The sequence below is a fragment of the Alosa sapidissima genome, chromosome 21, assembly GCF_018492685.1.
Source record: "Alosa sapidissima isolate fAloSap1 chromosome 21, fAloSap1.pri, whole genome shotgun sequence".
In the NCBI taxonomy this organism is placed as follows: domain Eukaryota; kingdom Metazoa; phylum Chordata; class Actinopteri; order Clupeiformes; family Clupeidae; genus Alosa; species Alosa sapidissima.
Window position 1 is genome coordinate 14,412,339 of NC_055977.1, and position 144,179 is coordinate 14,556,517.

Genomic DNA, 144,179 nt, shown 5'->3' on the forward strand with positions numbered 1-144,179 from the left:
AGTCTGCAAATGTGGTATTAATGAAAAAGCTCATGAGCCCGGAGCAGTGTAAATATAGAGGCGAAGTGACTAGAATGTGTGAACACAAATGCTGTGACCTAATAGCATGGGCTGATGCGCATGTATTCATCACCTCCCGCAGGGCGGCTTCTTGGAAACGCTCAGGACATCAGAAGACTCTGAGGAACATTGTTTGCAGATAGGCCCCCTCTTCAACTCTTCCAGGTCCTTATAGTTTTAATTATTTGGTTAACTAAAAGTAAAGTTTACTTTACTTTCTAGTAAAGTAAGGCTAAGACACAACAAAAGCGAGTCACTTGATTCCCATAATGTAACATATGCACATGGACATGTTTTCAGAGTATTTTTGGATGAAAGCAACTGCTTAAAGAATCTAGTCAAAAAAGAATATAGTCAAAAAAATATAATAGCATGTTGGCCTGTGTATCATCAGTGGCAACACTGTCCACATTCATCAAGGGAACCACCAAACTATCCATTTCCATTAACTAATGCAAATGCAAACTATGCATTTGCATTACCATAGCCTCACCAGCAGACAGACAGTTTCTATCATAGGGCCTTGGAGATTGCACCAAAGACCCTGCACATACACACAAAACTCATGCACATTTGCACAAAATAATAATAATAATAATAAGTTCTATTTGTTGCCATCTATAATGTTATATTATGCCCGTTTATTAGGATGATTTTTTTATCATGATGTTTTATGAGGTTTTATTTATGCAATTTTTATTTAAGTGCAAGGTGCAGTCAGGGATTTCGCTTTTGACACTTTTGTTTGTGGTTTTGTTTATGTTTTAAATTTATTAGCAGACGCTTTTGTGCAAAAAACATACATTATATTTTAACCAAGGACCAAACTAAACACGCCAGAGAGGTAGCTAGCTCACGTCTACCTTCAGTATTCCCAGAGAAATTCCACGTAGGGTTTAGTTTTTGTTTGGGGGACAGGCTGCTCCCTCTGTTTGTTTCCAGAGCCTGGGCTGTATACAGAGACTGTTTTTTTTACAGTATACTCACAGAATGGGCAGCTAGCGGGTGTGAGAAGCGATTGAAATTGCTCTAATACTTGTGTATAATGATAACATTATACACAAGTGTTCTTGTTTGAATAGTTCAGTCACTCATTCCATCACTTAACCTGCCTTTCCTACTCATCCTTAAGGGTGCTATCCTACACCACTTACTCATGCAAGAGCTAAACAAAACAATGCACATTTGTGCTGTTTTGTCATGTTGAATATTCAATGTTACTCTTGACGATGCCTGAAGGGGGATTTGTCCTTATCAACCATGGAAGGAAGGATCTGACATCAAAGGCAGGCTGTGAGTGTGCATTGACTCTCAAGATGAATAGTGAATGGATATGGGGGAATCACATTAGCTTCCAAGGCAGGAAATGTGTATACCTCCAATTCAACTCTCCTGTCCGAGCCATATCTGCCAGCACCTTGCCTTCAAGAGTATCCATCAACCCTGGGCGTACATCTACATCTCAACCATTGTCTATTTAAAATTCAGCTTTCATTGCATTGCATCTACCTAAGATGCAGCAACATGTAACTACTCCTGCTGACAAACTGAACAATACAACCTAGCATTGTAATGTATGAGTTCCATACTCATGGAGGGGTGACATTTCTAAATCCTCCATGCATTGTCACTACATTTAAGCAGGAAGGATTTATCATAAAACAGACAGATCAAACCATGGTCATAACATCAAGCTTCCACCAAGCCGAGCATAGGCACCTGAATTTACATTCAGGTCTCACGTCACTCCCCAGTCGCACCCCGGAATCATTCATTTCAAGTCATCATTTCCACCTGCACACACGCACAAGACAATATAATCTGTTCTCTGGGTCCTTCTGTCACACGGCCATAATTCACAGTCAGCCACTGTCCTTAGTCAATCTCCCATGTGGAGAGAGGGTCTCAATGTGATCTGATAAGGGATAGGTTCTCCTCGGCCAGACTGAAGGAACCCGGTGGAAATGACAATGAATATAAAGAGGATTAGAATAACTGTAATTAGGGCTCGGAAAGAGGAGATGAATCACACTCTCACTTTTCTCTTGCCCTAGACTTAATGAAGGCAAGTATACCATGACTACGCATGTTTGGAAAGGCCAGGAGTAAGATAAATTAAAAGGTTTAGGGGATTTGCTGTGTTTGGAAAATCAATGCTTGAATCAAGATGCTACATGTAGAGATTTCCAATATTTTTGGTCAGCTCAAATCCAAGTAACTTGGCAGGTATATCGATGCAACTGTAAAACGTTACAAGAAATATTTTTGAAAAAGAGGACGTCGGTGTCCAGTATCTGAAACATTTGCATTAAAAAAAATCCTTCAACCCCTTTGCATTTCAGCTCACTATAGAGAGGGCAGCCTCTTGCACAGAAGTAGTTTGACTTTCTGAGTGTTTTTCTCCTGCAATAACTGCAGCATACACTATGCAAAGACACTTCCCCAAGTCCTGCAGCACTACAAGCCAACAACAAAGAGCCTACAAAAACACAGAACCTACAAAAACAGTGTATTAGCACTGTCAGGTGGCATCTTCACTTTCCACCATAAATTGAGGCTTGCTGATGAACTTGAAGCCTTTGCAGCCACTCCCCCAAACAGCTGAACATTAGAATCGGTCTAGAGATTAGTCTTGTTGTTCTCAGGTCTAATAGAGCACGACAGGAAACAACATATCTTTTCGAGGGGGGGCGAGTGGGATGCCGTGGGGTGGGGGGTTACAGGGAAAGAAATAGGAGAAAAAATACACATCAAATAGACCTGGCTCTCCTCCAGGAAAAGTACTTAGCGTAGAAATAAATAATTTGCCTAGGCGGTCCTCAGAGGTTTGTGAAACATGAAAGGAGATTTGTCCTGTCAAGGAGAAAATACATTTGAATGCCCATTTTCATTTGCCAAGACAGAGTGGTGATGTTTGTCTTGAATGACAATTTCTTAACAGAGAAATCTTTAAATCTCGGATGGTTATAGTTATTGCATGCTTGTTTATTTGAAATGGCTTTAATGGTATGTTAACTAAATCAAATCATATACAAATACCACAAATAATGAAATAACTGATGACAAAACAATGATTATTCTGTGATTGGGTAATACAAATTCTGACACAGACAGCATGTTCTTAAATGTGTTGGTCTTTTGAAATAAATATCCATGTCAAATACATATACACTGTCAAGAAGAGAGACCAGACAACATCATGCAGGCATACCTTTTTTATCCAGTAGATGGCACTGTTGTCTCTCAGTCTGGAAGCAGCATGGCATAGCCTGATTATTAACATCATCAGTTCACTCATAAACCAGACCTTTCTGACACTTGTCACTGGCTTCATGTTTAATTCCAAGTGGCGTATCTAAATGAGCGATGCACAGTGTCATGGGATCCACAGTGTATCAATCAATTTCTGAAAATAAACACCACTGAGAGTGATGTTAGAGGTCATGTTCATTTGTCATTTGATCATTCCCGCAAATTAGTTACAGCAGCGACATAGGACTTGCATGGAATTTATCATTGCATTTGTTAGCATCACATCAAAGCAGCAAGACTTTTTTTGTGTGTGTGTTTTCCAAAAGGGGAACTGCTTTTTACTGTTCTCCTTATTTTTCATGTACATGACCAGAATTTCTTTTTTTTTAAAAAGAGAGACAGAGAGAGAGAGAGAGAGAGAGAGAGAGAGAAGAATGAGAGGCTTGCTGATTTCCTGGTGCAAGAAATCCAATTAAGAGTTCAACTTGTTAAATTACATTTTTTAATTAGACGCACTATCACAGGTGGTAGCGCCAAGATGAACGTAAAAAAAAAATGAAAGGCTTTTGCTCTGTCACCCTTTTTTCCTGGGAAGCCAAACTCTGTTTCTATATATCTAATCAGATGCCTTTGCAGCTGCACATCCAACACATTCTAATTTGAAACAACTGAACTGGCTTAAGTCGTTCCGAATTACCTGTGATGCAAAGCACTGTGCTGAGAGCTGTGTGTGTGTGTCCAAAGACTTTCTGAATGTGAATGAATTTCTACGCTCGTGGAGACTCGGAAAAGCACCTCATTAGGCTTTTTAGATGTCTCTGTTGCCCTCATGCTTGTAGTCTGTCGCTTCTGTTTTCTTCCCCAGCAGCAGACATAACTCAGGGGAAATCCACTGGCAGCGTTGGAAAAAAAAAGAGAAGAAAGAGAGCCAGAACTAAAGGGATACCGACACACACTGATGATGCTCATCTTGAAATGATACGTGCCTGGACTCCCTAATGACACGAGACGTGATTGGCCGAGCCTACGCTCCCTCAAGGCCTCCTCGAAAAGGTATTCGCTCTGTTCGGGACACTGTGAACTGTTTGTCAAAGCCCAGCCCATTGTAAGGTCGACAGAGGCAGAGAGAGTGGACTGAAGCTGAGGTGGCACGCGCACAGCCCGAGGGGGAATCACCATGAAATTAGTTAGTTATAAAAAATACACTGTCAGGCATCACTGCTCTTCATGAATGTTCATGGTTGACACAGGAATGATTACAGCCTTTCAGACAGGCCTACTAAAGGCCTCATTTTATGTCGTGTGAAGTTATCATAATTGGTCCCTCTGATTGCCATTGCTATCATCATCACCATCATTATGATAATCATCGGCAGCAGAAGCAGAAGCATTATCATCATCACTCTCTGTTTCATGCAGAACATCACTTTCATCAATGTTGATCCAGGGCAATCTTTTCTGCCTCCTCCTGGTCATGGGAATGGTCTTCAGTTCTGAATCCAGGGCTCTATGCTATGTAGCAACTGGGTAGCCTCTCTTGAATTTACCTTGAGGCCTCCAATCGAGGACTTGGCGTAACATTGAGACAATCGGGTGAACCCTGTTGGATGTGATTAAGGGACAGTCCTCATGTAAGATTCCACACAGTTGACTGTGAATCCACAGAAGAAGTGTGACAGATGAGCACCACTGATTGTTTAAAAGAGGTCACAATGAACATTCATTGTGCCATGGCATCTACCCGTTGAGACCCCAGTGAAATTAATAGATGAGGAGGAAAAATACCTAGTCCAGCATGATATTATCATTCATGTTGCATAATACGGCACGCCACTAAAACTAAAACAGCAGCTAACTAATTAGCTTAGTGCATCAATTGATCTTCTCTTAATTAAAAGACATCCCCACTTATAAATTACTTGCCTGATGGCACTTTTGTCTGGTGATGAAGACATATGTCAGCGTCCATCTTTGCCTTAGCTTCTCAAACAGGACATAAAAGACGATGTCTGATGATCCAAGAGGATAATAACTGAAGGCAGTAATTCTGCACTGCAAAATGTAACAAGCTCGAGGAGGCATTAGAAGAATAAAAGTGGCGTCATGCAGGCTTAAATGGTCCGAAATTACTCTTCTGAGCTTAGCGATTCACAGCAGGAGATCACTTCCTTCTTGCATCTTATCGTTTTTTCTCCCACCATTATAGCCATTGCTCTCCAATTTCGTACAGCTTTCATCTTCTCTTCCATTGCATTTCATTTCTTTTGTTACTGGCAAGTTATGCCTTTCTCTTAGAAAGCCATCAAAATGACCACCGAGAGATTAGAGCTGGTCATACAAGCCCAATAGTTTGTGCTTCCCTTTTTGAAACATAGATCCTGATGATCGATCTATCCCAGGTGGCCAGTGTCATCTAAGTCTGAAATCTAAAACAGAAATTAAAGGTAATCTAAAAAAGCAATTAAAAATGTCTAGATCTTTTGACGACATATTGATCTGTTTTACATTGTGCTACTGTCATATTTTTGCCGGGCTCAAACAAACAACAAAATTGATATCAAAGCCAATCAAGGATACAACCATTGCAAATGATAACAAAGCCCAAACATGTCAGCAAATCTGCATAGCTAAAAAAAGAGATGAGCAGAATAAAGATAAAGGGGAGGGGGAGAGCCGATGATTTTAAGCTTCATTACAAAAATAGTCTCCTCTCCTATAGACCCTTTCATCAATAAAAACAAAAACAATGCTTGAACGTTCTATTTGGGCCCCAATCTACTTCCTCTGCATTAAGATAACATATGGAATGTTAAAAAGGAAGTCTTGTGGGGCCAACTATGATGCTGATAATGGAACTCTCTTGAAAGGGTCCATTCTACAGACAAATAACAACATACAACATGCATACATACATACATACATAACAACAGGCTATGCACTGTAAAGGGTAAAAAAGCAGTGTCAAGTAGAGGACAGTCTTGACACTGCCTTTACATCTTTGTTGAAAAGATGTAAAAGCTGGCTAGTCCTGCCTCTCCATTACTCCTGCTTTTCAAACTCTCCAACATAGGGGTGTAACTGAACACAAAAACCACGGTTCGGTCTGTACCCTGGCTTTGAAGTCATGGTTAAGTTCATTTTCGGTACAGTAAACCTGTATGTACAGCTAACCTAAAATTCACTAACAATATTGCTGATGGGTAACGCGGAAATAGTATTTTGAAAAGGATTCAAATGTTTTTTGACGTTAATTGACTAAATTGACATATAGTCCTCCACTTGATTTGTCTGTGTTGGAACTCAAAATTAAAACAATCTCCACACGCACAAAAGCCTACTGTTAATTATTTTTTATGACTCATTTGATACATTCGATACACATCTATATTGAACCTAACGTCCTGTACCTAAACGGTTCGGTACGAATATGTGTACCAACCCCTACTCCAACAGGAGATACAATATAACGAGATATGCTAATATGGCCTAGATTCCAGTTTTATAAAGACAATTAGTATGCACTAATATGCATGTGTTAACAGCCTTTCCAGTAAATGCCATGCAGTGGCGTATTGAAGACCAGTGCACAGGGAGGGACAGAGAGAGACAGAGAGAGACAGAGAGAAAGGAGATAGAGAGCCAAGGAGAGAAACAGGGAGAAAGAGAGAACACAAGAGGCTTAAAAAGCAACAATCAATTGATTACAATTCTCAGTTGCTTTCATCTGTCCCACATGTCTGTTCACCATTTAACAATGTGCAAAATCAACAGTCTGAAGCCGAGCTACATGTACTGTAGAGCCAACAGTTTAAAGCCTTATCCACACAAACAGGATTGAGTGCTAATGAAATTGTGTTAGTAAGGGAGATGATGTTAAACTCTAGTGATTAGATTTGATGTGTCTGGCATCATACACAGTACATCAAGGAGATGATCTGTGATCAAGGCCTCATCAGGGGCATCATCAAAATCCAGTATGTATTCATGGATAGCCAGGAAGACCATTCCCCAACATGTTGTGTAGCTGGATTTTAAATGTGATGTTAAAGGCCACGGTATTGCAAATATCTTGCAAAACAACTTTCCTTGGCAGGTAGTTCCAACCACTCTTTGAGCTGATCTCAGCATTTAGAATGCTTTCCCCCACTCAGCAACCTTTAATGACAAAATACAAGATGAGGCAGAGGTGATTTGAGAAAAAACTATTTCATTTTTTAGCAGACTTTCACTTTAAAGATAAATGAATAAGGGCTGGGATTTAATTATCGTAATCTCCTTGGAATAAATTATTCCACACAGATAGTTTTGAAGTTGTCAACAGAGTGCTCAAATGAAGAAAACAAGGTACTTCAAATGAAGAACTAATTAGTCCAACCTAATCAGTGTTATCACCTGTTTAAATGGGCCAAAAGAAAAATAATCATAATTATGTGGCTTTTCCGTTTCTAATGGTTTTGTGGATATGCAGTCTTCCATTTATATCTTTTGTCCATATAAAATGCATTCATGATTGTTCAGGCTTGTGTGTAGAAAATAGTTATATATATAAAATGCTGGGTCATGGACCCATCTGTGGAACCTTACAAAATGATAGGCTACTCAAGAAATATCGAATTGCTTAATATATGGCAAAACATGCTTTAATAATTTATTATGGAAAAAACCCCCAGAGAAGAACATGCCAGAACCTTCTCTTCTCACAAAGAACACTCTGACCGAAAAAAAGCCACTTTCCAACATATTGGTAGGATTAGTCACCTAAATGGAGAAGGCTGTCACCAAGAAGTGAAATTAGCAAGTGAAATTCAATGAAGCATTAAGCCATTGAAATTGACATAAATTAAATTGCTTCATGTTTTACCTGCTTTCACCACAAGACAATGGGCATATGTTGTTTCTGTAAAGATAGTGCCCAGTTTCTGGACAAAATATCATCGGCAGTATCAATTATGGAAAGAGTTCAGCATTCTTTTTCTGAGTAATGCTGACAATATTCACAATCTGAAAAGGGATGGTTGAAGGATCCTTCATTAAACAAAACTACAGGACATGGTTTAAACCTGCTGGTTTATCTCAATGTTCAAAACTCAACTGTAACGTTTAACATTGTTATCAATGGACATTAGAGCTGTCAGTTCTTCCATACAAGCAAAGGTAAAGAAAGATTCACTCAACTAGTCCTCAGTCAATTTACCTCATGTGTGTCTCCAAACGACCAGTAGGTGTTGCTCATGAGTATAGGAGTAAAATGGTGATACAAACCTCTGCCTTTGTCCCCATCTTTAAGAAATTAAATCTGTCCTGTTCCTAATAGTGCCTGACCCCACAAGTGCAATGAAAGGCCCAGTTGAGACACAAACCTGTCACCTCGACGAAAGGAGATACCCAATGCGAGCGCTTGGTTGTCTACTGATAGTTGGGAGCTTTTGGAATTCCACAAATGGCTATGAATTTCAAAGTAGCTCAAGGTTGGAAGGCTGTTTTAAGTGTGGTTCAAAGCCGTGCCAAGAAGTGGGTGTCTTGTTCTCATGGAGGAAAAGGAAGAGTACCTTATCTTCCAAGGGCTGTTTCGTTTTTCATCTCCTTGCTTGTTTCTCAGTCAATCACGAGAGCTTAGTGCATTCTCCAGAGAAATTAATAAAGTGAGCAGTGACTGTTTAATGGCCTTACACCAGGAGTTTTTCCCAAGAGAGATCAGGCAAATGCTGACCTCATGGCATAAAATGTCTCCAGTTTGAAAAAAAAAAATGCTTAGCACCTGAGAGAAACATGCGCAACTTAAGCATCAATCTCCTCTGGTCACTTATCTAGGCTTACTAGGGTTTTCTCTGTCTCATGTGTCAATAGCTGCTCTGTCATTTACTTGAAATGGACAGTATGGTTGCTATTAGGTGAGGTGAGACAAAAGGTCAAATTTTGATATTGTAGAAATGTTGATGTTTGAGCCGGTTTGAAGGAGAACATGTTATTGTTTATCCCTATAGCGAATACTGCAATTTTGATTCACTTCCTCCTACAAGCTGATTTAATAATAATCTCAAGCATAATTTGGCCCTCGCCAAATTGGGCTATCAATGTCCAGGCCACAGTGAATAAAGTGAATAAGAGCCGACAGCAGTTGGCAGTGTTTCGTAGAGCCTAATAGTCTTTGCTACAAAACACAGCGTGGGTGTTGCACTCTCCCAAAGGGGTCACAACAAGCCGCTTTGAATGCATGTGGGTGGTTGTATTCCTTTATGCTGTATACAGCCCTGGTCTGCATGCCAAAGTTCACTCTTGTTTTGATGAGAAACAGATGACATTGCTGTGAGCTTTTGTTACCATCCATGGTGTTGTGTTCCAAAAAACATCAAGACCGTCTAAACCACAAAGACAGTTTAATTGATCATGCATGTCTGAGTCACGCGTCTAGCCTCCACTAGTGCTAATCAGTTGTGTGGCTGCAACAACGTCCTCCTCGTTATAAAACTATATGCCGAGGTGAGTCCAGGGTGTGTGCCTGCTGTCTCCCCCTCACAAAACGTTGCCTCCCATCATCATTCATTGGTTTTCGTCTCACTCACACAGGCCTATCTGCACACCCAACCGAGGTATACTATCTGTTTTTTCAGTAGAGTTTTACCAAAATATTTGTTTCTTTTAAATGGTGTAAATCCAATAAACTTTGCATTTTTTGGCAAGAGCAACAAATAGTGTCGTGTCTGCGCAACAACAGATATTAAAAGGTCTTAGGGACTGCCATACACCACAGTAAACATATGGAGGAATGTCTGTTTTTTGACTCCAACCTCTGTGATGACATGAGTGTTTAAAAATATGCCAGTGGATTCATACAAATTTTATTGGCCAGCTCAGGCCTTTATTGTTTGGACACAATATATGAGCCTTTTTCAGTACAATTCAGGCTGCAATTCAGACTTAAACTTAAAACTGCCCAAACCAGACAACTATCCCGATATAAATTTTAAAAGCAACTTGGAATTAAACCATAAACTTTTGAAAGAAACATATAAATAGTGTGTGCTTCTTTTGTGACTTTGGTGTTCCTTTGTGGTACTGTTATATAGGGTTGCAAAGGGGCGGAACATTTCCGGTAAATTTCCGGAAACTTTCCATGGGAAGTTAAGCTGGGGAATTTTGGAAATATTCCAAATTGGAAACTTTCATGGAATTAAAGGAAATTATGGGAATTAATGGGAATTTTACGGGAATTAACTGGGAATTTTTGGTAATTCCTACTGTTTCATATACAGACATTAACATTTTGTTTCGTAATAAGCAATATGATTTCTTTGTTCGTATTTTCGCTTAGCTTATACAAAGCTAGCTACCATGCTAGCGGGAATCCCATTCTCTGCCTATGGTTTACTAGCGTGCTAAGATAGCAACACTGAAACCACTAAACTGCCCAAGAGACACCATGCCACTCAACAAAATCCAATTGGTTGGATTGACTGACTATCATTTTGTTCAGTTAGAATCCCAGAAAATGGTAAAACAAATAAAAATATAATGACATTTTTACCACCCCAACCAAACCTTAAAGATTATGTAAGTTATATATAAGTTGTCAAGCTTAATCAGACAGATTAATTATCCCATTACAGCTTATGCAAAATGATGTACAACCATTTGAATGGGAACAAAAGTGACGACAAGCCCATAACTGGGCAACTCTGTTTGCAAACTTCCCCCAGTTTCACACCACCATTTCGCACCATAGGTTTCCTTTATGTAGCCTATGCTGATTGCTGTGTGCATGGGATTGACGTATGTGCAGGGTAGAAATTTGACTGAAATTGCATTAAATCATGTTGTTTTGACTAATATTATTCTCAAGATGGGGTTTTGTCCACTACATTTAAGTTCCCTGTTATAGACTAACTTGCCATATTAAAAATTCCCCGTTTATTCCCAATAATTCCCGTTTATTTCCGTTCATTTCCGTATATTCCCATGGAAAGTTTCCAACTTTGAAAATTCCCGGAATTTTGCAACCCTACTGTTATATACATGTATGTGCTTTATGTAACTGACAAAAGGGCACGCCAAAACTACAGCCATCCCTTATCACTAGACATATTTTTTCTCTAACCACAAAACAATAACACTTTCATCAGGGGAGATTATAAATGATGATCCTTTCTAAATGCACACTGTTTTTAGTTACAGTTCCAAGTCATGCACACTCAGAAGTCTGAGTCTGACAATTATTGAGTCTATAGCTACATTCACAGTAAACACATTTTTGAATTCTTTGGATATTTATGATCTGAGAGATGCACATTCCCCATTGTCAGACCAGAAAGGCCACAAAGCATGTAAAGCACGAGTAGAAATGTAATCTTAGAGAATATCTGCCAATGTGTTTTTTTCATATAAAGCCACTTATCTGAAATTAATTACTGACTGAAATACCGGACATAGAAATGGTATTGCAATTACTCAAATAGCCAATCTGTGAAGGCGCGACTTAATGTCATGCAAGTTAATGGAAACCTTCATATAGGACAAAAGTATAGGCTAAGCACTGTCTATAGAATGAAGACAGCAGTGAGCATTTGCATAATAATTAAAATTTCTGGAGGAGTTGTTGAGGATTAAGTCGAGCCGTGCGTTCTGTAGGTCTACTTTCATCGAATATCCGCACTGCTGTGAACGTGGTACTGCAGTTTGGAAATGTCAGTGTTTACTGTCTTGAACCCAGCAGAGAAAATGCCCTGATGTCCGTTTGTGCTTTATTGCTTCATATATCATTTAGACCTTTTAATCCATATATATGAGCAGAGTCTAACACTTGATTCACAAGGCAAATCAAGACATAAATCCTGGGTATTTAAAGGAGGAAATTAAAGGTTCCAACCATCTGAGCCTCCCACTCGTGAAGGAGCGTTCTTGTTAACACAATGTACAAGAAAATACTATTGTTAGAGTATCACACTATTTTTAACCATTTTTCACAAGTGCATGACCGTGTCCGGGTTGACATTTACATCTAAAATATCACCATGTCAATTTGATATTCTTATCAAACTTTTGTTATTTTCAGAATTAAATATATTTTCCTGATGGCATAAGACATATTTATTCAGAATAAAATTATGTTTTTTGGTGAATATTGTATGATTTTTTTTGCGTCCCTTTCGTTTGTCTCACTCCGTCACATTAACTTGTTTCGTCTGTAAATAGCATACTGTTACTTGAAATGAAATCACAAAGACAATTTTTTGATAATGTCTGCCTGTAGAGCACCCAATAAACTAAGCAGAAAAATCTGACATTCTTTTACATTGTTTATTTGTTGTTTCTTTGGTGAGGGGGTCCGTGAAGCTTAATTACACCCTGTCACACAAATTAGACAGGAATAACTTTTTTATAACAGTTTTGACAATATCATTGCTAAGCAAATTACATATCTTATTGAAAGCATGTAGGGCCTATTCTTGGGCCAATAACTTGACCACGTGGATAACTAGACATTGTAGGCCTATTTATTATATTTTAACCCATTATATTTCAATGTGGAAAAAAATGTATACTGAGGTGTGCACATTGTTATTTTTTTGGAAGGAGATCATGTCTTTAATGCTGTGGATGGAAAAAAGTTTACTTTTTATGAAATTTTGTTTTCAAATGTTAGGCACCTGTTTCATAGAATGGCCCAGGCCTGTAAAGAGAATCTAGACTGTAAACATAAGTCAGCATAAACCTTTTAAACAATGAATTTCTGTGGTTAACGTTATGGTATCTATCATCTTAAAAATGTACAAATATTTCTAAGGCAGCTGTACTGCCCCACACCATGTGTTCTGTGTGTAAATCATCACCCATAATAAATTCACTTACCCAGTTACCATTGCGACACAGGAAAACACATTTTCCTTATGGGCTTCCGTATGGTGTCGTGGCGTAGTCTAAAGAGCAACATTGAAAAGGTGAGACAGGCTACTGAAGTAGGCTACATAGTGGTGGATCAATCATCAGGAACATTTTAGATAAACGCATTACCTCAAATTGAAATTGTCTTCAAGGAATAACGATGAGGCGCGCAGGTTTGGGTAAGAAGGGTTTGCTTTCATTTCATCACATAAGAGCATAACAAACTCAGCTATGATAGCTAGCTAGGTAGCAGGCTGGATTGGTGGCCCGGCATCATTTGCTCAAGTTAGGCCTAAGATTTTACTCAAGAACATATTGTAAGTGTTAGTGGACTGTGTTTACTTGTATTCGTGGCTGCAAAAATATTCTATATGACTAACTGTTACATTTAATAGCCTAGCCCTGACGAACTGTGTTTCGTTAACGTTAGCTAACGTAAGTCGATGTATGATGGCAGCTAACTGTAACAGCATAGATGGAACATAATTCTAAACTAGCGATGCAAACAATCTGCTAAATTTCACCATGACGTTTTAAATACACGACAAGTAGGTCTACAACTGGCATCTAGCCTGAAGCAGTGAGTATAGTGACATGACTGTTGCCCCTTTGTCAGTATTGACAACCTAGTGTGTAAAATGGCCCAGGTGATTGTCGTAAAGATGGTAATCCTCTAACGTTACAACGAGTCATTTAATTTCGACCTCAACATGTCTCTTCCTAATTGTTAAAAGGTGAAGGAGGTCCTCAAGGCAGCTATGTCGCCAGTGGATACAGTGTGCATGAGGAAGAGAATGAACATTTACAAGAAGGTCTGAGGGCAAAAGTCAGTGCTTTAAAGCATGTAAGTTCCCACAGCACAACATGGGTCTGGGACCCTTACACTGATAATTTAATCAAATTACTGTTCGACAAAATACTCTGTGAGTGGCTTATTCCTATTTCCCTCTCCTTTCTTTTTAGTTGTCTATTGACATTGGGGCAGAAGTAAAGCATCACAACCAGATGTTGCAAGATATGGTACGTTTCCTCACCACAGCCAGAGAATTAGAATACACATTAAAATGACTAATATTAATGCTTAAACACCTACGTTTTCCATTTTTAGGGATTCAACTACATCTATTCCGCTAGTCCCTTCCACTAGGTTTATAATTACACCATAACCCAATGGTTTAATGTTGATTCAGCCTCTGCATTGATCTTCTCCCCAGGACTCTGATTTTGACTCAACAGGAGGTTTACTAGGAGCCACAATGGGCAGACTGAAGCAGTTGTCCAGAGGAAGCCAGACCAAAGTCTTTTGCTACATGTTGCTCTTTGCCCTTTTTGTCTTTACCATTTTGTACTGGGTCATTAGATTAAGGTGATGAACAGAGACCTGACGTCTCTTCTCTCTGCGGTCATGCTCTCCCTGCGTGCCATGTTGCTCTGGTTCAGGTAAAAAAAAACAATGGGACTGATGGTGACGACAACAAATTGCCATAAGCGTATTTTTATCACAATGAAACATATATGTGAAACTGTGCAATATAGCCTAAGGAAGTGTCTTAACCCTACCAATATGAATAGGTGTACCGTAATAATACCGCCCTGTCTAGTTTTCCACACTGTAGGATTACGTGTCTGGAATGGAGTTGTATTGAAGGTTGAGCTACATATATTCAGTTTGGGATAAGGACTGGTTCATGATTGCCGTTGAACTTCAAAAGGTGGTCAGGTTTTTTTTTTTATTATTATTATTTTATTTTTTTTGAGCAGAGTCTGACACTTTTATGTTAATAGGAAAACATCTTTTTTAAATTGATGTATAATTTAGAAGAAACAAATAAGAATAATTTAGAAGAAACAAAAGATTGTGAGGTGACTTCAGATACTTATGGCAAGTTGTTACTACTTTCATCTTTAAAATCAGTCTGTAGCCTGTCCACAAAAATGTAAGGGCTAATGTATGGAAAACAGAACTGTGTAGTGCAACTACACCCCCACCCCCCAAACAAAAAAGGATCAGCAGCAAAGTCTATAAATTAGATGACAGGAAAATGCAATACTGTTTTGATAGTGTGCAAAGGGACATTCCACTCTGTACAGTCACATACATTTATCTGGATCTCCAGGACACTCCTAATTTTTCGGTTTGGATTCAAATACCTTTCAATTTGATCTAGGTTCATTATAAGCTGCTTAATACCACAGGGCTTCACACAGCTGAAGGGCCTACATTTGGATACTTTTTTCCTGCAGCAACTCTTTTGCTCAAAAGCATCTGAACTGCAAAACCAATTCTGAGTTGTAAACAGTGCATGTAATCCATCAAATTTCTCTGTAAATGTCAAGTTGTAAATAAGAGGGAAAATGAGTTCATTAAACATTTTATGTGTAAGAAGTTTCATGTTTTTAATTATTTTACCTCTGTTATAAACACAATGATTCCAGAAGTACAATGTGTAAGAGCTGTACAATATTCACACTATATATCTACAAAGAAAAGGATTAACAAAAATCATTCTAATTATATACAAATAAAACATTAAGGCACTGAATTAACCATTCTTACTGAGACATTGCCATCTTATTCTTATCAAATATTGTGACAGAAGAGCACTTGTGTCATTTCATAATGAAAAAGCTGGGATTATTGTGATGTCACTGCCTGGGCAAGGTGTCCATGTACTTGCATATGATGGCCAGCATGACTTCATCTGCTCCACCTCCAATAGATAATAATCTGGAGTCCCTGGTTTATGAGAAAATATTTGTTGAGATGTTTTTTTATGATTTCACAGTGATGAATGTTACATCAAACACTACAAACTCAACCTAAACTGCAGTTAAATATACATTGAATGTAAAACTATAAAGGATATCTAATATCTGCTATTCAGAAGAAATCGGTCATGCTCATTCAAACTGCCTAGCAATGTCACACATAATTTTTCTTTCAAAATAAGTGACAAACATGACTTCTGACTACGGTCACAAATATGTGATGAGTTCCGCACTATGATGGGACAATTACCCTTTGCGTAGAACTCTAGAAGGAGCCAGGAAAAGTCACTCTTCAATAGGTTACTTGGAAAGGTCTATGTTGTAACACACCCACCACTATGACATAAATAAGTGCTCTTCATCCTGTTATTGAAATCCACGACAGGCACCAATACTGCTCTGTGTGCTTTGGTGTTTGAGAAGAAAATGTGCCAGACTTAATTTTATAAAAGTCTACTGTTATGTTTGTATTACTACTACTCTGGGAGAAAGCAAACTTCAGTGAGAAAAATGTCATAATGAAGTGAGCAATAATTCCATAATCACACGCTTACTCAATCGACCACATCACTTGGTGTGAGTACTGATCAGTGACGATTGCAGACGTGTGTGTGTGTGAGTGTAAGAGAGAGAGAGAGAGAAAGACTGACATGCAAATATCTGTGCTGGCAGGGTACCAGCTGACTGGAGCATGCCAGAACTGGCTCACCTGTAGAACCTACTGACAAGCACGTCGCTGGTGAAGCCCATCCCTCCCCAGTACTGCAGGCAGCTGTCCCCCACTTCCCGAGCCAGTCGGCCTACCTTCAGCTTGGCCATGGAGGCCAGCTTGGTCACGTCTTGGCCCTTGATGTACATAGCTGTCCCCAGGAAGAAGAGGAGAATCAGTCACACTTGTTGTTAACTTTGCAAAAAGACCTTTTAGACTCTTTCGACTCTTCTGTCCCAACGTCATATGTCTATCCCTACATCTTAATCCCAAACAACTTCCCTCTAAACATAGGCTATGTTCCAAATGCCTGATCACGCAAGACTTAAGCCGCCCCCTTCAGTCACATCCGCCCGAATAATTATGGAAATTCCCATGGAAATGGAAATCTAATCATAGGCGATGTTTATTAAACATGGGCAATAGTGACCAATTTAAAAGGTAAACAGTTTCAAACACAGCACAAATGCCTTATCTGGCTACATGAAAGTGTGAAAGTGGAACAAAATATTAGTGTAAAAGTGGAAAAAAGGAGTTACCCCTTGAGTCAGATCCGGGCAGAAAATGATGGTCAATTCCTTATCTTATGTTTAATTTTTGCACTAAGTTTCATGAAATTTGAGTCAATCATTTTGGTGTAATGTTACTCATAGGACACAAAAGTTGATCACACCACTCCTGAAGTCATATAACAGATGTGTAATTGCTCAACTTCTTTGTTCAATTGTTCATTTGTATTTGTTTAGTCAGGTGAACCTGGGGATACAGTGATCCAGTTATCTGTGGATCTCACAGCATGATTCCACTTGTTTAGAAGACTGACGTGCTAATTTAGAGGGTGATGCTAGTGGAAACAGTCCAACTATGAGTTAAACCCAGGTAGAGTGCCTGGGGGTCAGTGTGGTACCAGAGGGTGAGTGGTAATGGACAAGCGCGAGAACAGTGTCTCGCTCCAGGTGGCATTAGAGCTGGAGTTGTAAATAGTATAAATATTGTAAATATTGTAGTGCAAATATTGTACATACTTAACTGTATATAGTTTGTTGCTTTTTTACATATATGCATGTTGTGTTCTGTGTTTTTGGTCTTACAAGTGCTCTTTAATCTGATGCATTCTCTAAGCCCACTGCTCTTTAATCTGATGTATTCTCTTACTGCCCTGTAACTGACCCTGGGCAGATGTGTCTGGCCCTTGAGTCGTGGATCTGCTCGAATTCTAGGGAGTTTTTCCTCGCCCCTGTTACTCATGGGCTCTCTCTGAATATTGCTCATGAGACATGTGTAATGTTTTGCCGCTCTATAAGTGAAAATAAATTGTATGCTGCAATTATGTGCTTTTCACATTTTAATTGCTTACAATATATATTCAGTTCTCTTTAACACGGGACATATGAATGTCCTATGCTGTAATGCAGTGTCATACCCCCCTTCCATAGCCTGGCGGGCCATCCTATATCATTGAAATGTATAGTCTGGCATCGAACCATTCACCTCGCTTAATCCAAGGGGTGGGCAGAGAATTGTCTTTCAAACTGCCTAGGCATGCAATAGGCCAGCGCTACGACCATATCCGTATCCGGTCGGCAAAACGGCAAATACATCCTTCTTCGAAAGGAATGACTTAAGTGCATTGTGTTGGTCAACTTTCAAAGAAAAGCACAAGTCCAACTTCTCCAAAGTTGACGCCAACGCCGATTCAAACAACCGTTCTTCGTTCGCCATAGCCACCTTCCTTGTTGTTCACCGTCGCAGGACTGTCGTTATCCTGTTAAGCCCGCCTTAAGACTCTCTAACAAAATAGAGCGCTGTGATTGAATAACATCCACGGTGTTAGCCAATAGAAATCCCTATGGTTTGATACTAGACGTACAGGCTGAGCAAATTAATTTGCCGCCGCTAGGGTGCGTCTAGATTTCTAGGCTACCCATTCCATGTACTTTGAACCAGAGTTGTGTTGCGCACCCATATTTCACAAGTGTTCTTAAATGTGCCACCTTTCTATGTTCCCTTCTTTGCAGTGACTTGATACACTTTGTATTTATAATACAAGTGGTCACTACCACACTTACAATGACTTGAGGAGTTTCCGTTGATTTATTCAAGAGTAGGCTATTAGTTATCAGAGAAAGAACATGGAAGTACCAAATGACTTGCTGGTAAGGCTAAGCTACATCTAAGCTAAATCCTAAAATAATCCTTACCACGTATTGATCAACAAACCTATCCATTAACAACGTAATCTACCAACATTCAACAATGTAAATATACATTATACAGTGTAAAATGTGTGTTTAAATCGTATCCAAAAGTGGTGTACAGATCACTGTTACGGGACAAATTTGGCGAAATCAGAGAAAATCAGAGACTCATGTTAATAAATAACCCATAGGATTGGTCACTATGTTCGGAGATAACCCAATCAGGGCTTATTTTGTAGACAAGACCCTCCTCTTTTAAATGAGGTATTACAGGAAGTCTATTGGACATCTTATCGCTAAATCATCCGACCATAAGTGCAATACCGCGCCAAACCAGAGGCGGCAGAATGTACAGAACATTGTGGCGACTTTGTTGGAATAACAATACTTTGTTTGAACCATGATAGTTTCCAAACTTCAGTAGCTTGAATTAACATGGTTAATGACGTATAGGACACCTGCAAATAACAGACTTATGATGGACTATCTCAGTTTTATCCGTGAATCATCTCCGCTTTTTTTTTTATTTATTCCTAGGTCATTAGGTTAATTAATTTGTTCACATAGGCTGACTTTGTAAATTGATAACTGCTTTGAATTAACTTTTATACATGTATCATTTAAATGTGCAGGTGAAACCAGTTGTGTACTCTACTGTTATTTAGCCTTGATTCACATGACAGTCACCTACCCGAGAGGTTTAAATCCTTCTACTATGCTTCAACCACAGGGCGAAAGCTGTAGTTACTGTATGTTACAAACTACATAACTTTACGACAGTGATTACGAACGTTTGCTGGAACTATAGTTTTGGGGAAACACTTTGTGTCGCTTAATGATGCATCGGACTACTGTATGTAAGTTGCACCACCATAGTTCAAACTGATATTTTGGGAATGCTTGCACAGTTCCAACCATGCAAGCTGCTACATACACTACCGGTCAAAAGTTTGGGGTCACTTAGAAATTTCCATTCCACTCCATTATAGACAGAATCCCAGCTGAGATCAGTTGCATTGTTTTTTTAATCAGGGCAGCAGCTTACATTATGTGCTTACATAATTGCAAAAGGGTTCTCCAATGTTTTCTCAGTTAGCCTTTTAAAATTATATCAGATTAGGGAACAGAATGTGCCTTTGGAACATTGGATGAACCGTTGCTGATAATAGGCAATGTAAATATTGCAATAAAGATCAGCCATTTCTTTCTACTACAGTAGAGAACCCTTGTGCACTTATGTAAGCACTCAACTGATCTGTCACTCAGTCGGTAGCTAGTCTACTGGCACCAGACATAAAAACATCTGGGGTCAATCATGAGGTAATCTGATCTAAATGCGGATTGGGATCAATTATTCAGTCAATGACGTGGTACCAGATACGATCAAATCAATCTCCTAATCCACACTCAGCTAGGATAAGTTAAGATAGCCTCGACTGTGCGCCTTACAGACCCACCTGTGGCGCGGTACAGCAGGGAGCGCAGCAGCTCCACCTCCGTCTCCAGCTCAGCCAGCCGGAAGTGCACAGCCTGGTGGTAGAGCACGGGCTGGTTGAAGATCTTCCTCTGCCGTGTGTACTTGATAGTCTCCTGCAGTACCTTCTCCATCATGGACATGACTGTTAGCAACGACACAGTTAGCATTTATTTATTAATTCACTAAATGTGGGGGGGGGGGGGGGGGGGATAACAACATTTACTTAGGCATTTGGTGTCACTCAGTAATCGCTCTAATGCCAAGACTGATTCTGATTACTAAGAGGGCAGATATGAACACACACAATACAGGGAAGTAATCACATGCATGTCTCACTACTTCCACATCTCCAAAATACATGTCCTTGGCATTATTAGTTCTAAGCTACCACTTGCACTCTAGGGGTGTTAGCCAGAGAACAAAGTGACCGAGTATTGTTTTTTTTAATTCACAATTGGGCAGGCAGGAGTCACAGGGTGGGTGGGTAAAAATGTGAGCGATATGGCAGTCCTGTGTCCTGTGCTTGTTCGCAACCTTCGCCCGTCCCCATACATCTATCAGTGGGAGCTGAGAAAGAATGGATGACTCAGGTTTCCAGGGAGAGGTTAATTTCAGCTGACCGCAGGGGGGGGGGGGGGGAGGAAATGACCAGTCTACCCTGCTAAAAGGAAAAGGGACTTTCTAGCGTCTTGTGTTTGGCTCAATTTCAAGAATCCAAACAGGGTTCCTCCATTCACATGGACAGACAGATTTAAGGCATGAATGCGTTACAACTACTTTTACACAATAATACCATCTTGCCACTGACTAATGGGCCCTTCAGAAAGCCATACGTTATGGGGTTCTACTCACACTAACGGGAAAAGCCTCCTTTCTACTCTCCACCTCCCACAACCCTCCTGCTGCTCCTGATGTTGTGAAATACGCTGGAGCAAGAAAGGCCTGCCTCCAAGGTACAGCCAACGTGCACGGTGGGGGCAGTCTGAGGTGAAGGGTCATACACTTACCACTGGCCACTGCCCACAGTCTCTCTTCCTGGAACTGCAGCATCTGGTAGGTGAAGCCCATCCCCTCCTGGCCAATGAGGTTCTTGCATGGCACTCGCACGTCATCGAAGAACACCTCTGCCGTGTCCGAGGACCACATCCCAATCTTACCAATCTTACGCGCAATATGGACCCCTTTGACACAAGCAAATGAATACAATATATGAGTATGTCCCCTGTCTGGGCTACTCCCAGTGAGACAGACAGATAGGGAAAATACTGTACATCAAGATGGAATTTAACATGATTTCTGTAGTCCAACATTTTTTCTCAACATGGACTGAACCCAAGTTTTATATACATTTTCCAGACACATGGACCATGGTATACTATACTGTAGGTCATAAAGGAAATTGATGATTGATGATCTATCAACATGGACTGAATCTAACTTCTGTATCTTTTCTTTCCTTGTACTGACTCTTAATTCTGGTATGTTGTTGTTGTCACCTGGTGAGTTCATTGGCAGACAGATGAGGGACTTGTTTTTGTGCGGGGGACCATCGCTGGTGTTGGCTAGCAGGCACATCCAGTCAGCCTGAGTGCCGTTAGTTGTCCACATCTTGCCCCCGTTAATGACAAACTCGTCCCCCTTCCGCACCGCTTTTGTCTTAATGCCTAGTGGAGAGAGGGGGGAAAAGTAAAGATAGAGGGGAAAAAAATTGTTTCTCCTTGTCACGCTGTTTCCGCAATATCTGCGTATGACTTTGCCACGTGGCTTCAATCATGTATTCCAACCTGAACAATGAAAGAAAGACAGTCATTGAGACATGGCTAAGCCAGTCATCCTCTCATCCTACAGCACAACCACCCCCCCCCCTCCTCATTCTTTCCTCATCAGACTACTGTCATGCACATGCATGCTGCAGGACAGTTATCCAATGGGAAATAAGTTCCATGAAATCAGCAATTAAGAGATGAAAAGCACACCATTCCTACATAAGGACGCCCCGTTGGCTCTCAAGGACTCAAGTGATCTTTTGCGGTCCTCTTCCAGAAAACAAAATAATGATTGTACACTTACTTTAAAAAAAAAAAAAAAGAAGCCTTGCACCAAACCGTGTATTTGAGCCCTTTTATCTCACAATCTACTTGCTTGCTTTGCACTGGCTTTGAAGCCTGCAACGCACTATGTTTTCTGATTCCCAGCTAAGGGGATGTTGCAGTGATAGAGCCCTAGGGGGGGAAGTGGCGAAAGCAAGCAGAAAAACACTTCCCTTTGATGATGACTTGTCATTAGCAGGGAACTTACTTGCGACATCGGAACCAGCCCCAACCTCGCTCACCCCCAGGCATGCCACTTTGTCCCCCATTATGGAGGGCAGCAGGAACTCTCTCCTCAGCTCTGCAGAGCCGAACCTGGAGGGCCCAGGACGAGAAGAGGGAAAGAGGAGAACAAAGAGGATGAGGGGCTGCACTACCACTTGCTCTCACAGAACAGCATTGCAAAACATAATTATACATGCACAGCACACTGTGGGACATCATTGTGGCTTTAATGAGAAGTTGAACACCCAAGTCTGCGCATAGCTGTCGGTCACATAAGTATGTATTAGCGATGCCTTGGGCGGAACCAAAGTGGTCCAGATGAAAACACATTTTTAGTTAGATTTGCAATTATGTATCAGCTTTTGTTCAGTAAATGTCTTTTCAAAGTTCTGCTTCAGCATTTTTATTAAACATTATATAAGCTGCTTTCAGACATGTCCTCAGCATTATATGCGGATCTTTGTCAAACGGAGGTCTGACCCTTCGGCTGATTCAGATATGATGCTAACGTGCGAAAATTATGCAGTCATTTGTGTGAACAACACCGACCAACACATGAACAGAATCTTAGCATGGTTGAACGTGGTTGTCTGGATACACAGTTGCACTACACACTACATTATATGCTTTTGTGTGTAGACCTTACCTGGCCAGCGCAGGTGTGGCCATATCGCTCTGAACTCCGATGGCCATGGGGATCCCGCCACAGTTGATGTTGCCCAGTTCCTCTGAAACAGCCACACTGTAGCTGAAGTCCAGTCCCAGGCCTCCATACTCTGGCATTGACACAAAACACCAACATTTATTTTCTCACATTGCTTCCTTATAACTCTTTCCAATATCTTCTCTCTTGGTATTCCTCAGAAAATAATACTCAGCCAGGAATAGATTTTAAAGGATCTATGATTACGTATTGTGTATAGCAAAAGATACACAAGCATGTTTTCATGTGCAGTGGGATAATTAATACTATTACTATGTATTAATAACATTCGTCCTTTCGTGTTGTTATGTCAACACTGGTCCAATAGCTTCATTTTAAAAGCAGTCTATTGGGATTGCATGACTACATGATGAGTAAGCTCTCTGCTCTGCCATGACCTTCAATTTCACCTTGATGATTTACATGAGACATCTGAAGTCGGCCAAGCTAAACCAGACATGCTTCAAGGGAAAACCCAACCACTGAACAGACAAAGACTCTACAAAGCCATTATAACAATGAAGAGTTTGCAGGTGCTTGAGGTCGGACGGATCATCTGAGAAACACTTTTCACATGCAGGGGAGATGTTGCTCTTCAAAGTAGTAGTAGAAGTAATGCACTGAAAATCTCCCATGCAGCAGTAATGTTAAACCCATTGCCTTAGCACGCCGATAGATGTCAGGGGCACAAGGCTTACAAAAGATCACTCCGGCACAAAAGTTTTTAAAACTTTGCATTTATATCCGCTTGGTAGATTTTCACAGAACATTAAAACTGTACGTGTCTTGACTTAGACAGCAATTACTTTGAAGAGACCTCACCACTACGGGTTTTTCAGGCCATTTATCTAGATATGTGTGATGACAGCACATGAAATAACATTACTGTAGCCTTCAGCTATTCCAAGACCTTATCTGCTGAAAACCTGATCAACACTTTGCCCAACATTCCATGAACGTGACTCCTTGCATTTGTACTTTTTAAAACGAATGTATGAAACGGCCCAAGCTTAAAGCAACACCGTGCAATTATCTGCCACTTTTTGAGATATGTTTTTATGCGTAATAACAACTATTTCTTATCATCTTCGAAATAATTTTGATGTACCGATATATGGTCGTGATGTGTGAAGGACACACACTACCTATTGCTTCCGCTGGCTGTCCACTCTATGCACAATGCAGTTTTGTTTAGGTAAAAACACCCCACTAAAATCTAAAAAAGCATTACCAGCATGACATTGCCAATAATTTTGCCAAACAAGATAGCATAACATAGTTCCACGTTAGAAAGATTATATCATATTATTATATTAGATGACCAGCTTGTGAAATTCAATGTTAGTGTATCTGACTGAAGTCATTTGTTAACTGTTCTTCAAAACCTGGGCGGACAGGAAACTGAGGATGTCATACATCTGACTGAGTATGTGAGTCAAGTAAATATTTGAGCAGGCCTTGGTTTAAAAAAACGTCCAATTATGCGGATCTGAGGTCCGACACCCTGACATCCTGGTGCAGCCGACTTGGAAAAACAAATCCTGAAGGAATTGAGTCGTTGTTTCATCTACAGGGGTGGTTCGATGTCGCAGTTGGCTGCGGTCACGATGAAAAGAGCACTGAGCAACAGGGGGAGGAAACATCACAAGGAGGACAAAGACAGCTGTTTCAACTTAAGAGCCGACATCCACTCAAAAGAAAAGAGGCCACCACAGGGCCACCAGGGCCAGTGACCATTTCATTAGAGTGAAAACAAGAATCACAGCTGTGCCCGACACTTGGACAGATACACCAATGACTTCACTTGTGTGTTTATATGTGGTTGTGACTCCGAGGTAGCAAATATTAATTTTATGACATGTGGAGAATCCATTTAATCGACATGCTGGTTTATTAAGACAGCATGGGTGAGGCACATGAGATTGTGTTGTTAACCACACACAACACCACATAAGAACAATTTTACCATATTTACAATGCGAGTCGAGCCTGATTGTATGACTAACATTCATATGTTGGGCGAGGACCATATGCCTCATATGACCAGAATGCATTTCCTTAGTTACATAACAAAAATAATTGTCATAGTGATATTTTTCAAGGCCAGGCTATGGTGGGAAGAATAGTTATTGGCGGGATTAATCACCTATTCTTGGCCTGTGAAGACATAAAATGTCTGAGCTCTTGAGTCATTAATTAAGTACTTATCAGAAGATGAGAAGTACAGAATGAACTTTGAATTCATCATGTCATCCACTGCTGCCTGATTTCACATTTCATGAGGCAAGTGGAAAAATTGGGATTTGGGAAAATACTTTCACTGCCAGCTCTTCACAACGCAGAGGAGTTACTGTGAAAACTCCCTGTTGATTGAATAATGAGAACATGGGAGGAGAGGTCACTGGTGTTACGTCCGAGCTCGGTGTTGGGAGGCTGGACTATGCTTCCGCTTTTAGCAAGTACAGAGTACTGAGCGCCAAACTTTGGCTGTTTTAGTGCATTTTGTCTCTTTTGTGTGTTCTTGTGCATGTATTTTTACGTTTGTGTGACTGTTCATATCACAGTGCAAATCTTTGCTGAACACTAAACGGCAGACATTTGTGTCTGTGTGTGTGTGTATGTGGTACATATTATGCATTTGTACTACAATATTGATTATCTAATCAGTGTTGACCATGAGTAAGCCAAATAAATGCTGTGCCAGAAGTTTGTAAGGTGTCATTTCCTCCAGTCTCCTTCAATCCTTGTACGGGATGCAGGTCTTTCATTCCCTGACTTATTTGAAAATTAAAGTAATTCCGTATATCCCAGCATTATTACTCAGAGAGAAAGACCTCGTGTTACTGGCACATCTTCAGTCTTGCTGGAAGCCCTTTGTCTCATGTTGCATTGACTGAAAACATCCTCTGTCACATTTGCTACCTGGAACAATATAGTCTTCCTGGGATAAGGCACTTCCAGGCACTGTCTTGAATTTCCCCTTGGGGATCAATAAAGTATCTATCTATCTATCTATCTATCAATCAAAGTATTACAATAATACAATGACGTACTACTTACTATGATCATAGAAGACCACCTGTCAGTTTTTCACTATGAGGAAATAAACCTGCATTAACATTTATTGGTGAGTGACCATCTCCAATGAAAAATGACGTGGGAGTTTTTGATAACTGTAACTGTCGGCAGAGGTAGGAGTTATGAGCAGGGAAAATAGATCTGCTGTCACTGCTCAAGTTGAATGCTCACAGCAGCCTAATATCAATATGATATTTCTCAGATATGTTGTGGCTCCTTTTAGCCTGACGAGCCAGACCCACATCAAGATGTAGGGTCTGGGGACTCACCATTCGCAGGTGGGATAATCGGTTGTCTTTCCCTCTGCACACAATAGGATAGCGCTATAACTCATGAGTCCCATGCGTTTTCCCACCAGCGGAGCTAGTTGGCTGGTTCAAACTTTTGCCAACTTAAAAAAAGCTTAACTTGTGTCACGCTGTTCGGCAACAGCAACATCCATCTTTGTTTTTAAGTAGCAGGGAATTCACGTAGAACCGCTGCGACTCTATACACAATGTTATTGGCCTTATCAAAGTTTAATTTTTCCATCTCGCAAGCCAACGGAAAGTTGCTAGACTACCATGGCAGCAAATTACATTTGCTGCTGCTAGGGTGCGTCTATCTAGGCTAGGCTCCTTTAGCAGGCACCATCTTTTATTGAGGTTATCCAATATCCCAGTCTGGTAATCTTGTACCGGGAACAGCCCTCGCTGCCCTGTAATCCAGATGAGCTAATGCAAAACTCTTCAGATGTCAGCACTTTCTAATTCCTTCTCTCCCTCTCCCCCCCTCTCCCTCTCTCTCCTTTATGAAGCCGTTTCCCCCCTATGGGGCCAGCTGATCAGTCACCACACAGCTCTCAAGTGTGAATGCATTTATCTCTTCTTCTGCCATGAGAGGGAGGCTAGAAATGGCTGCAATCAATGAATTAAGGGCTGCAATTAATGTTTTTTGTCATAGTTGATTAATCAGTCAATTATTTTCTCAAATAACCGATTAGTTGTTTGATTGATAAAATGCTAGGAAATGGTGAAAAAATACTAATAAGTGTTTCGCAAAGCAAATGCCCTCAAATGCCTTGTTTTGTCCACATGCCAAAATTATCTGCTCTATATTGTCATAGAACAGAAAGTAAAGTTGAAAATATTCAAACTGAAAAAGCTGATTAATAGATTACCAATGTACCATTGTTCCACAGACTCTAACGGTTCACCCCAAATGCAATAGCTCTTGCTGATTGCTGACATTTAAAAAAAAAAAAAAAAAAAACGTAATGATGTCTGCTAGTGCCACAAAAGGAAATCTGAGGGACATTCTTTTCACATTCTCCTTTTACCTTCATGACTAGTTTTCCCAGAGGATGATGTCAATTCTTGACAAAATACAATAGTATTGCCTTGTACATGATAAATTATATGTACCAGTTATTATGCTATTATCATTTTAAACCTTTTTAGGAGTCCTGGCGCCTATGTGCTCACAGACACAATAGATTTCCGCTTCTTGCTCTTGAGATAATTGTCTATCCTTTATTCATTTATCTACATGGCTATTCATTTGGCACACCTCTTTAAAGCAACCTGTACAGTATTCATATTTGCTGAGGTGCTTTAACTTTCACAAAGGCTAAGAATGTGAAAACTTGCTGTGTAACAATGATGAGTAGATTCAGGAAGTTCAGAAAGTTTCAAAAGAACATAAAGTTGGTCAACCTACCAACGGGCTTGTTGACTCCTAAAAACCCAGCATTTCCAAGGATCTTGAAAATCTTGTGAGCAGGAAACAATCCCTCTTCCTCCCACTTGTCCACATAGGGGTTGATCTCCTGGTCCACAATCTACAAAACACAGGCCACTCAGATACAACAACAAAAGAGTAGGTCGGTTTGTGTATGCATGTTAGACTTTCATACTGCAGGGTCCACATTGTGTTAAAGGAGGCATTCATAGCTTGTTGTGTAGACAGATTTTTTTTTAACTTATGCATAATAAATTCATCCAATTGCATAATTTGATTTACTTTCCTACCCTACACGAGGTATAGGGGATGAAATGAATTCTTGATGTGTTTTCCACCGTCTGATTTGCCAGTCAGGGATTTTACACGATTTGAAGCCCATACAAATTTTTGTCATATTCAGCAATCATCTCCTCACAACCGCTAGCTGCCCAACCCGTGATCACACTGTGAAAAACCCTGGTCTCTGTAGGCAGTCCAGGCTCCGAAAACTGGAAACAAACAACGTGGGGGCATTTATCTGGGAATACTGAAAGTATGGGTGAGCTACCTCGCTGGTACGTTTCGTTTGGTCCTTGGTTATATAGTACGTTTTTTTTTTTTTTGGTAAGAAAAGCATCTGCTAATTAATGTAAACATCCCTGACTGCACCTTAAGCAGTGATTTGCGATCAGTTTCAACATGATTGAATATCAGAAGTATCTTGACTTTATCAGATTCACTTCACACAGAAGAGCAATCATTTTGAGGCAATTTCAGCAGTGGTGACATACGATTCCCATGCCTATTGTCAGAGGTTGACATACTGCGACAATTACGCCACTTACAATTTGACATAAACAATAACTCTTGTTTCTATGTAAGACAGACACAGCAGACTAGGCTAATTGCCCAGAGATTTGATAGTTTTCAGTAAGTGCCAAAGCCTATGCTTGCGCAATTCTTTGGAATCCTCTCCGCAGTCATCTTGTCACCATACCTTTTTTCTCCAGAGTGCCTAAATCATGGCAGTGTCACAGAATACAATGGTTTTAATTGTATTTCACGACGACACAGATTTCTGAGGTCAAGCCTGAAATTTGGAAAATAACCTAGCTGTATGTGGGCAATTCCAAGCAAAACTGTCACATCCATAAGTTTAGCAACTAAATACCATGGAATTGTGTTGGCATTATGGATGTGACAGTTTTTTTTTTTTTTTAAAAGTATATATTTTTTGGGCTTTATGCCTTTATTGATAGGACAGTGGAGAGTGACAGGAAGCGAATGGGAGAGAGAGCAGGGGTGGGATCCGGAAAGGACCACGGGGCGGGAATCGAACCCGGGTCGCCGGCATACGGTGCAGGTGCCCCAGCCAGTTGTGCCACAGCTGGGGCCTGGATGTGACAGTTTTGTGCAGAATTGCCCACATACATTTCCCTTAAGCAAAAGAAGGAGGAACAAAACATCAAATATACAAAAATAGTGAATCAAGAGGGGGTTAATGACACAAAGTCACAACAAAACATAACTTTGGAGCCCTTCAGCAAAACAGATGTCCTTGGAAGAATTATTTTTACTTTCATATTTTCCATTCACTTTGGAAAGCTAATGAAGAGGCCCCCAGTCTACTTTCAGTTGCTTTGAGTGTCAACAAGTCCTTAAAAACAAACCAGAGAATAATCTGGCTCTTTCCTGTGGAAGAACATTGTGGGACTCGAAAATAGAGAATGAGTGTTCTGCAAAGTATTATTAAATTAGGAAAATATCTAATGCAGAAATATTCCAAATTTATTCAATTTATCAAGCATTATGAGAATCAAGGTTTTTTCTTTTGCTTGCTAATTGTTTTAACAAGCATTATTCAATTAGTCTGAATTAGAACATGTTTTACTTTTGTAACAAACTGAAAATTACTTCTCCGTCATGACCTCATAGTGCATAGCCTAATGTCCTTGCAGACCAAGAGCACTTTACAGCATGTGCTTTAAACTTCTCAACTCAAGTTACATTTTGAAAGTCTGAGACAGATAGGCCTAGAGAAACAGGAACTCAACTCCCTCTTCCAAACTAAACAAACAAGGCTTCACCGACAAGCCAACAGAAACATACTGTCTGAATACAGTGGCAAAATAGGAGCAAGTAACCCATTCTGGGGAAATTACTGAAGTTACACGAGACCCAACTACAAGACTCAAAACACACCAGCTTAGTCAACACAACAGCCAGAGGTATCAATATGGAGCAAAATATAATCTAACGATCCTCATGGAAAGTGCAGAAAAGGAAGGAAGGTTTCCTCCGAGCCTTGGAAAAGGGAAACACTTCTCCCTGGGGGCCTTAAATCAGTTATCTCTTTTTTTTCCCAGAGACTGTTGTGATGTTTTGGTCCTTGCAGAAGAATTTCCTATCACTGGGCCTAAGATTTGTGGTCAACAGTAATGACCAACACCACAGAGCACCACTCAACAAAGCTTGCAACGAAGCATATCCCGCCTAGAAAATGAATGTGCAATGTCAATGATCATTTGAACACATTCTCACACCCAAAGGGGATGATGTTTCACAGGAAAATACGTAATTGAAGTTGTTGATTGACCACGAAATTCCTTTTAAAACAATACATGAGAGAGTTATGGTGTATGGCTCAACACTGATGTACTGTACAGTGGAGGAGGCAAGCTAAAATATCTGTTATTGACAAATGTTATCTAGAAATGCTGACAAACAACACTAACATGCCTCAGCAAGCATTATGGAGCACTGAACATCTACATTCAAAACGAATAATAAGATCATGCGCTACACTGGACGCTCCTAACCACTTGTGGCGATTTGGGGTGGGGCTGAGCAGAAGGGCAGGAACCTCAACAGCATCCTCTTCCTCCCGACACCTGCCAGTCTTGGAGCACATCCCTCTAGGCCTTACTGTAGGTGATAACTGCAGTGATTCACACTCACCAGTCTACAATGTTCACCTCCATTCTCAACTGCATTGTCTCCCAGCATCCCATTTCCTCTCCTGTATTGGGAGTGTTCCCCGCAACTGCCTATTTTCATCTCCCGGCATCCTCTGAGGGTGGCAGCGGAATAATAACAACTTCCCTCCACTTCATATTTCCGACTGTTGTATGGTGAACTATTTTTAGATGCTCAAATGTTTAGCCTAGATCCTTAGTAACCACAGTAACCAACCGAGTCTAGACAGGGTTAATGTGGCAGAGGAGAGGGTGTGAAGGTTAAGAAGAAGGACATCTATTCTTATTTTACGGCAATGTAGTTGTCACTGGGGGAAAGTGCTAAATGGTTGTCTAAATATAACATAATATAACTTAAGTATAGCTCCAAGATTATTCATTTTGATTTTGAACTTTTTACCCATAATGGCTTACTAATGCATGAATTAATTTCATAATCAAATATTCAATTTGATTCAGATGTTGAAATATGGGCCTAAATACAGCATTTCATTCTTTTTTTTCTTGTCTTACTGTCGAGTAAATTCATGTTGTCCTCATCCACACATATTGTTATCACTTCTACACTACCTCACATACATGATTAGGGCCTACGTAGGCTTCAGAAATGTGCTTCTGTCCCCTATGATTTTTTTGCAATGCGGCTTTTGGGTGAATGAATGAGCACAAACTCTGCAGTGACTTGGCAAATAGAATAACCATAACACCGTATTCTTTCAGCATAGGCCTTCACCTCCTCTATCCACCGTCATATGCATGCCTGTAACATTACACGAACACGATTTCTAAGAAGGAACTGATTGACATGTTACAAAGTAAACTGTCAGGAATCTAATAAAAAAAAAAGACAAATATCCAGATATTGGTTATCTTACTCGCTAATTGTATTTAACATTAGATAAAATTGCTGACATTGACTGTGAATCCTGTGACCTATTTTCTCTCCTCATCAAATCTCAGAGTAGCAGTGACCAATGACACAATTGCTTACTGTACAGGCTTAACATTTACAGACTTAACATCGTGCAGTGTATATTTACTTACTAGCAATACCCCTTCATAGACATTGGACCACCTAAACGTAACGTTGTCTGATTTGCCAGGGTTTTTGATAGGAGCTTGTGTACTGACAGAACACATATGACCTCTCACCTACTATAGCCCGGTGTCTAAATTAACTACATTACACCCTTTCTACAAATTTGCATGAGCTATGTTTGCAATGATGGCTACTAAGATTAGAGTACATCTTAATAAACGTAAATGTAACTTACTGAAATTAATTTAGACAGTTTAAAACGTCAACAACAATAAGTTAGCCCTCTAGGCTAGCTTGCTAAAGCTACCTTCTTTAGGGATTCCTTCAGTGCAAAATGCTCCGGCGTATAAAGAATATGATCAGATGTTTCGGGACTGCTGGTGGCCTTGGCTTTGGAGGACGCTTTCTCTGATAACTGTCTTTTGATGCAAACCGCCGTTGCTTTATAGAGACCACGGTTAGCAGTCAGGTAAAAACGGAGAGATCTTTCCAAAAGAGCCATGTCTGGTCTACTACCGCGTCTGACTTGCGCATGCGCAATGGCTACACAGTTATGTGACATTTAGGTCGAAAGTTGATAGGCCTACATTTATTCACGCATACACGCTGTGTTAGTAAGTCTCCATTTATTATAGACATACCATTAAATAAAATGTTTATTGTGAACAGCTATCACTAACTTATCAATAGGCTATCCATGCACACAGATATTTTAAACAAGCATGAGAGAAATAGACTCAGATAGGCCTGACACAAAGTGAGGCACTGAACCCATTAAACAAAACAAGAGCAATCATTGCACAAACGACTTGTGATTTATTGTCACTTTCAAGGGGAAACACACTGTACAATCAGAAAGGGCCTTGATTAGGAGAAGTCTTTGTTTTTTTACAAAGGTGTGATAAAAACTTTCAAATCTGTTTGCATATCAATCCATGTTCTAATGGATCCTGCTCATCCGGCTATGATTTATTTGGTGGCAGCAGGTCTCCAAAGGGCACTAGAAGTAGGGCTACAAAGGAAGGCGATTCCTCAGTCCACTCTAGCAAATGACACATCCACCTTTGATCTCCTTGAAAGGGTTCTTGTCCTCTGGAATGCCTTTCACAAGGGGATCCTCATCAGCTCCAGCCTGGACAAGCTCCATAAATTCAGTACAGCATTTTGACGTCTGCAAATTATACATCAACAGCACAACATTTAGGGAAAACCTGAAAAATACCTGATGCAAAAATGGAGGTCATTTGTAGCCTAATGTTAATTGATTTGTTTCTTTATCTGATTATCTCTCTGTGGACAGTTTTACTGAGTTGGCAAACCTTAGCCTATAATCTAGTCATGGCAAGATTCAGATTATTGTTCTAAATCCTCCTATGACACTAACAGCAACAAGGAGGTCTGAGTAAACAACCATTTGAAGTAGTTTGAATAGATTGATAAATAGGGACCAAGGTTATAATTTTAGTTGTTTTTTTACTCTCAACCACACTCTCTGCATATCAAGTATGAACTTGTTTGAGGAACTTACCATTGCTCGCTCGAGCAGTATTTCCTTCTTTTTTTGATCTACCTCCATTTTAGCTTTCTCCAAGTCTGTTAAGTTTTCAACGTCTATGATCGGCATTGTCTGCAGCAAAAGAAAAGAGACATTTCTGGATAAGAGCAAAATCTCCAACTGTGTTGTATTCTGAAAACTGTACAATTTGATGTTCTAAATTAAATCCTTCAGTCAACTAAGAAAATGGTTTTGCTATAGCCTTTTGAAATGTACTAGGCAATACAAAATATTACAATATCCACATCAGAGGCATGTAAAAAAAGTCAAGATATTTTTTTCTGTAATACACACAAACATTTATAAAAACATGCAACCAAATTTAAGATATTTCTTGTTACACTTACTGCCGTTTATGGTGAGTTGTCTTCACCTCTGAAAACTTTTTGAGAATCCTACTCCTCTCTCTCTCAATCCGGGTTATAAAGTAATCTGTATTATCATTCTAATCTCTTAATCTGATTAAAACACTATCCTTTTTGAAATCATTAAACATTAAATTAGTTAGCACTGAAAAATAAAAGTGAATCAATGTAAGCATCTTATTGTTGAACATATGTGTGCAAGTGAGAGAGAAATTTTTATTTATGTTTCAGGAAAAAAAAAACATTCAATAGACTGACACACCCAACAGTGATGCAGCAAAGCTAATATAGGTCAAGGGGACAAGCAAAGCATTACAGGTAACTACGATAAGAATGATAATCTGTGTTTACCCTCAACCTGTCATAGGTATATTCTCTGGCACTCACTCCAACAGTGCCTATGAATTTGTTTTAGCTGTTCATGCAAACAAACTTTGTATCATATTTGATAATAATTCAGAGGCCCAGGACCATGAGGAGAAATTAGCATGTTGCATTAGCATATGTTTTGCAGAAACATATAACTTCTTTACACTTTAAACAACAACAATAATGACTTGTTTGTGGCAATTGCACTTAACACAACATTTCTGGTACTTAACCCTCTGCTTAGGAAAGGTGGGGGTAGAGGTTTGTTTTCTCTGAAATGTTCACACAAGTGTACATGGAGTTCTCATAAATAAAACCTTATCCTTATCATGTGGAATGCTGTCTACTCTTGCCAAATGATGCTGTAACCAGAATTCCAATTGACAAGCAGAGTGACAGGAGTGCCAGCCACCTATTAAGAAACATGCAATATTGTGAAACTCTCTTGATATAGCCTATTAGGCGTGTCATTAGCATGCCTGTTTTTTCATCTTTAAACATGAATCGATGGATCTCATGGAACTCATTCAGCCCTTCGTCCTGGATGTCTTGACACAATCCTGTCTCACAGGTCTATGGACAATTCTCTCAACGTCGTGGCTTGGTTTTCACTTTGACATACACCATCAACTGTGAGACCTTAAATAGACCAATGTGTGCCTCTCCTAATAATGTCCAATGAATTTATTTAGACTCAGGTGGACTCCAATCAAGTTGTAGAAGCATCTCAAGGACCACTGATAAGTGCACCAGAGTTCAATTGCAAGCGTCATCCGAGTCATCAAGGGTCCAAATTATGTATATTTCAGACTTTTATTTTTTATAAATGTACAAAACACTCCAAACAGTGTTATTTGAGTATTGTGTGTAGATTATCAAAAATATTTGAATCCATTTTAAGATGAGTCTGAAACATGAGGAAAATTGGTTGTCAGTGGAACTCGATTTTAACTTGAATGCTGAATTATTCCATTGGGACAGGGACAGAAAAAATAGTGCAGATGGTGCTGCGCCTATCACTGAGAACGAAACTGTTGCCTGCGTCATTGCATGGATGAGTTAGCTATGACGCAATATTTTTATTAGTCTTGATGATGACATTTGTGAACTAAATATCTGATAGCCTGGTCCTATCTTAATTTCATTTTCAAAAGTAATAATTGTTCATGTAAAAAGCAGCAACTTTATCAATATCAAACAGATAATCTTACAAAGGCATAAAGTATAGCGTAAGCGTATGGTTCGTTAACAAACACCGCCTTTAGTGTCTGACATGGAATAATAGAATAATGACATGGAAATGAGTCAACGTGCCCGCCCATTCCAACTTCTGGGGGAAACTTCACACAATATAAAAGACCACGTTTCATATGATCACAACTCAGAGTAGCCTAAGGTTGACGGTCTCAACTACTGTGATACAACAATTCTATAATATGGAATATCTTTGCGCGTTAAGTTTTCTTCTCATGGCTTTGTTTGAAAACGTTTCAACTTTGAAGTCTAAAGGTAACGGGATTTATTCTTCTGATGACCATGTAGATTATTTTTGATTAGCCTGCATTTAGCATATAAGTAGCCTCATAAATAACTGCATCAGTCAGCCAAGATTCCCTCTTTGATTTTGCATTAATTGTGGAATTTGTTTTTCTTGCATACAACGCCCTAGGCCTAGGGTATTGCCTCTTTGTTTTATTGAAGGAAAATCCAACGCTAATCTTTGTCCTTTGCAGATGTGTGCTTGCTCGAAATGGATGAGGGGCCATGTAGGGCGGACATTCAGCGTTACTTTTACAACAGAAGCAGTCAGCGCTGCGAAGAATTCAGCTACGGCGGCTGCCAGGGAAACGGGAACAACTTTAATAGTTATGCTGAATGTCAGAAAGCATGCTGGAAGATACCAAGTACGAGGCTACACTAACCCTTATTAGGCTACGTTGTAAGGCACCTATTTGTCACTGGCGTAATTCTAATAGCCTATTCCCCTCTCTCCCTTACAGAAATCCCTCAGATCTGCAGGTTTCCCATGAATGTGGGACCGTGTCGCGCTCTTCACAAGAAATATTTCTTCAACATGACCTCTATGCAGTGCGAAATATTCTTTTACGGTGGCTGTGATGGCAACGAAAACCGTTTCGACAGTATGGATTCCTGCTTAGAATACTGCAAACCTCGAAAAAGTAGGCCTATGTCTTTGACATCCTTTCTATTTCTACACATAGCCAACTGAAGCGTCCATGTCACAAGGATTAGTTTTATCAGTAAATGCCAGACTAAATGATAGCCTATCTATCTACCTGTCCAGATAGAGCATGACAATTTAACAATTAATAGACTGTCCATATATAAATAATCTGTCCAGATAGAGCATGACAATTTAACTCTTTTCCCTGTTACAGCTTTCCCTTTGGTGTGTCTTGATCCCCTGGACAAAGGCCGGTGCTCTGCCTCCATACCTCGCTACTACTTTAACTCCGTCACCAAGATGTGTAAGGAGTTTGAGTATTCTGGTTGTGGAGGAAGCAATAACAACTTTATTTCAAGACAAAGTTGCATTGATGTCTGTGGTAAAGGTAGGAATGAATGTTTCACATAGCCTAACCAAGACATTTCCAAGGAGAACATATAATAAATCAGCTTAAAGTTTTTGTAACACAGAATGGTCTACTCATGTATGCACTGTCTGTTGTCACTTGCAGGTGGGAAGCCGCCTAGGAAACCTAGGAGGAGGTCTGGGTCAAGAATTCTTAGACGTCAATCATAAAGGAAAACAAATACAACACTATATCTGCATCCCCTTAAGCTCTGGTTTTATGAAGGAGCAGTCTTGCTTGCAGAAGATGTTTTGGGAAGTTGTCACTATAACTTAGAGCACTTACAAGACCAGAAGAGAACTATCTGCACTGAGGGCCTGGCTCTGGTGAAAGAGGCCGATTCGTCTCCAGTATTGGTTGCCAGCCCATCCAGATAAAATGTGCCAATAACAATCCAGCTATGGTTTTCTGCTGAGCACCAACAGAAGTTTTACTGTTTAAAATGTGAATGTACATATCCTTGTTTGTACTGCTTATTGTATGATACTGTTTTTAAATCACACACAACAGGATAAAAGGCTTCTAATATTTGGTATTTTATTGTGATATTTTATTATACATTTTGTTGCACTTATATTTTCAAAGTTATGTATTTTTTTACTTTGTGTTTGTGTATGTGTGATATATTGACAATGACCATAGTGGTTTGCTTTTTTAAAAAATATTTTGCCAAATCACACTGCTGTTTGACACTCAGAGCTTCTGTCATCACTGAATTTAACCTGTCAATTTATGTGCAAAAATATGACCAAATGTAACCAGGAATCACATTTGCAATAAACAAAAACTCTGAAGAAACTTTCTTGAAAGGAATCGTTGCAGTTTTGTTTTCCCCTTGGCATGTCTGGTAAATACTGGTGAGTGCTGGTAGGGCCCTCAACGGCCTGTTATGTGTTTGTGTGCCCTTGAAAACAGTAGGACACCCCGCCATCTCACTGTTTCACCCTGACAAATGATGAAAGAGTGAAGCACACACCATCTTTTTTCACAGCCACAAACACAATCATCGCCTAGCAGATGAAAAGAAAAAGACAGAGTCACAAAGTTGCCATTTGCTCTTTGAAGGAGAAAAGTTATGCTGTTTTTATATGACAATAGTTTATTGAGGACATGAAAAGTGACCGGCAACCTATTTCCCCAAGTTGTAAACAGTGTCAGAGAAGTGCTCAGCTGGTGTACAGTGAGATTGCACTGATAAATCATTTGATAGAAGATTGTAAAAACATGGCATAATCAACATGCAGAATATAACAGAAATTACATTACTTTGTCTCTGTGATTCAAACTTCACACAATAAAATACAGAGGTAGACAGCAGTAATGCAGAGCCCGAAATGTGAACACTCTGCTCTCTTTAAACCACCAGTTTTTGCTGTGTCACTTCAGAATAGATATCAAAGTCTCAGGCAGCCTCTGGTGATTGTAAACATCAGCTGGAACCAGCTTAATTACCATGTCTTTGAAACAAGCTCATAACATTACATCATCTTAGTGGCAAAAAATATTCTCCTCAGAGAGATGTCCGTTTTAAACAAATTCAAGACCATTTGTACAAAGTCAGTGGACCACTTTTATTTAACTTAGCCTATATTCCATCATGTTTTCTGAATTCTCATGGAAGATATCAGTATTTATCACCAAAATAGAATTAAGGGTAGGCTATGTTTGTTTTTCTTATTTTCACATTATGGTCACAAAAAAGAGATTACATTTAAAGTTAGAATTGAGGGAAGAACTTTGCCTGCACAATGTAGCAGAGAGGAAGTGCAGATGGAAGATGTAGCGCAATCGTGAATAGGGTATTCGTTTGCGCCCCCTACCGGGAAGATCTTTGTTTGGTTTAGGATTTTTCGACACTATTTTCTAATTAAAATGACGCTGTGCTGGTGAACGGTCGTGTCTGAACGGCTTTATAGGCCACTTGTGTCGCATCATTGACTCGTGCAGTTATTAGGCTATAGACTAGTCTAATGACAGGAGGCCCCTTAGGCTAACTCATCCACCTGCTGGTAGGTCGGAGAAGACTGTAGTTTTCCCTTTCACATGTGCATTTGCCAATAGCATAGCCTACAGCCTTTCCGTCACATCTGTAACCTATGGTGTTGCAACGACATCTGTCTCGCTGTCACTTGGAGCAAAAATCTGTAGGCCTATGTATTCATACATTGCCCATTGCAGTGTCCTCACAAAACAATGCCATAAAGAACTAGTTACAGTGTATCAAAAGATGGAATGGGTTTCCACACTTTGCATACAAATGGCTGTCTGCATCAGTTTTATTCCCATCAACCAGCAGCAGTGTGCGCAAGCAGTATTTTGCAAAGGTTAATGGTTTTATATTAAGAAGAAATGAGGTGGCACATTTGTCAGGCAAACATGGTGGCACAATCAAATCTGTGTGATGAAATTGTACATGGTGAGGTGAGATCCCTTGAAACTTTCAGTACTCTCAAAAGGAGAACCCAGCGTTCACCAAATACGTGAAGTGTGTTGTCAGTGAATTTATCCTCTTTTTTGCAATTACCCTTGTAAATTGAAGGTGACAGGTACCCACAAGGGTACCCAATTCCACCATCATTGCATATATGCTTCTACGCTGTATCAGCATGTTGCAAACTCACACACCGCATCGGAATGCACAATGTACAACAGTCCCTATGCACAGGCATTAGGGGTAACTTAATTCTAAAGTCATGGCTGGAACAGAAATTTGTACAGAAACTCAAACCTTAAAAGGTTGTAAACCCTGGAAGGTTTTTATCTATAACCCCCAGGGATTCTTTGAGTCATCTGTACGGCTCAGGAGAGGGCAGCACCTTTTCACCTCAAGGGTCTTTTCAACTCCAGAAAATTCAAGCACACTTCAGCTTGCCCTTCAGGCAATTTCAGTCCAGACTTAGGAGGACACTCAGGAGGACATTCTGATGGGTAGACCCAAGAAGGGTCTTTGAAACTTGCAGATCAGCATCATTTTCCAAATGTGCACCGAAATGTGTCCAATAGGCTATCCATGCCTTCCGACATTCACCCTTCCGATGATGGAGCGCAAAAGTTTAACTTGGCCCACAGCTGCAGAACCCGCGTAAAAATAGAAAATTACATTAGGGATTCTCAAAGAATTCTATGGCCCACTCAATCTGTGACAAGGTAGGCTAGTTTAAGAAAGCATCATTCAAAGCAGTCAATAGGCCTACAATGATGTCCAGTGAATTATTTAATTGTGCTTTTGACATTAAATAGGCTATCTTAAACATACGCATTTACACGGTCAGTTAGGCTATTCTCTGCCAAGCAAGGTCTCGGACGCAGGCGCTTAAGTATTACTCTTTTTTTGTTATTACAGTTCTCTCCTCCTCGTAAGCCTCGACTACTCAGCCTCTGAAAAATACGGTGCTCTTCCTTTCGCCGGTTTCAGGAGAGGAAGGAATGACATAATTAAGATCTTGGAGTGCATGGACTACTGCCTGTTGGTGAATACTCATGTAATGCTCATAGGCTGTATGACTGTCTTACCTACCTGGGAACAAAAGTGGAGGGGATTTGAAGGTGAAAATAAAGGTGAAATGCAAATGAATGGAAATGTTGTTTTGCCCACTTGTGCAGTTTTACAAGTCCACTTAAGCTTTGTCCACTAAATCTGATCTAAGACTGACACCTCATGGAAAATAAGCCGTTTGTATTATTACCTCTGTTTTGATATTGACGACTGTTTATTTTTCAAACTGACATTTACCTTGAACCCTTTTCTATGCCAACATGTCTGACTCTGCTCTTACCTCACATGGCAGCTGGTCATATTGCTATACTATTTCCCTCCCCACACACTTAACGCTCAGTTGAAAATAATTACCTTAATCCATAATCACCAGCCATGAAACAGATTCAGAATAAATTAAAAAATGCTGCAGGTTTTCTCTGAACCCTGAAATTGCAAAGTGGGCACAGTGCATGCGACCCGCCGTCTGCCTTTGTGCCTTTCTAATTGTGCCCTTGTGCCAAGCAGAGACCCTGTTGTGCCAAATTAGAAGGCTTGTCTCGGAGTTCCTATAGAGTCAAGGGACTGAGGAAGTGGGAGCAGGCTGAGGTATCTCACTGTCACAAATGGCTAGAGACAAGGAAGGCACATCGCACACACACACACACGCACGCACGCACGCACGCACGCACGCACGCACACACACACACACACACACACACACACACACACACACACACACACACAGAGGGTATCGATGGTGGAAGTGGAAGGAAATTGGAAGGAGAGAAAATGAGCCTGAATTGTGCGCTTTGGATTTAGGGGCTGCTATTTGTTCATATGATTCTCATTTGATAAAGGGCTCCCCGACTTTAGTTCTAAAAACATGCCTGGGCGTGTGGTGGACCCTAAGACCTCACCAAGCTTGGATCCAGCAGAGAGAGAGGAGAGATAAAAGGATCATAGGATGTAATAATTGTTTTTCTCTAGGAAGAACCAGGCATAACACTATATTAGAGAGTACAACCATGACCACCAGGGATTTATAGATGTACGGATGTCTTCCCTATGAGGAGGCAATTCAAATCGAAGCTGTTTGAGGTAAATAAGGATGTGCATTACCTTCAGTGCACTGCAGCAACTCTCAATACCCTGGGTATATGTAATCTCCCAACAAGATGTATGCGGAGGTATTAGATGCACAGTAGGTGATGGCAGGTTTATTTATCTCTTTACAGTCCTGTGGAAGAGTTAGGGGACAGGGGGTGGGGATAAGGGATGGGGACATACAACTACAAATGGAAACGTCTCAGATATGATATTGTTGCCGACATCATAAAAATACACTTATACACACACACACACACACACACACACAAGCACACTGAATGGGGTATGCTTATGAAACACATTCAAGACATAATACCCACCTCTTCTGAAAAAGAGGTTGACATGACGAGCTCATCTCTGAGCAGATGACCTTAGAGGAACCCTTTTGTGGCCTTTTTTCTGTCCTCAGGAGGCTCCGAGCAGGTGTCTGTGGGGTGGGCTGAGGACAGCTCGCCCATTGTGTTGCGTGCCGCACATAACCTTTAACTAAGGTGTTGTTGCCCTTTGGAAAGCCTCCTCTCCAGTTCACCACATGATATCTCACAGTGGAAGAGGAAGTGAGTATCAGAGCTGTGTCTTGCAGGCTTTTTAAAAATCAAGAACTTACAGTACACACCATGACTGATAGCAAGAGAGAGTTTGATTTTAAATGCTGACTCAAAGGGTATGCATGATTTCTGGACTGAAAATGGAAATCTTAGAATGATTTTGAGCAATGTCTTGGCTTTTATAAATATGCAGTAGCAATTAGAAGTTTAGGCAAGTTGAAGATATCCAAAAGGCATGCAATGCTTTTCAACATTCTGATGAAGTTAAGGGTAGTATTGTTTTATTTTGTGCAATTTTAGAGTGAAAAAAGGAAAGAAGTACCAGCACTATCACCAAGTTTGGGCCCCAAAAGAGATCTGAGCTCTCAGATAGCTTTTATCAAGGTCTCAGACCTTAATAACCTTGTTAGGATTATGCTTGTGCATAAGTCATCGTAAAGAAAGATCAGGTGAGGCAAATTTCAAAGCTTTAAAAAATACCCGAGCTCCTGACATCTTGTCCCAATATTCAGAAGCCATGGGCTCCTCTATCACTCCAAAATTGAAAATAATTGATGCCCGCAAAGCAGGAGCTGGGATAGCAAAGTATTTCCAAGAAGCTTTCTCTTCAGTTCGTAATGCAATTATGAAATGACAGTTATCAGGAATGGTGGAGGTCTGGAAGACCAAGAAAAAATTCTGAGAGCAAAGCATGACTGCAAGAAAACTTCAAAAAGATTAAGAAGAAGTATGACGGCTGTGTGACACAAATATAACATAAAATATGTTACATACATAATAACATACAACATAAAATTCATGTGTCTGAAGTTTGCAAAGGATTGTTTAAACAAATCTGATGCAAATCATTGACTGATGAAGCTAAAATAGGCATGTTCACCACAAACAGCAAATGTTTGGAGAAAAAAAAGGGGGGCTGAATTTCATGAACATAAAACCTTTCCAACTGTCAAACACTGGGGTGGATCAATTTGTGTTGCATCCAGTGAAGGAACTGTTTACCGGTAGGATGAATGGATTCAATTAAATACCAGCAGATTAAGGAAGAAAACATCACACCATTTGTTAAAAAAAAGCTAAAGATGAAAAGAATATGACTTCTAGAACAGGATGTTGATCCTAAACATCCATAACGGATTACCACAAGAGGTGCAAGCTGAAGGTTCTACTGTGGCCCTATACATCCATCATTGAAATTCTGTGGATAGACCTCAAAAGAGCATGCAAGGTTGTCTAAGAATGTCAAAGTGCCTTTTGCATATAAAAATGGAAAAAATCCCCCCATATAAAAACATTTACTATGATAACATTTCAACAAATGGGGTGCTATATGAGGTCCTGACCATACTGGGGCCCCAAACCCATGCTTCAGGTCCTTTTTCTTTGTGGTATTTTGAAAGGGAAAAAGATGAAAAAGGAATCTTGCTTTAAGATGTAAAGAAGTGTCAATTTTGGAAAGCATGTAATCTTTTTTTGCTAAACAAGAAATGTGGGCATCAACACTTTGGCATGCCACTGCATCAACACTTTGGCATGCCACTGCTGTAACATTAAAAGTTCCTCTATGCTGCCTTGTCTCCTTCCAAGTTTCAAAATACCAGTTAATTTTGCATAGTTCTAGATAACAGAGAATCAAACAAATGGCATTGGAAACATTATTTACTTGGCAGAAATAAATGAATCATACATCTTTATACCAACACCCCAAAACTTGTGGCTCACTAAATATAAGTAAAGCATTCTTGCTGAAGTCATCCCTCTGCACATTAAATTAAATCTAAAGGAACTTTTCAGGACATTCTCTACTTTGTTGGAGGGCTCTGAATAAAGGATGAACAAAACTGATATTTTCTCATTATTCTAATCATCAGTATTCAGAATCAGCATAGTCAGTGTTAGAGTTGTGTGTATTATCTGAGATCTTTTATGTTTGCTGAACGTATGCACAATGGAGTTTATAACACACTAATTCTATATCTGGTTGGCGTCTTCGCGCTATAAAAGCCTAGGCCACTTTGATCTCTCCTCAAATGCGAAAGCGAGCATCAACGGTAACCAATCTAAAGGCTGCGCATTCAGCATGCACCAAGAAGAACCACTGTGTGGTGCTCTCAACTCACTTGAATTGACTCTGGACCTAGTTGGTAGGATTAGTTGAAAGAGTTGATGCAAATAATGGACAACAAGATGGATAAAGATAATACATTTGCATAACGCAAGGCATATTTACATCTATGTGTGCCCACGTGCACCACGTATAGGACTTTTCACTACGCAGTTTGGGGTCTATAATTACGCAGTGAAGCCTTTAAGGAACTTCCCATTTGCATCTGTTCTATTGATACATATTTAAGGTATGGATGAAGGAACGGTAAGTTATGGCTACTTAATCAAATGTTCCCTCACGAGAAAGTCAGATGTCCACTTAGGAGAATGATGGAGGTGATGACGACTGCAGCGACGCACTTCAGATCGGTATGGATGTAAATTTCTATTGGGTTGCACATATATTACCACACCCCACGGGTGTGCACTGTCAGTCAGCCGACAGTCGGGTCGTCTCTCACCTCAGAGTCATGGAACAGACTCTCAGAAGAGCGCACATTGCGATCAAGTAGTGTACACATTGTAGCCTATGTCTTTAAGAATCATTATGCCCTGTATTAGACCTAGGAGGAGTCCGCTGGCTCACTGTACGAAATGAGGGGTTGTTAGATGCACTTGGATTACCGGTTGGTGAAGTGAAACAACGTTAACAACCGCTGACTAAGGTCGATAGAGCGCTTGTTTTAAAAGTAGTCGGTTGCTGTCCTCAATTAAGCAGAGAACACTGCTTTTGTCATTAGTTAACGACCTAATTGCTTGATTGAACCAAGGGGATATTATGACTTAGAGAAATATTTTGAATCTGGCTGTCATTCTGTGGCATTCAATGGAGACGCAGACGATGGAATTCAGACGTGAAATTTTCAGCTCACTCCGTGGTGCTGTCCCTGATCCAACTCTTTAAATACGGGTTTGGAGATTGTTCTGACACCGTCGTTTTAACCTCAGGTAAGCTCAGTTTTACATTTGATTATATCATATTTGAGCTGTTTCCAAAATGGCTCTGCTGGGCAGAAAAGGTTGTGTTGATTGTCTTGACATAATCTTGATCTTGTGTATATTTACATGTGCAGAACTTGATTTATTGATTCACTCTTGGTTATCACTATTAGCCATGACCTTTCGACCAGTTGACATGAGCGCTCTGAGTAGTCTGTGCAATGCACAACACGAATTCATGAAGTGTTACATTAGGACAGAATGGTCAACTATGTACATGGCATTGCACTAAGACACAAGTGATCCTGTAGTCCACCAGTTAGTGTTTGAGGAAGGTGCACCCAAATATTTTATGTTTTCCCTTATAAAACTAGGTTAACAGTGTTACAGTCATAAGCTCTTTGATACCCTACATTTTTTAACATTTTTAGAGGAACTAAGAGCAAAAATATACATTTAAATTGCAAGGCAGGCCACTTTGTCATGGAAGACAAGGTAAAAAAGACCAAGAAAGACAAGAATCTCCTTGTTGCCCAAGTTGAGTATAGAATAAATTAAAACAAGCAAGCATCATCAGCCCATGCTTCTCATATCTTATTTTCCTGAAATGTATTGTATCTTTCCCTGTCAATAATCAGGGATTACCTTCACACTTATGTGAGATCAATATCCATGCTCCAGCTGTTAAGGCCATTTTTTGTTCTTTTGCATCATATTCCAGGAGCAGGTCTTTATAAGGATGTATGGATTGAAGTATGAATATCTGAAGTTGCTTGCCTGCTGCAAACACAGCTACCCATATTGCATGTGAGAGCATTGCTTTGCTTAAGTCAAGACGCCTACGACATTTTTGGATGTTAGGGGTTGAACTGTCACCTCACGGCATGTGTCTTGGTTTAGAGTGCATGAGTGGCATTCCTATTTGACACAACATCAAAGATGATAGTTACTGTGTCCCAAGTCTGTGTTCAGTCCTATGAGCCAGAAGTCAGTCATCTTTATTTTGCCCAGATAATGAGAGGATTCTTCAGAGGAATCCCTCTGTGGCAGGATCATCGTCACACAAATGCTGGCCTCCTGCTGAGTTGCCCGGGCCAGTACCCGTTTCTTTTCTCCCCCTGCAATTTTAACAGTTCATAAGGTTGATGAGGGTGCCGAGTTCAAATCCAAGGATGGAGAGAGACAGACAGTCTACTCTGGGCTGTACATTTAGTCTTGTTAAATCTGTTTGGTTGCATTTGTCTGTCTGTGTGGGTGTGGGTGTGTGCATTGTGTGTGTGTGTGTGTGTGTGTGCATGTGTGTGTGTGTGTGTCTATTTGTGTGTAGTGTGTGTGGGTGTGTGCATGTGTGCATCTGTGTGTGTGTGTGTGTGTCCACGAGTGCAGCTGAGACGCATTTGTCATCCTTGCTGTCCTTTAAGCAACAGCCATGATGCAAATATGTCAGACTGATGAGAATGGAAAAGTGCTTCGCTTTGCTGAGAGAAAGAGAGAGAGAGAGAGAGAGAGAAAGAGAAAGAGAAAGAGAGAGATAGAGAGGAAAATAGAGAGAGGAAAATGGAGAGAAAAGAAAGCAAGACAATAAGAGAAAAAATGGAGCAGATGTTGAACTATGAGCATCCATCTTCTCGGGGGAGGAGTGGCGTGCACATCACGTATGAGAGGAGAATGGAAGCATATTGTCGAGTGTGTTCTCGCCTGGTCTGGGTCACGGAGATAGACTCTTCCCTGTGCCTCAGTCTTAATTCAGCTAATGGCTCATGTATTATTCATTAGTTTACATGTGCCTATTGCTCCCCAGTTGCACACCCTGTTTACATGTCCACTGAGCTTAATGCACTTGGTAAAGGTAATTTAGCAAGGCAGCGATACTTGCCGCGGACACTAATGGCCTCAAATGAGCAAACAGTCTACTCCGACTGTAGTGCAACATTTTCCTTTTAAGACTGGACTGAAATTACTGCCTCTACAGCCTGCGTTAAGAATAACGATTCATATTGATGTATGCAGTTGATGTATGCAGTAGTTGCCTATTTTCTTCTCTCAATTATGGCAAAAGAGATTAGGACGTCAATATTATGTGTTTTCCTTTCATAGAAAGAACACAGGTCCCATGTGCACGGTCTTAATATCTCACAGATGTTGTCACATAACTTTTCTATTACATATATTGTTTCCCCCCTGTAATTGTTAAATAGTTTGTGACGTCAACAGATTGAAATGAATAGCAAGCTCCTGTATAACTCAAACACTGGATAGTAAATGAGCATTTCAGCGTGTTTGGCTTCAACTTAAATGCTTTTCTAGATATCATCAATTTGAGAAGGAAGCAGTACATTTAATCCTCTATATTGAAACACATCCAATGAAACACTTCGCCATATAACTATCATCAGTTATTCCCACTATCTGATTGGAAACCAATGTTATGTGCGTTAGCAAAATTATTTTTCAGTCTCTTTTGTAAGATCTGTTTAATTACAGATATCCAGTGGGAAGCAGAGCAGCCAGTCACAGAGTTTGCTGCTCATCCACCCCTCAATTGAACACCCAGTATCAGTAGGTGGAGCTACAGCATAATACTGAAAGGTTGAGAACACAGCGTATTGATGCATATCAGATTTTAGATTATACCACTGATGTGGCAAAACTCAGTGGTATACATTCCTAAAAAAAACATAATACTGTTTCACATTTGCTTTTGTGTTCGCATTGTCAATTAGTCTTTTATTTCATGCATGGTGAACTATGTTGCTACGTTGAAGTGTGTAATGGATTTGTTCATGTCCCCAACCGCTCCTTAGATGTTTTATATATTTCGTGTGAAACAACAAGGTGATTTTCTTGTAACTAGTCATCTTAGTCATCTCATTTGAGATGAAAAGCAACGCTCTAATTCTCTAATTTTCTGGATTGATATCATGTGCCCTATTTAACACACTTACAGGTATATGGCCCTGCATGTTCTGCTGGCTATCTCTTTGCACTATCCTTACAAATTGACTTTTATTTTCAAATGTGGAAATTTCCCTGTTCTCATCAAAGTAATGATTCTTCATTAGTTTTTCCGATTTATAATTTTACAGAGAGATGATTGCATCTCATGTACATAAATATTGTATTTAAAGCTATTTTAAAGTTATATTTTTGTTTGCTTTTCACTAAATCACACAAACCAATGAACCTCCTTGAACCTATGAATAAAATGTTTTTGTTTTGTTCCGTCTGTGTGGGGGGGTGGGGTGTTTGCATGTAAAAAAAGAACCTCTATCATGAGCAGGATATTGCATAATGTCTTTGCCATCTTTAGCTCTTGACTGAATGTGACAGATTTGACTCGCATGTTGTATGGGGACCATATTTCCCATAATGGCAAATGTTGTACTGCTCACTATCATTGTCTTTTTATGTGTGTGTGTGTGTGTGTGTGTCTGTTTATATGTGTCAAGGCTTTTTTTTCGGTGGCCGCCCCCTCGATGTAAGTGGTCTGCCAGGCTCAGTCCTCATTGCAGTCTGTTCTCTCTCTCTCTCTCTCTCCCTCCCTACATTACTGCCTGTTTCGCTCGCCTGTCTCCCGCGCTGCTGATTTCACATTCCTTTAACGCAGTCACTTTCTTTCTCGCCAGGTTGAGCTCCGATGCCTCGTTTTATTGCGGCCTATTTGATTCAGTCTATTTCTTCACTTGGCCCCAGACGTGGGCATTGTGTGACGGGAGGATGCTTCATTGGTTTGCCATTGAGCTCCAACCTCTTTCTGTCTCTTTCCTCCTCACTTTCTCTTTATTCCTCCTTCCATCCATCCATCCCTCCATCCATCCCTCTCCCTGCCTCTCTCCTCTCATCCACTCCATTCTCTCTCTCTCTCTCTCTCTCTCTCTCTCTCTCTCTCTGTCTATCTGTCTCTCTCTGTTTGGGCTGTTTGAGAGCACATCCTCTGTGTTCTATCTTTAGGACGATGCTACTATCTGTGTAGTGTCTCTTGATTGCTTTTCCCCTCACTGTGGCTGGCCCCAGCCATTCTTAATTACTTCCAGGTCCAGTGCTAAGGTGAAAGCTCCCGTCGACAGTTTATCTGAACAGAGGGATTACGAAGCCATGTTTTTCTACGCCTGTGCCTTCCCCGAGTTGCGCCTGGACTCTGTCTGCCTGTCTGTCTGTCAGCTAAAGACATCTGTCTTAATTGGTTGTGCATATGTGACTTGTGGAGTTAGTCCAACCTGGAGACATTAATCATTAGAACCTGAGGTAGAATGCCAGGTCTACACACGATTAGTATGGATTTTTCATTAAGAAGGGGGATAAATGTTGCCGCTCCAATGAACATAACACCTGATAGCCATCTCAGTTCCCACGTATCAGGTCCCTTTCGGACTCATAAATGTCACGCTAAATGTCTGATGTTTTGTCTCGGAAAAAGGCTACTGCCTCTAATCTATTCACATCAGGCAAGTATTTATCCATTGATGTGTGAAAATGATATCAGCTGACTTTCAAAGTGGCAGGGAGGGTGCCTGTGTTGATTGATAGACAAACACAATGTGCTTTGTTTTATGACTCATTGCAAGATCATATCGTATCCCCTCAGAGCTGAAATGACTTTCATTTCAGACCTTTGTATGACAGCGAGATTTTTTGATAAAGCCTTTTGAATGATGGGAATTTGCTGATTGCATTCAGCATCACCCTGGGGCTGCCACACTGGACTAGATGCGGTGGGTAAAATGAGCCTTGTTTCGAATGCAAACTCTAGTGCAGCAGTAACATAGCCTGTGCTAAGCTTTGACAATGTCCGAGTGTTTGAACGTATTATTGTTTTGACCTGTGTTTTCCCCCTGATGTCTCTTTGCCCTTGGCTGAGTGACTGTTTCTTTTAGTCATAAAGTCCTCTATTAAGTCCAATCGCTTGTGATTAGTGTTGGCCAATTGAATGTAGACCCAGGGGGTCTGTTCCTCTGACAGGCTTGAAAGGGGATGCCTGATGGGGGGGAATCAATATGGTGTCCTCTCCGACCTTTTATCCTTGTAACTGCTCTCCTTTAGCTTTTGATGTCTACATCAAACATGCCTTAAGATATAACTGTTTAAAAAGTATAGCTGCATCTGAACCGCTGAAAGATATGGTTGAACTGAGAGGAGAAGAATGGATACTAACTGTAACCTCCGACAAGGAATTTGTCTCTGGCCATAGGTGTTTCTCTAGCAGTACTGAAAAACATAAAGGATTTTAGCCCTGGATGGAGTAACATTTTGTAGTTCCTATAACTTTTTTGTTGTTCCTGTAACCTTTTGTGTGTTCACACTGCATGCACTTTACTACTTAGGTGTAACTGGAATAGAAAGCATCATAACCGACTGTGATAGAAAATGCATTAGGAGCTGTTGGCGCCAAAATGGCCATTTCTGCATTGGGGTGAAAACACCTGTGAAAGCCTGTGAGTGCACTGTACTGCAGTTAGAGTCTCTGTGAGGGTGTCAGTTACCCAAAGCCAGTCATTTCTCACACACAATGCAGCAGAAAATAAAGATTCAGAGAGACTGAGATCAATGAATCAAAGAGACAGATGAGGACAGTCGACATGTTGTAGTGTTGAATCCTTGTTGTCTTTGGAGCACTCCCCCCTTTGGCCTATAAATGCCTGTGTGAATATGGTGTCTGGTTGTCCCACTCCTGGTTGGCTGCAGCCACAGCTTTCGTTGCAGTGGCCAAAACGAGAACCCAGAGACTTGTCATGGGATAGCGCTGACCTGAGCTGCTCCTCCATAAACCTCAAAATGGCTCCCATGGTGTCACTAGGACTTGCCGCTGGGCACTGGGCAGTATTTGTTTGGCATTTGTCATGAGACAGGGCCATTGGTTGTTGTGGGTCTTGCTGGAGCTCTTGGATTGCACCTCCCACACCACCCCTCTCCTCTTAGCATTTGCCTTCCAAGCTGGAGCTAGGCAGAAGGGGATAAGGGGAGAGGAGGCAGTCCCAATCAGAGAGATTTGAGCCTTCAGCATGTCTCTCAGCTGGAGGATACACGCATTGCTCCCACTGTGCAGAGGGAAAAGTTGGGGGGGGGGGGGGGGGAGACCCTCTCGTCGCAGAGGGAGGTGGTGTGTAAGTGTGTGTGTGTGTGCGTGCGCGCACATACAGGCCAGGAACACAGCAAGTTGTGGGGAGAGTTTCATTGGGGAGAGACATTGTTCAAAAATATGTCAGCCGTCAGAACATCCCAGTTGCTGAAATATCTGTCATGACAGTCAGTACTGAAATAGTAGAATTTTGACTGACACTGTGGAGATGCTATTGGTCACATAATCCTTTAAATTCCCAATTAGTTTGGTCGATGGCTCAGTCATCTATGCCCATTTAGACAACCAAATTATTTAATTGTTTATATATTTGTATAGACCCTTTCAACAATAAAAACAAAAACAATGCTTGAACGTTCTATTTGGTTCCCAATCTACTTCCTCTGCATTAACCCTTAAAGGAGTACCGTCACACCGGTGTGACGGGAATGTTGGGAAATGAACATTCTAAAGAATATCTGGGTTCATTGAATTCAACATAGAATTTTAGAACCTTCAATTGTTGCGGAACTTAGAATGTTCAAAAACCTACACCTTTAAGGGTTAAGATAACATATGGAATGTTAAAACGGAAGCCTTGTGGGGCCAACTATGATGCTGATAATGGAACTCTCTTGAAAGGGTCTATATTTAATTGTTAATTATTTAATTTATTTACTTCCGTTGGTTTCAGTTAAAGATGACCACTCCACTGACACCCCTATATCAGTGGTGCATAACTGCTAGTAATTATGTTCAGGCTCAGCATGTTGAACTACCCCTTTCATTAAAATGTATTAGCCCCCAACTCCGCATTAATGGAGTGGGTAAGCCACTTTCATCAACGCTCGCCACTCAAGAATCCTCTCATTAGTTCATTAGTTCATTTTCAACAGTGTGCATGAAATACTGATGTTACACAATGGCACAGACAACCTCGGAGTTCACTCTTTGTTCAAGTGCTGTAGCACTGTTGATGCCATGCTGTTGGATTAACAATGAGACATACTGTATCAGTACAATATAATACTGAAACAGTCCATTGGTGTTTACTGTGTTCTCAGAAGGACCCAAATTAAGGCATAGGTTTGGATAGATAAGAGAGTTGGAATAGAGGAGTGGGAGAAAGAAAGAGAGAGGGAAAGAATGAAAATCTGAGAGGGAGGAGAGAGAGAAAGATCCTTTTTGACAGATTTGTCCTCTCGGCAGTAATTGGAAGCATGCTTGAAAAGAATGCAAAAAGTCTACCACTTGACAGGGAGGCAAACTTTGAGTTGTACAGCTGCTCAGAGATACCTTTGTAAGGCTGTGCATAGTACCTGTCACAGTGCGAAAAAGGCCTCACTTTCTTAATGTTGCATTGCCAAAACCAAATGTATGATTAAAAAATGTCAAATGTTAGTTAAGAGGATATTCAGTGGCACTGAATCTTTTTATATAAGATATAAAGATGAATGAAAAAATATAAATGTATATTAAATAAAATAATATGTGAATTTAGACAATTTATTCTTCAGTCAGTTTATCTAACTTAATATGATTATTTCACTATGAGTTCTATGCAGAGGTGAATCTTTTTTTCTGCGAAGAATATTTCCTTTGAGGCATGTTTCTTATCAAACTGTTCTCATAACTTTCTGTTAAAAATATTATTTGAAGTATTTACTGCTTCTGAGCCCCTGCAAAAGCACTAAATTATGCTGAGGAACGACTTCGAAGCACTTTGCTTCTAAATTTACATGTGTAGCCAGAGATATATAACCATGGAAGCTTCAGCGCATCAAAACCTTCTGCTTCGCCAGCTTCTGTTTTTATGCTCTGCCTGTTTTATAAGCACAGAAAATAGACTTTTTATATAATTTGAAGGAAAATAATGAAATATAAGTCATTGGACGCACAGTGTTTTCCTACAGTAACAAAACTGTGTTTGACAAGTGATACAATTATTTTATCCATCGTGCTTCTGTGGTAATTCTCTCGTCTCTCATGTCTTCTCTATTACCTACTTGAATGAAAGCTTCTTAATAATCACATCAAGCTTAGTTAGCTTAATTAAGAACTTGTCATTCAACAGGTTTGTTAAATCCCTCCATTTTATGATCTGTTCACTCCTGTTCAGCCCATGTGAAATGATGAGAGTTTCTGGATGCATTGTGTAGATGTTGCTGTGAGATGGAAGCACACGGTCCATGTAGCGTCGTCCTCCCTGTGGCCCAGATTGTGGGGACTAGGACACATTAGCCGGAGAGAGTCCGTGTGGATGGCTCTGCAGCCCATAAAAAGCATTAGCGTGCGCTCTTTTGCTGATTAGTTAATAGTGGGGTGATTTCAACTGCTCTTACCAGCCCAGCCAGTTCCTGTGTCCTAAGTGGTTGCTATGAGGCCAGTTTCCGCTAATGCTATGGTGTGTGTATGTGTGTGCATTTTTGTGTAAAAATGTACGTGTGTGAGTAAGAGAGAGAGAGAGAGAGAGAGTGTGTGTGTGTCCAAAAAGTACATTTTCCTTGCTGGCAAAATTGTTGTTCACTCAAGTTTCATAAAAGAAACCTCTGATATGAAAAATGTGTCAGAAAAGTGAACACCACTCTTACGCCTTACTTTATTTAGCCCTTAACTGCACCGATTAAAACCTTTACAGATCATAAATTTGGGTAGTAATTATTCTGATGGATGATGTCAGGATTTATGAGAGAATGGAAACTGGCATAGCAATATCCATCTGTGTTTATTTTGTTCTTGTACCTTTTGACTGACTTTTCCCAAGCCGAATCTACTTCACGGTCGTACAACTTCCTCTACAGGCTTCCATGTTCTTGGGGAGTTGTTCGATGAGCTGACAGATCTGACTATCACAGATCCATCATCCTTTGTGTACAGCAGAGTGCGGGGTACACTTGCAGTCCCTGCAGATTTAGAAGACTTTTGACTAAATGTTTGCCAGATTAAAAAGAAGCTTTCTGTTCCCCTCAATTCCCTAAACTGAACATCTGCTGGGCTCATAAAGTTTTTTTGCGTTGTTTGTTTTTTTTTTTTGTCTTTTTTTGGTCTTAAAGAGCCCTCTGTTTTTTAGCATAGCGCTGGGAGTCAAGTGGTTTACAAAAGCATCGGGAAAGGTCAGTTTAAGATGGCAGAGGCCGATACTCCACCAAGAAGAATAAATCAACTGAGGTCAGCGGAGTGGTGGCTCGAAATTAGAAAAATCATTACTTGACACGTAATAAAACAGCAGGGGCCTTTTTTCAAGGAGGGTTTGCCATTTGTATCGCATGGGTTGGTGTGTGTGGCTGTATGCAATAAAATATAGCTAATAATAAGAGGCCCTGCTGTTCGGAGGTTATCATGGGTCCATGGTACTTTGCTTTGCTCGTATGTACTCATTGCCATGTTGTCTTATGATAAGCCACTGAGGAGAATCTAGATGGAATCTCCTGCTGAGATTTTAAGAGAAAAAAAATACATTGAAGGTGATGAGTACTACACTCGTCTTGTTTATTGTTTTGCTGATGACCACTGTTTCTTTTCTCTCTCGCCATTCTGGCACTATGCTGGCCATTCCTGGTCTTTGGTGCAGGGGCCCGTAAAAGTGACTCCATAATCGACGATTAGTAGAACAGTTGTGCCAGTGAGAATTCAACCGATGCTCAATAAAGATTTATAGCGTGGGAAATTTTCTGGTATGGCTATTTAAAAAAAAAAAAAAAAATGTTGTTTAGCCTTCCCTGACCTAATGTAGTCATTAGTCTGAAAAAAAAGTCTGAGTTTACAGCCATGTAGAATGTCAGTAATGTAGAAATGATTCCTGATTTGTGGACACTGCGTTGACTCTTTGAGAGAGTTTTGGATGAGGTCGTAAATTTGTATCTTTTATAGACCTTATTAATTATTTTGATTAGGCGGAGAGCTATGTTGATCAGATTTGAGTTCTTTCATACTTTTGCATGACTTCACCCTCGCAAGTGCCAAGACAGCTGTTCCTTGCTTTATAGTGTAGTGCAATGTGCACGAAGATTGACTGTTCTGTATCATTAGTGAAAACTCTTTTGTGCAAAAATGAATGACAGACTAATGATAGAAGTGCTACGTACCCTGTCCAGTCCAGCTGTAAACGTTAAGAGACATACAGCTTTCTGAGAGCAACAGGCCTTTCCACTTTGTTTTAATGGACTACCGGCACTGTTGAGCAATGTTGTCCGAAACCGATCAATTTCAGGGTCAAAACAGAAGATCCATTATCACAAATATGGGGTGAAAGGGAAACATACAGATAGACAGAGAGATAGAACACCAGAAAGACAGAGAGAGAGAGAAAGAGAGAGAGAAAGATTGGACAATAAATGTGTTGAAAGTGAGCTGATTGACACAGGGGAGCTGGGGGGGGGGGGTGTTGGGGGGTGGTGTGGGTGTAGGGATGGCAGACGGCAGACAGACGATAACATTCAGTTCCTCTGGCTGCTCTCCAGATGCTGCTTCCTTCTTCCCCCAGCCTCCCCATACCCAGGCTGTGATTGTCATAATGTTCTCATGGATATGGCTAGGCTCGTCTGCCAGTTTTGATGCATGACACGTTTGCATTCGAAGTACTGTTTTGGAGATATTTATGCTATTTCCCAGTGACATACTGAAATTAAAAAAAAAAAAAAATACAAAAGGAACTACAACAAGATTAGACTCCCCAAATACCCTCAGGGTCGATTCACAATTTGTTTTTTATGATACTCAAATATTCCATATAAATCTTGGTGGAAATTGGGTACAGCCTAATCTCGTTTCAGTTTGGTAATCTGTCTGGGCTTTCTCTAAGTCAGTGGAAGACGTGGGGAAGAAAAGACTTGTTTATGTGTTCAGCGTATTCCTTTTGAGGGTTTGATATGTCTCGAGCGTATTCATTGATTTGCCAACGCTCTTCCTTGCATCTGATCTACCTCAGGAAGCTATTTTTGCCTCTCGTCCTCCTCCTCTTCTGCTGTCTATTAGGTACATCACGGAAACGCATGTTTCGCAGAACACATCAGCTTTCACCCAAAGCTCTCTCTCACGGCTTCCACACACAGTTGCGTTCCGTCAACGCATGCCAGTGGGTGTTCCCAATGGTAGCTATGCAGATGACTTAAGGTATAACCGTAATTTGATTGGCTGGTGCCGTCTGTTGTTTGCTTGCTCGTAATTTGATTGGATGGTGCCGTCCGTCAGTGCAGCAAAAGTTGCACTTCTCAACATGAGTGACGGGAGCAACGCGACGCAACGGACCCACAATTCAGTTCGGCAACGGATGACGTAAGCCCATGTAAAGTGAACGGGATGCGTCTCCAGCACTGCAACGCACGCAACTGTGTGTGGGAGCCGTTACTCACACGTACCACTTAAGTGTGGACAGACGTTTATGTCTCCAGTGGCTTCCATCCGCCCAAAACCTGGGGCTGACTTGTGGGATGAAGTCCAGTCTTTCCCCTGTCCACCCACTCCTCGCCGCGCCCACGCACGGCCATAGAGGGATGGAGTCGTTTTCAAGTCATTCTGAATCCCTTCTTCCCTTCAGACTCCAAAGGGCTTATTGTATTAGGAAAAAAACATGCCTATGATTTGTGTGTCCAGTAACCTCAGACCTCAGAGTTGATGAGAGCATCTCTTCCTTTCTAACTCCTTTCCTAATTTATCTGCTTGGCATTGGCTATGCTTCACAGCAGCTCCGCTGTTCCTCGAGAAAGACGCCATTACTCATGCTAAGCTTTTAACATGTTACACAGTGCTGATGCTGGTGCTGGTGGAGCGTATCATTATGGGCATGTAGGAGGAAGCAAGGGCCTGGTGCCTCTCTAAATCCATCTGCTGCTGCCTTGACAAATTCCTGATGTGTAAGATTTAAAAGGGGGTATGGGTTGGGGGGTTTGGGATGGTCGAGGGAAGGAAGAGGAGTGGGCCGACTTGGCGTGGTCAAAATTGCCGTGATGAAATGGCGCCGCTTTTTCTCCCCACACACAGAAAAAAACACAATTCCACTAATCGATGAGCCCACTGACAAGGAGGAGGAATAGAGAGAGAGAGAGAGAGAGAGACAGGGAGAGAGGTGTAGTAAGGGGACACCACACTGGCCAGTTCAATTGACTGGGTTTGATTGACATTTTGTTTGTCTTAACAGCAAACAAGGAACTAATAGGGAAGAGAGACAAGGGATTGATTGACGACAAGATATAAAAAAAAAACATCAAGCCTTGATTACCAGGCAGATGGAGTAGTTATGAAGGTAATCAGCAGACTGGCGTTGCCATCATCATGACGTGAATCCGGTGCGGAAGGATGTTGACAGCCGCCGATTTGGCACAGTGGATGTTTTCCACTGCTTAGTTTTCCCACTGCTGTTCCCCCAAAACAAAAGGCCTGTTTTGAAACCCAAACTGTACACAACGGCTCAACCCCTCCAAAGCACTGGCCAAGTTACCTGTGTGTGTGTGTGTGTGTGACTCTGGTATTGTTTTCTCCCGAGGACGACCTATTGTCCATTTAGCGTCTGATTGACTCTGCTCCCTCATGTCTGTAAACCTGTGTTTGAGCTCGGGCTAATGCTTCAGGGGTAATGCAAAATTAACCATCTAAACAGCGTCCGTTAGGACAGCATGCTGTTCCTCGTACACACATATGTTGTCATTATCAGGGGAGAGTGTGGGAAATGTACCAGTCAAGAGGTCCACTTGAAAAAAGCGGCTAACTACAAAAGGGAAGTATGCGTGTGTGATTTACAACTTAAGCTAGATAATGCTTTTATATGTAACCTTTTATCTCCGCTGGGAATGTATATAATATGAATAATTATGATTCTTTCCACTGAGAATGACATCACTCCCGCAACAAGCACCCGTACAGGGGGATATGTGGACTTGGGAAGATGAAAAGCAAAGCTGAAGCATGTGGGGAAAAATGGCCTAGAATGTTTTGTATTACACCAAAGTGCCTTTATTGCACGCTCTCCTCCGTGCCTGAAGTAAATGTGAATGAAAGCAAGAGCCAGGCCATTAATGTAGAGTACTTCCCTTTCTTTCTTTCTTTCTTTCTTTCTTTCTTTCTTTCTTTCTTTCTTTCTTTCTCACTCTCTCTCACCCCCTTTTTCTCTCTTTCTGCTATAATCTTGTGATGAAGAACATGTACTCCCAGTGATTTATGTGCGTGGCGTAAAACGGCACTTAAGTCATATCCTCGGAGCGCGGCTGGTGTGCAGATCACGGGGGACGACCCCACTGTTGACTTATTACAGGGCCAATGCCAGAGAGAGAGAGAGAGAGAGAGAGAGAGAGAGAGAGAGAGAGAGAGAAAGGAGGCCCGCCTTCACCACCTTTATTTCACCACAACCCCCCCCCCCTTATTTTAAACAGCATGGGAACTCCAAAGCCCATAACCCTTCCACAGTAGGCAGAAGAAAACACCTCCATTTCCACCTCCGGTTCAATTTCCCTCCCCCCCCCCCATTCTCCTTTGCTCAGCCTGTCGTACCTTATGATTGCTGTTTTCGCTTTGTGCTGCTGGAGTTCTCCTCTGCAATTCTCTCATATTTCGTAAAATTAACGAGGGCCCAGCAGCACTGTGTTCGGGCCCCCTCCGATCCGAAAGCAGCGTTCGTAAGCGCTCCTGCTGATCACTCGCTCACTCGCTCGCGGGGTGAACAGGAGGGGTCAGGCTGAATGAGATAGAAATGAAGTACTTTAGCGGCACACAAGGGGCCTCGCCTTGCTCATATCGCAGTGACGCGCCAGTGCACTTGATATGGTCGACTCGGACCATGCTGCGCCGTGAGCACTATTCAGGTCAGGGCGAGTCTGTGAAAACGCTGTCCTCCACGGGGTGGGTGACAGCGTGGGGGGAAGTGGGTGGAAATGACGGTTGGCCTACACTTACTCCTGTCATTGTGGATTTGACTCCCCCTCTCTCCAAGCGCAACTCTCCAGCGCTTTGCTCTTCTAGAGAGCAAATTAATAACAGGGCATCAAAGGTCTTTATTTCGACCCTCTGCTGAATCCTCCGACTTCCACTTGCCTTGACATAAAATAAACTATGCATCGGGGCCTGCTTTGCGATGTAAGAGGGTATTTTATTTCTGCCTCAACCGTTGGGAGTTGAGAGGGGAACAGAAGAATGACTACTTCCTTTTCCACTGCCCCGGGCCATTCGTGTTCGTAGCCCTATTTCGTGGGGTATAATTTCATCTGCTTCCTTTCTCATAGCTCCCCATAGCATACATTTCAACACTAGTATCTCCACCCACACTGCTCAAGATATTAAATAAAAGCATATTGAATTTATGAGCTGGATTTAATACATGCTCTCTATGCTTTATGAAGTCAAACTTGGGCATGGGTTTGGTCGGCACTTGCAAAAAAAAGAAGAAGGAAAAAAAAATGTAGTCGAGTCGGCCGCACTCTGTGTGCAATAATGAGGCAATATACTGCAAGTGAGATTTTTATAAGGCCCTCATCTTTAAATAGCCTAATGAAAAGAGATTATACCGGATGTGTTACATTCTTCCGAATCGGCAGAGGGCACAGATTTTACAAATCCAATTTATTGTTTAGACGTGGGGCTGGCCAGCTTGTTGTGAATATTGCTGAGCACCAGTGTAAAGACGTCCAGTTAGGAACCATATCAAATTCTTTCCAGAAGGGTTTTGTGGGATTAGACGCCTATCGCCTGAGAAACGAGCTTGTGTCCTTTCAGCGGTTTTATATATCCGAGGCGTCCGGCCGGGGCGTGGAACATTGCTTCCCATAAAGGGGACCATTCCGTGTTAAATTTCTTTTTTAAATCCCGAACTCTGTTTGGCATCCTTTTTGTTTCCATATTTTCAGAGCTTTTCTCAGGGTCTCTTACCACCCTCCCCCATCACTGTCTCTGCAGCCAGCCTACTTGGTTGGTGGAGATGACTGTGGCCATCTCTGTCTCTCGGCGTCTCCTCAGGGCTGCCTGTCACAGTCAGCAGCTGTTGCCCACGTGGGAGCGAGGCTCTCTCAGGTCGCCCTGGCCAAGATGGATTAAGTGAAAATGTGACTTGTCACCATGTGGAGCCACACTTGGCAAAAGCATGTGTGTGTCTCAGTGTGCGTGTGTGTGTGTGAGTTTGTGTCTGTGTGTGTGTGTGTGTGTGTGTGTGTGAGTTTGTGTCTGTCAGGACTGGGAGAAATGGAACACGGGAGAAGAAGGGGAGGAATGGAGAGGGAGAAAAAAGAGAAGGACAGAAAAGGAGAGTGGTGAAAAGAGAGAGATCAAGAGTAGGGCGAATGAGGGGGCAACGTAGCAGGGGAAAGAAGTGTGAAATAGGCGCTGAAGGTCTGCATCCCTCTGGGGCTATTCACTGTCACCAAACCTGGCCAGAGCCCCATGGGCATTTAGAGTGGACAGGAGTGAGAGGCAGTTGCAAAGCCAGTGTTATTTATTTCCCCCTTGGCTGTGGTTACCTAAGTGTTACTGAACTGTTGTTGTTTCGTGTTGTTATTTCACATAGTCTCCACAGTAAACTTGAGACTTGAAATGGTCTTGAAAATTACCGCAGGAAAGAAAACTTTAGATATGGCGAGAAAACATGTGGTGCTCTTCCCCCGCAAAAGCAAAACACCACATATTTCTTTCTCCTTCAGATACTTGGAAGTCATCATCCAAAAATCTGAGTGAGCAGAATTTGTGACGTGCCATTTTGTTAGTCCACAGCCAAAGAAGAGAAGAAGAGAAGAAGATGGAGGAGTTACTTGCTTGGAATGGCTCCTTACGGATAAGTCTGGGCCCTTATAGTCTGTGCTGAGATGGGTGAAGGCAAATCAGTCATCACAAATTAGAGGCTGTGTATGATCACTGAGGATCCCAGTCTACGGCGGTCTGGAACAGATGGGAGAGAGTCACTGCTGGATGAGACTGAGCCTGAGGTTCACTACAAGCTTTTAAAGATGTGTATTTTCATCAGACTTTGGTTGCATATTTTCAAAACAAGCAATTCTATTTGTTTTTGAAGAGCTGCTTTAAAGTCGTATAAAGTATTTTAAGAAAGACCGAAAAACACACATTTAACAAACATCCCCCATGTGGTTTGTATTATGGTTGAATGTGGTTTTTTGTAAGCTCGTTAGACTCAAATATTTTCACACTATTCTGTTCTAATGTTCCAGTGGCTTCCTCTTGTGTGCAGCTGGTTTGAAAATAGCTTCAACTCAGGAGCGTCTTTCCAAAACTACCGTACGCACAAACACACACACACACACACACACACACACACACACAAACACTACTGAAACGCGCACACACACACACACACACATGCACACACACACCCACACACAGACATTCCCAGAAAGCCGTAGTAGTGGAAAAAGAGCAAAGCATTGGCCTAAAAGGTGCTCCAGCAAACCTCTAATCGGCAGCACCTGCTCCTTCCACTTGATCTGCATTACCGCGGAGGACATCCAGGTACAAGTGCCTGCATTCCCCTCAGCAGCATGGTAAACTCAGTGAGCACAGCAGTGACGAAACTCTGAATTATGGATACTCAGAGTGCTGCCGAGTGCATTTAGTCGTCCTTTGTTCAAAATTGCACCCTGCAATTCATGCCCCTTTTAAAATGGAGAGGAAGGATTTCTGTATTTTACACATAGCTCTTGTTAAACTCAGTTACGGTAAAGACCTAAAAACTCAATGACGTAACTGAATGAAAGGGAACACGGGTGGAAACTGTGATGATCCTGGCTCTGTGTAGAAGAACCCCAAACCCCTCAAATGGCATAATTATCTTTAGTATGAGTGCCTAAAGTATATTTATTATATAGAAAATGGCCTTAAGATGGATCCATATTCCAGTAGACCTATTATTTTATAAATGTGAAAAAAATATGAAAAACTGACAGCAGTGGCAGCTGCAAATAGTCAGTCCAGAGCTGAGGAGGAAGAAAAGAGACCTCACAACCTGGATCAGAGATAAAAGTATTATGTCAATCAATCTGAGAAGAAAATGGGTCTGGATAGCACTGTATGTGAAGATCTCAGGCTTGCTGTGACCAAGGCATTCTATCATTGTGAACGGTAATTGCTCACAATTCACTTATGACATTTTGGTAAGTGAGCGACGATATTGACGCGGACAGCCGAGCCATCCATCTGGCGGCAGAGCGCCGTGTCAGTGTGAGACAGAGGAAGTAGATTGTTTGTAATGAGTCCCATTCCTTTCCTGGAGTGTGCCACTGAAGGCTGCGAGGATGCTGAGCATAAAGGCTGACGGCGCATAATGTGGGCGTGCATTCGGACAGTGAGTGTCCTTACAGTCGGGTGCTTCACAGTATAGTATTTTTTTTTTGGTTAATTTTTTATCTCGCTCATCAGCCCTGGTATGTCTCAGCAGTAGATTACTCCCTGTTGTTTGACTGTCTGAAATCTAGGTCATTAGATTTATGAATGCAGGGATTCTCCAACATGTCGACCCCAGAGGTTCCAGAGGTTGGAAGATGTTTGGACATATTTGGGCACATCTATACAAAAATGAAATATTTGCTTTGTTAATACTTCTGCCTGGCCATAGTGTTGTATAAGCAATGGATATCTAAAAATAGTAGTGAGTTGTTATGAGCTATGTATGAAAATAACTGATGCTGGAATTCAGAATGATGCCCACTGTTTCCTGACACAACCTCCAGCTACAGTGTCAGAAATGTGAGAATGAGAGAGAGAAGAGGAAGGAGAAATATAAAGGGAGAGAGACAGAGAATAAAGAGGGAGAGTGAGAGAAATAAAGAGTCTCAGAGACCCACGGGAGTGTGTCAGGGGGCAACATGGCTCCCTGATTCCATTTCCTCTCCTGTCTCGCTGCTTCCATGCCATGCTGTGGGGTGCATCATTTCACTGGCGGGCCAGCATGGCCAACTTCCATATCCCTACTGCGCCACGGTCCACTGCCACCTGGCATGACCGCTGCTGCCATCTGCCAAGACGACACAACGGGAAAAAAATTAGACATAGCTAGGGGAGATGCCTCAACTTGCTTCCATCCGTCTGTTTGTCCCACCAACCCCCGGGCCAACCGATGCTCTTTATCATATTAAGAGATGGAAGTGGCACGGCAACAAACCAACAAAGCAGCCTCCATCAGCCTGTAGTCCTTAAAAACAGGCTGATTTTTTTTTCCTTGTGTGAGAGTGCTTACCGCCACCTGTTGAGTTTTGGGATAAATTTAATCACTCATACTTTGTCATCTATTAGTCTAGTGAGGGAAGGGGGTACGGGTGTGTGTGTGTGTGTGTGTGTGTGTGTGTGTGTGTGTGTGTGTGTGTGTGTGTGTGGTGGGTCTAGGGGTAGAAGAGAAGAAAAGTAAAAAACCTCAAGGAATGTGGCCAACCCCTGGCTATGCCTGCCTCTGTCATATAACAAGAGGTTGCCGTCTCCTCCGCCCTGATCCAAGACGTTCTCCCAGGTTGTCCTGTGCTAATCAGGAGCGGTGTGTTTGTCATTTGTTGAGGACTTCACATCAAAAGTGCCTCTTAACTTTTTATGGTCCACATCAGCCATGGCAGTAAGGACAACACTAACCACCGTAAACACGTAATTGCTTTTAAGAGCTGTGCAAAAAAGTGACAACTCGAGATAGGCAGAAATTTGCAAAAGAATGCACCCCCTCAGCCATTAAAACATTATCCCCAATCATTTTCATGAGGTGGTTGCCGCCCGTGAAAAAGCCAAGGATAACTTAGCCACCTGAGCTATACTGTCAGGCAAGACAAGTCCGTCTTAGGGAGTGATTAACGGCGTCTGTCCGTCAGGGTCATCCGCCTAAATGTTTGGCAGACAGAGGCATAGAAGCGCCAAAGGTGTGGACAAGTAAGTGAAGAGCTGGGGAATAGAGTTGAGAGAGGAGCCCTCAGAGGAGTTGTTGGCTCAGGAAAATGGACTCCAAGCAAGGAGAAAGAGAGGGGAATGGCAGTGATTGGTAATGTGTTGTAACAGCCGACTTGGGAAAACGAGCTTGAGCTTGGGAACAATTTTTTTTTTTTTTACTCTTCCCTCACTCTTTCGAAGGGAAGACGCAATCACCATCAATGGTCAGTACGCACACCAGGGGTTGAAGTGAGCGGAGTGTTCTTGTAAGAGTTCCGAAATGTCCTCTGTTTTCTGGTCTTGAGGGTCACCTTGAGTGAACTGCTTATCAAACATCTGCATTTTTCACAAACATTGTTTTTTGTCAAATTATTTAACCACCCTCTTTCTTAATTTACAGAGTTTGGAATCAAACAGGATGGATACAACGACCAGCTTGTTTTTGCTATCCTTCATTTTGGTGAGTCTGGAAATTTATGTTTAGCCTTCATAAGCTATTCTCTCCCACTATTCTCCCTAATTTATGCCATTCTCATGGTGACATCCTTCCTGTGATATCTTCTTGGAAATATATGTTCATGCCCTTTTGTTAAAATGGAGATAAATATTCACCATATCTTCCAAAGTCAAGACCTGGTGGTTGTTTAAGAAAAGTAAAAAAAAAAAAAACTAATTTGATGAGGTCCATTAATCCGTTGATCATTAATTGACTGCGCTTGGTAATTAAAAGCACGAATGGATGAGAAATGCAGAAAGTCAACTAGGCATGAAGTTGAAGCCCCATACTCTCACTGTTTTAGTGAGCGTGATATACATACTGTGTCTACACGTGTGTGTGTGTGTGTGTGTGTGTGTGTGTGTGTGTGTGTGAGTGTGTAATACCAGATCTATTTTCCTGTGTAGGATTAGTTGGTGTCAGTAGGTTCGCACCTTCAACCATTTTAGACCTTTCACATAAATGCACATTAATTTTCTTTAATTGCATGTGGACAGTGCAGAATAATAGGTTATCAAATGGTGATTTTTTATAGGTAATGGAACTTGACATCCAATTATTTCAACATGAACATAAATTTGCTAAATTTGTCTCCAAAAAAGCCCTGCTTTGGTACAAATGTGAATGTAGGAAAACTACAGAATTAAATAAAATTCTATACCATGCCTGACCTTGTTGCCTACACTATTGTATTCCATTTCAGGCTGTGAAGGACAATATTATTAAACGCTGGACAGAGCTGTAGAGGACAACTAGCGTTTATTCAATTGGATAGGATGTGCTGATTTTACTAATTTTTCATTCTGAATTGTGATGTGCTGTAAAATTGTTTCTGCTGTAAAATGTTATTGGGGGGAAAAAGTGTCAAATTAGTGATTTCAATGCATTTGTCAGAGCTCCATAGCTAATGAGGAGAAAACACACAAATAAACAAAAAACAAGCAAAAAAACAAAGCCAAGCCGATATGGGTGGTGGCCTGGTGGTCGTATGTATGACGTCATTTACTTCAATGTTTGGAGTGACATCATATGTACGGCTGCTAAACTGCTACAAGGGACATCAGTATTCCAAAAAAAACCTGACATCTGATGAATGCGTCCACTTCGGTGTCATGCACGCCTCTTGTTTCCATGAGTTTCCAGGTAAGGATTGTGTATCACGGGGGGTGAGGGTAGTGTGACTTTGAAGAGAAAAAAAGGTGGGTGCAGAGATGATAATATGTGATTGCATTAATATTAATGAAGGTGCATTAATGTGCAAAGATAAAGGTTCTGAAAAAGAAAGAAGGGGGAGAAAGAGAAAGAGAGAGATAGAGAGGGAGAATGGCTTTGAGTGGCCTCTTAATTCCCCATTAGAGTCCACAGAGAGATGAGTCATACTATCGACACTTTTTTTCCAATCTTGATTTTTTTTTTTTAGTCCTCGGTCCTCTCTCACAGACATTCTCTTACGTTCTATCTCACTGCGATTCAAAATCCAGGCCTCCTTGTTAAGCTTCTTGAAAAACCTTGCACAATGCTGGGATGAGTTGGGTGAGAGAGTGAAGGAGCCTTTCATAAGAGAAACTCTCAGCCTCTCACCGTCCTTTTGATATTTGATGGCTGAGAGCCTCCTCAAGTGTGAAATTGTACACAAACAAATCAAAAATCACTGAGAGACACAGAGATCCTGTGTGCAGTCGGTGGAGTGTGGTGTTTTGCAAGGCGTCGCTCACCGACATCCTCAGATGGTGTGTGGAGGGATGCCTTGTGTGTTTGTTCTGTTCACTGAACACATTTGGCCGCCCACGCGCTCCACATTGATTGCTCAGGTGTCCAAGCACGTCTGAGCGTGCCAGTGCAGTGCAGCACCTGGCTGTTAGGGCTGTGTATTGGCAAGGACCTCACGATACGATACGCGTCATGATGCATGGGTCACGATACAATACATCACAGTATATTGCGATATGATACATATTGCGACATACAGTATTGTAATACTTTTTACAGAAAATGTAAAAATAGAGCTGGAAACTAAATTTGCTCCGTACCACCTGGGCAGTATAATATGTAGATCACATTACACTGAAAATTCAGCAGACAAATAATAAAACAGTAGTCAGCTGTATAGACATTTTTACACAGCCTAATGCTTTAATAAAAAATATTGATATTTAGCGGCAGTGGCAATATGATATATTGTGCAAGTGATGAAAGCACAGCCCTATTGGCTATTTTTTTTTTTTAGACTAGTCGGCATAACAGCTCATTTTTTAGATTCTCTGGCAAAAAGTGGCCTTGACTCGGTCCATTGAGGTTGTATCAACATGGCTGTCTCCCACAGGGCTTGCCGGCCACGGGAGCCATGGAGACCAGTCCGGACCCTGCGCTGGCGCCAGGGGAACTGTCCCTCCAGCCTGCGCTGGCGGCCATGGAGAGCGCGCGGCAGACTATGCTGGACGGACACCACCAGTGCATGGAGATGCTGGGCCGCGAGGCACCTCGCAATAGAACCGGTAAGACTTCCCAAGTATTTTTGAAAACAGCATCTGGCTGTTTGTGTGTGTTTATGTATGTGTGTGCACGCGTGTGTGTGTGTGTCTGTGTGTCAGTCATTGAGAAAAGAGTTGAGCATTTTATATTTTTGTGTATGTGTATGTGTGTGTCATTGAGAAGAAGGTTGAGAGTTGTATTACTTTTTGACAGCAGAAAAGCACACAGTGCAACAGTGGCCCTGGTTCTTTGATCTTAGACAGTGTCAGACATCCTTGTGCAGAGGCACCCCCTAAAAAAAAAAAAATCCTGGTTACTCGCAGTCATTCAGTGATAAAACGCTGCACAGTGGAACATTGTATTTTATAACAACACAGGAAAGAGTGTTAGCCATTGTATCTGGTTCTGCTAGAGCCAAAGGTCAAGTAGCCATTTTAGACAGTTGTCTTCTATGTCTTCTAAGCTGTTTGAGTTTCAGGTTTTGTTTGTATGATAATGAAATAATATAAGCCTGACTCCTTCTCTCTTCATCTCTCTCTCTCTCTCTCTCTCTCTCTCTCTCTCTCTCTCTCTGTGCCTCTCTCTGGTGATGCACTGTTTTAATGGATCCAGGGCCTTATTGTAATCGAACCTGGGACGGCTTGCTGTGCTGGGATGAGACACCTGCGGGGACCTTTGCCACCCTCAGCTGCCCTGACTACCCGGGCCTCGACACTTCAGGTACGACTTCAGGTTACTCCGCTGGCGCGTCGGGGTCCTGTTTGGCCTGTTGGGACTTATTTTCCGATAATAACCGCCGTTCTATAGACCCTTTCAACAATAAAAACAAAAACAATGCTTGAGTTCTATTTGGTTCCCAATCTACTTCCTCTGCATTAAGTAAGGGATAATGTATAGAACGCCGGTCATTACTGGGAAAATAAGTCCCGACAGGGCGAACCGGACCCCGACGCATAGCGGAGGGGTCCGGAGGGGTCTTGTTCCGCCCTGAAGGGACTTATTTTCACAGTAATGACCGGCGTTCTTTACATTATCCCGCTTATTATACGGCTACTTGCCAAAACGAAATAATAAACTCCCCACGATATGACTTTAGCCTACATAACCTAGCCTATTTGTTACCGTTCATCGTGGCATTTGCTGAGAAACAAATAGGCCTAGTTCGCAACACACGCTGCTGAACTTGAATCAAACATTCTTTAGAACACAGCTGCTGATCAACCGTCTGCTTTCACGTTTGAATGAAGTTCCAGTCCTTGCGTAGTGATATGAAAGACATTAATCAGTAGCACAAAACCCGTTGCCATTGACAGCGGTGATTAAATGCTTTGCCGGTGATTCATGTAGATTTAACATAGGCCCGAACGTTGGGAAGGCCCATTCATGTGAATGGAACGTTCTGCAGCACTCTGAAGAGCCGTGTAATAAGATAATATATGGAATGTTAAAACCTTGTGGGGCGAACTATGATGCTGATAATGGAACTCTTTTGAAAGGGTCTATACATTATCCCTCAGGCTACATAACAATCAGGACTACCTCACACAGGAGCTATGCATGGAGAGGTCTGTGATCCAGGCCTCCTCACTGGTACAATTACTTCCACGTGTGGGTTTGTCGCAGAGACTCCTATTTGTACTTTATCCATTAGGATGTATTCATGGTTGCCCAAGAGCGCCATCAATGTTTATGCGCACAATGAAAGTGGAGCGAGAGAGAAGCGATTTTTTTGTCCTTTCTCCCTGTTCGCTTGCTCGCTCTCTTTCTCTGAGCTTCTGGGAAAGCTCAGTCGGACTTTATTTGGCGACTCGAAACAATTTATTAGCTGAAGGCAGAGAGTGAACAGCTGCATAAGGGAGAACTATGAAAATGGGAACATCTTAACTCCACTCTCTCTATGGCTCCCACCCCCTCTCTCTCTCTTTCTCATTCCCTCTTTCTTTATCTCTCTGTACCTTGCTCCTTCTCCTCAACACTTCTTCCACAATCTGGTCCAATGGTACGAGGGGGCATGATGGAAAAAATTAGGTCATGTTGTTCACTTCATAAATTAACAAATGAAGTTGGAGTTTTGTCTGTCGTCTGATTCTGTGGATATTAGATAAGACTGCGAGATAAGAACAAGTCACAGCAGGAACCATAACAGCACGTTTTGTTTTTGATTGTCTTTTTACAATGAAGTGCATATCAATATGCCCTTTATCCTATTGTATGATATTTCATATCATAAGTCAATGTACTAATATTTTAATGATGTGCTTTCTTGCAGAGAAAGTTACCAAATACTGTGATGAATCTGGCTATTGGTTCCAAAGTCCTTCTGTCAATAGGACCTGGGCTCATTGTCTCGCGTATCCAAAAGACAAGCTCAAAATACAGCAGGTAAATTTAGTGATTTTTTCACGGGTTTCTTTGGTAACATAAAGTCATAGATTATTTGGTTTCCCCTGGATGTGGTCACTCTCCCTGTGTCTAAGCTGTTTACATTGGCCCATAAATTGCAACAGAGTATATCCACCCTTGGTTCTCTGGAGCCCAACCCAAATGCTGTGGAGGAAAGGACAAAAATTATGGACGGCCAATACAAATGCTTTGAGAAGATGAACATGGATCGGCCGTACAACAAGTCAGGTATCAGTACCACTCTCACACAGCATGGCACAGCAACTACAGTGTCAGCTGCGGTTCCCAGTAGAGGTAGAAAAACATGGCTTCAGGAAGTAAAAGTCCAGGAGAACTATGGCACAAGCGGCAGGTTCCCGACTACATACAGGGCCAAATGCCCACGATTCCGGTCAGCGATCATTTCCCAATCCCACTCCTAACTCTCTCTCCCATTAATTTCCTTTCACTCTCAACTTTCCTATCTTCCTCAACACAAAATGACCTCCAAAATATTCAAAAGTAAAAACCCTACCATGTTCTACTCCAACAGGTAGTTTCACTAATTACCTCATCTAGCCAACTGAAGAGGTGTCATAATTAGAATCAGTAATACAAATACAAAAACAGATCTTTTATTCTCTGAAACAGTCTTATTTCGCTCTATTTCTTGTTCTCAGCACTTGCTGTCCCATAATGTTGTATGCTTGGTGCTTGACTGTTGCAAAATTTGGTTGTGGCAGAGAAATTTGTAAAGACTTCTTCTGGTTCTGGTTTAGGACTGTTCTGCAACCGGACTTGGGATGGGTGGATGTGCTGGGACGACACTCCAGCTGGTACCTACGGCATCCAGAACTGCCCCAACTACTTCCCAGATTTTGATCCCACTGGTAAGAGCTCTTGGTTGGTTTCATAGTTTAGTATCAAGTAGTATCAAATCTAGTTTGTTTGTTTCTATTTAATTATATAGGTAGAAGTGTTTTTATCTCCTATTTTGGTTCAATAGTGGTTTAATATGTCTTGTAGAAGGGCAAGCATGGTCTATTTCTATACAGTTTTATGAACATAATAATTGACAAAATGCAGGTAATGCTGGAGGGACAAACAGTCTAATCTTACAGAGCTTTCTAGACATAATATTTAATTAAATGCAGGTAATTCTTTCTAACCTTGATAAAGTGGAATAATTTACTCACACATGTCTGTATTGTCAAGAGATATACAGTAGCCCTGCTCTGAGTTTTAAGTTTTAATTAAAGCTCATATAGATGAGTGGGTGCCCCACCTCCACCTCCACCCATACCCTACTCCAAATCAAATACTGTGAGAGAAAAAATAATAATTAGAGAATTAAATCCTCCTCTATTTGCCTTGCTACTGTAGAAAAGGTCACCAAATATTGCGACGAGCATGGGAATTGGTTCCGGCACCCTGACACAAACAGAAGCTGGTCCAACTACACGCTGTGCACAGCGTACACGTATGGCAAAGTCAGGGTAAGACACGGCGATGTTTCTCTCCTCTCTGCTTTTTCTTCTTTTCCCGGTTGCAGAACGCATAACAAAGAACAACGTCTAAATTCAAGCACTGAGAAACCACGGCGACGGAGGCAAACAACTTTGTGTTTCTCCGAGCCTCTATAAAAAGCTGTGGTAATGGGAAAAGATGTGCTGCCGCTGCCCCTGGGGTGTGTGTGTGTGTGTGTGGGTGTGTGTGTGATTGTTTGTCTTGATGAGAATGGGACACAGCGCTCCACATCAGTGTGACAGAGCATCAGCAGTGCTCCCTGTGTGACTGAGAACATTTCACAGATTCAGACACAGTGATCAATGACATATTGATTGAGCTCTTGCTTGAATATTTTATTGATAAAGAATTCATTTAGAGGACATCCACATGTGGATATTTGATAGCATACTAGGTGGTTGTGGGAACACAGAATTAATTTCATGGTAACACCTCAGTAATCAAACTAGAATTGATACAACAAATATTTTATGTTTATAATACAAACACTCAATTTGATTAGTGCCAGTGAGACCCATGGCAGTCAACTCTGCGTGCATAGTGCCTGGAAGAGGTTGCATGAAATTATACAAGATTTATTACCACTAATCTTATTGTTCAATTAAGTGCAGTGTGCCAGATTGATAAATTGCTGTAACATGCTTATTACATGCTTGTACTTGTTCTTGTGCTTGTAATTACATTGTAATAATGGTACGATAATTTACAGAACACTCATTGGAGATTGTGTTTTTAATTTTTTATTTAATTCTTTGAAAACTATGATCTATTTATGTTTTGTTTTTCGTCCTTTGAAACAGTTTCATGCCCAGACGACTTCTGTAGTATGCTTTCTCTTAGTTTGTCAATCCATTTTAAAATCCAGCGTCCCTATCGTGCTTGTTCCTTTTTTAATTCCTAGTCTGTCTGCCAACAGAGATCTGCCTCGTCTGATTCTGACCTGTAAAAATAAAAAATAAAAAAAAAAGATAAAAAAAATCAGTCTATTGAGAGAAGCAGGGATACGATTTCAATCAGTTTCCCATTTAATGAGACACAAACATAGACTGTGAGTTCATGTTTTTAAACATGAAAGCCCCTTTCAACATAGATGTGACTACTATTCCTAATCAAGTGGATATATCATCTGCAGTAATAATATTCATTAATAATTTGTGATAACGTGGCAAGCAGCTGGGAATGCACAGCTGTTAAGGCAGCCCGTTTGCATCTGATTGCATCTGTTCATTTTTACATAGGTCTACAATGCAATCTTTTTACATTTGCATTTAGAAACTGATCTCAAATGCTGCAGCAAGCACAGTTGATTGGAGAACATTAGCATGTCTAGTCTGACTAAAATCACCCGGTATAGCCCTGTGACCATGTTATATCATTATGGTAACCACGGAAGGAGCTCACAAAGCTAATTTGCCGCTAACTTTGTTGGTTGACTGTGACACCACACACCAGGGACTAATTATCTTTGTTCGACCCAAACACCTTTTAGTCTTTTAAGTGCCTCTCACACCTACAGATTTCACAGGGCTCTGTCAGAGTGGCTGTCAAAGTGTGCCTGTCCTTACTGACAGATTTTACCAGCAGAGATACATTTTGACACAGAACTATGTTAAACTGTGATAAAGTAAGATTCATTGAATTATAGAGAGTTAGAGGAGATTATGGTATGTTATGAGCAATGTATGTTATGTTATGAATTTATGTGCTGTTACGTTATTTTCTGGGCTAATACTTCTATCATCAGACTTCCTCCCTATACTATTGTCTGCTCATGATTTTAGTTTCTTATCTATTATAGTTGTACCTGCTGAAAATCTGCCAAAGGGTGCAGAACCTTCTATCATGATGTGCAAATACCACTGATAAAAGGTTCTGTCTCTGTCTCCAATGCTGAAAATTCATGTTCTATTTCTGTTTTTCAGATGGTGTACGTCCTCTACTACATGGCGGTGGTTGGCCATTCTCTCTCCCTGGTGTCCCTCCTGATCTCCCTGGCCATATTTTTCTATTTCAGGTGAATGTTTATTTTTAATTCCCCCGAAACACGGAACGTTTCTCCACAGCTGCCGCTGAATTATGCAAAGGGACGACTCGCAAAGCCTCCACCTAGACTCTTTTTTGTTTGGTATTTCGGTTTGTTCAGATCAGAAGTCATAAAAAAATGATAATGACCTGGTTTTTCTCATGCAACTTGCATTGCTCCGGCTGGCGACTTGACGTTTTATCGTGATGACATCTCTCCTATCTCTCAATCTGTCTCTCGGCCCTAAATGCAACCGATGGCTAATTTGCCGTCTCTGCGAGGCAAAGGATGGGGATGGGGAGAAAGAGGTGGTGGTGGGTGGTTGGCGGTGAACCATTTTATTCAAAGTGCAATAGCTCCTGGCCCCAGCCAACTGGCGCCATGGTGTCGTGATTTACCGCTACGCATTAACTGTTGTCATTCATCACCCGAACCCAATTGAAATTGGATTGAAAAGATGGATCGACGTTTTGTTTGACGCCATTGGCAGTGACACACTCTCAGACACACACAAACAAACACACACACACACCTGTGGAGATCTCCATGGAGAGGCAGAGAGAATTATTTTTGTCAAGTTATGACTTTGAATGGAGGTGATTATTTCTGCACAGCCATCAGCCGCAATGATTTCCATTTCATGTCCTTGCCTGAATGACTTAGTTTGCATGTTGACGATGGAATGTATACAACATCTCTCTGGTCAATAAAGTTTCTAATGGCAGTGAGAGCTTCTATATCACTCCAATTTATAAACATTGTTGATTTATTGGATGTGAAGGAGACTGTATGTATTGTGTTTGAGTGTGTACATTTCCTCCTAAAAGTATGTCAAACACATGTCTCATATATTTCAGCCAGTTTCTCTGGCTTTCTAGGGTTGCTCTGAGTTTGTCCATCTATCCTGTGTTTGGTAATGCTGCCTGTCCATGAGAATGAAATTTGCTACTATGGTGGTAACTGTGACTGCCTTGAAAGTGGTGCCGCTGACAGGTTTTCGGTTTCCTCCATTTCATGCCAGCTTAGCTCTGCCTTCAGAACGCCATCAGCATCCCTTCACTGGCATACTTCGGAGGGCTCAAGGTATTTCATGGCTCTGTCTAATGACTGGGAGAGATGGGAGATGGTTAAAAGGCCCGCTCTGCTACATAACTAGTACTCCCCGCCCTTTGATCACCGTACACATATTTATCTGATGGAGTTTCTAATTTCAGAAACAGGCAAAGGGAAGTGGAAAAATTGGGTTGTAAATAGTAGCTGCGGAGAGGGTTGTTTTGTGAAGGTCAATCACTTCAAAGCTAATGAGGGCTCGTTGGCGTATTCAGACTCACCAGAAGTCTTGCTCTTATTCCTGAAGTCGGCACTTCAGAATTAGCTGGCGGGTGGGGGTTGTCAAGCAGGTAGGCTAATTAAAAAATATTCTGTGAGGCTAAAATATGATCCCTGTTTTTTATCTAATTTAGCCTTATGTACGTGTGTAGTATCACAAATTACTGTGCATGTTCATTGTGTCTCAATTCGCAAAACAAAGCACTGATTAGGTCCACATTTTTCTTGTGCTATATATTGATATATTAATGTTCTCCTAGTACTAAAACGCGGTGGGTTGAGTAACAGCCGTGTTTGTGGGCCCTAAATCCGAGCAAAGATTTTGTAATCAGCAGCCATTTTATAGCAACTCGTAAATATACAACTTAGATGCATGATACAGGTGTAGCTGCCTAATCCAAAAGATGTGTAACAGTAAACTAAGCCCATTTGTCAAACATTATTTTCCATTGATATTTAAGTCCAAAATGCGTAGTGCAAAAAACAAGTCCTGCTTATAATTTCCCAACCAATTGCTGGGCAACAATTTTGGTCTCAGAAGTGCATACTTTTATGACAATGGCGTGATATTGAAGGCCCAGTATCCTTAATTGGCCAGGGTTTAAATTCGAGATCTAACCATTTCCAGATGTGAAGTTTACTGAGGTATGAGACGGCATACAGCTGGGAGTTTCTCCCTTTATTTATTGCACCAGTTAAACATGGCCAGATTCTCTTTAAGAATACTTCGGCCTGTGTTGGAAAAACAGTGCCTCTGTTTCAGACCCGATTAATCTCTCCCCAAAGATGTGTCCACTTCGGAGTGCGATTGTTTGGGTGTGGTGGTGAAAAGAACACATTATGATTTGGCAATCGGAACTAGTCTCGCTGGGTACAGTATATCAATTTTTGGTGTGCAAATTAATTTTGGTGTTTTAATTGTATTCCATGAAGAAAATCACTTTGTGCTCATCTAGTCTATGATACTCTGAAAGATTACCAAGATTACAAAGGTAACATGAGGAGAGTAACATGAGAAAACAAAAAAATTCTGCTATGATTTGCATACATTCAAATGACACAAAGCATTGGTTCCAAGCTCTTAATATTTAATCTTGTGTAGTTATGCATGCAAACATTACAGGTATATATAATTTATTAATCATAAACTGCTTCTGATTTACTAATGGGATTTTTGACAATAGAGCTACTGTGTGCTCCCATGAAATGAAATTTGTATGAAAGATTTATTTATTTCAACCCAACTTGAAGTTTATTCCTTGTCTCTAATCTCACCCTTTAGTTTAGAATATATGTAATTTCAGAATGTATGTAAGAATATATGTAACTTTATGAGAGTTGTGTCTTTCCTTTAAGAGAAAATGGTTCTCGCTCAAGGATCCCTTCATCTTTGTGAATCAGGCTTAGGGATATTGTTTAATGCCTCATCTCTTTCCTCACTGGTCTGAGAAGTTTGCGTCTGATAATGTCATTACAGCGGTTCCAGCCAGACTCATTCTGTCCATTTTGTTATTTATTGTTCTGTTTGCTTCACTGAAGCCTCTCAAGTCGATGTGGAGTCTCAGGATGATACGAGATACTATAAATTAATGGATTTTTATTGTCAGATGCAAAACAATCAATAACCCTAATGTGACACAAAACATTTTGATTATCCACAGTGGTGAGGTCATCCATCGTTGAGGATTTATTTTCAATAATGGTGAACTTTTCTTGTGCCACGCAGTGCAATCAATAAATATTTGAAAGGGTAACACAGTCCGCAGGCAGACCTATGACAGTCTATTGTCTTGATGATGTTTTCTTTTTAATTAGTTCAAGAAAGACCCAGTGTTTGCTGTTCCCACACTGCTATTTCCCACAGCCAAATGGATTTCTCCAATTATCCAAAAAATCGCTCACTTAGCATTTACTTTCACACATCAGGCACTGTCATGACATCTCTCTCACAACTCATTGTCTCTCTCTCTCTCTCTCTCTCTCTCTCTCTCTCTCTCAGGAGTCTAAGCTGTCAGCGGATTACACTGCACAAGAACCTCTTCACTTCCTACGTGCTCAACTCCACCATTACCATCATCTATTTCATATGCGTGGTCAACAATCCTAAAATGATGGCACATTATCCTGTAAGTTGCTCTATTTTCTCAGAAATAACCCTTTTTAACAAGTTACAAATGTGCTCTTAACTTTCTAACTATTATGTCATAAGAAATGCGTGAGCATGTAGAATTAAGTCAGCAGTTGGGACGGTGTAGATTTGTTTCGATTTAGGTTGATTTCATGCACGTGACAAGACACAGCTACCGTTCATTTCTACTGTTTTGTAAAGTTCCTTTAGATTTGTGGACAGTCCACACACATCTTTGCCTACAGTACATACATTTGAGGCGAAGATTATCACTCCTCCCTACATATACTGCTCTACAAAAGTTGTTCGTAATTCAGTATATGGATAACATATTTTGTGAATACTTTGCATTGAAAAGGAACACAACCAGGAATGGATATTCCATTAAATTAAACATTTGAATGAAATTACAATGTAGAAAACACTTTGGATTCAACAAAAAAGGCACAATTGGCAGCTATTAGATCTTCACAGACTTTAGCTGAACATTTTGTTCAAGTCATTGAGACACTGGGATGTGCGGTCCAGTTCTTCCTATGCTAGCTCAGTCAGAGCATTCCATGACAGACAACACTCCAGTTCAGACTTAAGTTTCCACTCCTGATAGGATTTCCAAAGCTTGGAGGTGTGCTTGGGGTCATGCTGTCAGGTTGGAAAGAAAAGCTGGACTGATACACGCTGTGGTATCTATGCTGATATTCTCTAGAGGTAATACAGAAACTTTTCATGCTTCCTAAAATATCTCAAGATCAACACACGCTCCATGCATCACAGGCGGTGATGAGGGAACAGATGTCTAAAATCTCCTAGCCATTTCAATGTCCCGTGTAAAACTGTCTACTGTAGCCAAACAATTGAATTTTTTTTTTTTATTTGCTAAATCCCATGTCAAATATGATCACCACTTAAATCTATTAAGGGATTGTTTCTCATGTTCGGTGTAAGCTGTGCGAACCGTTTTCCATAGGAACACAATGAAACAGCATTAAAACAATCAATGAGTAATCCACTCTCTAGCTGGAGCCGTATACTTTGTCATTCTGGCATTTTTTTTATTTCTCTTAATACTAGTAGTCATATCATAAATGTATTCAGATATGGAATCCAACATTTCTGTAGAAAAACTTAACGATGATGAGGTGATAAGGTGCCAGTCTGATTTAAATGAAATATCATAATAATATTATAAGGCATAAGACATTTGCGATGTACCCGTGAGCTATACTGATATTATTTTAAAACTACAGTCTCCAAACTTTCGCAGGACCTTGAACATATTTTATTCCAAGTACCATATGGTTTTGGAGGTGGAGAGAAACATTCCTCAAAGTCTGACATGGAATTATAAATCTGTCAGACTGGAATGTGAGTTTAACTACCTCAATTGGTCCTGATGCTTCCTAAAGCAGATTGTCCAAAAATAGTCTTAAATTCTGAAATAAAATGGCTTGAAATTACAATTCTGATATGTTTGGTCCACCTTTATCCATATATATATATATATATAATGGAATGAATGAATATATATATATTTTATTTATTTTATTTGAGCTACCCCTCTGTTTGTTCAGCGCTGTGAGATTCTGCTTGCAATGCATTTAACAATACTACCTTATTCACAATTATTTTAATTCATTCAATAGTCGTCTAAAGCGTGAATGAACAAAGTGAAGCGCATGAATAAGGGATGCTCTGCGGGAGCTTCTCCGGTTATAATTAGATCGTTTGACACGTTACTCGGTAGCCATCGGAATAAAACAGGAACAGAAACGAAATTCCAGTCGGATCTGATCCATCATTCCTCTGTGGTCTCGAATGCTGATACCGTCACGTTTCTCACCTCGCCTTAATCCCTCTGGCACAGTCGGACCTCTGTCTTCGCTCAGATCCGTCATCCCGCTTTTGTGCGAGACGGCCGGAAAGAAATGACTGCAGTGGAAAATAATCAAATAGAGATGTATCAGCACGAACACTAGAAGTGGCCCCTGCCAGTGTATTCTCTCTGTGCGTGTGTGTGTGTTTTTTTTTCTTTTATGTTATGGCCAAGCTACAGAAGACAAATTGCTTTTGGATGCCAGAAATGGATTCCAAGAGCGAGCTAGTTGAAAAAGACTATGGCTGGAATTTAATCAGTCTTTTTATTAAGTTTGTTACATTTTCTTTTTCTACTACCTAAGCTAATATTTAGAAAAACCTAAACCCGATTAGAAATACTTGAGATTGAGAACCCACCTCGTTAATCTTAGTTTTGAATAGTACTAGTTAAAGTGAATAATGCACTAACTCATATCACAATTTCGACTTGATCAATATTTGTTTGAGTGCTGTTGCTCGTGTTTGCTACATGTGTTGTTTTAGGAAGCTGCACGCCTTCTCTGTTGGTGGTAGTCTGGCTCTGAGTCTTCCAGAGATTTATGGCTACACTAGTGTCTGGTCTGTCCATCAGACTACTCTTCCATCGCCCTCTCTCACTCTCTCTCTCTCTCTCTCCCTCTCCTTCTCTCTGTCTCTTCCCCCTTTTTCTTTATCTGTGTGATTGAGCTTCTGGTGGATAGACATAAACATGTCCCTGAGACTGGGGTTAAGTCCAGATGGAAGTGGAGTGTGTGATTTATGTGCTGAAGGTGTAAAATGAAGATTCTGTCCTCAACTCCTCCTCATGCCAGCAGAAACAATATTGGCCATATTTCTCATGTGGTACATTAAAGGTTATAAAAAGCATAGCATCTTATTGACGCTCTCTCATAGCATATATCTCATATATACAGTTGAGATTAATGATGGTCATTTTTCTCTGACCAATTACATTTTGCTGGATCATGCAATGTGCTCCATTTTAAGTATATAGGTGGATATAGGAATTGTTTATGGTTGGATACAGGAAGAAGATTGCACAGGTGGATTAACAAGATTACTTGTTATTTAGGGGGCAGTTTGGTTTGCAGTGTTGTTTGACTTGTATATCCAGTCCAGATGGGGATGTATGACTTACAAACAGAATGTAGACACAAGCGCTCGACTGCTTATGAGAGTGTTTTACATTTCAGGTCTATAAACATAAACATAAACAAAAAGATAGATAAACAAATTATAAACAAATAGCTCATGAACAAAAGAGAGCCAAATGACTTTTCCAGTTTTAAATAAACAAACAAGCATCCAAGCAAACTAAAGGGAGAAGAGGGGAAAAAGATGTTAATGGCTTGCTTATTAACCATATGGCAGAACAGTTTGCTGAATGAGTGATAGAACTCAGGAAGCCAGCGTAACCTGGCCTCAGGGACAAAAGACTAACACCCTCCACAGCAGCCCCTCATTAAATCTCCACACAGCCTCCCGAGCAGCAGCAGCAGTGCCAGTGACAGCATCACACATAACAAGGGGCCCAAGCCACAACACATACGCACACAGCCACTCAACGGGGAGAAATAAAGTATGCCTCTGCAGTATTTCTACATTTGAAATGCTCGTTAAGTTGTTTTTATTTTTGGCCTTTTAAGTTTGATACGGCAGTGAAGAGTGACCAGGAAATGAGCAGAAATAGAGATTGTAAGCAGATTCGGGTAATGACCTCAGGTTGGACTCGAACCCGAGGCCCCGTGGGCACTGAGCCCATATGTGGTAGAGAACACTGGCACTACTACAGGGCTCCGTCCAGTCCTCTTATCGCAACATGTCAATATTAATTATAGTAATTAGGCTAGGCATGAATGTGGTGGTCAATATTATGGATCTTTTTAATAATTTTTCTTTCATGATTTTTTGAAATGACCACTTTCCTAGACACTCACAATTTTAAAACACTATTTCATAAATGCAGTCATGACTGAAAAAACAAGCCCACTCTTCCAACCAACATTGACTGTGATTACAGTACTTGCCTATCCCACAAACATTTGTCTTGGTTGTTATCCCTCCCTGCCATCTTTCAATTGTAGACATGTTTCATTTTGTCTAATCCTGTGTCTGGAACCTGCAGACACATGTGGGGAAAAAAACAACAACAACAGCAGCAACAGAAAAAATGAAACAAGTAGCAGCGTTGAATAAATTGTTGTGCTGTTGTTGACCTTCAGCGGGGGCCTGCCTGCAGTAGCAAGGTGGTGAATATGAGTCATTTGGCCGCTCCTGTCTTATTCAGCAGCGTTTAGAGACAGCGGCCTGCTGCGAGAAACAAGTGGCTCAACTGGCCACTGGGAATTGAACTCTGTCGAAAAGCCGTCAAGTTTCGACAGGCAGCTTGCTAAGGAGGTCAACAAACGTTGGCACTGGAACAGGTCAATGAGCGGTTAAAACACATGCTAGCATATGAGTCTGGGATTTAAAAATGGAAATGAAATGGCATTTGACGAACCATCTACAGGGATCTGTCCGCCATTAAGGATTGCACAGCTGTGCTCACAGGCTAATGGAGATTATATCTAGATGACATTGTTATAAATTTGGTTTGGAGTCACCTGATTTAAACCTCACAATTACATTTAATGTTGACTTAATAACACCTCTATAAAATCATAATATTTAATGACATTGTTTCTATTTTCCCTTCTAAAACCCTCTAAAAATGTTAAGCGGTGCAAAAGCAAAGGTCAAATAGAACCTCTATGTGCACTGACATCCACTGACAGATGTGAATGATGTTGCCTTTTTTCCTCTCTCCATCCCTCTCTCTTTTACCCCTCTCTCTATTTCTCCTCCCTCTTTCTCTCCTTCCCTCTATCTCTGTATCTGTCTCTCTCTGCAGATGAGTTGTAAGATGCTGCAGTGCTTGAACTGGTACCTGCTGGGCTGCACATACTTCTGGATGCTGTGTGAGGGTGTGTACCTGCACACGCTCATCGTGGTGGCCGTGTTTGCTGAGGAACAACACCTGTACTGGTACTACCTCCTAGGATGGGGTGAGTCTCTCTCACATAGACACGCACACACTCACACGCACATACTCACGCACGCACGCACGCACACACACACACACACACACACACATATACACACATACACAGACACAGACACAGTCCCGCTGGCTGGGATGAGTCACTGACACACAGTTCTCTGGGTGACTACTTTCCCCATCCCCTCCCCTGTCACACGGCCACCTTCCTCTCTTTCAGTCCGATCTGTTTTATTCAGTATCCCCGTAAAGCCCCTGACTCCTCCTGCTGTGAGTGATGTCTCCCGTCTCCCACGTAATCACGAGCATGTGTGACACTCGACATGGCAACTTAGAGTAAGTCAAGTGACTGGAGCCCTTCTCCTCTGACCCCATGTCTCGACATGCCTTCCGCATAGTCTGATTTACTGCACAGAAGTAAGTTTACTGCCTTTACACCATGTTTTCGCACACATAGACACACACACACACACACACACACACACACACACACATAGAGAGAGAGATTCAAACATCTGCACACTCAAAGAGCAAACACAATGCTGAACAAAAGGAAGGAAAACTAATGAGGATATGAATGCCAAATCAGCTTGGAGACACACACATACACACACACACACCAACGCAAACAAACAACCGTAGCGATGTGATTTCAGAGGGCCACTTAATGCCAGAGGTCACACTTAATGCCTCCGCCCCGGCGTTTATGCCATGTCTGTTTACTGTACATAAATCAGCTTTAATAGCCATTCAGGGTTGCTCTTAAATGTCTCTGTCGGCGCCCCCTGTGTTTGCATGGGCCGCCCGCTACTACTGCTGCCAGTGCCTTTCAGATAAGTGGCCAGTCAGTGGTGTCGCCAGCCATTGGTGGGCCGCTATTACAGATGGTGCGGCGATAACCTTGGACAGTATCAGTCTCAGCTCAGGCAGGACAGAGAGAGAGAATAAGGGAGGGAGAGAGAGAGAGAGAGAGGGAGGGAGGGAGGGATGGAGGTTGGGAAGAGGACGAGCAATGGACAGGCAGAGTTACATCTGTGGACAGTCTGCTGGGCAGTCAGGCCTCATTGGGTTTTTAAAAGCGAGCCGTCCGGTCTCATCTGTTTATGGCTGGCGCTAAAAATAAAGGGGCTAACGTAAATGTTGTGCGCGGCCCTAATGATTAATTACTCTCATCATCAGTGGAGAGCTGTCAGCATGAAAGCAATTGATCCCGGGCAGTGGACAGAAACGGAGAACAGTTTATGAGTCCATCCCAACACGGATAGTTTGAAACAGGATTTTTTTTTAATGCCAGTGGGCTGACTAGAGAGTTTTTGCGGTTCAGCAACACCACCACTGTGGTCGCAGTAAGTCTCACAGCACCATTTTGAGTTGCTGCACCATGTTGTGTGGCCTGGACACTGTGCAGACTTTGCAACTTTGTATTGGATTTGTACCTGGGCGATGCGCCAGATGTTTTAACATTGTGGTTGGTGGCGACTCACGGTTTTAACTGCCATTTTACTTTCATTGTGACATTGATGCTTTGAATGTCACACTAACAAGACTTCTCCTTCATTCTTCTCCTTCCTCCTCTCTCTCTTTTTCTCTCCCTCTCTCTCTGTTTTCCTTCCCTCTTCCTTCTCTCTTTTTCCCAATATAGGATTCCCCTTGGTGCCTACAGTCATCCTGGCCATCGCCAGAAAACAGTACTTTGATGACCAGTGAGTCCACTTCCACAGCCTCCTCCTTGAAACAAGCTAAACATGCAGAGCTGAGCTGAGCTATAATGAATTCTCTGTCTGTCTTGTTTATTTATTTGTTTGTTTGTGTTTGTTTGTTTCCACTCCCTGCCGTCTAGCTGTTGGCTAAGTTTAGAAACCCATCTGCTTTATGTGGTGCACGGACCTATCGTGGCAGCGTTGCTGGTGAGTCAGACCCCATTCCTTTCCACGTTTACGGAGGCAAACCCATTATCTGAAATGGTCGCTCCAGTACCGATGTAAAACTGCTTACCCATAGTACCAGCGTATTATTCTTTTTGTGACGCCGTTAATGGCTTTGACCTGTAGTTTGTGTACAGCAGGAAAGAAGACTTTTAATGACTTATCCAGCTTTTATGGATCCCTCTGAGAGCCATGTTTGTACTCATAAATCATTTTTCAGGTGCAGGTGTGTTTTTTATAGTTGGCAAATGTCCCTGTTAAAATGGGCCCTCACAGGCATAAATGGGCTTGGTAAAGACAATCATAGATCATCGTTGTCTTCTCCTTCTCCTTGTTCTTCTTCATCATCTTCTTCTTCTTCTTCTTCTTCTTCTTCCCCCTTTCTCATGGTTCTTCCTTTTCCTCTACTTCTTCACAACTGCCCTTTTTGCTTTTTCTTTTCATTTTCATTTTCTTAATTTCCCTCTTATCTTCTTCCTCTATTTTTTCCAATTCTTCTTTTTTAATCTTCTTCCTCCTCTTTCTCTTCCTCCCATTCTTCTTTTTCTTCTTCTCTTCCTCTTCCTCTTCCTCTTCCTCCACCCCACCCCACCCCAGGTGAATCTGTTCTTCTTGCTGAACATCGTGCGGGTTCTGGTGACCAAGCTGCGGAACACTCACCGGGCCGAGTCCAACATGTACATGAAGGCGGTGCGGGCCACGCTCATCCTGGTGCCGCTGCTGGGCATCCAGTTTGTCATCCTACTGTGGCGACCCGAGAACCGCCTGGCCGGCGAGATCTATGACGTCGTGATCAACATGCTCACGCACAACCAGGTGAGAAAGGCCGATAGATTAGGCAGGCAGAGCAGATGTAGGACACACTGGACTTGAGATATCTACGATGTTGTCAGGAGTTGTCCACCTGCCAGGTCTTTGTGTGTGTGTGTGTGTGTGTGTGTGTGTGTGTGGTGTGTGTGTGTGAGTGTGTGAGTGAGAGAGAGAGAGAGAGAGAGAGAGAGAGAGAGAGAGAGAGAGAGAGAGAGAGAGAGAGAGAGAGAGAGAGAGAGAGGAGAGAGAGAGAGAGAGAGAGAGAGAGAGAGAGAGAGAGAGAGAGAGAGAGAGAGAGAGGAGAGAGAGAGAGAGAGAGAGAAAAAGTCACTCTTAGGAAAGAGAGTGTTTGAGATTGATGCAAATGAAGGAGTGAAAGAGAAATGTAGACTGAGAGATTTTGGAAAGACATAAGGGGCAACTTTTATTGTAATCATAGTATGTTGAGAAGAGAGAAACTTCACAGTAATCCTATGTTTGTTTTTGTTAGTTGCATGTATTTGCTAATCAAAATAGCTTGTGAAACCAGGAGAAGGAGCTCCAGCCTCCCACTCCCATCTGTAGCTGCAGTAGGCGAGAGGAAAGTGTTTCCTTTTCCTCACTTGTTGGCCCTTTGAGGCCTGTGCATCAGGACTTGATACTCACATTTCCCGTTTTGAAACACCCAAAGCCCTGTCAAGATGAACAAGACCAGGCATTAGTCTCAGCCAAATAATCACTTCTCTCTTCTACGCCTCTCTCCTCAGGGACTGCTGGTAGCGACAATATTCTGCTTTTTCAATGGAGAGGTAAGCAACACTGTTTGCCTATCAAAAGCCCCTCAGCAATCACATCACATCAAATAAATGCAACATTACACAAGCCATATTTCCACAAGGTATAAGGCAGTAGCTGTGTGGTGCATCTCATAGTGAATTGTTGCTTCATGCATACTTAAGTGAATAGCAAAGTCCCTTGTCAACACTTGGCATAACATGGGCTTGATGCAAATTTAGAGACTCGGTCTCTGTTCCTCTGTACATAGCAAACTGAATACGTCAACACACATTGCAGTATAGACTTGATGCAATGTAGTGACGCAGCCTCTGTCTCTATATATAGAGAATTGACGGCATAGAAGTTTGCTCAACCATATCGCTTGTTTGTTTGTTGTGTTGGTGTGTTGTGTGTATGAATGAATGGATGGATGGCGTGCTCTGTGCAAGAAGCCTCGCTGAGGCAAGAGCCCTGCTGATGCATGAAGCCACTGGTCAGTCAAGCATTCAGTCAGACTGTTTCTGGGTCAGGTCTCGACCAGGCTCTCTGTACCTGTGTCATCAGATGTTACATGCCCTGCCCAAATCCACAGTGACAGCGTGTTGTGGCAAACGAGCACTGAGCTTCACCTCGTTTAGCTTCGGCAAGGGGGCCGGTCGTATGTGTGTGTGTGTGTGTGTGTGTGTGTGTGTGTGTGTGTGTGAGGAAGTGGAAGGTGACTAAGGGCCGCAGATGGGCAATACATTATGACACATCTCAGAGGGACGCACTGGTACAAGCCCCATTGGCGGGATGGCGCACACACACACAAACACACACACACACACACATTTATATACAGATATATACACAAATGCACACCCTCACAAGCATGCATGCAAGGTCGCAAACATTCAGAATTCTCACCTATATAAGTTAACACACATGCCTGTTAACATGCACCTGCAGCACACACACCATCATGCACTAATAATACATACTACTAACACATAATTTCTGAGTAGACCTGCATGTAGGTCTCATTCGCTATTCACCTCATGTAGATAAATATTCCCACACACACACACTCTCACGCAATCTGACTCACATACTCACACAGGCTCATTAAAGGCTTTCAGGGCCAGGGGTCGATGGGGCAGGCCATGGAAAATATGGATCACTTGGGTCACTAACACCCAAAAACACAACCATTCAGAGCACACAAATATGAGAAGCCTAGCGACACCATCACATCTCTCCCATAGACCCCCATTGTTAAAAGGCACCGTTGCCTGTAACAAACTAGGGGGCACAGTGTGACTCCATTCCCCCACCCTTGTTCGAACAGTGACAGTTCTGCCTGTGTGCTTATGTACTGCCAGTACCAGGCACAAATTATGCACTCAGACACAACAAAGGCCAAACTGTCTCCCCTGTGTCTACTTTGTCTTGTCTGGGGACATAAAGGACAATGTGGGGACCTCTAAAAAACAAACTAAAAACCGAATGATGCTACTCAGCATGAGGTTTTAGGTTTTGGCGAGATGTGTGTGTGCTGAATTAAACAGTGTGTTTGGCAAGGACCTGAGGAGAAGTTATGTTTTATACATGGGAATTATTTTTCGGGCGCTTGAAGAACTGGGTCAGTTATTAGCTCACAAATGAGGAGTCGCCACTCATCAGCGTCAATTGAGCCTGGTAAACAATTTGGACGTGTGCACAGAAATAGTTCAGGCTGCTCAGGATGTTTGTTTGTCTTGTTGGTTTTTGCTGGCCCTCGTTGCCTCTGCATTTGTAGTTGATGCCATTGACTACTGCCTTTGTAGTGAATGTGGCCATTGACTGATTTGTGTCTGATCATGGAAAAATAAACTGGGGGAGTTAGAGAATTGCTTTGAACCTATGATAGCTGTGATTTTATTTTTTTAATTTAGCAGAGTTCAATGTCAGTCTAGTTGGATAAACTGACAAAGGGTGCAGTGCAAGGAAAACAGTTGCAGTTGCCAAATTATCAGCAAAAATAGTCATTCAACATGGTTTTCATTATCGTCAAGTTCATTAAACCCTTGAATTAAATATAATACCAATTTCAAAATGTCTGTTAGTCCATTTTCAACCATAAAAGTAATTTCTTAGTTCATAGAGAGAATACTTTGTTAAAAACTCCAGAGCCCGTTCAGAGTGACCATATGCATGTATCGTAGGTTTTCTCCAGGAAGAGGTATGGTCTCTGGTCACTGCTCTAGTTTGGTTCAAAGCCATCACATTTTAAAGCACTAATTTGTTTTCCACAAAAGTGCTTCCTTTATGACTCCTTCCCCATCCTAACCCAAGCCTGACTGCACAAGTGGGTTGATAAAGAATGAAATAGGTGTAGAGTATAAAAAAGTTCTTCAACAAAGTCTTATAAGATCTTCTCAAAAAGCACAAAGCAACACAAAGCATGACTGATGGTGTTGGTGAGGAGTCTTTTGAGCAATAAATTAAATTGCAGCTTAGTCAGACAGGGCTTCAGTGTACTTCAGACAGGATAAATCTGAGGTAAAACTGCCTGTCGCATCCCAGCATGTCCACAAAGAGCTTGACAGCCACACGTGGGTTTTGACCATTGACTTTATCCTTTCTGAACTGTGCTGATGTGCTTGATCAAGCAAAACCTGTTTGAACAGACGAGTCACTGTGTGTATGTGTGTGTGTGTGTCTTTGTAATAGTGTTTATATCTTTATAAATGCATCATAAAACAAGAATTCATATTCATACACTAGGTTACATAACTGTGGATTTATTGTTTTTTCAAAAAAAAAATATTACAGTTGTAAAAAGGATGTTGTTTAATCAGCTATATCTATCAAAATAAAACAGATAAGCAACAAGTTCAAGAAGGAAAAGAACAGTGCCCAACTAACTTACTCACTTAAATGCTTGTAGGACTAACACCACACAGCTCCTAATGAACTACTGTTAGTGTTTTCTAAGCTAGATATCGTAACACCCCCAATTATCACCACTTTTGTTCAGAAATTCTAAAACAACGATGTTTTTTAATAACATTCGCTAAATCAACCTTACATTTTTCAGTAGCCATAGGTGTGTAGATTAGAACCAAATCTGGTTTGGTTCTTAACGGGAGCATTTACTGCCTGAAATATCCGATTTTGTTTACCACGCTCGGAGTTATAGTGCTGGCCTGATGGGTCGCCTATTTACACCGTTTCAACTGCACATGAACGGTTAGACCGAGAATTCTCGTCATGAAATTAAAATTCCACTGGAGCTCCAAGCGGTTGTGTACACGCAGCCTTACAACACTGTGTACAGCTCTTCGAGTCACGGTAAAATGTAATTTTTGGTACATAGCTAATTAAGATACACCTATGGTGTGGGTGGTTGTGTTTCTTTAGGAGTCCGCCGTCTTGGTTTGTATAGAAATGGATATTAAGTGAACTATACACGCAAGACGGTGGAAATACGGGAGTTCCGATAGTAAGTTAACTTATTTAACCTGTTAACATGGGAGCCGATATGAAAACGGACACTCCACACAGCTGACACACTCACGCCACGCCAGCAGTCTGCAGCCAGCCTAACAATCAAATTACATTTATCCTCTGACAATAGAAATTTTTTATTAATATTTTGATGCGATCAATTATTTACGAGAATTTCAGTTAAAGGTATACTATGCAGGTTTAGGTATTTCTCGTGACTTGTACCCCCTGTACACAATGAAAATGCTTTTGTTGTGGAGGTGAAGGATTAACAACAGGCAAAAACTATCTCCAAAGAGCTATATCTTCAAAAAAGGTAATGTTTCACGATTCTCGCGAGATTTGTCGGGTCGCCGTTCTTGAAGTTGCATGGCTGGTTGTCTCGGTAACGACTCATTACGTCTATGCTGTATAGCTATGCTAGGTGAACGATTCGCCTATTACAAGTTCATTTACCATCAAATTGGCTTCGTAATGGTTATATTAAAGTAAGAATATTGCATAGTGTACCTTTGAGATAGTGGACCTAACTTAATTTCATCCTATTTTTTCATTTTCAGTCTGTATCTTTTGAGTGATTTTTGAAGAATAGAAAATGAAAGTACAAACACAATTAAAGACATTTCACAAAAATATTGAATATAAGGGCAATTCCACGGAAAATGGACTTTTTGTCACATCCATAACGCCAGTGAAATGCCTTGGCATTTGTATGATGTGAATGATAAAATTCATGATATGCATTTTTTCTCATGTGCATTCTTCAGCCAAAAATAGCAAATGCTCAAATTTCATGTAATCATTCACATCATACCATACCATCACATTTTATTGCCGTTATGGATGTTACAAAAAAAAATATTTTCCATGGAATTGCCCATAAACTCTTTTGCTTTCATAAGGACAATTGATAACTCGGAGAACAGAAGGGGCCAGGCCAAGTCATTTAATGCTAATAATTGCAGTTGACTTGAAAATATGGCTGCTAAAAAGGACTTTTATTTGGAAGAAAATTACCTTACATTTATACCACAGTAATGTAACAGTGCGTGAACGTTGCCTTTTCCTGAATATATTATGCATTTATGTCATGTATGGTTTGATGAATAGGCTATCCACTCACCCATCTAGTAAAGTGTTACTTACTATTCCGAGCACCTCATCTCTGAGCAGTTCCATTAAATTCTGGGAAATGCAAAACTGTTAGGCTCATAACCTTGGCAGTATGTTGATGAATTTGCCAGTCGCTCCTCGGCTGTCTAACCCTCCAGAACCCATTGCTGTGTTCCTGTGTGTTCAGGTCCAGGGGGCGCTGAAGAGGCAGTGGGTGCAGTACAAGGCCCAGTGGGGCCAGCGCAGGAAAGAGCACTGCTCCATGCGCTCCACCTCCTACACTGCCACCTCCATCACCGAGGTGCCCAACTTCATGTACCATCACGACTGCGGAGGAGTAGGAGGGGATGGGGTCGGGGAGCAGCCTAACGGCAGGCCCGTGGAGGATTGCGAACTGGTTGCCCTCAAGTTTGGGGACACCTACACCTACACCTACGCCTATGAGAGAGGAAGAGGAGGGGGGCGAGAGGAGGCCTCCTGAACAGCAGGGGGCGCTGGTTCGTGGAGAGGGGAGTACTTGCCGAGTGTGGCCTGCGGAGTGTTGGGTTGGAGGTGTGGGGGGGGGTCATGTAATGTGGAGAACACCTAGAAAGTTCTGTGTTCCAAGCACTGCAAATTTGCCCACCACCCACCCACTCACATCCACTCTGTGTGGCTTCCCCTTTATGCCAGCCTCGGAAGCGGGTAAAGGAGTAAGGCCATGATGGATTGCAATGATGGAAAAACAAACTATAGCTTTGTGAAATGGACAACATAAGAAAAACAGAAATGGCATGTGTTGGCGTGGGTGTATGGGCAAAGACATCTCCTGAGAGACATCCAAATGGCGTGTGTTCATTTGGGTTCGTCCTTAACATGCTGCTGCTGCTGCTCCTGCTGCTTCAACTAGCATACAAACAAACAGCAACAAACAAACAAACAAACAAACAGCAACAAACAAAGGCCAAATAAATGGAATAATTGAAAGAAAAACAGAAGAGGTGTGTGTAAGCTATTTCATGACGGGACCTGATGGTCCACCACCCAGACGTTGCTTCACCCTGAACCAAAGGCTGTGGTGGCCGGTGGACCGTGTGGAGATTTCGGACCCCTCACAGAACCAAGCCAGAGCCATCAGACCACTTACAGAACCAAGCATCGGAACTGAGACTGAACACAAACACAAGTCCACCACGCAACAACATCTAGACACACACACACACTCACACACACACCACACTCCTCTGTTGGGTGAGCAGTTGAAAGTGTTACCCTGTGCCTAAGCTCTGGAATCTTGTGCATATATTCTCACCAGTTTCACCCAACATTTGTCTGCTGAGGGGTTTTCTGGGAAATTGTTCTTTTTTTTTATTCTTGACTGCTATTTTGCAACCTCAAAATAGCTTGTCTGTCTTGTGAGGCCTCTGATTGTAATGTTAGTGCAGCTGTGCTTTCAGTGTTTTTGTCTAAAAAAAAGAGTGCATGGAGAGAAAAACGTCCGAGAGTGAGAGAGAGAGACACAGAGAGAGAGAGGGAGAGAGAGAATGACATACTTCCGTATGTGTGCTGTGCATAGTGCTGGGTCGTGTAAACCCATTAAAATATAAAGAGTTAGATGGTCACAACATTGGAAATCATTGCATTGTGTAGCCTATAAAGTTGTATGTTCCTAAGCAAAGAGCTTCATTTTAGTCATTTCTGTGTGGATGTCTCCCTTCATTTATAATGTGAGTTTTTAATTATGATTTTAACAAACCAATGTTCTGTCTTTTTTATCCATATGAACGCTCATTCTTTTAAAGGGTCATACTTAAAAAGCCATTCCCATGTGTCTGTTGTCAACATGTTATCTGTATGTATATATACTCTTTTGATCCCGTGAGGGAAATTTGGTCTCTGCATTTATCCCAATCCGTGAATTAGTGAAGCACACACTAATCCCGGCACAGTGAGCTGCCTGCAACAACAGTGGTGCTCGGGGAGCAGTGAGGGGTTAGGTGCCTTGCTCAAGGGCACTTCAGCCGTGCCTACTGGTCGGGGTTCGAACCGGCAGCCCTCCGGTTACAAATCCGAAGCGCTAACCAGTAGGCCACGGCTGCCCCTATCTGGTGTGTTGAATCAAAGTCTGTAGCTAAAGGGGTTGATATCAGATGAAAGATATGACACGTAAAGGAAAAAAAATCAAAATGTGTTTTTGCACTAATTTGTGTAACAAACGATCTGAGTGAGTTTACTACAAGTGACACTACAGTATGGCAGATAGAGAATGACTCAATTTAAAGAGTGAAAAAAAAAAACTCCGGAAGAGTTGACGTACGTGACTCAATCATACGACGGTGTGTCATGCATAACTTTTGTACTAATTTTTCAAAATGTTTGCACTGAACTTTACTTGTATTGTCTTTTCATTATTGTCCTTAAGCTCATCAATTGCACAAGCACTTCAAGGTGCAGTTGTTCACTGCAAGAAAATTTACTTTGACCCCCATTGTCTTACATGGAACACCTGCGCACAGAGTGCAGGTTCTAATTCCTCTCCTCTGAATGCTACAGTACTCATACAGACCTCAAGTGATCAGTATCTAGCCCTCAGTTCACTTTTTTTCCTCAACAGTTTATTGTCCCTCTGTAAAACATGCAGTAAAAAAAAAAAAAAAAAATGTGACTGCATATATTAAGCTGGGCTCCAAGTGGTTTTAATGGTAAACAGAGGCCACTTGAGTATCTTGCCATATTCTCTTTATTTTTTAATTATTCTTTCAAGCTCTAATTTCCTGCTGTGGCAGATAATGGACAAAACATGAGAATCATAGGAATGTTTCAGAACAAGAACAACATTTTTTTTTTTTAAAGGGCTCATTTTGGTGTGAAAAGCTTCTTTAAGCATATTTTTATCTAAATGAATGATGAGTACTATTTAAATAGTATGAACACTGAGCATATGATGAAACCTGTACATTAATTACATATGTATATAAAGGAAATATACAAAGAATAGATTATGTATTTTTCCTCCAGTTTCCTTTGATGATGTAAATTATGATTCTATCTATTGTTTTGTGAAATGTGGCTCAGATTTCTTCTTTATGTTAACATACCTGTAGACCTAAGATAAAAAAAAACAACAGTGTCACCTTGTTTATGTTGATCTTTTTCCTGTTGCTGTGGACAACGGTCATTTCCCACTTCAGTCATAGTGTTCAGTGTTTATCAAACTGTCCATTGTTTATAGGGTACAGCCAGACATTTATGTTTACTTAAAAGCAAATGTATTGGTTCTTGCTCAATTTTATGAGGAACCTTATTTCTTGATGGAAAAGCGTTTGGAATCTATTTTGAAGCACAGCTAAATATTCTCAGTTGGAAACTAATTTTCGTGTGTGTTTCAATTGCCTAGGTACTCATATAATGCTTTGTTGCTATCTGTTATACTGAATTGTTCATTTAAAAATGCCAGCGTACTCCTACTAACCTGGATAACAGACGTGGCCACTCGGGCCCCTCTCTGCTGCAAAATGTAAGCAAAACTACCGCTAAAGCCAACTCACTATACAGTGCAAGGCCTGGACTAATTTAACACACCGTCAGGATAAAAAACAACAGTAGACTTGATGGCAGGAGAGTACAATTTGGCCAATACTTGACTGATCAGCCTTATGAGCCTATGTGTTTGGGGTAAGTAATATCCCATCACATCTTAATGAAGCCGTGAGGTTTTGTAAGCTTATATTGTACAGCTTTGTGGAAACACTGATGGCACCCAGTAAGAGATGGTGGTCTTTAAGGGCAGTGCACCCTTAAACTGTCAAACCATGTCTGCCGAGTAGTCTTTTACGCATCTCATGGATCCGCGTACTTGTAAAATTTTAGCACTCCATAAAGGACCAATTAGGGGTCTTAACAGCGGCCCAAGATATTTCTGGTAAGGGTGTCACTCCCGTTTAGCTTCACTCCATGCAGGTGCTGGACTGACAAACGTGCTCTGTTCCTCAGTTAGCGGCAAACTCCTTTGCGCTCCTTTAGCCTCCGTGCACACAGCATTCCACAGGGCCAGCTGCATCCCTGAAAAGAAGTGAGTGGAGGCTATAAGTAGTGGCATGTCTCGATGCTACCACTAACGCTAGCAGCAGACAACAGCGAATGCCTCAGCTCTCCTCTTTACCAAACAGCTTTGTCCTATACCAAATAGCTCATCCTACCCCAACACTATTGCAAATGTTCTTTATTTCTTTCTTCGCCTTGTTTTTGTCATTTTGTCTCCATATTTTGTATTTTTTCTGTTTTCTTCTGTCTTGTTATATTTGTTCCTGCCTTCTGTCAGAAACAAGTAGATGCAACAGTAGCCTACTTAAAACCTAATAGATTCCTGCAACTGACACTTATGCTCAATTTGAACCCCCTTTTTTCAGACGCACAGTGTCAAATTGACAATCACATCACACATCTTTGATTTCCTTTTCTCATTCTTTTTATTTTCCAATTAAAGCGGTGAAGACTATGGACTGAAATTTGTTTTTTGACACTTATGACAGTAAACACAATGGCAGATAGTTACTGTGTATGTCGGCTAAGTGTAAGATAAGGTTGTCAGTTGAAAGCTCTGTGTAAAATATGTATTCCACAATGACACTGTGAAAATATTTAAAGCATAATTTTTTCAAACAATATTTTGCCTGTTCCTTCATTGTTTGCCCTTCCCGGTGCAATGCTTTCTAAGATGGCTATGTCATTCTTTTGAAAATGCACAGACTGAACCATTTCTATGTTAAGCTAATGCAATCAGAAATATATTTATAAAATACACCTTTGTCTGCTGATCTTTAACACACATACAGTATATTCCATAGCTCATCACATAAATATGCACATTTCATGACATACAGTATGGAGATAATTGAGGACCACTTTAAAAACTCATTAATATGGGTGAGTTTAGGATTATGCTGAAGGTTGTAATGAATGGAAACATTATTAGGTTGCTGATCCATTTACATAGTAATATTTCTCCATAATCAAATAGGCTAATGGTGGAGCTGTATTTATGCAGCTGGGAGCCTTTTAGATCATTTACTTTTTTTGTTTGTTTGTTTGTTTGTTTACTTGTGTTTTGAAATGAAAATATTAAATCATCAAATAGAAATGATCACAGGTGTTTGGTGGTTTAGTACTCAGCAATTTAATCTGTTAATTACTGTAATTCATACTTTATTAGTTTATGAAATATCACTAACACACGCACATTAGGGTTGACAATGAACATACCCTACCCTATGTGCTTGTCTGGTTATCACCAAAACATGCCTGTCTAACTAATTCTACAAAATTGAATTACAAGAACACAGGTGCTCTTAAAAATAAACACAATACAATAAACCTGCAAACACCCCCAGTCACATGCCATTTGATATGCAAGTGCACACAAACACACACACACACAGAGAGAGAGAGAGAGAGAGAGAGAGAGAGAGAGAGAAAGAAAATGTAATCCACATTAGCATAATAAAGAGCACTTCTTCAAAACTGCAGTGGTTCCTATTGAGTTCTGACATCTGGTTTGTTTTTTCAGTGCAGATAAACCTCAGAGGGTCTAGTCTATAAAACATCCATCAGGCACAAAGGCACTTCATGTAGTGATTGTTTTGACAAATTAGCATCCCTCATAAGTCTATTCTGATCCACTGCTCACTGCTAATCAACTGAAAGAGAAACTACTTCTGAAGGGCCACTTCATTGTGTGGACATCAGTGGATAAGACTTCAAAACAAAGCACAAGCTCGGAGCCACTCAAGTGGTCTCAGAGCAAATTTCAGTCCCAGTTTTATAACTTCATGCAACATTTCATTTAATTGAACTAAAACAAGAACAAGCAATAATGTTCTTGCATTTGGCCATTTTTAGTAGGCCTAGTTTCTCAATGACATTCTTTGAAACATATTTAGAGCCATTTGCCCCCTACACTCACCGGGTAAGGAGGAGAGTGGTAATTAACATCCAGGATGCCTTCTCCCTCTTCAGGCATCTGAGGGTCCTCATAAGAATATTATGCCATTAGCACATTTGCAAGGCAAATCATTGTTTTCTATTAAAAGGTCTCCATAACATGGCCTTGATCATCACTTCCTTCTGCTGTGAAAGAAAAAAGTAGATTTATTAAAGCTACTTGACACCCCATGGCACAAGCAGTTAATCAACAGGATATGGACGGCGTTGCTTGGTGACAATTGTGCATCATCTGCACTGCACTCCGCTGGGTATTTGATGAAAAGTTGAATTCATTTTGAGAATAAACTTTGCATAACTGCTAGCCATAGGTTTAATGAGCGCAGTTGTGGAGTTTGAGCCATCAGCGTTAACTGCCCTTGATTAAAAAAAATCAACACAGAATTTAACAGATTACTGATCAATGTCTCTCCAGTGTCTCAAACACCATCATTTTTCACCATACCCAGACAGGGAGGTAGAGAGGAAAATGGAATAAAACGGTTCTGCCACGGAGTCTTAAATGCTTTATGTAATTACAGGATTCCGAACATGATGGATGTGTACAGGAGATGGGACTCAGAGGGGGGTTGCCATGGCGCTCGGCAGTGCGTACACAGTGGATGGAGAGAGAGAGCGAGCGAGAATAGCCGAATGTTGAAACGTTCCATCTCCCTGTACTTTCACGGTAGTAAAAAATGTTTTACAAGGTTGTTCAGACACAGCGGGATAGGCAATAATGTGTTTCCTCTTCTCACCCCGAGGATATAAATAAAAAAGGCAAAAACCTGTTGCTACGAACAGCCGCCGCACATCCTTGGGCCGGCCAGGGGAAAGTCTTGGGGTGGGGGTGGGCTATGTCGACAGTCCACTATTCTCAAATTTGGGGGGAAGCAGAAATATTTCAGTAAGGCTCACTTCAGATGGTGAGTTTGCCGCTCTTCAGGTTGGATATGATGGGTTTGGGGGTGGGGTTGCAGGTGGAGGTGGGTGTGCGGGAGCTGACATCGGGTAGGCAGCCATCATCCATTTGAGATCAAAGCTGGAAGTTCTGGTAAAAGAGGGACTTCAGTCCTGACAATCAATTACCCAGCATCTCTTACACCCAAGCCAGGCTTCTCCTCTGGAGCTCTGCAGGCATTTCCCATTTTGAGGATGGGGGATTGGGCACAGTGATATGTCCACTGTAGTGGTGAAGTCAAGCGAGAACAGAATCATCCACCCCACCCCCCACCAGCCCCTTACAAACAGATGCTTCCATACACAGGCCTGTGAAGCGAGTGAGTAGAGAGAGAGAGAGAGAGAGAGACGGGAAGAGTAGAGAGAGTAGAGAGAAAGAGACAGAAAGAGAGAGAGAGAGTTCTTTGAACTTGTCAACAAATCCGTGACTGAGCACCAACATAAAAAGCCGAGAGTAGCATTCCTCTCAGGAGCGCGGGAGATATATACGCAGTTTGCAGCCTGTGTGAAGGGGATCACACATTAATCCACAAGATGAATGGAACAACAGGGGGAGAGCACAGCTTGGGCTGAGAAAAGAAAAAGAAGAGCAAAGGGAGTAAAGAGGAGGCAGAAATGGGAGAGGTGAACGGCGGGATATGTTTGTATATAATGTAAACATGACATGCATTAGTTCTGCCTCAGTGCGTCTTTAGACACATGCTGTCGACTGGCGATGTGCCTCCAGAGGGGGAAGACAGAGAGGAATATCAAAGGACGGTAAATGTCAAACACCATGACAGACACATGGTAACAGGCTTGGTGAAGAGTGTCTTTCAGGTCAGAGCAGCGTTTGTTTCCCGAAACCTGTAGCAAAAGATGGAATATGAAAAAGTGTAAGGCAATCTATAAGGTTGTGGAATGACAACTTGTGCTAAGTACCTGATTCTGGTTTTTGCAGGCACTTTGATTCTCCTGGACTGCTTCTGAATAATTCTGAAAAGCTAAAATGGTCAGGGGACCAAAACTGATATTGCAACTTTGTCGGACACCTCTGGGTAAAAGCTGACAATCTATCCAGATTTATATTTTACCCCTTAATATGTGTTCTAGCCCGGCTGTTAGCTTAGATTTGTTTTGTCCATTTTATCACTGTAATCTCAAAAATTGTAAAAATCGTATTTTTCTGTAAACTGTAATTTTGAGCACATTTGCAATATCATCCAACTTAAAAATGAATAATCAATAAATACCAAAATATTATCACACCGACCAGGCAGATTTCATTTCTACCTCTATACTAACCACATATCTTTGGGCCTCTTGGCTCTCACTGAGCCTTGGATCAAACCGGTAAACAATGCCACCCTGGTCCCTGGCTGCGCTTTACATCAACCACACACTTTCTCATACCTCCCGCCAGTCTGGATGGAGGGGTGGGATGGGCCTGCTAATTTCCAACAAATGGAAATATACAACACTGTTACCATCAAACAAATAACACTCCTTTGAATACCATGACATCATTGTGACAGCTCCAATCAAAATATATGTGATTGTCATTTACCATCCACCGGGGCGGTTGGGTGTTTTCCCACCCTGCTCTGCCCTGTGCCCTCTATCCACCAGACCTGCTTGTCCTAACCAGTCACAACCATGGTTGAACGATACCCTCCAAACTCTGTGCACTGGCCTCAGAGCTGCTGAGAGGAAATGGCAAAAATGAATACACCTACTGATCTTTCAAGCTACCGGTCGTTTCTGTCCTCCTTCTCATCCAGCGTCACTGCTGCAAAGAAGGCTTTTTGCAGTGATAAGATCCACAGCACCACTGACACCCAAAAACTCCAAAATCCGGGTTGTTGACCGCCGCCGCTCCATCGCTCCCACACCGTTTAGGATTTTGATTTGCTTATTCACTACACCGCATTACACTGATTGTTTACACTTATATTTTCCAAATCCAACTACACTACTGACTTTACTTAACCCATTCTGTTAAGTATGATTAATTTAATAAATATAATATTGCTATTCCGCGTGTAGCCTTTCCCTACTCTGTTGCTTGCTTTGAGCCAGGCGAACAGCATCCTCTTACTTGAGTGCTCTCATAAAGCTTATGTTACTCATCGACCACTGCGCTCCTCCAAGGAACGCTGTATGGCACCTACACCCACAGCAATCCAGACTGTTTTCCATCTGTGATCCCCCGATGGTGGATGATCTGCCATGTTCCATCAAAGCAGCGGCGTCCCTCTCTATCTTCCAATAAAACTCTTGAAGACACAACTCTTCCAAGAATACCTCCTCTCCTAGCACTTATTACAATCTCACACACCTAATTCACACTTACATTCACACTCTTCCCCCTCTTCCCTCTACCACCTCTCCTCCTACAGTACATACTTTGACTAGTACTTAATATGTAGGCACTCCTATCCTCTAGTACTAGTATTGACAGATGCAGTGACAATTCCTAACTATAGTCTCCTCGGCACTGTAGTTTAAACATTAGTCTAATGCTGTAGCTATAACTCTGTAGTTTAAAAGCTTAAATGTTAATAGCTTAAATGTTATCATATTGCTGTAGCTATAGCTCTGTACCTTAAATGTTAAAATGTAAAGCACGACAGTTTGGATGGAAACAACATACCTTTGCCATATGACATACAGTAGTTATTACTACTGTACAAACTGCCAGTAGTTACTAACCCTAACTCTAAGGAAGTGAGACAGCATGGGTGGAATTTATAACTATAGTGATATGTAAATGAAATAGATTTTTTTTGGTACATGAATAAAGTCAAATAGCACCATAGGCCACTGTCTAGAATTCTAGATTTCTTCCTGGACATTAAGTACTATAACTTGTGCAGCATTGCATTGTCTAACACTACAAGCTTTAAACTTGGCATGACTCATGCCCATAAATAGGGATACTGATTGATAGAGGTTTTGGGCTACTACATTCTGTTTCCATGCCGATATTCACTTTTTTCATGATATTCAGTTTTTCTTTAGACAGAGATTGACTTTTACATGTTGTATCTCTCTTATATGTTCTCTTACAATATAAAATACAGTTTGATTCTGATACTTCTGCAGACAGCCCAGAAGTGTTAGCTTTCATTTGATACCATGTTTATGTATATGGTCCTTGTGGTTGTGGAGATATTCAACATTTATTGTGGGCATGTCGTGTAGGAAACCTCAACATTTGAAACCTCAAAAGGAAACATCAAAATTGGCCTGCAATTGCTTGTTAAAGTCACAAAAAGAAAGGTTCAACTTGACAACCACCCTAGAACTTTACCCATGGGTCCTTTCTAAATAAGACATAGGTTGTCAGCTTGTACCCAAACATATCCACAAAAGTCTTAAGGAAAGCCTTTTTCAGAATTGGCCCCCTGACTAAAACGGCAGAATAATATTTGGAAAGACAGAAGTGATTAAGAAAATAGTTGATTGACAAATGTTACATTTTAGAAGAGGGTTTACAGTCAACAGGCCTTTGACAATGTGATTCACAACAGACTATTCATTTATTATTTTTTTCTTTTATATTGGGGTTTATTTTATATGGCAAGAGAAGGTGGTGGCTCTGTTTGACACGCGATTTGTACCGGTATGTCTGAGCGGCAAGAGGAGTTTGTTTTATTTCTGTGTATCTCTCATTGACGCACACCATATTATTTTGAAAAAAAAAATCTTGAATTAATTTTTAGTTAAAAATGTAAAATTTTATTTTCTTCCCTCTTTAACCCTTCAGGTTGATTTGTCATTTGTTTCAATGTCATTTATATGTAATTTTACAAAGGACATTTCGCTGTTAATGATAATAATAGCTTCTAACCAATTGCTTTGCATTTGTTTCCACAGACTGAGACTACAGAAGCACAGGGCCACTCACAACTCACCAGGGCTTGTAATGTCTCCAACTCCAAGTCATCTAGGCCTACTCCACTATTACTTGAGTGCTTGAAAGCTCAGTAAAGGGGCGAGAGGATGTTGCTTTTCAGCTGCAGCTGCTTTGCGATTGCATCTCTTCTAATGAAGTCATCGTTGTTTCACAACCGAGCCTCGGTAGGATTCAACTCGGCAGGCATTTCCCCTTGGACAGAAGGTTGCCCGGCGCCGTCAGCACTTTCGACATGGTCATAAATAAATGTGAGTTAGCATTTTTGTGGAATGTCGTACGGCTAGCATTATCGTCCCCACAGTGTCATGAAAATATCAAGAACTCATTGGTCCTGGCATTTCAAACAGACACAAGGTGATGATTCACTCTCACAAGTATTTTCTGACCAAACACAACTTCATAGCCTACTACTCAGGCTGAGGGAAATCATCAAAACATCAGACTGACAAGGGCAATCGATCATGCGGGATTTCTAAACGAGTCTCATGGTATGAAAAAAGTCAGAAACTTTTAGGAAAAAGCTCACAAGCTGTTGAGGCAGAACCACCAATTCATTAGCACATCGAGCCATTTGCATCATCATTTGGTTGAAGTCCGCTCTCAAAGGCTGTCTTGAGACAGATTTACCGTTTGTTTTTTTCTTCTCGGTCTAGACTAAATCACAGCCACGGTGATACTCACAGAGCCCACTTTGCTTCAAGACGTCACCATTTAAGAGTCGAGGAGATGCAATTCTATTTTACCCGTGACACTAATGAGAAAATGGCAAAGCGCAACGCGGATGGGGGACCCGAGGTTTTTTGTACGAGCGGAGAGGGAAAGACAAACTGCTCGAACGTAGATTTATCGAAAAAGAGACGTTCTTCCAAGTCAAGTAGTTCCCTCACTGGTCGTTAAGCTTAAGACAGATGCCTGGGTTTAGCGAACATAATTACGCTCCAAAAGCAATCAGTGCAAAATAAGTTTAAAAAAGAGTCTTGCTGGTTTGGAGAGATACAGTCATGAGAGAACAGCTGGGGCCTGATTATGGGTGGGGGGAGTGATGGAGGACAGCAAGAAAATGAAAAATGAAACAAGAAAGTAAGAGAAGAAAACAGCACCTGTCTTATGGGTGGCACTTTGCCTATGCACACAAAACTGCTCTCCTCTCAGGAAAAGTCTAACCACAAGCAACATCACCAGTGTAAAGACTCTGGAAACCTACAAGCCTGAGTTGGACTCCAAGGCATTAGGCAATTGTCTCAAGCCCCGAAATGAATGCCCTAATGGGATAGTCTTGTTTGCCAGAGAACTCTCAGCACTGACCAGCCAGAGAGAAAGGGTAAAAATCATTTTTCCTGAGTCTATGAAAGAACCCTATTATACAGGATCAGCCTGTCTCTATACCCACACACACACACACACACACACACACACACACACTCAATCACATAGACACATGTTTGCTTGTACAGAGACACACACATACTGTAGTCAGACACACTTCTACTTTGTCAAACACTCGTGCACACACGCGCACACACACACACACACACACACACATACACACAGTGACAAGCCAGTGGGGCAAGACAGACTGGCACTCGCATTATTAGCAGCACCACTGTGGCATTCCAAATCGCGTCTGTCCACCTCAAAGTCCATTTTCTGCCCGATGACACCTGAGCCGGACCTGCTTATAGGTGTCATGGGCTGCCATGCAGCAAATGACACCATGACCGGTGTGTGGAGACACCAGACAAATCTGTGACAGCTGACAAATGCAAAAAAAAAAAAACCCTCTCGTTGCCTGGCACAGAATACAGAGGAGAAGCAACACGGAAGAAACTCTGGGGAGGTCCTGGACATTTTCGTTCCCGAGCAACGGTGAAATGACACACCGAGGAATCGACAGGAAAATTCACGGCCTCGTCTTGTACGGACCGGATTTTCCCAGAAAACACTGGGAGGTAGCGGCCTTTTCTTCTTCTGATTTGTTAGGCCATATAAAACTGATATACAGGATTGCACTGCGATCTTGACTTTTCCCAAAAAAAGCAGAGATGCAGCACAGTATATGGCTTGAGCTTTTTCTCATCCTCGTAAAAGCCGTAATCCGTGAGGGGCGCACTTTGACATCCTGACCTTACTCATATCCATCTCTCTAGAAATGAGCGCCTGGTGCAATCGCACGCATAGCGGATTTGGAAGAACCCCATCCCGCTCGCTCCGCCTCTCTATTCCAGGTCAAAGGTCACACCAGTCATTCAAATGTCACCATCTCAGCATAGAGCAAAAAAAAAAAAAAAATCACAATATAGTTTTCAAGGTTTTATGGATATTTCAAAGGTCCTGAGGTACTGTAAAGTGTAATACCTTATATAACTCTAAGGCAATGATGAAACCGTGTGTAATAATTAATTATCTTTATATTACATTATATCATAGAAGCTAATACTTCAGCATTGCAAGTTTGCAGCGGTGCAAGTATTACAGCAAATGCTGTGGTTAAACTCCAACATATTGATGGGAGGAAATTGTTCTTTTTTTAATGGATGTTTCAAAAAGGAATTATTTTTGTTAAGGACATAGTGGAGGGTGGTAGAATCCTATCATATATACAGGTAAGACAGAAGTTTGGTGACATAGGTACATTGCAACAATATAACCAAATTGGATCAATGCCTCAATTATGGAAAAAATACATTGAAAAATTGCCTGGATCATATTTGGTATGTAGACCTCATATGAAAACGGCAAAATGGATCGCTAAAATTAAAGTAAATAAAGAAATATATCTTTTTTTATTTGGGAAAAAATAAGATTGTGAATATACCACATAAACTTTTCACAAGTTGGGAAAGAATGTTGAATACTCCCATACCATGGAAACAGGTATTTAGAAATTTATACAAAATAACATTGGATAGTAAAACAAGATATTTCCAATACAGATTGATAAATATTTGGAAACAAAAAAAAATGCTTTACATATTGGGAATAGAATCATCTCCAAACTATCGTTTCTGTCAAGAAGAGGAAGAAACAGTGGACCATTTATTTTGGTATTGTTCAACAACTGCGTTATTTTGATTAAAAGTCCAGAAATGGCTAACTGAAAATAACATTAAATTATATATAGATATGTTTACAGTGTTACTTGGTAAACTGTCAGAGACAGAAGATATACAAAATATAATTATTCTACTTGGAAATATATTTTTATTTTTAGATCAACATCTAAAAATATGATTAATATTAATAGATTTAAAAATGATATTAAACTGTATTGTAAAACTGAATGTCAAATGGCATATGAATCAAAAAAGGTTATGTATGCTGAAAGATGGGCTAAACTTACAGAAGCAGAAAGATGGATAGACTGAAAAATAAGATGGTTAGACGGACAAATAGATAAATAAATATGCTAAATAATTGAATGCTTTATAAAATAGGCACACTTCCTAAAAGCAGAGGGAGGAGGTTATTACTGTTTTTGTTTATTATTATTTGTTGATTATTCTTATTACTCATGAGTGATGTATTTTTGTATTGTCTCCTTATGATCATTATTATAATGGAAAAAAAGAAAAGAAAGTAAGAAAAAAGAGACAGAGAAAAGAAAAGGAAAAAATAGTTCTCCATTGTGGGGTAGCCTGGTCGTTACCATTCTATGTACTTCCGGCCAAAAGTTGATTTCAGCCCGCACGTAGTCTGGCCCAACCCACACTACACGGCTGTGATGAGACGGAACTTGCCTGCCGAGTTGCTTGTAGTCCAGTGAAGCTTGTAGTTCAACAGCATAGCAACAATGGCGACTGAGGAAGAGACGCTAGAAGCTATCCGCGAAGTTGTCTCAACTCTCGAGAGCATCACGCAATTAAAGCAGGAACAAGAGGCTTGTCTTGTCAATTTTATAAATGGCAAGGACGTCGTATAACTCTCCTTCCAACTAGCTTTGGGAAAAGTTTGATTTATCAGATGGTGATAACTAAACCTAAACGCACAAGTGTACTACATGCATCACTACTTATCATGTTTTCAAATAAATGTTTGCTGCTCGTTATTCTCCCCCCTACTCTCAAATTACCTTAACAAAATCAATGCGGCATAGGCCTACTTAAGGAATGGAATGTTAGCTACTAGCTAGCCTACCGAGGCGTTGTGTCTTGACGTGAGCTAGCCGGTTACCGAGCGGGGCTCAAGGCAAGGCTGCTGTGATTGTGCTTGACTAGTGGTTACCGAGCTGGGCTCAAGGTAAACCGCTCCATGTTTGTGTTTGACAGAGGCTAGCCTGTGGCCGAGCTGGGCTCCAGGCGAGGCTACCGTGCTTGTGGACAGTAACGTTAGCCAGTCACCGAGCGTGGCTCAAGTTGAGGCTGCGTTGTTTTATGCCGAACAACTGTTAGTTTAACTGAGCAAGCTCCAGGTTAAATAACACGTAGGTCGTCAGTACAATCCAACATATCCGAGAGTGTAGTCTGAACAGCCCATGGAGAACGAAGTAAGCTCCATAGCTCCGACGAAGTCACCGGGCTGCGTAGAACAACAATCGTCTGATAAGCGGCGAGAAAAGATAAGAGGGAAAACTGCCGTGTGACAAGAGCTGATATAATCTCGGTGTCGTGACGCTTTTGGTATACAACTCTCGGTCTGTGGCTGGCGCAAGTTAAGAGATATATCCACTACGAAGAGACTGCCCTGGCGGTTGCTGATTGGTTAAGGAAACTCCAATGATTTTAAACCTCAAAATAAGCATCCGCCCATTACGGAGACAGATTATTATTACTTTGTTCCAGACTGTATGACGAAGAGAAACGTAGTCACAGGCGGTAAGGACCAGGCTAATTGTGGGTGGTGGTGGTGGGAAAAAAAAACCTTCAGCATTCACCAAAGTGTGCAGTGTTCAGCAAAAACAACTACATAATGCTCATTTCTGAGATTCTGCTGTCTAGAAAATAAGACCATTATAGATGGCCAAAGAAAATAGGCATAAAATTAAGAAATCCCTGGCAAGGAAAATGCACAAATGTGTATTTGGCAAGCATTGTCTGTTCTCTGCACATTGTGGTGGTGGTTCCACTACACTTAAGGCCCCTGCCATTTCAATTATGCGCAGTAATTTAATGCTCCCCTACCACAGAGCATAGAGCGCCGTCCACAGTGGGCATTATAAAGCAGTTTAGCCCATTTCCTCTAGAAATGACTGAAAATCTGAATCATGCTACCGGTGTTCAGTTTGATACCTGTGGTCAGTCGGTGGAGAGGACAGTACGATCTCCTAATAGGCACAGAGCACTCGCAGCCTTCTGCAGATGTTGCCTACCCAGTCATTTTCACACGCTCAGAGATAGTTAAAAGTGCAAAAAGACACCATAGGCTTTTAGGCAGCGTGAGCCCTCCTGGCTAGCTTCAGCAGGAGTCCTCTCCTTCCTCCTCTGATTACGGGTCGGAGGATTTGAGTCAGTTATCCTCACAGCTGAGAGCTTTGCCTTCGGAAGCACATGATGTGATGGTGTGGGCTCACACAACGGCGTGCTAAATCAGTGTTAGTCTCTCTCGACTGCCTGCGGTGAAAGAGGAAAAGGGCTTTCTGTGTGTGTGTGTGTGTGTGTGTGTGCGTGTGGCTCTGGCCTCCCTTGTTGTTGGCCATGACACAGTCTTTCTCCCAAACTGTTAAGCCCATGCTGAAGGTCACTTACATGCTCTTTTCAGACGGTGGCTATTACCTTGGAAAAGACACCATCTTGGCTGAAATGCTATTGGCATGCTGACACTGGCTCCCACAACAGTCCCATCCGTCAAAACCCAGACGTCCTCATGGGAAACCAAAGAAGTTAGGATGAAATATTTGTGTTGGGGGTTTGAAGATGGTTTCATTCATTGATAATGTGCAGGGGACTTGTTATATTTTAATCTAATTGATTCAGCATGGCCATGTGGCTAAATTGACATGATAAAGACAAACTGAGCACGCTCCGTGCCTAGCCACTATGTCTTAGTCGAGACAAATAATAACAATAAGCTTGACGACAATCTGCCATGAGACCCTTTTTTCATTATAAATCAAAAGTTGTGCCACTGGTTGCAGAAACAACATGCACGTAGTCCCAATGGAGCACTTCTGAATGAGGGTTTACGCTTTAAAAGCCAGGGCGGCTCTTACTTCAGCTTCATAAAACTTTATAGTACCCAAGCAGTCATTAGGAGCTGCACTGGAGCCACGTTTAATATGCAGTTATTCATAAATGAGTGACCTAATTGCCTCTTTGTGCAGCCATAAATCTAAGCACAGGGAGGTCTGTGGAACAATGACTAATGAGTAACTGAGTAATATTTAACATGGTAAACATGGTGATGCACACTGTTGGGATATGATATGATCATGCAGGGTAACTCTCGGGAGAAATCGAGAGACAGAGAGAGTGAGAGAGAGAGAAAGAGAGAGAAAGCACAAGTGTGTGTATATGTGTGTGTGTGCGTGTAAGTGAGAGAGAGAGAAAGCACAAGTGTATGTGTGTGTGTGACTGAGAGAGAGAGAGAGAGAAAAAGAGAGAATGCCAGAAGAGTGAAGTCAGTTTCATCTTCATGTTTATGTGGGAAACTCTTGAGATGAGCTCTGAGAATATGATAGATGATGTTATGCAGATGCTTTCTCAGTGTTGTGGCAGTTCCCTAAAATGATGATGATTGTTTACACTCTCTGTACTGTTGTGGGGTGTGATAATACTGCGTCTAATTGTGACTACCATGCCATAATTGGCTATTTGTATCATGAACAGCAATACAATGTGACATTCATTCAAGATCTCACAGCAAATATAATTTGACTTCTACTGGCCTTTAAAAATCTGCCTGCCTCCATGAGAATTTAACATAGGGGTCTGAATACTTATGACCCCTGTATTTTAAGGAAGAATATTTATTTATGTACGATGCATTATTCATTCACAAAGAAAATTGGTGTCTTTAAAGGTTAGATATTTTCTCATTTTTTTCCTTAAAGCATTAAGATCAATTTCCAAAAGATTTTTTATTCCTCTTTTTAGTCACATTTAGCATGGGTTCATAAACTTATGAGCTCAACTGTTTTAGGAATTATGAGTTAGTTTACTCCTTGTACCTTATAAATTCATCATGAGTTCAGTATGTACACATTAGGAATTCATTATTTATAACAAAGGAAAACACACTGATAACACCTACGAAATAAGACTATTAATGAGGAAAAGTACATTTGTTAATCTTTAAGTAATGTTGAAAACATACTTAATAATTATGTATTAAGTGTTTGTGAATGCTTAACTAATTCTAAATAGTGTACCATTATTGTAAAGTGTTACCCAGTTGTGTCCTATAGTTGGTGCTTTTCTCACAACTGGTGAAACTGGGAACACTTATTTGAGTAATGAGTCGCTTTCTATGATTTTCCAGTTGATGATTTTCTTGATTTCTTTGTACTGGTGTGATATTATGTCACACAGTACACATGTTGTTAACAAGTCTAGCCAACTTTTGTAATGCATTAGATTCATGCCCTTGAACTCAAAGAGCACCTGACTTTGTTACATAGATATTAACGTGAACTAGCATTCCGGCAAGCCACATTATTGGCATAGGGCATAATATGTTCTCCCAGGACAACCTTAACCTTATTTCTTAACCCCCACCCCCTTCGGTGGGTCTGTCAGTTCTCAGTCATAGCATAACTCTAAATCTCTGTCAACAACCTGTTTCTTTTTTCACTTTAATCCAGTCCAGTTAATGACGACATCCGATCAAAAGGTGTCATCACGATGAATGTGTTTCGAAGACTGACATTTCTTGTTCACGTCAGTTCTGTGACATTCAGAGTATTTCTTCAACACTCTGCCCCATCCAGACCGTGTGAGGTTCGGTTTCATTATCGGCTGCATGTCTTTTAAACTGCGGCAGGTCGACAGGGGCAATAAGAGAAAAAGGACAGGACTATGCACATGACAGCAACACTGAGGCAGAAGTGAATAGGACAGTAAGGAAGGATAGAAAATAGACATTGAGAAAGCTAAGACACCACGAGACAGTGAAAGAAAGACCCTGTTGAACGAGAGGAGACAAAGCAATCAATTGATAGACAAAAAGAAAGAGGGAAGAGAGAGGAAAGAGGGGAAAAGCGAGTGAACATGACAGAGCGATGGAGTGTGGAGGACAGAGGTAAATTAACTGACAGATGACCTCTTTCAGGATGACAGCTCATCCCAGCCAGGGGCCCCACCGGTGCGCCAGGGACTCGCTACACAGTTGCAGCCTCCTCCTCTGGCTCTGGGGCCCCTCTTCTCTCTCTCTCTTTCTCTACCTCTCTCTCTCTATCTCTACCTCTCATTTGTGCTCAATGTTCAATACAGATACAGTGACCAAGCACTCTGCATCCATTTCATCTGTATATACTTAATCCATTTTCTGAAATCTTATGGATACAGATGAAACAGAGCAATGGCAATGTTTGAGATGGCTGTGTTTCATTTTGTACGACAAGGGACCATAAAGGAGTCTCTCTCTCTCTCTCTTTCTCTCTCTCCCTCCACTCCATCTCTTTCACTCCCTTCATTTCTGCATTCCTAATGTCTACCGACATCTCACAGGACCCTCACCTCATCTATGTGCTTTCATCTCCTGCTTCCATCGACTGTCTGCCCCTGCACTGCACTGCACTCTGTGATTGACAGGTCATGAACAGCAGCACCAGCAGCTGCTGCAGTGGTCCATCCTGAGTTTGTTTTTTTTTGTTTTTTTTGCTCTTTATACATTAGCACAAGGGTCAAAGGTTGGGATTCCTGTGGGCTCATCCACCCGCAGCTGCCCCCGCTAACACTGCGAGTTAGTAATCCGGTCGGAGCGCGTCTCCTAATCCAGCTGGGGCCGAGGGCCTTATAGATTTATAGGGGGCCTGGGCATTAGTGCGAACAACAGACAGATGCAAAAAGCCAAAAGGGGAATAGAGATTAGTCCCATTTTTTTCTCTTCCAAAAAAAGAACAGACGGAATAGGCAATGTGAGGGAGAGTGCAGTGCAGTACATGTCGAGAAAAGCTGTTGACACACAAGTATAACGAGAGAGGGAGAGAGAGTGAGAGAGTGAGAGATAAAAAGGGGAAGACAGGGGTCTTATAAAGGTTAATAGGGCCAGATGAACAAATAGCGAGTCAAATGAGATTTGAAAAATCCCATTAAAAGGTTAATGAGAACATGGTGCTCCTCCATGGGAGATTGATGGCTGGAAGCTGGTGTGGATGGACAGGGCACTGCCCTGGTGTCAGTTGGGCACACAGAGAGTGGGAGTTGGTTGTGTCCAGGTCCAAGGTGGGCGGAGGCAAGGTGCAAGATCTCAAGGCCTGGTCTCATGCGGTCAGAGGGAGAGTGTAGGCTTATTGTGAGCTGTTCCTGAGTTGATGGAGGGGCTGTGTGACCCACACTGCAGCCTGGTCCTAGACTGACAGAAGGAGGGTGGGAGTAGGTCACAACCTGGTGTCCAACTGATGGCAGGAGTGTGTGCTCTGGTCGTGACCTGCTGGCAGTCTCGCCGAAGGTGTGTGTGTGTGTGTGTGTGTGTGAGCAGGTTACTGCCCATTCTTCTCTTGATGGATGAGACCTCTTGCTTAGGATGACCGTCTCTCTGGCACTCAGGCAGCGGCCGAGTGCTGATCACCGATTAGATTAGCTTAGAGCTCCCAAGATGAATAACGAATGGGAGGCGGCACATAGCGGTCAGATTGGAGTATGATTGTATCAGTGAGCCTTGGTCCTCCGGGCCAGAGGTGATGTACGTCCACGATCAGTGAAATAGAACTTGATATTCACAATGATATTCTCCCAGTACGCTTCTCTTCAAGGTAAACTCTGGTCTAGCAGAAATAGGTCTAATTTTGGATAATAGCGAGTGTGAGCTTTGAATAGTAATCATGGAACCCAGAGGACAGGCGCAGGGATTGGTCACTGTGGCACACACTGTTATGTCAGCATGGCAGAATACTTGTGTACTTAAAAGGGGCAATTAATAGCATTTACACATCTTTTTCATAATGTGAAATTTGATAATTTCATGGATATTTGTACTTCATACTTGAAATACTACATTTACATCATCAGATTCTAATTCTTATTTTATTCTTGTTTTATGACCAATTACTAGGATGAATGATTTGCAATTAGAGTTACTGAACTGTAGTACATTCTAAAACATTTAAATTCTTTTTAAATGTTGTCACACAAGTGAACAAAAACTCTGCCTGTAGATATCTTATTTAAAGGCAATGAGGATACGTGAGCTGCACTAAGGTTTCCACTGCCAGCGCCCATACTGAGAGAGAGAGAGAGATCAGGGAGGTTTAAATAAGGTGGCCACTGCCTTGGCTGAGACATGCTAGGCTGGACTGAGGAGAGCTGGTGTGTGTCGGGGGTGGGGAGGGGTGTGTATCCAGAGAGCTAATGAAACTGTTTGTGTGCACCTGTTAGTGCAGTGCCCTCCGTTTGTTGATATACTCAGTGTGTGTGTGTGTGCTGGAGAGATATGCTTAGCTCCAGAAATTTAAGTTAAACGGCACCCCTGCTGAAACATTAACTGAGAACACACGCCCTGTGTCTCTTTTCTCTCTCTCTCTCACGCGGACACACACACACACACACACACACACACACACACACACACACACACACACACACACACACTTTCTCTCTAACACACAATTACTCCCTCTAGGTTCTCTCTCAAACACACAAAAACACCCAGACACACACATACATACTGTGCACACACTCCCTCTCTCACACACACTCCCCAGTGCCATTATCCGAGTAAGTGATTCATCGGTGGATCAATACCTCCTCTCATTTTCCCTTTGACAGACAGGGAATTAAAAGCGAAGGGGGCTACAGGAAGCGCGCAAGCTAATTAATTGGGCTGCGAAGCGGCGGATGCTATCACACGGGGATTAGGGGCCTCGGTGCTGAGCGCGGGAAACGTCCACCTGAAGGGTGATGTGTCACTCGGCAAAGATCCGCTTCTACAAACACACAGACACACACGCACGCACACGCCCACACACAGGAAAAAACAGATACAAGAGACAGTGAAGGAGAAGCAGGTCAGAAGATGAGGAGAGGTAGAAAAAAATGCTGCAGTGTGTTTGTGTTGGGGGTTGCGTCTTCACATTACAACATCTCTAGTTGTTACAACAAGTCTAGTTGTTGGTCACAGGTTCTGCACACACACACTCACCTCAGATGGGTGGGCTGTGGTGGACGCACATGTCGACACAGGAAGCAAGCTGTCCTGGGGCCACTGGATGACTGCCGTAGAGGGCTGCCAGGTCGCTGTGCTCTTCGGTGTTTTCTGCTGCTCTTGCATGTAATGCGCATGCTGCTCACCGCTCCACGAGGTCATTCAGAACTTCCTGTGGCCTCCAAGTGACCCTGCAGCTGTGAGGAATAAACTTATGGCCTTCCTCAATCTGCCGTTGTGCATGACACTACTCTACTGGACACTCTTCCATACACATGATTACTTATAAAACACAACCAGATTTTCCATTATCCATTTGATACATTGATACAATCTTGAAGAGCTTCTCAGTTTTAGTTAGTGTGTTTATTTAAGGATTTCAATCAAAGCATCCTACAGTTAATGATTCTTTTAAAACTTGACCATTTAAAAAAAAAAGATAAATAGGAGGACAAGTACAGGATAACGCCAAGAACAGAACTCTAACTAAGGCTAAGACCCATCCTCGCCCATGTTCGGATGTGAGCTTACAGTAGTGGAAATAAATAAACAATAATGTCCACACATTCATATACACAATACAAGCTATAGTTCTTCCCAATCCACACACAATCAAATGGAATGCAACAGTTTGCCTGAGTGCGATAGTACACTTTCATCTTTTTTCATCTTAAATTGACACATCTTTTTATCTTTAATCAACAAGAATATATGCAGTTATGCTTATTAAAACCCTTCCTTTTTTTAACATAACATTCACGTAATAAGTTGACAGCTTCTTGATCAGATTACGTAGGATTTCAGAATAACTGTTGTGAATACACAAATGCGTACAGAGCACATCAACATTTCAACATTTCGCCCTACTGCTCTACGGTGCGGGCTACTGTGCACGTGGTCCTTGGGCTGGCTTATAGATGCTCTTAAGTAGTAGTGCTGATTTGAGTGTACATGTGGAGGCAACACAATGGGTAATCTGTCATACAGAAAGACACTCAAGTGGGCCTTGTGGTGCTTGACGACAAGAACAAAACAAAAAAAAAAAACAACGAACATTCTGGAACAGGTAGCTAAGCACTTGCTTCCGGCAGCATTTTAAAATAGTCTCTTCAAAAAGGTCAGATGTCCTGTTTGCTTTTCACCCCCTCTAGGGAGACAACAACAAAAAGAGAGAGAGAGGAGGGGGAAAAAAGAAAAACAAAAAAGGGATTACATGCATTCGGTCCAAAGCAGTTGTCCAGTATCTGTCCCAAACATTCGCCGATCTCCACTTTAGCACTAAACAGAAGCCATTGACCAGTGCACGGACTGTTACTTCATTGCACCATCAGGGAACGTCTGGACACCATGTCCTTGACTGTATCTTTCACAGGCAGAGACAGGAATCGGCCAGATTCATGCAGAACTTGATCAAACAAGCAGAGAAGCTCAAGATGAGTTGAGTTTGAAATGCATTGGTTTATGATGACTGCAAAGTAATGCAGGACGGCTGGAGCTGCAGTTGGTGTTTATACACACATAATGGTGTTAACTTGTGTGTGTTTGTGTGTGTGTGTGTGTGTGTGTGTGTGTGTGTGTGTGTGTGTGTGTGTGTGTGTGTGTGTGTGTGTGTGTGTGAGAGAGTGATGTGGATTTCTGTATATGTGTGTGTGTGTGTGTGTGTGTGTGTGTGTGTGTGTGTGTGTCTCAGGGTGAATGGTGTCTATCTCTTGGGCCTGTCAATGTCATCAATGGCTGCCAGGAGCTTCTGTCGGGCCTTCTTGTTGATGTGAGAGCCCAGACACACATTCACCAGGTTGGCCAGCTGCTTCATTGAGTACTCCTAGAAACAGAAAGACAGACAGAAGGATCAGACAGACAGACAATGGGAATGTTAACACTCATGAACTGTGTTTTTGGAATTGGAATTGTGGATGGAATTAACACAGGTCTATTTTTACCAAAGTTGCTTCACCTCTGTCCAGTCTATTAACTCTTCGTACTTTACTCTGTTAGTTTCCATAACAAGCTACAACGTTCCAACAAAGCTAAGGCGACAACTTCATAGCCTTGTCCTTGTCCTCTAGAGCATCGGTGCCTCACCCGGTGGTTTTTGATGAACTGCTCCATGTCGTTCTCGGTCAGGTAGTAGGCCTTGATGTAGGTCTCCACAAACTCCTTGTCGGGGATGGGCCGCAGGTCGGTGAGGCGCTCCAACTTGGTGAGGAACTGCTGGAAGTCCAGCTGCATGAGGGCACGTCCCTCGTTGCTACACTTCTTCACATTAGCATAGCTGGCAGACAGATGGACGCAGAGAGAGGAGCAGAGAGGTGAGGAAGGATGAGAAGAAGAGAAGAGAAGAGGGATTGATAGAAGAGAAGAGGAGGGGATGTTTAGATGGGCTCTCTCCTGAGGAATACTTTGCATGACTTCAGGGCCCTACCTCAAGCAACCGCAACCGCAGACAGACAGACACACACACAAACATACATGCACACACACATACATAAAATGTTCCTGGGGTAACCCTTTTTTTGAAGAATTTGTGTTTATTTTCATAACACACGTCAGTCAAAGAGGCGCATATGTTATGGGCTTTGCCAGGCAACATTACTTATCCGCTTTTGATGACTGATTCCGACACAGCCGCTGCCTCATCAGACGTGCTGCTGAATGAATAACGAGTCGAAGAGAGAAACCCTTTCTCCTCTTCTCTCCCGGACTGTTAAATCCAGCTCGTAAAACGCGTTTGGTAAATTTGAAAGTCCTCCAACGCCTCCTCTGTCTGAGCTCTGGCGCATTGTTTAATGGCGAGATTTACGGAGATATGGCACCCTGCATGGAATTTTGTGAGCCGACATGGTATGAGCAGAAATCATAAAAACGGGCTAAGTGAGCGAAAGAGTGACTGAATTAACCACAAGGCTAATCTTGTCCACAATGCCGTCTTCACTGCCAACGCTGACTGTCACGATAAAAACGAGATTTAAGTATTGGCCTCAGTAATAGGAACAGCATACTATAACCATATTAGTGATAAACGATATACTGTATATCTAACTGTTAGTTCCAGTTCTATAGTTCTATAGTTCTAGTTGTCTTTATAGTTATCCTGTGGATGGGCCTTTAGCAGATAGGCTTACCGGGTGCCCAAATACAGTAATGGGAGCACAAACTGCATGCAGATATTTTTTACACAGAGGTCAGGTAAAAAAATAAACAAAAAAGTAGACATGTGTCCCTGAGCACAAACACCTATGACTTGAGTCACAAGGACCTGCTGATCCACAGAGGCACTCCTAAGCAGTGAATGGACACAAAACACCTCTTACAGTGATTAGTCATAACATTCCCTCAGAGGAGCTTCTTACAGAGGCTGAAGTGTCAATGGAGACCTTTTGCCACAACACAAAGGAGTTGTTGTTATGAGGCATTCCTCTTTTTTCTTGACCTTTTCATGATTTGCCACAGCTGAGATCTGCTGATATGATGACTATCTTCAGTGTGGGGATCTATTCAATCTCAGTCTTGGTTTTCCACATGAAGAGTCAATAAGGTGTATTGATCACATTCTAGATTTGGTTCTACTGTAGCTTAGGTTCTAAGGCCAACTCTTTCAGGATAGTGCTGACGGTACTATACTTGTGACACCATGACTTTATAAACAGACAGCACGCTGAGAGTAGTTCTTCAGTGTTTGCACAGAAAATGTTTTGGGTAAAAAGAACCGTCTCAATGTCTCTGTGAAAGTGAATTGGGATAAGAGGGGGGTCTTTTTACTGCTAGGGAGCAGCAGAGTGGTGCTGGATGTAGACATGTGGTTTTGGCTCTTGGCTGAGCAGCCTGTGTACATATAAACAGCTCTGTCACATTGAGAGTGCGAGTGTCCGAGTCTGACAGCCGGTGCTGGCAGCCACTCCAGAGGGCACGCGGGCACGAATGCTGTGCGAGTACCGTACACCCACACACCAACAGGATAAACAAACAAACAAACAAACAAACAAACAAACACTCTCACACACACACTCTCACACCGACAACACGCCCACACTAACCCAGCCACTGACAGTGTGAGTGTGTACACACACACACACACACACAAATGCGCGCACACACTTTCACTCTCTCTCTCATCTCTCTCTCTCACACAGACACACACACACACACACACACACACACACACACACACACTCCAAACTCCAAACATGGCCAGCCAGTCAGCTGGAGGGGCTGTTGACGCCCCTGTTTGCTTTTTGGCTGACAGAAGAGTAATTGCTTTCTACAGAGCTACAGATGCAGCTGAGCTCCCAACTTATCTGCACTTACAGTATCTACCAACTGTTTCTTCCCTCTTTTTTTTCCTCCCTCTCTTCGTCCTTTCCTCTCTCTCTCTCTCTCTCTCTCTCTCTCTCTCTCTCTCTCCTCCAGTGTCTCCTTCATGTAGTCACAGCACCTGTGATGCCACTGTTACACAGAGCTTCTGAATGCAAACACATAGCATTTTGTCCGTGCCTGAGTTTGTTTATGGAGAACAACAAATAAGACTGTTTCTAAAAGGGCCACTCCAGAAACGCCAAATAAAAGGGACATTCCTGGGAAAAGCATCTTCTGATGTGACCGGAAGGACTAGCAAGTAACAACGCAGCCAACACTGGTGCATGTACATCGGCGTGTTCATTAATATGAATAAAAACTCTATGCATAATTATGTGCATAATGTATGTCCTTAATGCATCAGTTGGTTTCTAGATTGGTACACTTGGACGCCTACTAAACGCCTTTAGCGTGAACCCCATGGGGAAAAAAGACGTTCATTTCACTCCATTCCTGTATCCTTTCATCAACACCCATCCCCATTCATCTAGTCAAAAGGAGCATTCAGTGTTCATCTTTTCCTGGTCATTTTGTAGACTGTTTTGGCCTGTTGACCTTCCTCAAGGTCATCAAGCAGGGAGTTCCCTTTATTGAAGAGACATTTATTTACACAGAGTCAATGTGTGTGACACTTTCTTCAGTGTGTGCTCATCAATTCTTGGTGTGCATCATTTTCTGATTCATTCTTGTGGGGACTCTGGCTGATTTACGGGGTCATACTCTCCTGTCCCTCCCTGCTCGTGGACAGGTCAGATTGTTTCATCTCCGGTGCAGACGGGGGACATGACGCATCTCTTTTCCCCCCACGATGAACCGCCCGCTTCTTAACAACCCCCCCCCCCCCCCACTGCTGCGGTGATGACTCATCTGCTCAGATAACTGGCAGAGGACCGTCTTCTGTCTTCTAATAATAGCTCCGTTTCTCTTTTTAGACACGAACAAAACTCACACACTACCCTACCCATTGCGCTTCATCCCCAGTCCCTTGGCTTAACATTCATTTCAAACACTGCGTCCTCAAGAAACTTCAGTGCAGTTTGTGTTCAATCCTGCCGTCATTGATCATACTCGCTTCGTGCACATGGGCACCTGTGGACCCGTAGTTGCTCTCATTATACTTGGGGTCAATGTATGCACTGTTGGTGCCCTTGTAGCGTAGTGGATTCTGCGTCGCCGCAAAAAACTGAAGGGTACACGCCACGGACGTCCACTGAGAGTCGCACGTATGCCCTCTGATGAGGACATTCACGCCCTTCACGCCAACATTCTGGGCCAGATGTACGTACATTTGCGAACGTAGCGTTATCAGCGTCATGGACACACCGCAGATTGCGAGCGCTGTCAGACCCAAGTTTCCGTCGTATTTATCATTCGTTCAATCCTTAGTGTAAACTGCGCCCTTCTCTGCCTTTCTCCGCCCATAAACGCAATTTACGAACGTCCACAACTGAATGGCAGCATCTACATACAAGCGCAGTTGAATGAAGTTAACTGATGACAACATTAAAAAGAATCAAGAATCATGAAATAATACCATACATGATAAGATGTAAACAAGCAGGGAGATAATGAAGATCAGTAGGCTAGTTCTACTCAAACTACTTGTGCACGTAGGCTATGGAAGATTGGTCAAATCTAGCAAGTAGGAAAGTTTAAGTGAATGACGTGAAAGTGAAAGTAAGACATTCGAAAGGCCAAAGAAAGTTGAGGTTGCTTTTGGTAGTACAAATACTTTCACCACAAAAACTGGTGCTCTAAATAGCGATTCTGCCTTTGAAATGTTCTCTTATTGACGCATTGAACTGCAATTTGGATTAACACCTGCTTTTACAAGGCGGAAGTATTTAGGCGCAGAATAGACGTGCGCTTTCAGGAGCCTTTGTACACACCGCGGAATACATAAGTAAGCGCTCTTTACTCTTCCCCTCCCATCTTTTTACGCTGAACTCCCACTTTCCCCTGGATCCTCCCATGAATGCATATGCATGACATGACAAACGCAATCTGCCACTTTCAGCTCCCATGACAGGCAGTTTGCGCTTTTACATCATTGCGGCCTGTTTGTACATACCTCACAATGATTTTACACGCACATTGCGAAACAAATACGCCTGAACTGGGCGCAAAAGCGTTAGTACATCTGGCCCTCTGACCCTTGCGTACTCACGGTCAGGCAAAGTATAGCTTTGGCCTTCCTACTTTGTACCTCTCTCATGCGCAGCACATGTAATGCATGGATGGAGAACACTGCTTACCTATCAGTTTTTGTCTCCTCTCTCTCGTCTCTCTCCTAGTTACCTTCCTATGAGAAAAATGTAGTGTGGGAAGCCTTGTTGAAGTGAGGCTCCCTGAGAAGCAAAGGGCTTCCGATCTCGCTCCCTCGGGCCCCCTGGAAGCATTTGAGCCCTGAGCTGCATCGGAGTCATAACCCAAGCATGTTTGGAGGAGTGTGTGTGTGTGTGTGTGTGTGTGTGTGTGTGTGTATGTGTGTTTTCTCTTGAATGCAGTTAAATGCATGTAAGCATGAGCGTGCACACGTGTCCTGAAGTGCATGCAAGTGAGTACCTATGTTTGTGTGCACTTCAGTGTGTTCAAGTGTTCCCAAGAATGTGTGTGTTTGTGCGTAAATATTTGAGGGCCTCTGTGCATTGTGCTTTCAGCTCGGCACCATGTGCGTGATGGACCCTCCCAGCATGTCCCCTACCATCTTGACTCCCGTCTCCACAAACCTCCCAAGCTCCTCCACAGCCACGTCCTGATGCAGTCTGCCAAGCGTGCACAGTGTGTGCACAGGGCTTTCCCCTTGCAGCAAGCAGATGTTTGCACAACTGGGCTGGGAAGAAGTTTCTAGCTTAACAAGGGGAGCTCTGAGAGGGGATCCAAAAAGTGGAAAAAAAGAGAAAGAAATGACAGATGACGAAGGGGAAGAGGAGAGGGGAGGGGAGAAGAGAGGAGGAGAAAAGGAGAGGAGAGGAGAGCAGAGGAGAGGAGAAATGAGAGGAGAGGCGAGGTGAGAAGAAGAGGAGAGCAGAAGAGAGGAGAGGACAAGGGAGAAAAGGAGAGGGGAGAAGAGAGGAGAGGGGAGGGGAGGAGGGGAAGAGAGGAATGTCTGTGGGGTGACTCGGTGTGGGCAGGTAGTGTATTCCCTCCATGTGAAGAGGATAAGCTGGGGGAATAACATGGCCAAGGCTTCCTTCTGCTTGGATTTGTGTGAGGGAGAGAGACAGAGGGAATTGTTCATCTCCTGACCAAGGTATGTATGAGTGGGCCTCAAGTACACACACACACACACACACACACACACACACGACACACAGATCAAAAGTACTCATAGATCTAGACAAATAAATCACAAGTATGTATGGTCACATAAACATACTCTTGTACATGCATGCACACACGCACACACACGCGCCCACACACACAAGCATCCAGACAAAGTAATCACAAGGACATAGAGACCTGTGCACGCTCTAGCATGTTCTCTCTCTCTCTCTCACACGCTCAAACACACGCACTCACACACACACAGAAATGTCCGCATCCAGAAACTTTCTCCACATGAACACAAAAGGAGAAGTGTGTCAAAAGAAAAGATGGATGCCTCAGTAGGAGTTCAATAAATAAATAAATAAACTCACTCTGGCATCCTAACACCTGCACGATCTCCCTACCTACAAATCAAATCATTCGGCAGACGAAGAATTTGAAAGATGAATGGAAACCTTGCCTCGAAACAATCGCTCCTGCCTCGCCCACTTGATTGATGGAAAACAAATATCTGAGTAGCGTCTTGGCCTTTCTTCCACTGTAGTGCCATTACAGGCATGTGATGGGATTAGAATATTGTTTTTTCTCCACTGGCTGCGCATAACTGTGGACTCCTGGTATGGGAATGCTGGTTGCAAACAGCATACCAAAAGCATTTACATTATTGTAGATTAATGTATGATGTATGATTTTTTTTATGCATACATGAGAATTACATTACATATTCAGAGGATCATTTTGTGTGTGTGTGTGTGTGTGTGTGTGTGTGTGTGTGTGTATGTATATATGTATATACAGTGGGGAGAATAAGTATTTGAACCCATGCTAAAGTTGACTAAAAAGAGGAATATAAAATAATCTGTTAGAAATTGATCTTAATGCCTTAATTTAAAAAATGATTAAAAATCCAACCCGAACACCAATTTTAGTGAATGAAGACTGTATCGTAAATAAATAAATGTTCTTCCTTAAAATACAGGGGTAATAAGTATTCAACCCCTATGTTAAATTCCTATAGAGGCAGGCAGATTTTTTTATTTTGAAAGGCCACTTATTTTATGGATCCAGGATACTATGCATCCTGATAAAGTTCCCTTGGCCTTTGGAATTAAAATATCCCTACATCACCACATACCCTTCACCATACCTAGAGATTGGCATGGTGTTTTTTTTTCTTTCTATTAGCTGGTTTGATGTTCATTGAGTTCAATGCAAATCGAACCAGCTAATAGGCGAACTGAAAAATCTCTAGGTATGGTGAAGGGTATGTGGTGATGTGGGGCTATTTTAATTCCAAAGGCCAAGGGGACTTTATCAGGATGCATAGTAACCTGGATCCATGAAATAAGTGGCCTTTAAAAATAAAAAATCTGCCTGCCTCTATGGGAATTTAACATAGGAGTCAAATACTTATTACCCCTGTATTTTAAGGAAGAACATTTATTTATTTATTTACGATACATTCTTCATTCACTAAAATCAGTGTTCTTAAAGGTTGGATTTTTACTCATTTTTTTTAATTTAGGCATTAAGATCAATTTCTAACAGATTATTTTATATTCCTCTTTTTAGTCAACTTTAGCACAGGTTCAAATACTTATTCTCCCTACTGTATGTATAGCACTGTGCACATTTCTTGCTCTTTATGTTCTATGTGAGCTGAACATTGCTGACACTGTGCAGAACTTAGCTAAGCTGATGCTTTCATCTAAAGCAACCCCAGAGAGGTGTGGGGATTAAAGTTAGGAACATTTCTGTGCCTAAGGTTATAAGAAATGTTTGAAGCCTTAATATAGACATTTTCCATTTTCAAATCTTAAACAACCAGCCTACACCTGAAACTCATCCTTATGTACCCTGAAAGCTAAGCCTTCATGACTCTGGCTTAACCTTCAGTTCACTAGAAAATCATGAGCATTTAAGTTTTACACCACAGATATAATGGGGAATGGTAGTGGTAGACATCTAGATATAGACATATCGAAGGATACAAGCTATTAAATGTATAATAAAAATGTTTTTTTTTTTTTACATAGAGAAGTGGGTGTTTGTACTATGAAGGTGTGACATGATGTGATAAAAATTGGACGCAGGTGGTATACCAGAATAGAACTTTCATCATGAAATGCTTTTGATAGTCGATTAGAATTGAGTGGGCACTTGCCATATCGGGGTAGAAAAGCAGAGAAGTGTTAGTGAGTGAGTAGTGAGTGTGCAGGTTAAGAAGCTAGAGGACTGAGATGGAAGGAGGGCTGTGAGACGGGAGAGAGGTGTAGAGGGGCTGGGAACACTCACCCCTCCACCAGTGTCCGGTTGGCCAGGCGGATGCAGTGCTCCCACAGGACGTTGGAGACGGACAGAGGGATCCGCACCTGCCGAGACACCTCGCTCAGCCGCTTGTTGAACTGCTCGAATTCCTGAGGAGCGCGCACGCACACACACACACACACACACACACGCACACGCACACGCACACGCACACAGACACACACAAAGTCATTTGTGAAAACAGAAAAACTCCATTACAGCTACAGTTTTTTGTTGTTCTTGAGGCTGTGGTGAGGCCGGTCATTTTTTCCCTTTATTTCCGCAGCACTGGCCAAGTTGAGGCCCCAACACGGTGGGATCTGTGGGAGCTGACTGTGAGCTTTTGAGTGTTAGTTGAGCTGAACGGTCATCCGACGTCTGGATGTCGACGTAGTGATGCTAGCTAGCTAACTAACTAGCTATCCACTATCGTCAACCATCAAGACGTCAACGCACAAGCTGTGTCAGGATTTCACCTTGCGAAGCTGCTGCTGCAGGCCTACGTTTCGCCACTGGACTGTCCAGGAGCAACGTACAGGAACATCATGCAAGCGACTTTTTAAATCACCATGCCGGAGAGAAGAGAGAGCCGCCCACGGCCACGGCCACCGCCCCCTAATCTGCTGGCTGATCTGCTCACCGGGCTGAAAGGGGACTTGTGGACTAAACTGCTGGCGAAGCATCTTTTTATTGACCCTTTCAAGAGAGTTCCATTATCAGCATCATAGTTGGCCCCACAAGGCTTCCGTTTTAACATTCCATATGTTATCTTAATGCGGGAACCAAATAGAACGTTCAAGCATTGTTTTTGTTTTTATTGTTGAAAGGGTCAATAATAAGATCTACACTCCACAAGCATTCTCCTTTTTGCCCCCTTGATACTATCTGATTATTATGGGAAAACACAGAGTAAAAATACCGGGCACGAGTCCTGAACTATGAAGCAAATCACAGGCCTTCTACAAAGCCCTGCTGCTGTTTGTCTAACCCAGACCCAGCAATCCAACGCCCACCTGCCACAAGCATCGCAAAACCCATCGCTTCCATATTGTAATGAAACTCCCCACACCGCACACAGACATCCCAGAAACCCCTTGCCACACCAGCGTGACTGCCCTTTTTGGCAGGCTGCATGCGTGTACGCGAGGACACACACACACACAGACAGACACACACACACACACAGACAGACAGACACACACACACACAGACAGACACACACACACACAGACACACACGCGCACACACTGCTCACAGAAGTGTTGAATCAGCTGTATGCTGGCTGACTTCTCTCTTTCGTACAAAAAAATAAGAAAAGAAGCAATCTTTGCTGGACAATATCGTTTGGTAGCACAGAGAGTCTGCCAATAACTACTTCCACAGTGTTTGAGAACCTTTCATTAAAGAGCAGTTTTAGGTCTTCACTGATATCTTATCCACAGCAGAGTAATTAAGTGAACTTAATTATTTTCGTAAAGCAGTGAAAGCATTCATTCTAACTCAAACTGAACTGCTTAACAGCTTTTAATGTCAGGGCAGAGTGATGTGAGTTAACTAGATAAGTTTGTGTAGAAAGATGTGGTCTTAGTGGTGATTTATGTGAAGCTCACATTCAGATTATGCTCCGACACACACACACACACACACGAACACACACACACACACACACACACTAAAAATGGAACAAATCATACGCTATTATTCTCTCTTTAAACATCCATGCCAAAAGCATGTGACTGTGCGTTTATAAATAAGCTTGAGCTATACACTCACTCTGACGCAAAGATAGGAATTCTAATCTTTTAAACAGAAATTAATTTGTTCCAATAACACCGTAAGATAAACGGATTACGAATAGGATACAGCTATGTATAGGTCTGTTTATTTTGACACGACAGAGCACGCAGTGAAGAATGTGCAGCGAGGATGATGCAGTGATCGGTCAAGCCAGTGAGTGACCAGTGGAAATGTTTGTTTTCCGACCCCCAAACACCCACACAACTGCGCAATTAGACCGCAGCTCAAATCAGGGCACATTTGCCCAGCCCTGCACTCCATTGTACGGGACACACATCTGAGAGGTGTTACTTTTTCCCTGAGACTCGCATTCTGAAAATGCAGCCAATCTAAATGCAAATATCATCTCACTCTAATAGCAATTCATGTGTGTGTGTGTCCGTATGCACAAGCACAGACAGGGTCTCTCTAACTACGTGCCTCACAAATTAAACTGCTGAACACCTCGGAACAAAAAGTTTAACAAATGACCTGAGAAAAAAGAAAGTAAAAATGAAAGAAATGATGAGCTGCTATCTCCCAAAGGATCACTCCTGCACTGGAGTGAGCAGGCTTTTCCGGCCATTAGCTTTGCAGACTCTACCATCCTCAGCGTAGCCTTTTAAAGTCAAGCATTATAAATAAACGATGAGCCGTTTCAGACCTATTCCCGCATTAATTGCACCCCATATTTAATTCAAGTCTAAGATCGTCTGAGTAGACTGAGCCAAAGATGATTTAAAAAAATAAAATAAAAATAAAATATCATAAAGGAGGGGAAGAAAAAAACTATAAATTGGGAGAGAATCTGGGCTCTGACACTTAGGTGAGGGGGGCATCGCTAATGTAGAGCTTGGAAGCTTCCACCAGTGAGGAGTGTGGGGAGGAGGATATTATCTTTTCATTGTGGGCCAGATCCATGGAGCAGAGGGAGGAGAGTGAGAGTAAGAGAGACGGAGGGAGGAGAGGAAGAGAAAGAGAGAGAGAGAGAGAAAGAGAGAGAGAGAGAGATGTAGAGCAGAAAAAAGTGAAAGTTACGCCGCAGCGCAGTTCAGGACTTATGTAAATAAGCCTTTCACTCGACACATGATTATGCGCGTGTGGAACACTCTCTGGGGCTTGGTGTGCAAATAAGCTTCACTTATAATTTAATTGTTTAATTGTTGAGTGTGAGAAAGAGAGAGAGAGAGAGAGAGAGAGAGAGAGCAAGAGCGAGATAGGAAAGAGTGAGAGAAAAAAAGTCCCATCTGTTCACGCCGCAACCTACCCAGTGCAACTCTCATGCTCTCTTCCCACCCTGCCACGCGCCATGCAAATAGCTCTGTGCCTCCCCATACAGAACACACTGCAATGGAATGAATGAAGGGTGCATGAATAAAGATTTGCAGAGAGAGAGAGAGAGAGAGAGAGAGAGAGAGAGAGAGAGGAATGGAGAGTGTTTTAGGCAGATGGAGACAGAGATAATGTGAGCGTTTTAAAGACAATGAGATAGAAACAGCATATCTGTGCTTGTGTGTGTGTGTGTGTGTGTGTGTGTACGGCCAAATTCTCTGCTTCCCAACTTCTAGAGCGAGAGCGACTTTTAGAAAACGACGAGGCCTAAGAAGCCAGACTCTCCTGGCCGCACGTCCCTCCCTCCTCAGGCTGCCATTTCCAATCAGTCATATCCTGGCAAATAATTGATAAGTGCGACCTTCTCCGTCAGGAGGCCAAAGCAGACGGCCAAGCGATTAAGGTGGGGTTATGGGACATATGAGGCCTTCCGACACAGATCTCTCACCTCTCACTGAAAGGCCAGGACTCAAGGAGGTGGTGGTGGGGGGGGGGGGGGTGTTAGGGGGAGAGGAGAGGTGTAGAGAGAGGTGCATGAATAAAAGATGGAGCATTTTATTTAAAGGAAAGTTCCTCATTAAGCCAGTGTGTGTAGGGAGGAAAGCAGAGTGATTGGCAGTGACTTGAATCTAATGCTCCGTCTGTCTGTCTGTCTGTCTGTCTGTCTGCCTTCCTGCCTGCCTGTCTGTCCGTCTGTCTTCCTGCCTGCCTGCCTGTTTGTCCGCCTGTCTGTCTGTCTGTCTGTCTGCCTGCCTGCCTGTGGAAGTGGATGGAACTGGACTGAGTGGGATAGGGTGAGATTGTTCAGCCACTGAGGGGAGATCAGAGTCTTTGATGTGGTATGGTGCAGGGGGAGATGGATGTGGGGCATAGGGGGTAAAAGGGTAGAAGGGAGGGAAAGAGAGAGGGATGATGACAGATTGAAAATGAAGAGATGGAAACACCTACGGAAAGATGGACCGAGCGATGGAGTGGGGCTGGAGGAAGGTGAAGACAGAAAAATGTGGGGAAAAGAGAGAGAGGGAAAGAGAGCAAGAGAGAGAGAGGGGGGGAGCAAGACAAGACAGAATAAAAATGAAGAGATAGAAACACTGATGGAACACAAGGTAGAGAGCAATGGAGTGAGGGGCTAGAAGACAGTGGAAAAAGAGAGATGTGAGGGAAGAGAAGAGAAGAGAGGAGAGGTGGTGAAAGAGAGGGAGAGATACAAATGAGGGAGAATGGGACAACACAAGACACAATGAAATGGAGAGACAGAAAGATGGAGAGATGAATCAAGGCTAAGAAAATGAAAACAATGAGAGCAATGGAGAGGATTAAATCAGGAGGGGGTGGGGGCAGAAGAGATAGCTGGAATTAAACTCTTGGGGGGGAAAAGACAACATAAATGCTGAAAAGAGAGATAGACATCTGTAAAAGACCTATGTGAATAGTGTGTGTGTGTGTGTGTGTGTGTGTGTGTGTGTGTGTGTGTGTGTGTGTGTGTGTGTGTGTGTGTGTGTGTGTGTGTGTGTGCTTGCGCTCTAAAGGACTTTTAGATTTGTTCTCTCTCCACCTCCAGGGACAAATCTCTCTTCACCTGCGTTGCTCCCCTTGGACTAACCAGCTGCTCAATCTCCACCACCCCGCAGGGCTCTCCCACCGTTACGACCACACCGCAGCCCCCTACGTCTCACTCACTCACTCCACTCACTGCGTCACAGCTAAGGAGAGCTGAAGCTTGCCAGGCCACGCTCCAAGGTTAGGATAAAACCGTGACAAGAGCCCAGTTCAGGTTTCAAATCTCTGGCATCGAGCCCGTCGTATTGATCTGCTAGAAGCTTCCGCTTGCACGCCGGCAGGTGAACCGTGGGCCAGTCGATGTGAGATCATAAGTCTGAGATGGCTTAGTCAGCGTTAATTGCCTCTGGGTAGTCTCCTGTGCCTTGGGTGGGTTTTTGATATTCTACGTCGCGCACAGCTGGTGCTGCCCCTTTAGATACCTGCACTAAATTCTTAGATCACCTTCTGCACTGTCTGGCTTTTTACCGTAATCAGTACATTAACAAAAATGAACGCCTGCCCTTAAGAGTCTTATTTATGGTTCCAATATGACCACAACTACAGGACCTGTATATTTCTTAGGCACTTACAGTGTTCAAAGACTTTTGTGAAGTGAAGAGACAAACTCTTCAACAATACACTATAACCATACAACGGCAGTTGCAAGGACTGCCTTATATAGCCTTACACAGAAAGATGAGGCTGTGAAAAGCACTGAGCTATAGTCAACAAAGCGCTAGCTCAATACTGAGCTTTTATCATCATCTTCTACCAAGAGCAGGAACAATACAGCGACACAGATGTTCAAGATCACAAACAGTGTAAAGAAAATATGTCAAACACATTCAGTTTTCCAGAGAGCACACACACATACACACACAAAGGATTTTTAAACAGCACACACACGCACACTGCACACCACACACACACACAGCATTTATAACAACAACACACACACGCATACTGTACACACACACAATTCACAATTTATGCACACAGACGACAACACACACACACACTGTACCTTCAAAAGGACATCCACATACACATTGTGCTGGGACATGATCTCCTTGATGTCCCACTTGACCCCAGCCATGAGGAGCAGCATCTGCTCGTAGTCGATGGCTCTGGCCGCAACAATCCAGTAGATGGGCTTCCGCAGCTCGCTGGCCGTGGACACAGTCTGTCGTGCCGTCGGGGAGAGACGCAAAACAGAGGACATGTCTGGTCAGTTCTCAAGAACCTCTCAGTTCAGGGTTCCACCAGCTGAACAACAGGTGTAACGCGTCTCCATTTTCATTTTTTGGTAACACTTTATAATAACTACACAATTCATCATTTATTAAGCTTTTGTTACTTATTAGTTAATGGTTTGTTCATCATTAGTAATTTATTTTTCATACTTAATTTATCATCAGTAAAGCATTTGTTCACACAGTTATAAATGGTTTGTTCATAGTAAATAAGCCTATATCTGAAATATGTTAATATATTATTATGAATACTTAATAAATGATGCAATAATATGTTTTTGATGAAGTAATATTTCCATTATTTAACAGTTGTTACATACTGTACACATGCACTAATAATTAGTTAGGATGAGGATACATATTTTATAAACCTCTTCCTAATACTATGATTCATGATTAACTCAGGAGTTACAAGTGGTTAGTTAATGATATTTTGTGAGCTCATCTAAAGTGAGGACGTTTTATGCCTTGCAACACATTTACAAATGAGTTATAAAGTTTACATTTGCATTTATTCATTTAGCAGACACTTTCACTCAAAGCGACTTACACGTGTCAATGAAATGAAGGGCAAAGCCACATTGGTGGACGCCGGGGCTTGAACCCCCAACTTTACGGTTTTCTGCATGCTCCATATCCACTACACTACCTCTATCCAGTGGTATTACAACAGTCAATTCAAAAATATAATAGAGATATGCGTGTTTACTATGAACAAACCATTTTTAACTGTGTGTAAACATGATTTACAGATGAGAATTAATGTAGGAATAATGCTTTACAAACAAAGAGTACAGCATTTAATACAGATGTTTAATACTACATGCTTAACAGTGTGTAGTAGAAGAAAACAAAAACTCTTGCATAGTTGTAAGTGTTTCTTTTTGGGCCAAGGTAGTGTAGTGGATAAGGTGCTGGACTAGCATGCAGTAGCCTGAAAAGTTGGGGGTTCGATTCCCGGCTTTCACTGTTGTGTCAATCGATTTAATTGACATTTGTATGTCGCTTGTCTGCTAAATGAATGAGTGTGAATGTAATCTTTACAACTCATTTGAAAATGTGTTGCAAGGCATAGAAAGTCCTCACTTTAGATAAACTCACAAAATACAAAACACAAAACTAACCACTTGTAACTCCTGAGTTAATCATGAATTATAGTATTAAGAAGTGGTTTATAAAATATGTATCCTCACCCTAACTAATCATTAGTGCATGTGTATGTAACAACTGTTAAATAATGGAAATATTACTTCATCAACAACATATTATTGCATACTTTATTAAGTATTAACAATAATTGATAAACATATTTTAGATATAGGCTTATTTACTATGAACAAACCATTTATAACTGTGTGTACAAATACTTTATTTATGAGAATTAACATAGTAGCAATGCTTTACAAATGATGAACAAAGCATTTTGTAATAGTTTTCAACTGGTTTATAATGTGAAAATGATTTCATTTATAAGCGGTTGTTTCATTATTAATTAAGTATAAATCATGTACTTACAAACATATTTTTTTAAGGCTTATTTACTATGAACAAACCATGTATAACTGTGTGAACAAATGCTTTACTGATGATAAATTATGTATGAACAAGAAATTACTAATAATGAACAAATCATTACCTAATACTGTAAGTAACAAAGGCTTAACAAATGATGAATTGTGTGTAGTTATTATAAAGTGTTACCAATTTTTTTTATTTACTTTTTTGTTTTGTTTTGAAGTTTGAGAGAGAGAGAGAGAGAGAGAGAGAGAGAGAGAGAGAGAGAGAGAGAGAGAGAGAGAGAGAGAGAAAGAGAGAGAGGAGAGGGTGCACAACGGTGAACAAATATTAAATCACGTGTCCCACTCAATCTGACAGCACCAAAGATGTGGAAGAGCAGAGGGGTGGGGCAGGAAAAGGGTAGCGGGGGGGGACACAATGGGGCCAAGGCTGAAAATACTTTGGAAGGTTTTGGGGAGGAGCACGGCATGACGGAAAGCCAACTCTCTCTCTCTTTCTGTCTATGTGTCTATGTGTGTATGTTGTGCGTGTGTGTGTGTGTGTGTGTGCGTATGAGAGAACAGGATGTGTGTGTGTGTGTGTATATGAGAGAACAGGATGTGTGTATGTAAAAGTTTGTGCATGCTCATGTGTTTGTGTGCTTGTGCACGTTTGTGGGCTTGGCCCTGTTGATAACTGTGAGCCGTATGCTTCAGGTGACAGACAAAGTAGAGTGTTCTGTTCTGTTCTGTTGTTTTTAAGATGGTAGAAATCAGCCTTTGAAGCTCGGGGGTCTAGTCACGACTGGTGGGTGGTGAAAACATGAAAGATGATGTAGACAAGCAGGGAAAAGGGCACATCCAGAAATAGTGTGTGTGTGTGTGTGTGTGTGTGTGTGTGTGTGTGTGTGTGTGTGTGTGTGTGTGTGTGTGTGTGTGTGTGTGGAGGAGGGGAGGTCGTCTAACCTGCGAGTAGAACTGCTGCAAGAAGGGCTTCTTGGCTGAAGGCATCATGGCGTCAAGGTGCGACTGCAGGAAGTCAAACTGTTCCGCCAGAAACACTCTGCGTGAAAGAAACACATCATGCCCTTGACTTTTATCTGGAACTCGACTGACACAAAAGATGATTCACTGCCAGTAAGTGTTCCTCTCCTTGTCCAAACAGACACCTTTCCTTTGCTTCATGAACACATTTTCAAGCGGGGGGCATTCTTGGCTGTGAGATCTACTAGAAGGGGTTAAATCGGGCATTATCTCTCATTTTATCCAGTAGGTAGGTAATGCTGCCCTGCCAGGATATCTTAAGGTACATGTAGGTAGTAGGTACGGTAGAGTTTATGGATGGCTTTAACTAAAGAGCCAGACATATCTCCAGCAGCAAAACAGATAATTCATATGTAGTGGGGAAAAACTTTACATAATATTATGATATTAATATATCAAATATGAATAATGGTGTATTCAAGACAACTCAAATCCTACACTTGGCCCTTTCAAAAATTATTCTGCTAAAGAGAGCAAAAATCTGGCTTCATCTCTCATTTCTTGCAGAAGGTAAGGGGAATCTAACCACGGCAGGGGTGTAGCTTGTACACAGTCTCAACTAAGAAGCAAATCTCCGGAGGCAACATAGGTAATTTCCTATCCACTGGAAATAATTCAGTATACCAAACCATCATGCAGCCATTACAATCATTTCCCAGGACAAGCAGCTGCCCTCGGCATTAAAGCAGGAGGCCTATGCTAATTAAGGCAATAGAGCTTAACATGACATTATGGACTTGCTGGTGCATGTTTGCTGATGTGAGGGACTTTTTTGTTTGTTTGGGGTTTCAGAAAGTTAATCACGTTGATTTTCCCCCGCTGTTAGTTGCACAAAATCCAATTCTTATCCAAACTCCTGCCAAGGTATACAGATGAGGGTGAAAAGAGCCATGAAGGAAAAAAACAAAACAAAATCAATAGGCCTTCTGAAAAAACAAACAAAGGCCAGACCCTGGCCGATTACAACTTCTTTAAAAGGGCCAATCAATGCCCAAACTTTCTTAGCTGTCAAGACCTCAATAATTGTGCACATTTAAGGAACACGATCAGGGCAACAAGCTCAACAAGTTCAGCGGGCTAATATTACATCTGAAAGCCGGTGTCTGTTAGCCTGGCTAACGTCAGACATCATCTCATTGAGATGGGGTCTGGGAACTAGACATTCATTTTCTCGTATTCTCGGGTAACGTCACTTCTGTTGACATTCAAACAAAACAGTGAGCTAGCTCGCTACTCACTCACCCTCCCTCCCATGTGATTGAAACTCTCCTAAACGCGCATCTCGTCGGTGATTGGCTGGATCAGTTTGTTATGTTTTTATGGTCCAGGCTGGACCAAGTTGTTTTTGTTGCTGTTTTTGGAGCTTGGGCTGTCTACAAAGACAGTGATATAATTATGCTTACAACTGCAACTGAACATACACATCGACTTGAGTTGATTTGAACAGAGTAGGGATGACAGAGTACAGAAGACACAACCAATGAGCAATAGAAGCATGGAGAAAATGGAGGAAGATGATCTTGCTATATGATAACTTGATAGCTCTGTGTGTGTGTGTGTGTGTGAGAGAGTGTGTATGTGTATGTGTATGTGTGTGTGTGTGTGTGTGTGTTGAACTTGCATCACACCCTCCCCACAGGCATTGCACAGGGGGTTGCCAATAAGACAGTAAGAGAATACAGAACTGAAAAATCAGCCACCGCTGCAGTGTGCAAATGACAGGAGTTGACACAAAGGCCCTTCCCAGTCATTAAGAATTCATTAACTTGAAAACAGATGCAGTCCGTTCAGTAACTCAGAAACACACACACACACACACGCACAGACGCACACGCACACACGCACACACACATCATGGAGGGAGTGACAGTGGTAATGAAAGCAGCAAAATAAATGGACTTAAATGGGGAATCGGAGAGTTATCACTGGGCAACAGAGGATGAGTTTGAATCAGAATCTCTTCCCATTCATATGTCCAGGGAGTCACTGCAAGACCACCCTTCGGCTCAATCCAGATAAGCTGCCTGTCGCTAATGCATTCTGTTTTGGCTTCCTCACAGACACACATTATCATCATTGTGTTTTAAATAGACATGCATTTAAGAGAGAATTGAGGCCAGAGAAACAGACTGGCGGAGGAGGAAGATGGGAGGCCGGGGGGAGGACTGTTTATTTGCTGTCGGAAATGGACCTCAGCACAAGCCAAGAGTAATTGGACTAGTTTATCAGGTTACTCTTTATCTATTTATTTACTTAGTAAATGTTGTTTTGTACACAAACAAAACATAGTGGATATGCTTAAAAATACCCTCCCCCCATTCCTTGTTTTAGCTCAAGCAGCAGTAAATTGTCACCTTTCCTGAGGGCATTATCGATTGCCATGGGCAGAGAGCGAGCTTTCGGGAAGGATAAACCGTGGGGATGAACTGGGGGGGGGGTGTCATGAGGGGTCAAGGACCTAAGTGATTCAGACCTGTGTCCAGGCTTTGGCAGGGGGAGCTAATCAGGAGCCTTTTAGCTGTTGGAATGGCTCTGTTTGGAGCATGAGTGTGTGTGTGTGTGTGTGTAGGGGGCGGGAGAAATATATATATATATATATATAACACCGTTTTCAATGCAATTAAGTCGGAGCAGAGCAGTGCCGTACACTATTCCCTGCAGCTACAACTCACAGCTACAACAGCTCCCTTGCAGAGGATAAAAAAAGGGAAAAAACATCAATTAAGTTATTTTTGGCCCCCTCCACCCCCCTTTCCGTTGTCCTCTCCTTCCCCCCATCAAAGAAAAAAAAAAAAAACCTTCTATGTCCCTCTCTCATTCTCTTCTCTGAGCCATCTCGCTGCTGGACTGGCAAGGCGAGGCTGACCAAGCCATCTGGCGACAGGCAGGGAAGGTATCTCTGAGGCTTGGGAAAGCACGAACGCGAACGCACTTCATCGATAGCCAAGACCTCCATCCTCAGCTCCTACGCGTGCCTGAGGCGGCCGCGAGGCAAGCGCTTGCCAATCGTACTTTGTTAGTCCAAAACAGAATGGAATTCAAAATGAGTGTGATTAGAATGGGAGTGTGTGTGTGTGTATGTGTGTGTGTGTGTGTGTGTGTCGAAGAGTATAAGTATAAGTGTGTGAGTGTATTTGTATAAGTGTGTGAGATTGGGTGTGTAGTGACATAAAAAAAAAAAAAGTGATTTCAAAAAGTTTGGAGACGTGTTGGGAGGCGACGTCTACAGACTTCAGAGAAGGGCCGAGGCACGAGATGAAGAGGGCTGATTAAATAACGCGGACGTAGTCAGAGACCTTCAGCGCAGGGCAGCGATGTGTGGGGCAAGGGGACAAACAGACAAATCCAGACAGGACACTTTAGTTAAAGAGCCTCAGGAGTATCCACGCTTGCCTTATATGGGCAACGCTGGGCGCCTGTCAAGTTTCCGTCTTGTGAGTCCACTGCTGTGGCGGTCCCTTTTATGTTGATTTGTTTTTCAATCTGTTTCTTTCAGGACAGATGGACGTACACCATTTGATTCCTTGGTGGAAGGAGATAATATTCCTCTTCGTCTTTTTTTTATCTGTGGGATTCATGGTGGATGAAGTGATGGTGGTTCGAGGTAGTGAGGGGGTTGCGCTTTGATCGTAATGAGATTTTGCCTCAGAGTTCCTCTTAAGATTGAGAGGAGGGAATCAAAATCCAATAGGGACATAGCACCAGGCAGGAGGAGGAGAGCTAAAGACAGAAGAATGGAGTCAGAGGAGCACGAGAGGAGAGAATAGAGCAGTGGTTGGCATTAACAGAGACAGAGATGGACAAAACCAGGCAGAGGAGAGAAGAGAAGAGAAGAGAAGAGAAGAGAAGAGAAGAGAAGAGGAGAGAAGAGGAGAGGTGAGAAGGGGGGAGAGGAGAGGAGAAGAGAGGATGAAGTAGATGGTGAAGAACAATCAGAATGAGTATGAGGGCCAGGTAGGTGGATACAGCAACTCAGAACATGAAATTGTACTTCAGGTCAACCAGATGTGGTACAGCCAAAAATATCCAAAATACACAAAATGTGGCAGGTGGATATGGCTACTCACAGGGACTCGGTGGCCACCACTCTCTGGGCGAGGCCGTAGAGCGTTCCACTGGAGGTCAGCACCACCATCTGGCTCAGGTGGGGGCTGGGAACCTTCTCCCGGCGTTCCTCAGGGGGACCATGGGGACCCATGCTCTCCCCGCTGGGCTCCTGAGTGGACACACACACACACACACACAGTTAAGTATTAAGAATGCTGAATGCTATTACTGCCAACACCTTTATGGGTGAATGGGTGTAAATATATATGTAAGTGTGTGGTATGTTTCTCTTCACAGTGAATTTTCACCAAAAAGGCTGTTTATCTAGTGTTGTTGCTTAAAACAGACGACAATTCAATCTGTCCTCCTTTATGTCACAGAGCAAAGTTCTTTTTTGTATGCCACACACACACGTAAACAAATCCTGACAGATCACATCATATCCCCAGAGATGAAAACCTACAAACAAACATGGATGAGATTCTATTCATGGCTTTATTGACACAGCTTTCCATGGTCTATTTAGAGCTGGGATTCGTAACACTGGGTCTGAGTCTACAAGGGTATTCTTTTGACTTTGAAAAATATGGAATAAATGTGCATGAAGGCGGGGGAAAAAAAGAAAAGAAAAAGACAGGAAGAATCTCAAAGGCAGAGAAAATGGGATTACATCATTCCCTCCCCAATCTCTGCTCCCGTCATCTTCCATCTAGCTGTCTGAAGAAAGGTGAACTCTTTGTTGCTTAACTAAGACGCACAATAACACCCAGCATTTACATTCACTGCATCTAGCAGCAGCTGCATATGATGTACTGTAGACTTCACCGTCAAAGCCTTAATGATTTCAAACACCTTGTTTACTATAAAAGAACATGCAAGCATGGTAAACAACATGCAAACAGCATCCTGTTCCGCTCAAGTAACATTAAACGCTAGGTTTGAGGAGTTTCATTTAGAGGGATCTGCCGATACACACATTAAGGTCATAAGGTCAGAGCGGCAAAAATGAAAAGTACTGAACTTGTGTGTGACTAAGACGCTTTTTTGTAAGCTCTAATTGACCCTACATAACATCGCGGAGATGAAAAGACAAACGGATTTATGACACATCCAAAAAAAGACTTGATGACATTTTTGGAGAGTTTGTCAGGGATTAAAATGCCATGTGTAACAATGACAAGCTTGTCACACTTTTCAGAAATGCCAAGGCGCATAGACAAAACATGAACGGAACCATTCCATAGGACTTGAATGGAGAGAAGTGAGGTCCATTTGATTTGAACCAGTTTTCAGTTGGGCATCATTTGCATTGTACAGCCTCAACTCAGTTTGGTGACAGATGCAACAGACTGAAGCATGATGACTTCTCTGGTAGCGACATCCAGAAAATTATGACTTACATCAGAATGTGCAGAGTGCCATGTGTTTGAGTGCAGCTTTTGGTAGGTATCCTGTTTAGACATAGTACCAATGTAACAAAACATCACTGAATATTTTTTTCTTTTTAATGCTTTCCTCTATGGCTCTTACCTATGGGCTTTCCCCCAGATTCCCTACGAGTTGACAAGTGTTTCAACCTTTTCAGGAATGCCGAAGCATTTCTCAATTGAGCAGCACAGCAGAGTAGGCCTCTTATCACATTCTTATCTTGGGCCATGTCCAGCTTTGGCTATGTTCTTCATTTCAATGTTATTTCTGCTTAAATAACCAAAACGAAAATCAAATGTATTCCCCACCAGAACATGTATGTGAAGCCTGGGAAATGCTTGTGAACAGGGCACCACAAAAAGACCCTCATCCAGCCACTAACACACGGGCCAGGAGGGACAAAATCAATACCGATCTCCCAGGTAATGAACCAACGTGATATCATTACATTAGCTCCCCTCCCCACACACCAAGCCAATCTCCGCTGAAACCTAGCCCATCAGACACACTACTGGCAGAGCCATGTTTAGCACCCCCAACCAGTGTGAAAATAACCTTATCACACGCTACTACTCCGGTGGGAACAGAGTATAAAATGAGTAACAAACAAAAGGGAATTGAAAAGAAAGACCATGTTCAAGTGCAGACAACAAAACCCTGGTCTCTCTCCATACAACCAAACTCATTGTCATTATAGCTTACCTAAGAGAAATATAACTTCTGGGTCAGTCCCCATATAGCAGCATTAGCAGCAGTATTATTTGTTGCTACAAGAATGTCATCCATCGCCCCTAACTTAAATTACAACAGTCTTTAAAACAGAATCATACATTTTCAGGCACAGGAACGACACAAGCGAGGCTCATGCTTATTGATCAGGTGAGAGGGAGCAACTGAGAAGGTCGCCATGGCGGCCAAACGTTGCAGGAATTTAACAAGCTGTGATAGCAATAATTTTACGGTTAAAATAATAATAATTTAATTTCTACACTAGTTTCCATTATCCATGTGGCCCTTCTTGGTTTAAAACAAAGACACCCTCCCCTCCCCCAATGAAATGCTAATGTAGTGGTTCAAGGGCTATCAGATACACAGGACAAAGGATGTTACCTTGATATAATGTATCCATGTGTCATGAAATGTAAATATATTCATGTTTGGTATCATTGTGATAGTCTCAGTACATATATAAGATATCTCTCCTCATGCTATTCAGATAGGTGTGAAGTGGGTGTGAGTAGGTGTGTCTGATGCCAAGTGGAGAACCAACCAAGTGGGCTTGTTTTGGCGCCAAATTCTTCCTTTGTTTAAAGCATTCAAAAGTAACTAAACTGCAATGTTTGTCAGACTTGGACTTAGACTAAGACTAGAAGGATGTAGAACGGAAGAGAGGGAAAGGTTGGCTACAGGCCAACCTAGGCCTTCCAGGCCTGGGCTAGGCCTACATAGACCATAGACCATTTTTTGTACCCTCTCTGCTTGTAACAGAATAAACTTGATTCCTGAGTTTTTCCTGAAGTTTGCCAGTCTGAAGATTAATATTAAGTAATTATTCTCCACAATTACTTTCAGCTGCAAGGATAGCTAGGAAGGAGGATTTGTATGCATAATGCATCCCTTTGTATGCATAATGCATCCCATTCCCTATAGATGGGAAAAAGGACAAATATAATAAGCCTTGATTTAGTAGTCATCATTAAGATATGTGAACTTATACGGTTATACAGTTTATAAGCTGTAACAACCTTAATGGTGTCAGTAGTAAACAATGAATTACCCAGCTTCGAGATACCAACACATTTTCCTTAAGTAGGATCTTATTTCAGGTCAATAGGAGACAACAACAAACTAAGTGGTCACAGACATAATGGTTCCCATGGGAGAGTGCTGTGTTAAATAAAGATTTACTCCCTACGTCCTGACTATGGCAAGGTGGTCTGGCCATATCCTGTGCAATCCATTGAGGAAAACCTAGGATCTGCTTTGCACAACATAAACATGATTGAGGTGCAGGACTTATGGAAACTGTCCAGAAAATCCATTAAGTCTTTTTCTTCAATGTGGTCCAAATGTAAATGATTAAAGTAGACTCGGAAAATAACAGTGATTTACGATTCTCTCCTACTTAACCACTTGACAATGGTCCTTTTATTCCCCAACAGAACGTAGATATTGATTCCGGTAACACGAGGTTAACAAGAGGTTGACCAGAGGTTTGCATATAGTTTTTGCAAGAAAATTCTGTTACAGTACATCTAAAATACACTATCAATCTTTCATTGGCTATAATAGCTACATTTCCAATGTACTGAGAGGGTTCATGAACTTGACCCCTTTATAGCGCCCTCTATATTTATTGACACCCCAAGTAAAGTTAACTTAAAACAGGTATGAAAAAAAATCATCTTTTGGTGATTTGTCTTAATCTCAGAATGAAAACAATGAGGAAAAATCCAATCTTGAAGGGAAGCAAATCCTGAGTAAAAAATAATGTCTCAAAGAAATTAATATTTTTTTTAACAAAAGTACATGTGCCACAATTATTGGCACCCCCTAGAAAATCTTATAAACAAAATGTAACAGAAGCCTTTTTCCATTAAATTTAATTTTCCATTCAACTTATTTAAGCTGATCAGAGTGTCTGTGCATTTTCAGCTGTAAAGAAGTGCAAGTCTGATGTCTGAGTCAGAGCATAAAGCTTGAGATGTCACTGTTTCTGAAACTCATTAAAACTGCATTGAAAGGGAGCTACAGTGTGCAGATTTATATATTTATTTATTTATATATATATATATATATATATATATATATATATATATATATATATATATATATATATATATATATATATTTTTTTTTTTTTTTTTTTTTTTTCCTTTTTCTTTTTTTTTTCTTTTTGAGAAATCTTCAGTAATAGCAGGGAGCCATGCGTAATACAGAGCAAAATCAGTCGGTCAACATGGTATATATATATATATATATATATATATATATATATATATATATATATATATATATATACACACCAGTTTCCCCTACAAATATCACATACTGTTTCCCAATTCACTCTAGTAATGCCCTCAGGAATAGTCAACTTGAAAAAGCTCCATGGAAAAAGAAAATGCTGTAGGGCACATGAAATATTAATGCAATGTTTACTAAATGGATAACATACAGCAGAACATGAAATTATATCAAACCCTGGCTAATTCCGGCACCTCTCGTTAAACATTAATGAATTTATATGAGTCATCGTGAGCTTTGGCATTCAGATTGATTTTCTCATCTATTTGTCTTACACATATAGGGGAGATATACAATCATGGAAATTGGATTAAAAGGCCTTATGACACATTAGCAGGCAGATTAACGTCACCTCAAGGGATCCTCACTTGCTGAGATCGCAGCACTGTCACTGAATCACCAGCACCTCCACCACTACCTCGGATCACTGTTCATAGAGGTCAATGCTACGTGAGCATTTTAAACGTGTAAGGACGGATGAGCCGCTGATGAGCCCTGAGCTTGATGTCATGATGAAGACCGTATGTCTGCGTCTGAAGGTTAAGGTGGACACAAGGGCCGACTCAGCAGGGTGAGAGCTGTCCTCCTACATCATTCAGAATTAAGTCTCACATGTTACCATCCGGTGCTTCTGGCAGCAGATCTTGGTCAAACTTTAACTTTACATGCAGGGTGTGTTATTTGTATGTCGTGGGTCGAGTATTTGACATGGCTTCTTTATTGAATTGGGTTGGCATTTTAATCACATAAATTCTTGGGTTAAAAAATGTTTTTTATGTTCCCGAAGCTAATGGCACTTGAAAGCAACACCCACCCAAAAAAGAAGCTGAACTTTCCATTACTCAAAGAGAGTGTAGCGAAGGATTTGTAGGAAAGAAAAAATCATCACAGCAAATGGATTTAACCACACACTGCAAGATCAAAACAGCACTTGTATATCCCTACTGCACTGACAAGTGTCTTCAGCAACAGGAAAAGGAGGAGTCAGATTAATCACCATTTCTTCTGACATGTAAAGCACTGGCAATACACTGAGGAAACAGTGCAATACTACCCTGACAAATGTTATGTATGAAATTAGTCAGTGGTACCAAGAACAAGTAAAAAAAGAAAATATCGGCAACCGATGAAGCAGATGAAATGTTGCCTAACCTCAAAGGCGTATCAACTTCGAATTCAGACCTTGCAAAATACTCAGAGGAAAATGCTTAGTACATAGTGATAAACAAGCTAGATTAAAAATACAATTTTGACATCAGGTTACCTCAGGGAAACTAGTATTGACTCAGATGTGTTGAATGAGATAAATAATGAAATTAGCATTTTACTGTTGCCTACGAAACACTCTCCTTGAAATATACATAGTTTGTCAACATTCAACACCGGCTATTGAGTGCTTTGTCAATATTTATGCTAGGCATAATCCTTTTATTCTCATATATGCTAATATAAGACTGTTTCTAATTGAAATGCCCCCCAGTTTAAAACGGCATTCATAATTATGCAAAAGCCACAAAAGTTGCCTTCAGCGTGACTGACATGAAAAAGCAGCCATTTTCCAAAGTTGGGATTTGGAACACATTCACAAGCTTGGAAAATTACATAGACAAATAAAAAAGGAGGTTAGAATAAAACTCTAAAAAAGGCGCGCTTGACAGACATAGCCAATGTGCTGCCAGATGGGTAGCCTTTCGTCTAGTGAGACGCTAAAGATTTCTCTCCTCCGTAAAGAAAAAGAAGAGAAAAAAGAAACTGGCTATGGCAGGGGCACAAGCTCTACGATTTAGCAAGAGACTCTGCAAACACAATACAATTGAGTGAATCACTGCACAGACAACATGGAAAGACAACATTTGGCACTCCCAAAATCAGGGGGGGAAGTAGAGCCAATGTCAGGGATGACGTGCACAATCATGCCAGAGGACCCATTCCGCAAAAGTTTGTTTATAGCTTGCACTTTTGATAAGACTAGCCCTTTTCAAATGTTTGGGCACATAGTGCCTTTTTGGCAAGAAAAATCTCCAAGGAGAACTAGATCATGATCACAAAATTATTTACAATGCCAACTGAGAAATCTTGCAGTCAACTTTATACCTGGAATGAACAACAACAACACCAACACAATGACTAATTTAATAGATCCAGCATCAAGAGGCATCAGAGTCCAGCCTCACTAGAAACTCATTTTCCTAAAGATTTTAGGGATTCATTAAAAGCATAAATACTCATTTGGAAACCAGGGTCATGCTAGCAAAACCTCTCCCCAAGTTCTGCCTCATATCAAATCATTTAAAGAACACAGAATTCCAAAATGTCATGACGCACGAGCCCCATTTGTTAACATTCATTTTTCAAAGTCACAGCCACCCCCATTTTATTTTTTTGTAACCGAGAGAATGTGTCCAGCATGGTGAACGATCAATCACCATCACTGGAAATGTGAAGTGCCACACTACTCGCTGCCGCCTGGAGCCGGTGGGCAGAGTGAAACACCAAAAGCAGCAACCACCCACCATGGCAGCCCCAGAGAAGATTCAATATGGATTCTCTCTCAATGGCAACACCTCTCTAAAAACAAAACAGTGGCACAAACAAATTAAAATAAATAAAGGAAACAAACAAAGGGGGAAATAGCCATGTATTACTTCCAAAAATCCACCTGAAACTTAGACATCATTACTGTACTACCAGCTCATGGCTCAGGTGTACACATTTAAAAAAAAAAAGCTTGGATGTGCATAATGACCTCTTCTAACTCAAGTGCTCACATGTAGCGTGTTTCCATCCAACTCATGCGAATTAGTGATGCGTATCCGTGGTAATGCAAAAAAGTATTTTGGGACACTTTGCCTATGTTGAGTGAAATGGACGCCCTCCTCTCTGCGGTCGGAATAGCCTAGGCCCTATAGGCCTAATTCATTCCTTCATTTTGAAAATAATTTAATATCGATTAGATGGCGCAATCGGGTGTTGGCAGCTTCCCATCGCCGGAGACCGCCATACACTTGGGAATGACCAAGGTCTCGGCAGTTTTTTTGTCAAATTTGGCACTTCACTGTAGAGCTTCATTTCTATCATTTCACGAGGGCTCGGGCTGGGGCTGGGGCTGGGGCTGGGGCTGGGGCTGGGGCTGGGGCTGGGGCTGGGGCTGGGGCTGGGGCTGGGGCTCGGGCTGGGGCTCGGGCTGGGGCTCGGGCTGGGGCTGGGGCTCGGGCTCGGGCTTGCGCGGTAGGCTAAATGAGAGAGAAAGATGCAGAAATGGATGCTTAGGAGGTGAAACAGAGGCTGGCCTCTTGTGACTGGCGTTTTAGTTGCACCAAGCAAAGTCTGAGGTGTGGAAAAGTTTTGATCATGTGCATAATGAGAATAATGAGCCAGTGGTTATGTAAATTCCAAAGGATGCAACATTCTGTAGAACGACAGGGAATTCGTCGCTGATAAGGCATGTTGATCAAAGCTGTCAGTGCCCATCAGGATCACATCGTTTGTAGGCTACAGCAACAAAATCAAACCCTGCAAAGGTGAAACAAATGGTTATGGAGAAGAAGTGTGTCAGCTTTCGCTGTAAAGACATTAGGCCTTTTAATATTGTAAATGGCGAGGGGTTTGAAAAGCTGGCGCAAGAACTAATTAATGTCGGGGCTGCGTATGGGAGGGTTCCCGCAATTGTTTGACATTGTTTGGATATAAAAAGCTAAATATATCGTTATATGTCGGTAAAAGAAGTACACGTTGGCTTTCTCTGCTCTACCATAGCCACCCTCTCACACAGCACTGCGCGCAGGACCAGAGAGAGGATAAGCGGAGATTTGGCAGCACTAAATCACGGTTAAAATGCAAGATGTTTGATTATCATCTCTGACCTCAACAATAAAGACTTCCTGTATGTTTGCTTGCATAAAATTATTACACGGATTTTGCAACAACACGCCAACAAACACGGGTATGCAGTGGCTATTCAAAATGACATGGAAAGTACACTATGTGCAATAAACTGACGCTTTGAATAGCCCAGGCTACATTGGACGTGAGACTTTGAATAAACAAACTACATTTCCAACTGCAAGGTCCCAAGTTGAAACAAGCGATAGGCTAATGGTCCCGAATTTAATGTTTCAGAAGACAACAAATGGCAGACAGAGCAACGTCACTTACCAAACACTGCTTTTGAGTCACATCGTTGCAAATGTCAAACGATCACAAAATGGCTTGTCTTCACTATCAGGAAAGTTATGCAATAAGCTAGGCTTATAGCCTTAACTCAAAACATTTGTTATGCCATTCTGATCTGTAGAAATCACATGCAGTCATGCCTAATTTCTGCTTACTGCACATTAATTATAGGCTAATATATTATAATATTCAGTATACATTATTGAATGCTTAGCTGTGATGATGTTTTTCCCTATCATCCTATTGTTAAAGCAGGCATACCTGCGGGCATGTAATCGGGCTACAGGTTTTCTACAGGAATGGCATGTTTGAACGGGCACTGCACTAGTTGTATAAACTTGCGATGTGTGCCGATCTAGTTGTTGGCGAAAACTTTAGCGTCAGCAAAACAACTGTGCACCGATGTGTGTATTCAGTTTGTTTTATTCTACGGAAACAAGCAACAGAACACATCAAGTTGCCTAATGTTATAGGGAAGCGCCAGAGATTGCTGAGATTCTCTGAAGGTTACGTCATATGATGCGAATAAACCGTTTCCATCAACTTTATTCACATTATACCTTATGCACAATGAGAGTTAATCCCCCTCTAGCGAATCAAATATAGATGCGCATTAGGATTTTTGATGTGCATTTCACGTGTTTCCAACCGGGATTTCTTATTCGAATAGAAATAAGAATGCGCATTAGGAAGTTGGACGGAAACACGCTAATGGTCAGAAGCACGCATTTGTGTGGCAATGATGTGAGAGGTGGTTCTATTGCAGTTTCAGGTCCATTAAAAAATGGAAACAGAAATCAATAACACTAACTCTACTGAGAAATATATGAACCCTCTGCCTCTCCATCACAATGACACCAGTCTGTCGAAAACAGGTATGAAAGGAGTTTTGGATTCTTCATAGCCATTGACTGCATTCATAGCAAAAAGTCATATCAAGCACTCCAAAATCAATAGCTAATCTGAGGCAATGCTATTTTTTCTCATCGCAACTTTGATTTCTTTTCCTTACTTTTTTTTGTAAAGCAGTGTCATTCCGCATTGGGTATTTGAAGCTTATTAAAAATGAAATCAGATAACGCCTGCAAAAAAATGTGCTAGAAATAGGCTTTATTCTCTGTGGATGGGGAACAGTGAGTTTTAATCTAGTGAGGTAGAAGATCTGAAAAAGGCCAAAAGAAAAGATGTGGAGAAAAAAAAGATGGTCTAATCCACAGTGTAAAATGACTTTTGATCATGTGGCCCTCAGACTCAACAGAACCATGGTAGCTTAGATGCAATGCATATTATTTGTTCCCTCAAGAACCGAATGCTTGCATAACCAATTGTTTTACATTGGTCTCTAAAAGCATGCACATGTTTAACCCATTTACTCCTAAAATGCCTGCTAAAAACGCCTATAGAATCCTTTGGCATTCTAGACTAAATAACCTTATTTCCTGAGGGTTTTCTGAAAACATACTAAAAATTGTCAACGTCTACCAAAATTTAATATCTAAGCCTCTGTAGCACCTAGAAACATGAAATAAAAAGCATGCTGTGCTACGCAGCATCCAGCGGGAGATTCTGTTGCGCTATGCAGCATCAGGCTGGAGATAGAATGTTGCGTCATGCAGCATCCAGCGCGAATGGGTTAAGGAAGCATATGCAAATCATTAATCTCT

General features: G+C 41.7%; 6 protein-coding genes across 9 annotated transcripts in view; 3 read left to right on the plus strand and 3 right to left on the minus strand.

Moving 5' to 3' along the window:
• The first annotated feature begins 13,207 nt into the window (after positions 1-13,207).
• bet1 (Bet1 golgi vesicular membrane trafficking protein) lies at positions 13,208-15,574 on the plus strand. The gene is made up of 4 exons (XM_042075911.1): positions 13,208-13,370; positions 13,926-14,035; positions 14,155-14,211; positions 14,406-15,574. Exons 1-4 carry the CDS (start codon positions 13,352-13,354, stop codon positions 14,559-14,561), a joined length of 342 nt encoding a protein of 113 aa, XP_041931845.1. The 5' UTR covers positions 13,208-13,351; the 3' UTR covers positions 14,562-15,574.
• zgc:85777 (uncharacterized protein LOC405871 homolog) lies at positions 15,563-32,696 on the minus strand. Of its 2 annotated transcripts, none has more exons than XM_042075887.1 (9): positions 32,463-32,696; positions 28,139-28,259; positions 23,306-23,435; positions 22,643-22,749; positions 21,841-22,008; positions 21,352-21,525; positions 20,325-20,486; positions 16,670-16,820; positions 15,563-15,928 (listed from the first exon to the last, which is right to left on the minus strand). In XM_042075887.1, exons 1-9 carry the CDS (start codon positions 32,655-32,657, stop codon positions 15,838-15,840), a joined length of 1,299 nt encoding a protein of 432 aa, XP_041931821.1. In that variant the 5' UTR covers positions 32,658-32,696; the 3' UTR covers positions 15,563-15,837. The 2 variants fall into 2 exon arrangements, with proteins under 2 accessions (XP_041931821.1, XP_041931822.1); XM_042075888.1 differs by lacking the exon at positions 32,463-32,696 and adding an exon at positions 31,100-31,491.
• A 126-nt stretch (positions 32,697-32,822) lies between these two features.
• Positions 32,823-34,148, minus strand: gngt1 (guanine nucleotide binding protein (G protein), gamma transducing activity polypeptide 1). The gene is made up of 3 exons (XM_042075912.1): positions 34,058-34,148; positions 33,684-33,782; positions 32,823-33,326 (listed from the first exon to the last, which is right to left on the minus strand). The coding sequence occupies exons 2-3, from the start codon at positions 33,777-33,779 to the stop codon at positions 33,198-33,200; spliced, it is 225 nt and encodes a 74-aa protein (XP_041931846.1). The 5' UTR covers positions 33,780-33,782; positions 34,058-34,148; the 3' UTR covers positions 32,823-33,197.
• A 1,649-nt stretch (positions 34,149-35,797) lies between these two features.
• tfpi2 (tissue factor pathway inhibitor 2) lies at positions 35,798-37,836 on the plus strand. The gene is made up of 5 exons (XM_042075903.1): positions 35,798-35,953; positions 36,178-36,348; positions 36,445-36,624; positions 36,844-37,017; positions 37,144-37,836. Exons 1-5 carry the CDS (start codon positions 35,815-35,817, stop codon positions 37,206-37,208), a joined length of 729 nt encoding a protein of 242 aa, XP_041931837.1. The 5' UTR covers positions 35,798-35,814; the 3' UTR covers positions 37,209-37,836.
• Positions 37,837-44,765: 6,929 nt separating this feature from the next.
• Positions 44,766-89,944, plus strand: calcr (calcitonin receptor). Of its 3 annotated transcripts, XM_042075878.1 has the most exons (16): positions 44,766-45,225; positions 64,500-64,559; positions 66,919-67,090; positions 67,680-67,787; positions 69,337-69,449; positions 69,575-69,698; positions 70,229-70,339; positions 70,833-70,945; positions 72,899-72,990; positions 76,328-76,454; positions 81,201-81,354; positions 82,990-83,050; positions 83,188-83,254; positions 83,870-84,088; positions 84,829-84,870; positions 89,607-89,944. In XM_042075878.1, the coding sequence occupies exons 2-16, from the start codon at positions 64,518-64,520 to the stop codon at positions 89,898-89,900; spliced, it is 1,839 nt and encodes a 612-aa protein (XP_041931812.1). In that variant the 5' UTR covers positions 44,766-45,225; positions 64,500-64,517; the 3' UTR covers positions 89,901-89,944. The 3 variants fall into 3 exon arrangements, 2 of the variants coding, with proteins under 2 accessions (XP_041931812.1, XP_041931813.1); XR_006026043.1 differs by lacking the exons at positions 84,829-84,870; positions 89,607-89,944 and adding an exon at positions 84,386-84,818 and having other exon boundaries at positions 83,870-84,222; XM_042075879.1 differs by lacking the exons at positions 44,766-45,225; positions 64,500-64,559; positions 66,919-67,090; positions 67,680-67,787 and adding an exon at positions 68,613-68,657.
• Positions 89,945-111,817: 21,873 nt separating this feature from the next.
• vps50 (VPS50 EARP/GARPII complex subunit) overlaps positions 111,818-144,179 on the minus strand; it is a 136,744-nt gene continuing 104,382 nt past the window's right edge. The window contains exons 24-30 of the mRNA XM_042075866.1: positions 133,911-134,059; positions 129,766-129,862; positions 127,075-127,233; positions 121,389-121,510; positions 113,553-113,742; positions 113,135-113,292; positions 111,818-113,013 (exon numbers count right to left, since the gene is read on the minus strand). Coding sequence (XP_041931800.1) covers positions 113,173-113,292; positions 113,553-113,742; positions 121,389-121,510; positions 127,075-127,233; positions 129,766-129,862; positions 133,911-134,059 — 837 coding nt within the window. The 3' untranslated portion in view covers positions 111,818-113,013; positions 113,135-113,172. The remainder of the gene's footprint in view (positions 113,014-113,134; positions 113,293-113,552; positions 113,743-121,388; positions 121,511-127,074; positions 127,234-129,765; positions 129,863-133,910; positions 134,060-144,179) is intronic.

Excerpts from the sequence above, each read along its gene's own strand:
- bet1 (XM_042075911.1), top strand. Across the intron at positions 14,036-14,154 it reads AAGTCAGTGCTTTAAAGCAT|TTGTCTATTGACATTGGGGC; the intron begins GTAAGTTCCCAC and ends CTTTCTTTTTAG. Across the intron at positions 14,212-14,405 it reads ACCAGATGTTGCAAGATATG|GACTCTGATTTTGACTCAAC; the intron begins GTACGTTTCCTC and ends TCTTCTCCCCAG.
- zgc:85777 (XM_042075887.1), bottom strand. The coding sequence starts at position 32,657 with ATGGCTCTTTTGGAAAGATCTCTCCGTTTTTACCTGACTGCTAACCGT. Across the intron at positions 22,750-23,305 it reads GCCACACCTGCGCTGGCCAG|GTTCGGCTCTGCAGAGCTGA; the intron begins GTAAGGTCTACA and ends TGGGCCCTCCAG. Across the intron at positions 21,526-21,840 it reads TCTGCCAATGAACTCACCAG|GGGTCCATATTGCGCGTAAG; the intron begins GTGACAACAACA and ends CTTGTGTCAAAG.
- gngt1 (XM_042075912.1), bottom strand. The coding sequence starts at position 33,779 with ATGCCGATCATAGACGTTGAAAACTTAACAGACTTGGAGAAAGCTAAA. Across the intron at positions 33,327-33,683 it reads TACTGCTCGAGCGAGCAATG|ACGTCAAAATGCTGTACTGA; the intron begins GTAAGTTCCTCA and ends TATAATTTGCAG.
- tfpi2 (XM_042075903.1), top strand. The coding sequence starts at position 35,815 with ATGATCACAACTCAGAGTAGCCTAAGGTTGACGGTCTCAACTACTGTG. Across the intron at positions 36,625-36,843 it reads ATACTGCAAACCTCGAAAAA|CTTTCCCTTTGGTGTGTCTT; the intron begins GTAGGCCTATGT and ends TCCCTGTTACAG. Across the intron at positions 37,018-37,143 it reads CATTGATGTCTGTGGTAAAG|GTGGGAAGCCGCCTAGGAAA; the intron begins GTAGGAATGAAT and ends TGTCACTTGCAG.
- calcr (XM_042075878.1), top strand. The coding sequence starts at position 64,518 with ATGGATACAACGACCAGCTTGTTTTTGCTATCCTTCATTTTG. Across the intron at positions 67,788-69,336 it reads CCCGGGCCTCGACACTTCAG|AGAAAGTTACCAAATACTGT; the intron begins GTACGACTTCAG and ends GCTTTCTTGCAG. Across the intron at positions 84,871-89,606 it reads TCTGCTTTTTCAATGGAGAG|GTCCAGGGGGCGCTGAAGAG; the intron begins GTAAGCAACACT and ends CTGTGTGTTCAG.